At 41.7% G+C, this 123201-nt stretch overlaps 1 protein-coding gene, 2 long non-coding RNA genes, 1 other non-coding gene and 1 pseudogene across 11 annotated transcripts; 1 reads left to right on the top strand and 4 right to left on the bottom strand.

Annotated features, from left to right (window-relative positions):
* Positions 1-8825: 8825 nt before the first annotated feature.
* On the bottom strand, positions 8826-17563 carry LOC144294392 (uncharacterized). Of its 2 annotated transcripts, none has more exons than XR_013361791.1 (4): positions 17496-17563; positions 11976-12072; positions 10911-10983; positions 8826-9313 (listed from the first exon to the last, which is right to left on the bottom strand). It is a non-coding gene; the product is annotated as an uncharacterized LOC144294392 (long non-coding RNA). The 2 variants fall into 2 exon arrangements; XR_013361790.1 differs by lacking the exon at positions 8826-9313 and adding an exon at positions 10415-10584.
* A 6689-nt stretch (positions 17564-24252) lies between these two features.
* Positions 24253-98456, bottom strand: CNOT10 (CCR4-NOT transcription complex subunit 10). Of its 7 annotated transcripts, none has more exons than XM_077865922.1 (19): positions 98151-98456; positions 83057-83151; positions 81603-81764; positions 76161-76311; positions 73972-74114; positions 73063-73149; positions 71546-71629; positions 69826-69943; positions 64297-64446; positions 62652-62854; positions 57646-57767; positions 55010-55186; positions 53527-53607; positions 34931-35044; positions 31960-32090; positions 29917-29952; positions 29582-29709; positions 25870-25945; positions 24253-24766 (listed from the first exon to the last, which is right to left on the bottom strand). In XM_077865922.1, exons 1-19 carry the CDS (start codon positions 98170-98172, stop codon positions 24615-24617), a joined length of 2232 nt encoding a protein of 743 aa, XP_077722048.1. In that variant the 5' UTR covers positions 98173-98456; the 3' UTR covers positions 24253-24614. The 7 variants fall into 7 exon arrangements, with proteins under 7 accessions (XP_077722048.1, XP_077722044.1, XP_077722045.1 ...); XM_077865918.1 differs by lacking the exon at positions 98151-98456 and adding an exon at positions 92726-93002; XM_077865919.1 differs by lacking the exon at positions 98151-98456 and adding an exon at positions 92726-93002 and having other exon boundaries at positions 53527-53604.
* Positions 89886-89994, bottom strand: LOC144294445 (U6 spliceosomal RNA). The gene has a single exon (XR_013361825.1). It is a non-coding gene; the product is annotated as a U6 spliceosomal RNA (small nuclear RNA).
* LOC144294176 (uncharacterized) lies at positions 93079-98430 on the top strand. Its single transcript, XR_013361621.1, has 3 exons — positions 93079-93213; positions 94395-94454; positions 97494-98430. It is a non-coding gene; the product is annotated as an uncharacterized LOC144294176 (long non-coding RNA).
* Positions 98457-117841: 19385 nt separating the features above from the next.
* Positions 117842-118217, bottom strand: LOC144294391 (small ribosomal subunit protein eS12 pseudogene; annotated as a pseudogene).
* Positions 118218-123201: the final 4984 nt, after the last annotated feature.

Here is a 123201-nt window from a genome sequence, read left to right as displayed (position 1 = left end):
CCCTGAATTATTCATCGGCGGGAAGATATTAGGTGTACCCGCCGCCCGCTCCGCGCGAGCCGTCGTGCAAGGCTATCCGAGCTCCGCGCGCGCCCCGCGCCCCTCCTCCTCCTCACGTCCGTCCTCTCTGAAACCTTGGCAGCCAAGGGGGATCACATTTCCTTTGTCATCGGGCCATTTCGCCCTCGCCTCGGTCCCCCTCCGATCCCGAGCCGCGAGGACGGAGCCTCCTCCGGGGCGCGCTGGAATCAGTGGAGCCGGCCCCGGCCCAGCCCGGTGAGCCCGGGAGCCGCGTGGCCAGCGCTGCCGGCCCGCGTCATCTTCCTTCTGAACGAGTCGCCGAGCGAGACTCGGGTGGCCCCGGCCCCGGCCGCGCCTGCCCTGCCGGCCTGCGCTCGGGCGGTGCGCTCCGGCCTCCCGGGGTTTGCACGACCCCCCCCCCCGGTTCGGGCCGAGTGCGTGCGCGCGCGCGCGTGCCCCTCTTTCTCTGCTTTGCCGCCTCTTCCTCCTCCTCCTCTCCTCTCGGGACGCCGGTTATTGGGACTGATTGGAATTCGGAATCCTTTTAATCTCCAAAGGAGCAAACTCACTTCCGCCCGAGTGCTGGGAGGGGGCTGGGGGAGGGGACGCAGGGGAGGGGGTTCCAGGCAAACAGGAAACATTAGCCCTCTCGGCACGGCTCGCTTTTGTGTGCTCCCTCCCTCCTCCCTCCTCCCTCCTCCCTCCTCCCTCCTCCCTCCTCCCGGCCGCTGGGGAGAAGAACGCCCCCGGGCTTCGGTGCGACGACCTTTGAAACCTCCCGGAGCGAGGAGCGGAGGGCTACTCTTCGTTTATTTAAAAAAGAAAAGATTGCGTTCTGAATCCTAGTTCCACGGAGGCCGATAACCACCGCCAGTGAGGTCTGGGTTCTCCCCCCCACCCACACACACACACACTTTTTTTTTCTTTCCTTTTTACGTTTTCTTAAGGACTCTGCAATAGCAACACCAAAACACACACTTGCGTGCAATTGGATGCGTGGAATTTAACGAATCTGAATTCAGATCTGCGGAGGAGCCAGTTTCCTTTTGAATGTAATGGGGGTTGGGGGGCAGAGGGCAGCTGTTCAGGGAGGCTACCCGGTGATGGCCCCGCGGCCATCTGGGTGGTGTCTCGGGCTGCCTGAGCAGTTTTGAGAGAGGAGCTTGCTTGGCCCTAGAAGGGCTGACTTCGAGGAGCAAAAGAGCCACATCCCAGGATTTAGAGGGTATCTGGTCTGAAGGCCAGGGGGTGGAACAGTTGTCCCCACTGTCAAGCTGTTAGTGACATCTTGGGTTCTACTTGTATGGGCAGCTAACTGGATGAATCTCAAAAACATCATGATAAGAGAAAAAAGCCAAACACAAAAGAGTTCATACTGTGTGGTTCCATTTACAGGAAATTCTAGAATAGTCCAAAACCAAGATGTGAGAATACGAAAGGCATCCCTGGAGGTAAGGGACTTGGACTGGGAAGGGGGATGACAGAAGCTTCTGGCATAATGAAACCAATATATCATTGGTGTGTACATTTGTCAAAACTTGTAAGCCTGCCATTCAAGATCTGTGCAAAATTTCACTGTGTGTAAATTGTACCTCAATAAACAAACAAAAAAACTCGGTATCCAGCTTAAATAACCAAAGAGATAACAGGAAGAAACAAAAAATAAAGGCAACCATATAAACATTCCCAGCTCCTCTGAATTTGGGTTCATCAGGATTCAGGGTGTTTTCCAGGGAAGATCAACATGGAAAGCTCTCAAATCCACCCAGCTGGACAAATGTGCTCAAGTCCTCAGGCTGCAGAAACACCTCCCTAAAGGGACAAATCCATCCTGAGGCCCTGAGATAGGTATTGTCCTGAGATGGGAAGAGCTTCCAGGTGGAGGAAGAGCCTGGCAGGCCCAACATGGAAGGCCAGGTCCTCAGCTGCTCTTAGAAGCTCTCCCCTCAGCACCTGGAGTGAATCTAAGCTCACGGAGCATTCACTGAACTCTGCAAGGAGTGTAAAAATTATTATCACATAAAACCAAAACATATGTTCATTGTATCTCGATAAGACTAGAAAAACACAAAACAAAGCTCTTCTTTGCCAATGAAAGAGAAGTAAACATCTTATACTTTAAGATTACGTTGGAGCTTCTCTTGCTACCATCTACTGCCAGTATGAGTTTCTTCCATAATTTGAGAGCTGCATGTAAACATGTACATGCTTCCACATGAATCTAAACACCTATAGAATTTTCTACCATACTGGCGTTGCTCCAGAGGTGTTATATTTCTAGAGTTTGTTTCTTTTCCTTTCTTTGGTTGTTTTTAATTCTTTTTTTTTTTTTTAAACAAAAACAAGAGGAAAACAGATGGGGGAAGAGAATTGCCAGAAGGAAGATGGCCCCAGAGGGTCACAGAAGGGATAGGCGGCCAGCCCTGCTGACACCCAGTTGGTTGGCCCCACCCTCCATCGTCTAAAAAGGTTTAAAAAAAAAAAAAAAAGGCCAAGGGGGGAGAAAAAAAAAAACCTCTACAGTCCTCCTGGTCTTAAGACTCTAAGAGAGAGTTTGCAAGTGGATGACCAAGATGAAAAGCCAACTGAAGGGCAGCTCGGGTGGCTCAGCAGTTTAGTGCTGCCTTCAGCACAGGTTGTGATCCTGGAGACTGGGGATCGAGTCCCACGTCGGGCTCCCTGCATGGAGCCTGCTTCTCCCTCTGCCTGTGTCTCTTTCTCTCTCTCTCTCTCTCTCTCTCTCTCTCTCTCATGAAAAAAATAAATAAAATATTTAAAAAAAAAAAAAAAGAAAGAAAGAAAAGCCAGCTGAGACATCCTACATCCTAGAGGAGCAGAAAGGTGTAACTCCAGGAACAGGAATCAAACTTGACAGCGGTGTGTGGGTTAGTTTCCTGGGGACAACTGCTCAGAATAAAGTAAGAGAAGGGAGAAAAAAAAGGTTTTGATTTTTTTTTTTAAGATTTTATTTATTTATTCATGAGAGACACAGAGAGAGAGACAGAGACACAGGCAGAGGGAGAAGCAGGCTCCATGCAGGGAGTCCAACGTGGGACTCCATCCTGGGTCTCCAGGATCACATCCTGGGCTAAACCGCTGAGCCACCCAGGCTGCCCAGGAGGGTCTTTTAAATATGGTAAATAGATAAAGAACAAATTAGGATTGGACTAAGGCTATAGCTTATTCATGAGAGGAATAAGAGCCACCTATCCAGATGAAAGGTCCAAGACAAGTCCCCTGCAATAAACTAGTATTAAATTTTTCATTGCCACTAGCTAATAAACACCCTTCCTTAGCAAGGGAGGAGCAAGCAACCTTTCAGTTTTCCCTCCACTAGTTAATATTACACAGGGGGTACATATACATTTCTGGATCCTGAAAATAAATCATTTGTATTTTTTTTTTTTTAAGATTTTTTTATTTGTTCATGAGACACACAGAGAGGCAGAGACATAGGCAGAGGGAGAAGTAGGCTCCTTGCAGGAAGCCCAATGTGCGACTTTATCCCAAGACTCTGGGATCAGGCCCAGAGCAGAAGGCAGAAGCCCAGCTGCTGAGCCACACAGGCGTCCCTCCTATTTTGTTTTCAAAGATGACATTGGGGGATCCCTGGGTGGCGCAGCGGTTTAGCGCCTGCCTTTGGCCCAGGGCGCGATCCTGGAGACCCGGGATCGAGTCCCACATCAGGCATGGAGCCTGCTTCTCCCTCTGCCTGTGTCTCTGCCTCTCTCTGTGTGTGTGACTATCATAAGTTAAAAAAACAAAAAACAAAGATGACATTGGATTGCTGCTCTCTCAGACCTGGGGTGCGGGGTAGGGAGTGGGGTGGCTAGGCTACATTATCATCACCTGCTTTTTTTCTTTTTTCTTTTTTTTTTTTAAGATTTTATTTATTTATTCATGAGAGAGACAGAGAGAGGCAGAGACACAGGCAGAGGGAGAAGCAGGCTCCTCGGAGGAGCCCGATGTGGGACTTGATCCTGTGACTCCGGGATCATGCCCTGAGCCAAAGGCAGACTCTTAACCACTGAGCCACCCAAGCATCCCTATCATCTGTTTTCATCTTGTCCTTTAATTAAATATTTGATGTATCCGCTTGTTGTGATGTCAAAATTGCACCTTTCACCAGCATCCTGAGGGTGCATTTACATAATTTTAAGTACACAAATCAGCAGAGTATTCTCTTTAAACATTAAACAAATATTACACAATTACTATTTTGAGCCATATAGGTAGAGAGGTACCAGCTTCACAGACACTGTTGAATCATTGCCTGCATCCTGCCAGTTGCAAGGGTGCAGTGGAGTTCTACATACCTAGCCAACTTGACTCTACCCTGACTCTGGCCTTGAAATCATTTGACAGAAGTGTGTCAGCTGCTTTCATCAACCCAGAGTTCAGAATAGGCACATCAGGACCATATAACATAAGCTCTAGTCACCTAGAAATTTATAGACTACAGTAGAGATATCTGAACTGTACATGTGAAAGGTAAAAAATCCATAAGCAGATGTGGTAGTTAAAAGTAGTGCAGAGCTCAGCTAGGCTTATATCCCAGCTCCACCACTCTTTACTGTGTGACCTTGAACTAGTTAGACTCCCTGTACCTCAGATTTCTCATGCTTTTAATGGTGCAAGCACCTAGCTCACCAGGGATAAATGAGCTACTAAAAGTACTGTGCTTAGTATAGCACCAATCACATGTAAATACTCAAGCACACATTTAAATATTAGCTTTTTATCATCATTATTCTGCAGTGTCCCTACCACTTAAATGTATCATGGCCTCATCACTGCCTTCCACTGGCCCTCTGCCTCTTGTACAACCAATTGAGTTTTCCTTCCCTCCCTAACAGTTGCCATCTCCTGTCACTCTTCTTCAAGCCCCCAGTGTGGCTGCCTGTGGCCCACTATGTTGAAGCTAAGCTCCCAGCCTAGATTTTCTAAAATGAAATATCTACCTTTCATAAGGGGGCAAATAACAGTAAAGGTGGTTTTTAAGACAAACATAGCAGAAAATCAAAATATGTATAAATCAATACGTACTGTATATCTGAGCAGCTTCTTATTCCAGATGCTCTCTGATTTTGTAGCTGAAAATCTCCATGCCATTCAAATTTCCCTTTTTCGGCCTAACCCAGGCCCTCACTCATTCCACCTGCTCCAGATTTCAAGGGCTCCCTCTTACCTAAATTTGACTCAAACTTGGGACACCTGGGTGGCTCAGTGGTTGAGTATCTGCCTTTGGCCCAGGGCCTGATCCTGGAGCCCTGGGATTGAGTCCCACATCAGGCTCCCTGCATGGAGTCTGCTTCTCCCTCTGCCTCTTTCTCTGTGTCTCTCATGAATAAATAAATAAAATATTTATTTATTTTTTTCTCCCCCTCCCCTAAAATCTTAAAAAAAAAAAAAATTAACTCAAACTGCTTAACCTGACGGCCAAGATCTCCATGCCCGATATCAAATCTCCCTTTCTGCCACTCTTCAACACAAGCCCTGCCCACCACCTGTCTACCTACACCCAAACTCAACTGCTTCAGACCCATTGTCTTTTGCCTGGCCCTGGCTATTCTGACTCCATGTCTCCGGATTCCTTGCCTGTGCTATTTCGGTTGCTATCTCTGTCTCTCTCAAATAAATAAATAAAATCTTTAACAAATAAAATAATTTCAAAATGCAAAGTAAACAAATATAAAAGTAAGTAAAACTAAGTAAGCTTAAGAGATAAAAGCTAAAAAAAGGGAGAAAGAAAAAGGGGTGGTATATAGGGAAATAAACAAATGCTTATGTCTGGGGGCAGCCTGGGTGGCTCAGCGGTTTAAGCACCTCCCTTTGGCCCAGGGCGTGATCCTGGAGACCCGGGACCCCCGTCGGGCTCCCTGCATGGAGCCTGCTTCTCCCTCTGCCTGTGTCTCTCTCTATGTGTCTATCATGAGTAAATAAATAAAATCTTAAAAAAAAAATGCTTATGTCTGACGACAACATTTATTGGTTTCCTCCTACCTGATAACACCCTCAGGAGGTGCCAACAGTCTGCTCAGGAATTAGGAATCCCCTTAAGAGAGGACTATGACCAGGCTGGGGAGACCTAAGGCACTGGCTTGTAGCCACTGAAAACCCATGGTCACCCATGCATCCAGCACCCATCATCCAATGAAGAGTCACTGAGGGCCACTGGTGTCCATACCAGAGCTTGCAACTTAGCCCCCACCTCCAAGGAGCTGGCTCCAAGGAGCTAGTTTTATATGGGAGACAAACACATGAAACTACTACAGTGTGGTTTGGCAGAAACCTACAGCAGCAGGAATGTGGGAGTTTGTGTCTAGATCTGGAGAGGGAACCTGCCAGAAATGAGAGAGAGAGAGAGAGAGAGGGAGAGGTAGAGACACAGGCAGAGGGAGAAGCAGGATCCATGCAGGGAGCCTGATGCAGGACTCGATCCCAGAACCCCGAGATCACAGCCTGAGCCGAAAGCAGACACTCAACCACTGAGCTACCCACGTGTCCCTCAAAATTGTGGGTTTTTTTTTTTTTGTATTTTTTTAAGATTATTTATTCATGAGAGACACAGAAGGAGAGAGAGGCAGAGGCACAGAGAGAGAAGCAGGCTCCATGCAGGGAGCCCAATGTGGGACTCGATCCGGGGACTCCAGGATCATGCCCTGAACCAAAGGCAGACGCCCAACCACTGAGCCACCCGGGCGTCACTCAAAGTTGGTTTTGAAGGCTGTGTAAAAGTTTTCCAGTAGAAGAGAATAAGCAGTTATAGAGGGGACAGTCTAACAAGCACAGATGTCGGAGACAGTGCGCAACTCCCCAGCAATGTTTCAGCAAGTGCATGCAGAGCAAAAGCACCGGGCTTGGAGGCTGGACAGCTGAGTCACTGTTGAAAGGCCTAGAGGAGGTCAGGGTTTCTGAGTTGGGATTTTAAGAGGATATTGCCACGGTTGTGTGAAAACTATTACACACAGACAGAGGGAGTGGCTGGTACAAAAGCACAGAGGTCAAGAACGAGCAAATCCCAAGGTGAGGGCTGGTAAACACCTGGAGCCCATGAGTCTGCACAGGTGGGGTTGTGCAAAGTGTTTGCTTCTCACCTGGGCCTGAGTGCTTTCACGTAAGTCCTTAGCCTGTCGCCCCACAGCTGAGGGCAACCAGGAAAACAACATGACTTCACAGATTTATAACAGAGGCAATTTAGGGGAAAGATTCTGTTGGACAGGTAATGGAACCCAGCGGTCAGTGAGAGCAGGAAGCTGCTGCCATTTTTGCCAGAGGGTCAGAGCTCAGGGGTCACCTGCTGGAAGCTGAAACCACAACAGGCCTGAAGCTGGAGCCACGGAAGAGACGCAGCCACAGCTGGAGATAGGAGCTGCTACCCAGGACAGGGAGAGAGGAGGGCAGAGATACCCTGCTCTTTCCCTTCCTCCCACTTTCCAATCCGCCAGCAGCCTCTTCTTAGCCAAACTGGGCCAGAGACCGACTGACTCAGGAACCTTGAGGGTGCAGATGCCAGGATCAGCATGTGCACGGTGGGACACAGAGCCAGGCAGGCAAGGGCAGGAGCAGGTCTGAGGGCACAGGGGTCCACAAGCAGCCTTGTCAGGATCTCTCCAGGAATTGTTTTGTTCTTCCTATAAATTGCACGATCCTTTTGGTACCAGTACCAGCGTAAATCTAATCAACCCCCAGGACCACCAGTATCCAGCTGCTCAGGCCAAACACTTTACAGTCACCCCCACCTCTACTTCTTCACTTTTGTCTTTTTTTTAAAAAAATATTTTATTTATTTGAGAGTGACAGAGCAAGCATGAACAAGGTGGTGGGGGGATAGGCAGAGGGAGAAGGAGAAGCAGACTCCCCTGTGAGCAGGGAGCTGATGCGGGGCTTGATCCCAGGATACTGGGATCATGACCTGAGCCAAAGGCAGATGCTTAACCACCTGAGCCACCCAGGTGCCCCTTCACTTTTGTCTTTCTCTCATCCAATCCATTATGAAATCCACCCCCTTGATCCCTGGGTGGCTCAGTGGTTTAGCATCTGCCTTCAGCCCAGGGCATGATCATGGAGTCCTGGGATGCAGTTCCACGTTGGGCTCCCTACATGGAGCCTGCTTCTCTCTCTGCCTGTGTCTCTGCCTCTCTCTCTCTCTCTCTCTCTCTCTGTGTCACTCATGAATAAATAAATAAAATCTTTTAAAAAAAATTAAAAAGCAATATCTCATTTAATCCTTATAATCATCCAGAAAGCTAGGATTTATCTTTACCCCAATTTTATAGAAAAGGCCTAGAGAAAGATTTTTCAGGTCACCAAAAGTACAATCCATGAAAGAATAAATTGATAAATTGAATAAATTGGACTTCATAAAATTTCTTTATTTATTTGAAGATTTTATTTATTTATTCATGAGAGGCAGAGAGACAGAGAGACATAGGCAGAGGGAGAAAGAAGCAGGCTCCCTATGGGGAGCCTGATGTGGGACTCGATCCCAAGATCCCAGGATCACAATCCCAGCCAAAGGCAGACACTCCACCACTGAGCCAGCGAGGCTCCCCTGGACTTCATAAAATTTAAAATCAACACAAAAGACAATGAAAACAGAACAGATTGGAGAAAAATCTTTGCAAAGCATGTATCTGATAAAGGATTTATTTCCAAGATATATATAAAGCACTTTCAAATAAAGGGAAAACAATTATAAAACAACTTTCCCAAAAAAAAGGCCAAAGCTTTAAACAGACACTTCATGATTTGCAAATGAACATATAAAAAGAAACATATGAAAAGAAACATCATTAGGTGTTAGAGAAATGCAAATTAAAACTACAATGAGGGGCACCTGGGTGGCTTAGTCCATTAACAGACTCTTGATTTCCTCTCTGGTCATGATCTAGGGGTGGTGGGATCAAGTCCCTCATTGGGCTCCACACTCAGTATAAAGTCTGCTTGAGGGACACCTGGGTGGCTCAGTGGTTGAGCATCTGCCTTTGGCTCAGGACATAATCCAGGGATTGAGTCCCACATCTGGCTCCCCTGCATGGAGCCTGCTTCTCCTTCTGCCTATGTCTCTCTGTCTCTTTCTCTCTGTGTCTCTCATGAATAAATAAATAAAATCTTTAAAACAAAATGAATAAACAGGGATCCCTGGGTGGCGCAGCGGTTTAGCACCTGTCTTTGGCCCAGGGCGCGATCCTGGAGACCCGGAATCGAATCCCACATCGGGCTCCCGGTGCATGGAGCCTGCTTCTCCCTCTGCCTGTGTCTCTGCCTCTCTCTCTCTATCTGTGTGTGACTATCATAAATAAATAAAAATTAAAAAAAAAAACTAAAAACAACAAAACAAAACAAAATGAATAAACAAAATCTTAAAAACACAATGAGGGCAGCCCAGGTGGCTCAGTGGTTTAGCGCCACCTTCGGCCCAGGTTGTAATCCTGGAGTCCGGGGATCAAGTCCCACGTCAGGCTCCCTGCATGGAGCCTGTTTCTCCCTCTGCCTGTGTCTCTGCCTCTCTCTCTGTGTCTCTCATGAATAAATAAATAAATTAAATTAAAATTAAAAAACCCCACACACACAAAAAAATAAAATAAAATAAAAAATAAAAACCCCACACAATGAGAAATGACATGCGTCTATTACAATGGCTAAAATTAAATAAAAACACAAAACTGAGCATACAAAGCTTTGATGAGGACGTGGACAAAACAGAACTCTCATACCTCCCTGGTAGAAATGTAGAATGGTACATGTTTAAGCCATTTTGCAGTTCCTTGAAAAGTTAACAGCCATTCCACTCACAGGTATTTTTCCCAGAGGAAAGATACACTCATCCAAACAAAGACTTGTATATGAATGGTCATAGCACCCTATGTGTAATAGCCAAACTTGAAAACAACCCATTGACCATTAGCAGAGAAATAAATCAACAAATTATAGTATATCCACATGATAGAATATTACTCGCCAATAAAAAGAAATGCATTACTGATTCATACAACTCGAATTAATCTCAAAGTCAGGCTGAATGAAGGAAGTCAGACCCCCACCCCCGCCAAAGTACAAATTGTATAGAAGAATATACATTATGTGGTCCTACCTATGTAAAACTCCAGAAAATGCAAATTGACCTTTAGTTAAAGGCAGAACAGTGGTTGCCTCCGGGAGAGAGGTTCAATGGAGGGATTATTAAGGGGCTCAAGAAAACTTCTAGGGGTGAGATATACTCATCCTCATGGTGTGGTTATGGTTTTGCAGAAATACCCATATATCAACACTGGTCAAATTGTGTACTTTAAGTGTGAACAGTTGATTCATTGTATATTAGTTAGACCTCAACAAAGCTGTTTTATTTTTAAAGATTTTATTCATTTATTCATGAGAGACTCAGAGAGAGAGAGGCAGAGACACAGGCAGAGGGAGAAGCAGGCTCCATGCCGGGAGCCCGATGTGGGACTCGATCCCGGGTCTCCAGGATCACACCTTGGGCTGAAGGCGGCGCTAAACCGCTGAGCCACCCAGGCTGCTCTTTACCCTTTTATTTCTAATCACATCCTTGTGCATTTCCTAAAAATACAAACATTATCTTATAGAACCAAAGTACAGTTACCGAAACCAAGAAATTTTGCATTTATCGACTCCTATTACCTGATCCATCAGCTGTATTAACATTTTATCAGTTGTCCTAATAATGTCCTTTCTGGACACATATGTGTTCCCCTTCCCAGGCCTGTCGGGGCACATGCTGCCTTCTGTGCCCCTCCCTCTCCTGTCCCCGTTAAGCTGGGATGGACCCTCCACCCTCATTGTCTCTCAGGGCCCTGACGCTGCAGAAGGTTCCAGGCCCATTGTTTTGTTTCCTCACAGGGTTCAAATGCCCCCGAAGATCTCACCTCTCACCATGCTGTTACCAAGCTCTTCTTGTCCAGACCCAGGGGAGGGGCTCCTTTCAGAGCCTTGTAAAACCTTAAATAAACGACATGAACAAATTCCACTTTGACCACTATCTTGTTAAAATTCCTTAAAAAAGTTAACTCGTTGGGCCCAAAGCACCTTAACAAAAGCCAGGCTGTACTTCTCCTACTATTCACTGTTCCTCAAAGGGTTTTATGTGCTGTTTAATGATTTTTCACAAATAGTTTTCCTTGCCCTTAAAGTTGGATTAATTGAATTTTAATTCAGTAGGATCACCCTCTAAAAAAAGAAACACTGGTTATGCAGGTTGAGTTAAGGCCACTAGACTAATTGAGACCTTCTCCAAGCAGAGTAGGATTTTTTTTTAAATATTTTATTTATTTATTCATGAGAGACAGAGAGAGAGGCAGAGACACAGAAAGAGGGAGAAGCAGGGTCCTCAAGGGGACCCCAATGTGGGACTCGATCCCAGGACCCGGGATCATGCCCTGAGCCGAAGGCAGATGGTCAGCCGCTGAGCCACCTAGGAGTCCCGAAGCAGAGTAGGATTTTTTTTTTTTTTTAAGATTTTATTTATGTATTCATAGACACAGAGAGAGAGAGGCAGAGACACAGGGAGAAGGAGAAGCAGGCTCCATGCAGGGAGCCCGACGGGGGACTCGATCCTGGGTCTCCAGGATCACAGCCCAGGCTGCAGGCAGCGCCAAACTGCTGCGCCACCAGGGCTGCCCCAGAGTAGGATTTTGAAGGGTGGAAAATCCAGCCATGCGGCACCCTGAACACACCTCTCCTTTGGACCATAAAGAAAACATCCCCTGTTCCTTCTCAGAAAGGAAACCTGCCATTGCAACCTTCTTGGGCTGCATCTACTCATCCTGTTAGTGGGTAGACCTAAACCACTCCTGTGGTTGTCCACTTGTCCTGACCATTTCAGGAAGCCACTGTCATTTAAAACAAACAAACAAAGCATTTTTGTTTTGATTAAAATAAACCCTCGAACAGATAAAACATAGTTGGAATTCCCCAAACACAAAAGACTATACCTAGAAAAGTTTAGACTTTCTCTCCGGAATCCCAGCCTCAACTTCACTATTCTCAGCTGTTTCTGCTGGCTCAGGCAGCAGAATCTTTAAATAGAATCTTTAAAAAAAGAAAAGAAAAGAAAAAAGAAAAGAAAAGAAAAGAAAAGAAAAGAAAAAAGAAAAAAGTAAAATCTTCACTTTTTATTTATACATTTATTTTTTTTTAAGATTTATTTATTTAAGAAAATGTATTTATTTATTTATTCATGAGAGACACAGGAGGAGGGAGGAGCAGGCTCCATGGAGGGAGCCCGATGCGGGACTCGATCCCGGGACTCCGGGATCAGGCCCTGAGCCAAAGGCAGGTGCCAAACCACTGAGCCACCCAGGGATCCCCCTATTCATACATTTATTCACACAGAGAGGCAGAGACACAGGCACAGGGAGAAGCAAGGAGGCGGATGCCGGACTTGATCCTGGGACTCCCAGGATCATGCCCTGAACTGAAGGTAGATGCGCCCAACTGCTGAGCCACCCAGGTGTCCCATAGATAAAATCTTTAAAAATATATATAAGCTTTGTAACAGGCTTGTGAGTTTCATATTATTACAATCCCATTGTACAGATAGGGAAACTGTAGCAAGAGAGGAGGAGTTGCCCAAGGTCACACAGGAAGGAGCGCACCTGGGACCAGGACCCAGGTCACTGGGCTCTGGAGTCTGTTTCCTACCTTCTTCCCAGCCAGCTCCAGGAAGAGAGTATACAAGGGGACGCTTCGCAAACAGATGAGAAAGAAAGCAAAGTGGGACAGGCCCCCAGAAGAAACCGGTCTCTTGCCCGGTTTGAGTGACTAGAGTCTCACTGGGAGTCATGCCTGGGCAGTGTCTTCACTGGGCCCTTTGCCAAGCCCGCTCTCCCCGGGGACCCCTTTCCCACGGGCACAGCAGGAATCCTGTCCCAGCAGGCTCCTTGGTCCTACTACTGACTGTGGCAACAGGAGTCATGGGGTCCAAGGACTGGAAGGAGGCTCCTCTCTTTACGCCCCCTCCCATCCCTGCTCTCCCGCAGACTCATCAAGCCCTGATGTGGGGCCTGGGTGGCTCAGCAGGTTAGTCTTCTGCCTTCAGCTCAGCTCATGATCCCAGGGTCCTGGGATCCAGCCCCACCTGCGGCTTCCCACTCAGCAGGGGTGTCTGCCTCTCCCTCTCCCTCTGCTCCTCCCCTGGGCTTGTGAGCTCTCTCTCCAATAAATAAAAACTTAAAAAAAAAAAAAGCCCTAATGTGAGCTAAAGGTCCCCAAAGATTTGTCGCCACTTGTAGACGGGGTAACCCCAACTCAAGACTGCTGTCCACCAGCATTTGGCCAGATGAGGCTGAAGTATGGGCAGCCACGGCTGGTGGCTCCTCGTCGCGTCGCCCTGGCACCCCCTGATCCCAGCGGGGTTCCTCCCAACAGCCCTGTGGATTGCCCGGGGCCGACTCTCCTGTCACCCACGCTGTTCCCTTGCCAGCGTTCAGGACTAATGAAAACCACCATCATTAAATGGCAATTGAAGATGGAGTTTCTAGACCTGGAAAACGTGTTTTAAGACAGGTAATTTTTTTTTTTTAAAGATTTTATTTATTTATTCATGAAAGAGAGAGAGAGAGAGGCAGAGGGAGAAGCAGGCTCCATGCGGGGAGCCCGACACGGGACTCGATCCCGAGTCTCCAGGATCACACCCTGGGCCAAAGGCAGGCGCCAAACCGCTGAGCCACCCAGGGATCCCCCTAGCAAGAGCAGAGAGCTTTGTAAGAAACCAGGGTCCTGGCTTCTGAACAGAGAGGTACTTTCGCCTGGGGCACGGGGCATCAGGAATTAAAACAGTAAGTACATCTTCAACTCATAAAAATGCATGCCTGGCCATCAAGAAATAATCAGATAGATCAGGGTAGAAGAAACTTCTCCAAGAACGCTGGCCTGAAACCCTCAAACCTATAAATGTCCTGAGTGACCAAAAAGACTTGGGAGATGTTCTGAGTTCAAGAGGACCTGAGACAAGCAAACGCAGTGCATGATGGTGAAGTGGATTCAGGACCAAGGGGGAAAATGATAGAGGGCATTGTGGGGGCAACTGAGACATTTTAAATATGGATTGTATGTGGGTTTTTTAAGATTTTACTTATTTATTGGACATGGAGGGAGACCCCAAGCAAAGGGAACAGCAGACAGAGGGAGAGGAAGAAGGTGGCTCCCCGCCAAACAGGGAGACCTTGGTGCAGCTTGATCCCAGGACCCCAAGATCATGACCAGAGTGGAAATCAAGAATCAGATGCTTAGCCCACTGAGCCACCCAGGCGCCCCAAATATGGATTGTGTGGAGCCTAAATTTTACTAAATAAAATTATTGTATCAATGTTAAACCTCCTGGGAGCTATAACTGTGTTTTGTTACATAGAGAAAGGCCCTGTTCTTAGAGATAGAGGCTGAAGCATTCAGTGGTGAAGTATCATTGTGTCTCCAAAGTTCACTAGACAGTTCAGTAAATAACTGGAGGGGTGTGTGTGTGTTGAGAGTGGAAGCATGCTAGAGCAAATGCTAGCAAAGTGTTAATTGGTGGATCCAGGAGATAAAGGTGTTCATTAAACCACTTCTTTGGGGCACCTGGGTAGCTCAGTTGGTTGGGCATCTCTCTTTGACAAAGGTCATGATCCAGCCTCAGGTCAGGCTCCACAGGGAGTCTGCTTCTTCCTCTCCAGGATCACGCCCTGAGCCAAAGGCAGACGTTCAACCAGAGTCACCCAGGTGTCCCTAATCTTTCTGAAAATAAAAGAGGGGAAGGTGAAAATTTAGAAATGCAATTCATAGAGCCTTCTAGAGAACCAATAGCAAATAAATAGTGACTTAGTTTCCTCTTCTCCAAAAGAATACAGGTCTTTCAGGGGACTCACAAGCACTAAGGCCTTCTATGGAACTTGGAGAATTACAGTGTCTGAGAACTGAGACTTCCCTGACAAAGGACCCCTCTACCTCACTGTATAAACCGCCCTCCCTCTAGTACCTGACACTCTCTGCAGTGTGACAAGAGACCTTCTTAACTGGTTTTATTTATCTGGAATTGCCCCTTATGGTTAAGTCACCTGCAGCAGTCTCCTGTCCCTCCCTGTCTCCCCACCTGAAATGAGACTTTCTCCAAGAGGACTTTGTGTTTGAATTCTCTGGTCCTTGTCTACAATCTATTTGGCTTGGAGCCCTTGAGGCTAGGGCTATGTGCTCTGAACTTGACTTCTACCCAGTGTACTTGCCAGTGTGCCTTGCCCAGAGCAGGTGCCTTGGAGTTTAGAAATCTGATTGAGAACCCACAATGAGGGCAGCCCCGGTGGCGCAGCGGTTTAGCGCCGCCTGCAGCCCGGGGCCTGATGCTGGAGACCCGGATCGAGTCCCACGTTGGGCTCCTTGCATGGAGCCTGCTTCTCCCTCTGCCTGTGTCTCTGACTCTCTGTCTCTCTGTCTCTCATGAATGAATAAATAAAATCTTAAAAAAAAAAAAAGAGAGAACCCATAGTGAGTGTTTTACTCTGTGCCAAGGGAGAAATATTTATTAATGACTTTCAGCCAATGAACACATTTTCCAGGCCCAATTATTTTTTTTTAAGATTTTATTTATTTATTTATTTATTTATTTATTTGTTTATTTATTTATTTATTTATTTATGATAGTCACACAGAGAGAGACAGAGAGGCAGAGTCACAGGCAGAGGGAGAAGCAGGCTCCATGCACTGGGAGCCCGACGTGGGATTCGATCCCGGGTCTCCAGGATCACGCCCCAGGCCAAAGGCAGGCACCAAACCGCTGCGCCACCCAGGGATCCCTCCAGGCCCAATTATGATATCAAACCTTGCCTCTGACTTTTAGATGTTTCAGATTTGGTTGTGAAGATGGGAAAAACACCCTGAGTAATAAGACAAGGTAGTATTTGTTTTTACTATTTTTCATTTATTTTTTATTTTTTTAATTTTTATTTATTTATGATAGTCACAGAGAGAGAGAGAGAGAGAGAGGCAGAGACACAGGCAGAGGGAGAAGCAGGCTCCATGCAGGGAGCCCGACGTGGGACTCGATCCCGGGTCTCCAGGATCACGCCCCGGGCCAAAGGCAGGCACCAAACCGCTGTGCCACCCAGGGATCCCTGTTTTTACTATTTTTCCAAAACTCAGATGCAGTAGACTACATAAGTCTGAAAAAGAGGGTGAAAAAGGTATCCATCTTTTTCCTTCATCCACAAATAAAGTAAAAGAAATGAAAAAAAAAGATTAAATTAAATGCCACATAATATATAAAATGAAGGAATGCCTGGGTGGCTCAGCAGTTGAGCATGTGCCTTAGGCTCAGGGCATGATGCCCCAGTCCTGAGACTGAGTCCCGCATCCGGCTCCCTGCATGGAGCCTGCTCCTCCCTCTGCCTGTGTCTCTGTCTCTGTCTCTGTGTCTCATGAATAAATTCTTTAAAAATAGTAACGAAATGGAATCAACGAAATAAAAGTGGTAAAATAAATAAAAAGTAAAGTGAAACTAAATGAAAAACCAAATAAATAGAAGTAAAAAGGAAATTCATCAGATCGACGCCGCAGTCCTCGCAGGAAGCTGTTGGCAAGACCCTGCTCTGCCACCGCATCCCCCGGCTGCCGGGGCCACAGCTGCCGCTCGGCTCCGGGGCGTGCGGGGCCGCGGGGCGACAGCAGCGTCCCGGGGCTCGCGGCCGCGCTGACCTCGCCCCCAGCAGGGGGCGCCTCGCGGGACCGCGGGCCCCTCTACCCCGCCCCCGCCCCCGCCCGCCGCGAGGGGTCTCCGGGCTGCGCCGCTCCGAGGATGACGCGCGGCGGGAAGCCCTGCCCTGGGCCTGCCTCGACGCCGCGGATGTGAAAGGCTCACCCCACGCCTTCATCCTTCTCGGCCGAATACGCGGTTTTACATGAAATACCTGACAGTGGTACATAAAATGGAAATTGGAGTAGAAAAGAAAAATAAACCTGCCTGGCGCCAAGGAGAAGGATCTTGGTTCAGCAGGTTCCGCAATCGGGACGCCCGGGGGGCCCAGCGGGGGAGCGCCTGCCCTCGGCTCGGGGCGTGACCCCGGGTCCTGGGATCGAGCCCGCGTCGGCTCCCCCCGCAACCCCCTCCGCGGGCCCGCTTCTCCCTCCGCCTGGGCCTCTGCCTCCCTCTCCGTGTCTCTCATGAATAAATAAATGGAATCTTAAGAAAAAAATTCTGTACCAGGAAAGCGGAAGTGTCCCCTAACTTAATCCTCAAAGCCTTGATTCTACCTGTTCCGCACCTTCTTGCGCTGCCAGAGCTGCCTGTTATTTTATTCACGAGAGACACAGAGAGGCAGAGACCCCGGCAGAGGGAGGGGCAGGAGCCCGACGCGGGACTCGATCCCAGGACCCCGGGATCACGCCCTGGGCCCAAGGCGGGCACCAAACCGCTGGGCCATCCCGGCGTCCCAAATAAATAAAATCCTTAAAAAAAAAAAAAAAAAAAAAAGTTCCGGGACAGCTACCTGTGGGCCGACCGGACTAGGTGAGAGCGCGGCCTGGTGCAGCTCCCAGCGCCGGCCGCCCTGCGGGGGGGAGGGGAGGGCGGGGGGGGAGGGGGTGGGGCGGGGACAGGGACCGGACGGGCCGCTCACATGCAAATGCCGCGGTGACGATCCGGCCCGGCGCCTCCGCGCCTCCGGGAGGCCGGGGCTGGAACAAAGCCCGAGCATTTTCTAGAAGTGAAAAGCCCGCATTCCTGGGCGGGGAGGCCGCGGGGGCGCCGGCCCCCTCCCCATTCACACCCCGGACCACACAGAGAGCCTCTCGCGCCAAATGCTAGAAGGTTCGCTGCAGCTTTTCTTTTGACCCGAGCGATGCATACGAAATGTAGATATTTCCCTAAACGCCGGCTTTGACATTTAATGCAATCCTAAGTAGTCTGAAATGTGGACGGGATTAGGCGGGGGCTTGGGGCCTACGGGGACACTTGGCCAAATCCTCCTAAATCCTCCAGGACGATTGTTTGTCACCGCACGGATCCCCTTTGCCCCAAATGAGGGGGCTAATGAACTCCGCTGCCCCCTCCCCGGCACCCCCACCCCTTCCCTAGAGCCGCTCTTCCTGCCTCGTTCTTCCCAGGGAGGAGGGAAGCTCAATGCGTCAACTGCCTGCGGGTTCTGCTTACTTGAGGCTGGGCCGGCGGAGTCTGACCGGTAACCCACCCATCCTGCGCCACCGCTTAAATCTCCCCTGGTGAGGCTCGGAGGGTCGAGGATGCGGACACCCTGGGAACCTTGGGTTATGTGACTAGGCCGCCTCCACCTCGAAAGAAGTGGGTCCTGGGACACTGCCAGGCCTAGAAAGAAAAATCACCAAAAATTCTGTCCAGTGGCTTCTGTTCATCTGGAACAGTCCACACACTGTATCATGTACAGCCCTGTCTTCAAAGTACTCACAGTCCTGGAGAGGGAAGAAAATATGTGACAAGAACAACAGAGTGTGCCTGAAGGCTGGCTGGGCCACCATGGGGCTCAACACAAAGGCTCAGTAGCCCAGAACATATCCTGGTAAGCATGGCTGGCATGAATGAAGACTTGGGGTTTAAGAGAAATGGGTCTCTTTGGGGGTTATGGCTGCAGACAGGCAGTGGGATGGCAAGGATGTTGACATGTCCAAACTGGAAAGGAGAAATTTCTGGGGAGTGGGAAGCAGTGATTCTTTTGGGGCAATGGCAGAGAATCCAGTTTGGCTGACAGCTGGGGTGGGAGGGAGAGGGGAGCAGGGAGCGTGAAGGGCCCTTGCAGGCCTTCCTGAAGGAATCATGGGCAGGACCCAGCCCTGCCCTGTAGGCAGTCACAGGCTGGGCTGAGGAGGGCCCTGAGGCAGGGAGGCCCATGAGCTCTCACCACCTGAGGCCAAGGTGGTGAGGACGGATGAGAGCATGGGAGGCCAGTATTTACCGAACAACTACTACGCCCCGATACTGGTAGTAAAGACAAGACCACAGGCTCCGAATAGAGTCCCTTATGCCAAACATCTCCCCACCAAACTGAGCCTCAACCAATTTACGCTTTTTGGGTCTCCCAATAAATGGAATCTTAACCTAGTTAGTCAGGAATCACCTGACCGGCACTAGTTGAGTAATCTGCCTAATAGATCCCTTCTGTGCAATAACTTTTTTTTCCCCATCATAACTTCCTTGCTCCCATTCCATTCTGCCGTCTTTTTTTTTTTTTTTCCATCTTTCATTTCATAAAACATGTCAGGGCTCCTGTTAGACTGAATGATGCCCGATTCGAATCATTTTTGCTCAAATAAACTCTTCAAAAATTTTATTTATTTATTAAGGATTTTATTTATTTATTCATGAGAGACAGACAGAGAGAGAGAGGCAGAGACACAGGCAGAGGGAGAAGCAGGCTCCATGCCGGGAGCCCGATGTGGGACTCCATCCCAGGACCCCAAGATCACGCCCTGAGCCAAAGGCAGATGCTTAACTGCTGAGCCACCCAGGCGTCCCATCTTCAAAAATTTTAATGCCTGTTTATCTTTTAACATTGGACATACCCAGAGTGAAGAAGATCATTTATCTAAGGAGCGCCCCTACTCCTACCACCTACCTGCAAAGCTACTTCAATAACATAATGTGAAATGTTTCCTTAATAAAGCAGGAAACAGTTTTTTTTTTTTTAAGATTTTATTTATTTATTCATGACAGACACAGAGAGAGAAAGAGAGAGGCAGAGACACAGGCAGAGGGAGAAGGAGAAGCAGGCTCCATGCAGGGAGCCCAACGTGGGACTCAATCCCGGGTCTCCAGGATCATGCCCTGGACCGAAGGCAGGCGCTAAACCGCTGGGCCACCCGGGCTGCCCAGGAAACAGTTTCCGCTTTGATTTCCTTCGTATCACAGAGTAAAAATCATGGAGCTCCCATTTGGAATTCATGGCACTTCCAGCAATAGCAAGGGCCAGGCCCTCACAGCTAGTTCCAACTCAATGAGAAGGTACTGTTACATCCTCATTTTACAGATGAAAGTGCTGAGGCACAAAGCCCCAAAACGACCTGTTCCCCATCAAACTTAGCCCTGTGAGAGAACCATGATGTGAAGCCCATCAGAGTCTGGCTTTGGGTCCATGAAGTCATCATTCACTTTTCCCCAGAAGGTTTCCAAGAAGGGGCATAGAGCAGAGACTGAGAGTGGTTAATACTCAGATGAAGGAAGGGTGCAGGATGCTGGGCTGAGCAGGTGGTAGACAACAGGAAGGGCAAAGGAACTCACTGACACTGTGAGTTCATCACCAGGAGCACTATGCAGTCACCACCTTGTTTTAATCCTCACACTTGGGGCACCCTCATTTTATGAACTGATTAAAAACCTCAAGAGATGGAATACCTGCTGGCTCAGTGGTTGGGCATGTGTTTGGCTCAGGTCATGATCCCCGAGTCCTGAGATTGAGTCCTGCATCAGGCTTTCCACAGGGGGGCCTGCTTCTCCCTTTGCCTATGTCTCTGCCTGTGTATCTCATGAAAAAAAATAAAATCTTAAAAAAAAAAAAAAAACTGAAGAGATTAACTTATTGGCTGGGTCATTTGGGTTGAGTAAAGGGCATATATGGCTCCAGCTAACAATCAGACAGTGGAGTGTGAGTGGAGGAGAGATCAGGGTAGGTTATGAAAGGGTGGCAGGATTACAAGCTGCTGGAGGGTGTGGAGTCCGTGCATAGGCAGGTGGAAGTGGCCAGGGTGCCAGTCAAGGACTTGGTAGGGTGGAGCTCTGCAGGAGGCCAGGGGCATAATGCTCCAGCTCTTCTGAGGGTGAGTGCCTTAGTTTGGGGGCCATTTGCAATCACATTCATTTTTTTTTTAAAGATTTTTATTTATTTATTCATGAGAGACACAGAGAGAGAGAGGCAGAGACACAGGCAGAGGGAGAAGCAGGCTCCATGCAGGGAGCCTGACATGGGACTCCATCCCAGGCCTCCAGGATCACACCCCGACCTGAAGGTGGCGCTAAACCACTAAGCTACCTGGGCTGCCCTGCAATCACATTCTCATTGGGTCTGTGAATTTTGCCGGTTTTTGAAGCTGAATGCGTAGTGGGGATTAAACAGAAGCTAATGAGGCACTTCTCAAAATTTACCACCTTGGGGGGCCTGGCTGGCTCGCTGCATAGAACATGCAACTCTTGATCTCAGGCTCGGGAGTTCAAACCCCATGATGGGTGTAGAGATTTCTTAAAAGTATTAAAAAAAAAATACAAACACATACACCCCTAGCAAATAAGATTTAAGGTTGATGCCTACAACACCCACACCTGTTTACAGAAAACCATAGAATAAATTAAATCTTAAAGAAAAAAAAAAAGAAATTGGAGACACCTAGGAAAAACTTCAGGCAAGTGGGATTTTATTTTTATTTATTTTTTAAAATTTAAAGATTTTATTCATTCGTTCATGAGAGACACACAGAGAGAGAGAGGCAGAGATACAGGCAGAGGGAGAAGCAGGCTCCATGCAGGGAGCCCAACGCGGGACTCGATCCCAGGACTCCAGGATCACACCCTGGGCCGAAGGCGGCACTAAACCGCTGAGTCACCCGGGCTGCCCACCAGTGGGATTTTAAATCTTTTAGTACATTAGGATTACCTCACTTTTTTTTTTTTTTAAGAATTTATTCATGAGACAAAAAAAAAAAAATTTATTCATGAGACAGAGAGAGAGGCAGAGACATAGGCAGAGGGAGAAGCAGGCTCCATGCAGGGAGCTCAACGCGGGACTCGATCCCGGGCCTCCAGGATCATGCCCTGAGCTGAAGTTGGCGCTAAACCGCTGAGCCACAGGGGCTGCCCAAGGATTACCTCACTTAACAAACGTGGCATTAACAAATTGGGGCAGGAGTAAGTGGGAAGGCAGCTTCCTGGCTGATGCCTGTCAGAACAGTCATGGGAATGAAGAGTATACATTGCATATGCTGGGGTCTGCGGAGGGCAGGCTGTGAGAGGCAGAGCTTAGCTGATGGAACTTTCATTTGACAACAAAGCATCAGAAAGAGTTCATAGGCTGGGAAAACACTTACCTGGCCTCCCCTCTAGATGTGCAGGGCTACCCTAGCAACTTTAGCCAACACTGTTGGTGACTTCTTTTACAGCCTTCCCTGCAGCTAAGGATGGCTACCTGACAAAGGAGATGTGAAGCTGGGAATTTCTGGGAAAACTTTGTTCCTGATCATTTCCAAGGAGGATGGGCTGCTTTTACCCTCTTCTTGCCTTCAATGCACATGTAATGCTGGAACATCCTGTGACCAGGGACAAAAGCCCAAATGCTATCGACAGTGGCAAGGATAAAGGAAGCTGAGTCCCTGAGGGCATCACTGAACATTAGAACCAAGACCAGCAACTGCCTATGTACCCACCTCTTAAGTGAGAGAAAAAACAATCTTCGTTGAAATCACGAACCCATTGTTTACTACTAGCAGCCAAATGTAATTTTTTTTTTAAGATTTATTCATGAGAGACACAGAAAGAGAGAGAGAGAGAGGCAGAGACACAGGGAGAGGGAGAAGCAGGCTCCCTGTAGGGAGCCCGATGTGGGACTTGATCCAGGACTCCAGGATCACACCCTGAGCCCAAGGCAGATGCCCAACCGCTGAGCCACCCAGGCGTCCCACTATTCCCACTTTTCCATCAACCAACCAGCAAGCAAGGAAAGTTCTCATTTCCTTTTTTTTTTTTTTTTTTTTTTATGATAGGCACACAGTGAGAGAGAGAGGCAGAGACACAGGCAGAGGGAGAAGCAGGCTCTATGCACCGGGAGCCCGACGTGGGATTCGATCCCGGGTCTCCAGGATCGCACCCTGGGCCAAAGGCAGGCGCTAAACCGCTGCTCCACCCAGGGATCCCCAAGTTCTCATTTCCTGAGATTTCTCCAAAGATATATTGGCCTCAGGTACAATAAACAGGCCTTTATGACTTCACAATACCAAGACCTTGTGGGTCTGGTGACTCACTCTCCAGAAAACGCCCAGGATTGTAGCAATTCTGCTACCATTCTGCAGCACATGAGCAGGTCCCACAGTGCTGCTCTAAGTCTTGGACTTGGAAAAGCAGACTTGGATCACCACTAGGGAAGCTTAAGGATCATTCTCTCATCTGGAAACAGCTTTGAGAAGCCCACAGAAGCGAGGCCACTGCTTTTGAGATCTACCTGGGAAGAATTTATTGTGTAAAAACAAATTGTGGCTCTTAAGAGCAATAGAACCCCCTATGTGCCCACCCCTCCCATGTTTAACTGAAAAAAGAAACTTCCACCTACTCTGAGTCCTCTGTGGGCAATGTCTAGTTGCAACCAAATACCCTGTTATAGTAGATATCCCTATCTAAAGTGATTTCAGCAACAGAATAAGATCAAAGGTAAATTATGTGCTTTGTTATCCACTTTCCTCTCCAGGCAAGAAAGTGAGGAAGCACTGAAATTCAGCTGGTGTGTCATACTTCCCTATCTAAATGTGGTCTCTAAACTAGGGATCGATCTATCTATCTATCTATCTATCTATCTGGATATATATAGGGATATATATATATCTATATATATATCTATATATATAAACTAGGGAGATATAGACAACAAAGGATGCTCCTAAATAGCAAACTTTGATGGATCTACGAAACATGATCTCAACCAGGAGGTCACCCAATATTTCCTTCATTCTTTTCATTCATTTTTTAAAAAGATTTATTTGAGAGAGAGAGAGAGAGAGAGAGAGAGAGAGAGAGAGAGAGAGCTTCAATCAGATTGAGATCCTGGCATTCTGAGATCGAGTCCTGCTTCTCTCTGCCACTCTCTGTCTCTCATGAATAAATAAATAAAATCTTAAAAAAAAAAAAAGTCTCGCGGGGGTTAGCAATGAGCCCTGAACTCCTTGGTAGCTGACTCTAGAACCAGTGCCTCTGCCTAGGGGTACAGGAGGATGAACATGGCCAGTGCCCTGAACCTGGTTTATCTTCATCTATAATCTGGAAGCAGTAATTCCTATCAGACCAGTCATCTCTTCTTAAGCCAATGTTACTGGCCCTATGGGTTCTACTATGCATTTTCTGGTCCTTTTAGTTATAAGTAGGCAGAAAACACATCTACCTCCCCTTCTCTCTGCCCCTAGACGAGGTTCTGGATTGGCTACTCAACTGCTGACAGGTCTCTCATATTTTAAGACTTTAACATTAAACCTCAGAGGTTAAAATAGTCCAACAGTTGCAAGAAAGACAAAATGTACCATATGAGATTGTTCTGATAAGACCATGTTTTAATTGCCTATGACATGGATACAGCACATAATGGCTCAAAATGTAAGATTAAAGAAAAACATGAAAATGAGTTCGTGAATCCTTAATTTTAAGTAAGCTTCCAGCAAAAAAAACAAAAACAGGACCTACCCCCAAACCCCCCCCCCCCCCAAAAAAAAACAAAAAAGCAAAAACCAAACAAACAAAAAAAACCCACAGGGGTTAGAATCATTTTAAAATTGTGTCTTCAAAACTAGCACCTTTCATCATCTGTCTTTTATTCATTTTGCTGTGATACAACTAAAAAGGCCCAAAAGTACTCCCCTCGGTCTCAAGTAACAGTTTTCTGAGAGCAAAAATGTCACTTTCTTTGTGCAGTGAAGGCTGGCATTTGGATGGGCTGGATCGGGTGGACAGGCTGGAACACTGGCTTCTTTCTCATTTCAGACAGTGTTTTCACTGCAGGGAGCAGCTGATTTCTTTTGATGATCTGTAAGGCCAGCTGGGTATTACCTATAAAAACAATTCCCATTAAAAAAAGGCACAAACAATACCACCACACACAAAGCAAGTCATCAGCATCATGAAACTAAGAGGTGGTAAGAGCAGTGGTCTGCAACCTTTGCTAGACACTGGAGCCACATCATGCCTCCATCCCATCCCCAGAAATTCTTACTTAAGAGACCTGGGGTGTGACCTGGGCATAGGCATTTTCCAAAGCCCTAAGGTTTTTCTTAGGTATAACCCAGCTTGCGAACTGGTCTCCAGGTAGACGGCATAGAAGAAGGGCGTGTGGGACCAATGCACTAACCCTAATCACACCTTTTAGGAGGACAAGGCCAGCTGGGTACCAGGCACTTAACGCTATAAAAGAAAACTATCAAAAGAGGGAACTATGTAAGGATCCCCATGATTCCAAAAGGAGGCATGATTTATTTTATTTTTTTATTTTTTTAAAGATTTATTTATTTATCCATTCAGAGAGAGCGAGAGAGAGGCAGAGAGACAGGCAGAGGGAGAAGCAGGCTCCATGCAGGAAGCCTGATGCGGGACTCGATCCCCAGTCTCCAGGATCACACCCCAGGCTGCAGGCGGCGCTAAACCGCTGCGCCACCAGGGCTGCCCAGGAAGCATGATTTAAAACTTTTTTTTTTTAATTTAAAACTCTTAATATTTTAAAAGATTTCTTCCATTCGTGTCTCTTCTCTACTTCATGCTGTCTCTTACATAGGGCCCACAGTCTAATTTTCTCAGAAGCCACATCCTTAAAGGCTTTATGTGCCCCAAAGGTAGGACCTGGATTTAGGTCTGGATAACTGTCAGCAAGAACTGGTTTGCTGTAAAAGTCATTAATGACATTTCTATTCAAAATAATACAGTGTACAACTCTTAGCAACTGGCATTCGGACTCATGTTCTGTATTCAAGTCATTTGGCTGCCTAAGAGAAAGTTTAATTAGTAGGAATTAATTATAATTAGGTGTCAGAGTTAAGTAACCTCTACACCTAACACGGGGTTTGAACTCACAACCCTGAGATCAAGAGCTGCATGCTCCTCCAACTGAGCCAGCCATCTCTGAAGGAATACAGTCCTAACTAGAGAGAAGAATTACTTACCATTTTGCAGTTCAAGGTAGACTGCCAATAAGATGGCTTCAGGCGGCACCTCTTTAGGATGGATCATTGAAGCCGCCTTTGCTCAAAACAAAAAAAGACACCCATGAAAAACCATCAGCTTAAGACACAAACACCAAGTAATGCTGGGAGGCTGGGGCGGGGGGTGGGGGTGGGGAGTCTACCAATGACAAGTCAGCAGACTTATCTAAGCTCATTCCCACATGACCTCCTAGGAACTACTACCATTCTGTTCTGATGTCCCTCAACTACCTTTGTCCTCATCCCTACTGATTAAACTAGACGTGTAATTTTTTGTTAAATGATTCGTTATTTTCCTTTACCTAGTCCATGAGTTCTTTTTTTTTTTTTTTTAATTTTTATTTATTTATGATAGTCACAGAGAGAGAGAGAGAGAGGCAGAGACACAGGCAGAGGGAGAAGCAGGCTCCATGCACCGGGAGCCCGACGTGGGATTCGATCCAGGGTCTCCAGGATCGCGCCCTGGGCCAAAGGCAGGCGCCAAACCGCTGCGCCACCCAGGGATCCCTAGTCCATGAGTTCTTAATAGGGGAAAGCTTTTCTTCCCTCTTGGTTTTCACCTACTTGGGACTCTGCTTCCATGTCTTGGCTCTATTTGGTTTTGAGAAGGGTGATCAGACACTCCTGATTCTAAACTCCAGTCATTGGTCCAGGTCTCTTCACCACATGGTTGCGTTTATATTTATATGGTTGCACTTATATTATATATGCATGCATGTCCATTTGTTTTCCTAATAATGACTCAGTAGTGTGGGTCCCAAGTTCCCAATGTTAGCAATAAGAATTCAAACTTAAAAAAGAAAAAAAAAAGCACCACTAGACATGTTCACTATCTCCATTCTTATGGACTGAAACAGTAAAAGTCTGTCAAATAAAATAATTGTTTAAGCAACATGCTGTTCTTTCCTGGATCTGAGAGTCACATCTCCAGCTAGCAGCTTCTGTCTGACCCAGTCCTGAGAAAAGCAGCCTGGCCTGCTCTGGTCAGCCGTGCCAAGATCACAGGGTTATTTCCTCAGTCTGGGCTCTGGGCTGCAGCCTTTTCCTGCCACCTTAATATCCCCTTGTATTCCCCCACCCAGTTTCAGGAGCTCTGGCTTCCAGGCTGTTCTGCTTTTCCCCTTCATCTTATCAGAAAGTGTACTTGTAGAAACATTTATTAACCAGAGGTGGGTGTGTGGGTAAGACAGGGACTCATCCTGATCATAAACAGGAATGCAAACAACAATAATCCAAATTTACCCAAATGCTAGAGAGAGAAGAGAGTCAAAGTACTGTGAATATGAAGAGAGAAAAAGGTTTCTTTTGAATGGAGAGCTTCAGGGCAAAGGGCACCTGCCTTAGTCCTCTCAGGGTAGACACTGGGTAGGCAGAAAATGGGGAGAAAGGCCTTGTATGCCAAGCTGTGAAGATGGGAGATGTCTAGGGGACCAGACGCTTGCTGCAGGGTCAATTCCCTGCAGCCTCAGAAGAGATTATGATGAGCGGGGACTCTTATCCAGGGCACACACTAAGTTCTTCATGCACGAAGCAGGGAGGCTTTTTTCCTCTTACCACGTCACTGAGGTATAATGACTCAGTTTAGAAAATGAGAGTTTACACTTTTAGGCCAAGCTTTATACAGGCAAGGTCATCTTTACAGCACTTTGTGGATATTAAAATCTCCATTTTGCCTCCCAAGTGACTGGTTAACAGAGGTCATTTATTGTTCTTTGAGCTGACCAAAGTCTGCAGCTTTCCCTAAAATACAGGAATTCACAAGAGCAACTTTTTAAGACTTTTTTTTTTTAAAGATTTTATTTATTTATTCATAGAGACAGAGAGAGAGAGGCAGAGACACAGGCAGAGACAGAAGCAGGCTCTATGCAGAGAGCCTGACATGGGACTCGATCCAGGGTCTCCAGGATCACGCCCTGGGCTGCAGGCGGCGCTAAACTGCTGCGCCACCGGGGCTGCCCAACTTTTTAAGACTTAATGGTGCTCTGCTTACTGGCTGTTCAGAATGGCTACTGGCGGGCAGACAACCTTGGAAACATCTCCGCGGAGCCCTTTCAAACTCTTCACGTCACTGTCCTGCCCTCCCAGGCAGGGCGGCCTCCCAACTAACAAAGGTCCAGCCACTGGATTAACCTAAAAACCAAGGGACCAAACAAAACAAAACCTCCTTCAGACCCTGAGTCAGGTCTGACCTCGTTTGTCTCTCCCAGCGTGGCAGCTGCCAGGGCCACCTGCTGTATGAGAACCTTGAGCTAGACTGTGCATCCTGTAAATTTAGATCAAACGTCCTGTCTGCTGCAGTCAACTCCGTCCCAATCAACTTGTATAACTCAACCATACAAGTGAGATAACAGCAAGTATGTTTCCCTGGATAGTCCATCACTTAACATTTCTGATTTTGGATCAGAATGCCGACCAGATGCCACTAAGTTAACTAAATATCACTTGTGGTTATTTCCCACATGGTAAGATTCTTCACGGCTATACACAAGGTGGTCTTCATAGGAAGAACATTTCCAGAAGCCACTATCTCTCTTGAGAATAGGTTTAATTTCAATTTCAACTACTGTGACAAGTGTACAGGGACACGGACTCTCTCCTGTGCTGCTGGTGAATCTATCATTTGGCACAAACTTTCCATATTAGAAGACTTAAACCTACAGATGCTCAGAAGACCTACTGATGATGTGCCATTTCAGTGGTAGAATTCAGAGGTGTATTTTATTTCTATGTTGCCAGTGGCTTTCTTTAGTGTATGTGGAGTTTCTTTGGCACCAACTTTCTTCTGAAGTCTCCCGTTTTAGTGCTCCAGCCACACAGTACTTATCCTGCTATCCCATAACCAACGTTGGTGGCTTCTAGCTTTTATAAGCACATACACAATTTTAAAGGAAAGGTATTAAATCTTGGTCTTTTCGCTTAATATGTCTTGGATATCCTATTGTAATACAGAGTTTACAGCTGCACTGTGTTAGGCTGTATGGATGCACCATTATTTAAGTGAGCCCTCATTTAGATGATTTCCAATCTTCTGAAATTCTAATTATTTTTTAAAAGATTTTATTTATTTATTGACAGAGAGAAAGAGAGCACAAACAGGGGGAACAACAGAGGGAGAGGAGAAGCAGACTCTCCTCAAGCAGGGGCCCAATGTGGGGCTCGATCCCAGAACCTTGGGATCATGACCTAAGTCAAAGGCAGACACTTAACTGACTGAGCCACCCAGGCACCTCTAAAATTTTAATTATTAAAACCTTTGGGGAGGGATCCCTAGGTGGCGCAGCGGTTTGGCGCCTGCCTTTGGCCCAGGGCGTGATCCTGGAGACCCGGGATCGAATCCCACATCGGGCTCCCGGTGCATGGAGCCTGCTTCTCCCTCTGCCTGTGTCTCTGCCTCTCTCTCTCTCTCTCTCTGTAACTATCATAAATAAATAAAAAAAATTAAAAAAAAATTAAAAAAAAAAAAAAAAAAAACCTTTGGGGAAAACCCTTCATTAGGTGTCTAGATTCATTTGTAATAGCTGATCAGGTGTTTACCTTACATGACTATTTTTAAGCTTGGAGAAGTAATACTCCAATTTTTAACAAACTGACCAGAGCCTCAAACAAAATAACAAAAGCTACCGTTTGCTGGCTGCTTAACAAGAGGGCTTGGCCCCGCCACCTCCAGCCTCACCTGGTGGAGACACTTTCGAGCTTTGTCATATTCACTCCTCAGGCAGTAGGCGCTGCCAAGATTAAACAGCATCACGGTTCTGGCAGAGGTGACCGAACTGGGGTAGCACTGAGGGGCCCGCTTCCCAGCTGGGGAAAAAGAGCATGGACCCTGGTGAAGAGGCCGGGTCAAGGGCAAGAGGGGGAACCCAATCTACCACCCCAGCAGCTGCTCAGAATAAAGCACAGTGCTACTTCTTAGGTTGCCAAATGAAGGACACATCACAGAAGGCTTGAGTCTACATCTATGGGATGTAAGCCAGGCTACTTTAAGTATTTACAAAACTTCTTACTCACAGGATTCCATTGCTTCATTTTCACCTTTGTCTGATCCTATAAAAACATGAAAATAAACCTGAGGAAGAAGGACAACAGAGTATATTTTCTAGAAACCTAATTTTTTCTTTTTATTTATTTTTTTTACAAAATGAAAATCTAGTATCAAAACGATCTGTCACAGTGTTTACTATTCATGCAGTGGAAGTTCTATTAGAAGATATCAGAAGGTACCACCCACCACCTCCCCATGCCTACATAATAATACTGAACAAGGTGAATGCCAGTCTCACTTCCTTAAAAACTGAACCATGATTTAAAACTGACTTCTGAATGCTTATTTCTACTTTCCTCTGACTGCAGATTCCCTTCAAGGAGAAATATACAGTACGAGAATCAAATTTTTCTAACATTATCACAACCTTTCAAAAGTGACAATTTATTATTTATTTAAAAGTCTTTCTTTGGGGATCCTTGGGTGGCTCAGCGGTTTAGCGCCTGCTTTTGCCCCAGGGTGTGATCCTGAAGTCCCAGGATGGAGTCCCACATCGGGCTCCCTGCATGGAGCCTGCTTCTCCCTCTGCCTGTGTCTCTGCCTCTCTCCCTCCCTCTCTGTGTGTCTCTCATGAATAAATAAATAAAATCTTTAAAAAAATAAAAAGAAAAAATAATTCTTTTTTCTTTCATTTTTTTAAGATTTTATTTATTGAGGGCAGCCCGGTGACTCAGCGGTTTAGCACCGCCTTCAGTCCAGGGTGTGATCCTGGAGACCCAGAATCGAGTCCCACGTTGGGCTCCCTGCATGGAGCCTGCTTCTCCCTCTGCCTGTGTCTCTGCCTCTCAATCTCTCTCTCTCTCTCTCTCTCTCTCTCATTGGGTGCCTGGGTGGCTCAGTGGTTGAGTGTCTGCCTTTGGCTCAGGTCATGATTCCAGGATCCTGGGATTGAGTTCCGCGTTGGGCTCCCCACAGGGAGCCTGCTTTTCCCTCTGCCTACCTCCCTGCCTCTCACTCTGTGTTTCTCATGAATAAATACATAAAATCTAAAAAAAAAAAAAAAATATGTATTTGAGAGAGAGATAGCAAGCAAGAGACAGAGCACACCTGTGCCCACAGCAGGCAGAGGGAGACAAAGAAGCAGGGTCCCTGCTGAGCAAGGAGCATGATGCAGGGCTCCATCCCAGGACCCCTGGATCATGACCTGAGCTGAAAGTAGACGTTTACCTGACTGAGCCAACCAGGTGTCCCTCTTTCTTTTCTTTTCTTTTTTTCTTTTCTTTTCTTTTCTTTTCTTTTCTTTTCTTTTCTTTTCTTTTCTTTTCTTTCTTCTTTTCTTTTCTTTTCTTTTCTTTTCTTTTCTTTTTTTCTTTTCTTTTCTTTCTTTTCTTTCTTTTCTTTCTTTCTCTTTCTTTCTCTTTCTCTCTTTCTTTTCTTTCTTTCTTTCCTTTCTTTCTCTCTCTCTTTCTTTTCTTTCTTCTTTCTTTCTTTCTTTTTCTTTCTTTCTTTCTCTTTCTCTCTTTTCTTTCTTTCTTTCTTTCTTTCTCTTTCTTTCTTTCTTTCTTTCTTTCTTTCTTTCTTTCTTTCTTTCTTTCTTTCTTTTTCTTTTCCTTCCTTCTTCCTTTTCCTCCTTCCTTCCTTCCTTCCTTCCTTCCTTCCTTCCTTCCTTCCTTCCTTCCTTCCCTCCTTCCTTCCTTCCCTTTTTTTCTCTTTCTTTCTCTTTCTTTCTCTTTTTTTCTTTCTCTTTCCTTTCTTTCTCTCTTTCTTTTTTCTTTTAGGTAAGTCATCTCTACACCCAACGTGGGGCTTGAACTCATGACCCTGAGATCAGAGTTGCATGCTCTTCTGACTGAGCCAGCCAGGTGCCCCTCTAGAGTGAGCACTTAGACCATGTGATAATCAACTCTTACGTCTACTCAGAAAACAATTATTACAAAATATGTACAGCTAAAAATGTAGAAAGCCAACCTAAAACTTCTTTCCCTTGACAACTATGCCTTTAAATCTCTACACATCCAGGAAAGCAGTGGAAATGGTGACTTGTTCTGATCAAATGTATCCTCACTAACCTTGGTCCTGCTCATTTGAAGAGATCCCTAAGGAAACATCAGTGACATTCTCCGGGTTCAAGTGAGTAATGGCATCAGATATTCTGTCCAGAGAGATGAGGGCTTCTGCAGCATATAAATGGCCCAAAAACCTAAGATGATAAGATTCCAAAACAGGTAGTAGGTTATCACAAAACACCCAATGTATAACAAGATTTGGTGTACACATGCTCACATATTTCATATATTTGAATTGAAATAAAAGTTTATAAATGGATCAATTAAAGGTCACTTAAAAAAATAAATAGGGCAGCCCCCCATGGCGCAGTGGTTTAGCGCCGCCTGCAGCCTGGGGTGTGATCCTGGAGGCCTGGGATCGAGTCCTACGTCAGGCTCCCTGCATGGAGCCTGCTTCTCCCTCTGCCTGTGTCTCTGCCTCTCTCTCGCTCTCTCTCTCTCTGTGTCTCTATGAATAAATAAATAAAATAATAAATAATAAATAAATAAATAAATAAATGGTCACTTGAATCTTATCTCTATAAAAATATCTTAAAATATACAATAATTTTTATATAGCTAAGCTGGAACACGTATCAAGAAAAAAGTTCAAAATTGGCAAATTTACTGTTCTGTTTATGCAGAAAATAACATTAACATAAGATGGGAATGAAGTTCTAAAATAAGAGGCAGGTCCAAGGATGAATCCTCCAGTCTCTGCTGCTGGAAAAGTCAAAAGACACCAGAGTACCAGACTGGACTGGGAACAGATTTGGGTCAGATCAACTTTACTTCTATCCCAAAGATTCTCTGCTTTTCAAATAATCTTTTTTATGCCCATTGATGTTTTAGGACAGATATGCATCCTCCTGGCTTATAATAGCCTGCTTCTTCAGGTCTTTTACTTACAGGCCATTTTTCTCTATGATCACTTGATAGATTTTTCAAAATTAAAACAGAATGAGATATATATACCTTTGCTGAAAATCTTAATGACTTTTCCTACCTGAGAACAAAACAAAACTTCTATTTACAGTTTTCCACATTTGGTCCCACTTTTCTATATCCAGTCAATATTCCTACCCCCTCAAAAATTGCTCTGATCCTACCAGACAGTGTCCCGGGCAGGGCACACCTGCTGCTCCCCCGGGGCCTGGCTTTCTGGAGCAAGCCTGGTTTCATCTCCACAAGTCAAAATCTACTCTCCTCCTTTTATTTTAGTTCTTTTAAGATTTTATTTTCAAGTAATCTCTATACTCCTTGGGGCATGGGAACCAGGGCAGCCTCTCTCTCTCTGCCTCTCTCTCTCTGCGTCTCTCATGAATAAATAAAAAAATAAAAAGAAAAAAGAAAATAACTGAGCCAGTTAGGCATCCTCTAGTCCTCCTTTTAAATGGCCAGCTAGGTCTCACCTGCCCCAACTGAATCTGTCCCCATGAATCTCAAATCCTCAAATTTTAGGCTTTATTTATTTATTTACAATATTTTATTTATTTATTCATGACAGACACAGAGAAAAAGAGAGGCAGTGACACAGGCAGAGGGAGAAGCAGGCTCCACGCAGGGAGCCCGACATGGGACTCGATCCCAGGTCTCCAGGACCACACCCCAGGTTGAAGGCGGCACTAAACTGCTGGGCCACCGGGGCTCCCCTTTTGGCTCTTTTCTTTTTTTTTTTTTTAATTTTTATTTATTTATGATAGTCGCACAGAGAGAGAGAGAGAGAGAGGCAAAGACACAGGCAGAGGGAGAAGCAGGCTCCATGCACCGGGAGCCCGACGTGGGATTCGATTCCGGGTCTCCAGGATCGCGCCCTGGGCCAAAGGCAGGCGCCAAACCGCTGCGCCACCCAGGGATCCCCTTTTGGCTCTTTTCAATATGACTTTTTAAGGGATTTACAAACACTCAAGGGCTCTTTAATTCTTTTTTTTTTTTTTTTTTTTTTTTTAAGATTTTATTTATTCACGAGAGACACACAGACTGAGAGAGGCAGAGACACAGGCAGAGGGAAAAGCAGGCTCCATGTAGGGAGCCTGACGTGGGACTCGATCCTGGGTCTCCAGGATCACACCCTGGGCTGAAGGCAGCACTAAACCGCTGAGCCACCTGGGGCTGCCCGGGCTCTTTAATTCTTAAGCAATTTCTTTTAACTACCAGGGGCTGCAATGATCTTTTATTTTGCTTGTCCACCAAATACCCTAACAGAAATGACAAGTTTTTAAAAAATCAGTAACTTTAATTATGAGAAAATATAATTTAAAAATTTAATTAAAGTAGTATCCACAAGCCAGTAACACATAAATTAAAAGCCAAACACATACATTCAAAGAACTACTTCAAAAACAGATCACTTCAAAGGCAAAAAAGTAATTTTACTTTGGAGATTATAGCTTATATACTCACAGGATGAATGAAAAAACAACTGTTCTAACGTTATACAGAGTATTTGTAGTGTTGAATAAAATTTCTAGCATGGGCATCATATAAAGACTCAAAGAATGCTGCATCTCATTCAGTCTCCATAAAAGGAAAGACATGCTTTAGCAGATTGTAGAATGACAATGTCACTAATCTGAAGTTTGAATAAAATTCCTATAGTCTCAATTCTTATTTGCCTATTTAAATTGCATTCCTTGAAGCAGATCTATCATGCTGACTAAAGTCCTTTTACTGTGGGTCTTCTTCCTGAGGACTGACCTTATTTTTGGGACTAATACGCGAAAACACACTCCAGTCTGGCCTAGTAGTGGACACTAGAGAGTGCAAAGTTGCTACCTCCTGATGCTCAGTAGAGTGAACACTATTTCCCTGAATCTCTGAGGTACAGCAAGGCTAAAGAGCCTAACACAGACCTACCAAATTAATGTTTCAATCAGTTGTTGCTTTGTCTAGATAATATATCCCACTGGGGGAGTAAGCAGCAATATGCACCACAAACTAACTGAAAACCTCCAAACAAAACGAACCCGGGACACACAGGGCAAGTCACACTTACTTAAGTGATCCTGACAGCTTGGGCTGCTGAAGAAGTTTATCTGCATGATTCAAAGCCATAAGGTTATCACCCAAAGCCAGAGCCACGTAAGCACTACAGGCAAGTATGGAGCATCTGGAACACAAAAGGGAAGGGTTGAAAACTTGAATTACAAAATGGACAATGGTTGTATCTGCTACTAAACAGGAAAGAATGTCCTAATTATAGCTGTGACAATCTGGACACTGGAAAAGAAGAGAGGAAGCCACAATAGTAATGGTAAGAATTAGGATGACATAGAACTACCATTTGAGGCACAGTGTGGCTATTTGCCTAAACCATCTTTAGCTTCCATCCAACTCACCCCCATCTCCAACAAAACCAAAAGGAGTTACAATATATACTTAGCCTATAAAAAAAAATAACAGGGGATCCCTGGGTGGCGCAGCGGTTTAGCGCCTGCCTTTGGCCCAGGGCGCGATCCTGGAGACCCGGGATCGAATCCCATATCAGGCTCCTGGTGCATGGAGCCTGCTTCTCTCTCTGCCTATGTCTCCGCCTCTCTCTCTCTCTCTGTGATTATCATAAATTAAAAAAAAAAAAAATAACATAGTTAATGGCCTAGTGAGAATTTACTTCCCACAGAACATTTAACATCCTAGAAATAAAGCTACAGAGGCAGATATTCTTTCAAACTCATTTCACTAAGAAACACAATTTACTCATTAAAAAATCCATTTAGCTTAAAGTGTTCTTCTCTGAACCTGTTAACTCTATAGTTCTTAAGTAACAGTATCAAGATAAACTAAAAGAATTTCATTCATATGGGTACTATCACCCTAAATGAATATTCAAGAAAGAAACAAGGCTGAATAAATACACGTGAAGGTAAAAAAAATTAAGTTATATTGACTTTGCTAAGGTGGGCTGGAAAGCTAAATTTCTGCTTGGTTTTCTACTTAATGGGCAGCTCATTTAAAACAGGCCCGTGCCTACGTCTTGGGTGTCTTGAACTGTTTAGTGTAAGATGTCGAAAGACTTTTCTGTCGGATTGTCTCAGAGGTATAGCAGATCATTGGTTCAGAGGGAGGCGAGTCTGCTTCAAGGTTGTGAAGACTATTGACTGGCTTCTCTTGAATATTTTAAACTGAATTGGCATTTTCAGTAATAACTGCAATTTCTTTTCAAAGCATTTTATAGAGGGGCTCTTAATTTTCTACCATTAGTATATATATCTTTTTATTAAAGGAAAAAGAACGTTCCAAGAATAATAAAGAATAAAGAAAAAAAAAAAACAGGTCTTGCAAAAGACTTGACACTAATAGATCACCTGAATGTTAAACAACTGCTCCAAAAAGCAATCTTAAAATAAACCTCTGTCAAATAGAAATGAGGTCTGAATGGCCAACCGCAAATGACCCAACTTAGATACAGAGTTTTGAGTTATGTTTACAAATTACAGTACATATGTGTATCATTAAGTGCATTCGGGTTGTAATTTCAGTCTAAGGAAGAATGCAACTCCCATAGCACTGCAGTTTTCTGATAATCCGAAATTCTTATAGAAATGGCCCTTTAAAAGCACAGCTAGGCAAATCCAGAAGTAGCTTGCTGTATACTCTTCACTGGATGAGTTCTGGTTGTTCGGACCTTGGAAAATTGGATTGTTGGGATCTGGGTTGTTGTTGGGATCTACACAGAAAAGTAGACTGGCCAGGGAGGAGACACAAGGAAATTTAGATTTATGGCCTCAGGCTATAATCGTAGGTGCTGAAAGGGTGCCTAATGTGGTCCCTTGTTTTAGGAAGGTAGAGACTGAAACCCAAAGTTATTATAAATATATTCTGTAGCTTAGAGTATGTGATTAGAGTTAGGTCTAACATTTAACATCATGGACTCCGAATTCACTGCCCTTCCCATCCTATTACTTCACTATCAGTTTACAAGACTGCCTGAAAATAAAGTAGAAAGAAAAGATTGTTATAGTTTTTCTAATGCGTATGTAACGGCGTATACAACTGTAGGTACTCAAGCTTGCCTCTTCATTTATTTATTTATTTTTATTTTTTATTAAGTTTTTTTTTTTTAATTTTTATTTATTTATGATAGTCACACACAGAGAGAGAGAGGCAGAGACATAGGCAGAGGGAGAAGCAGCCTCCATGCACCGGGAGCCCAATGTGGGATTTGATCCCGGGTCTCCAGGATCGCGCCCTGGGCCAAAGGCAGGCGCTAAACCGCTGCGCCACCCAGGGATCCCTCTTCATTTATTTTTTAAAAAAGATTTTATTTATATATTCATGAGAGAGAGAGAGATCGAGAGAGAGAGAGAGAGAGAGAGAGAGGCAGACACACAGGCAGAGGGAGAAGCAGGCTCCATGCAGGGAGCCTGATGTGGGACTCGATCCCTGGACTCCAGGACCACGCCCTGGGCCAAAGGCAGGCGCTAAACCGCTGAGCCACCCAGGGATCCCTTGTCTCTTTATTTTTAAAAAAGATTTCACTTATTTGAGAGAGGGAGAATAAGCAGAGAGAGCAGAAAGCAGGGAGAAGCAGACTCCCCTGAGTAGGGAGCCTGATGTGGGGCTCGATCCCAGGACCCTGAGATCACGGCCTGAGCTGAAGGCAGACGCTTAACTGACTGAGTCATCCAGGTGCCCCATGCTTGTTTCTTTAAAAGGGAAGAAAACAGAATGAAATCCAAACAAAGTTTAAATTTTCTTACGAAGCCTAGAATTTAAAATCTGAACCCTGTTCACAGGAGTAAGAGCCGGCAAGCAATGTCCTTCTCAAAGGGATTTTTTGAGAAAAAAATCTGGGCTGCCCTGTGGCCACAACCTCTGGGGAGCATCCTCTCTCTGATGGAAGAAGCAAGGGCCCAAAGATGGAAGGCACTGGCTAGTTAGCTCCTTTGTGCAGAAGCTCCTCAGGGTTTAGCTCTGTGTTGTGAGATTAGGATGACTTAATTTCCTCTTTTGGCTTATTTGTACTATGTTAAAATGGCCATGAACACCCATTCATCAGCCAGGTGTGTACTGCTTATGAAGAAAAGGACTTTTAAGGCCTAGGTCTACAGAGGCACAAGACCACTATCAGCTTGGGACCCATATGAATGAAACTCATAAAGTTTATTTATTTATTTATTTGGTAAAGATTTTATTTATTTATTCATGAGAGACAGAGAGAGAGAGAGACAGAGAGACAGAGAGAGGCAGAGACACAGGCAGAGAGAGAAGCAGGCTCCATGCAGGGAGCCCGATGTGGGACTCGATCCCAGGTCTCTGGGATCACACCTGTGGGCTGAAGGTGGCGCTAAACCGCTGGGCCACCGGCGCTGCTCGAAAATCATAAAGTTTAATACTGTTTTCATCTGTGATGTGGCCAAAGGTCAGGGCAAAATATAAGCTCCTTAAAAGCAGAAGCTTTGTGTTTCCTACACAAAGACTAGAGCAATTCCTCAGCATTTGTGCAGTAGGTATTACACAGGTCATCACTGAAGACCACAGCTCTGGATATCTTTTCACTTACTGCTCCAGACACCCAGACCTCCACCTGTCTCAATGGTGAAGCTACCTCCTTCCCAGCTCCCATAGACAGGAGAGTCATCCTGCACGCTTTGGGGCCTATCATCTAGGACTGCCGCACGTCAGGCAGGCTCTCAGGCAGGCTTGCTGGGAAAAGCCTGCCCTGGCCTCTCCCTGACAGTAGGGGGCTATTACTGCTCCAGCCCACTGTCAAGCCCACTTTGGGTCCAGAAATCAGTCATGTAAGATTGCAGCAGGTTCCTGTTATCCAGGAAGTCCAAACTACAGTTACGTACCAGGTAAAAATTTGGTTTCTTCAGCTTTTACCTCTTTTCCCAGAAGGTATCATATCAAATCACAACAGTATAGAAGATTCTAATAATAATCTTTCTTTGCAAAAATATTTAAGTATGTGAATGCAGAACTCTGTGTCTGGCATTCTTATCAAGACTGACAGGATTAACCAAGTTTCACTGCACAAAACGAAAACTAACATTTATGGCTCCTCTTCCCTTAGCGCCTCACAACCAACCCCAACCTCTCACCACACTCACCCATCTTTCCTCTAGGAAACAATACTCCATTCTGCATAATTCCTACTGAATGGTGACACCAGAAGCACATAGAGCTCTCTCTAGTAAGCCCCTGGAGAAATTACTTTACTTTCAAGAGTTGCTACTTAAAATAGTGAACAGCCCCCCCCCCCCCTATTTCTTCGAGTCACTGTCCAATCTGCTTTACCAACCACACAGTGGATCTGACAGTTCATCAGACTGGAAAAACCATACCTCAAGGGAAGAGACACACCAGCTTCCCACCCCTCCCATCCCCCCCACCATGGAGGATCTGACTCAACCCCACACTCTCCTCTCCAAGTGGGAGGAGCTTGCTCTAGATTCTCAGAATGCTAACCCTTGGAAAAGAAAAAACAAAAAAGAGAGGAAAAAAGAAAGGGAAGAAATGGGGGTGGGGACTTTCCTTAAAGCATCAAATTACAGCAACAAGGCATATAAAACTAGGCATTAAAATCTGTCAAGTCAGATATTCCGTGAGTTACATGAATCTAAACCAAATGTTTGAAATAGTTTAACCCTTAATAAAAAAGGCTAAAATGGGGGTAAATCTAGTCAATCACCATGTGTCAAAAGAAACAATCTTATAGCAAACATGTTTGAAAAACTGGCCAAAAAATCCAATGAAGCATCTCTTCCAAGATGAATATGGTTACTAGATTATATAATTAAAAAAAAAAATCGGGCGCTTGGCTGGCTCAGTTGGTAGAGCACTCCACTCTTTTTTTTTTAGCACTCCACTCTTGATCTCAGGGTCATGAGTTTGAGCTTTATAGTGCTATAAAGCAGAGTCTACTTTAAAATAAAGTCTGTCAACCTATTTCCATTTCTATAATAATCTCGAAAATGTTAAACTTGTCAACTTTCAAATCTTTAGAAAACTTAAAAGTTAAATGTTTTTCACTTCATGTGTTTTGTAAACATTTTGCTTTCTAGTAACAGATCTGTGCAAAAACGCTGACAAACACACCCCGAAATCCAAAACAAATAGAAGCCCAACACAAAGAAGCTGAAAAAAGGCTTTTTCAACTAAATCTAGGATCTCAAATGACCCAGTCCTAACCCAGTCCAGCAAATAAAATTCATAAAGTCATAGACAGCATTTTATATACAAACGGGACCTGAAGATCACCCAACCCAATTCGCTTTCTTGACAGAAGAGAATTGTAAGGCCTATAGAGGTTAAATGATTTGTCCAATGTCAGCAGTGGCCGTATGGGGCTTACACAGAATGACAGCACACTGAAGAATTACTCGAACTCTGCCAATTGATGAACATTGTTGATGATGTGAAGGAAGTGCCACACATACAGGTTTTCTTTGGTAGGGTTGATTATAGATGGATACATTTCAGCAGGACCACACACTCATTTATACAAGCAACAGGAGATTCAAAAGATTATTAGCTATAATTCTGTTTTAGGTATGTCTCATGAGCTACAACAGGATAACACTAAAAGAAACTGGATTTCCTAAGTACATGAGGACTACCTATAATATTTATGTTATCAACCATTTGTTTGATTCATCTTCTCTCATAAACACTGGGTCATGGGAGGGCCCTCTTAATTGAATGGGAAATCATTCACTGAGTATTACATCAGATTCTAAATGAACTAATAAAAGTTCTATTATTTATGCTTGTAGAGTAATTTGATCTGAATACTTCTTTTTTTTTTTTTTTTTTTAAGATTTTATTTATTCATGAGAGACACAGAAAGAGAGGCAGAGGGAGGAGAAGCAGGCTCCATGCAAGAAGCCCGATGTGGGACTCGATCCGGAGAATCCAGGATCACGCTCTGAGCCAAAGGTAGATGCTCTACCACTGAGCCATCCAGGCGTCCCTGAATACTTCTTTTAATCCATTTTTGAGCTTCTTATATATAAAAAAAAAAGGCAAATAGAAATTTCATTTTTACTCTGTGTGCTATTTTTAATTTTTTTAAAAAAATATTTATTTATTTATTCATGAGAGACACAGAAAGAGAGAGGCAGAGACACAGGCAGAGGGAGAAGCAGGCTCCATTCAGGGAGCCCGACGTGAGACTTGATCCCGGGACTCCAGGATCACGACCTGAGCTGAAGGCAGATGCGCCCAACCACTGAGCCACCCAGACATCCCTATGATTTTTAATTTCTAATACAGATATTTCCCATGTAGGCCCCCAAATTATTTCCTACCCTTTTCAAGTTCTGTTACACTTACTTCCGAGTTCTAGAGCAGCCTCCATTTTAGTTTTAGAAATTAAAAGTTCAATTAATATCACAATCTCAGAATGAGTAACAAAGATGTCCTAGAATATGCAATATTTAAGACTCAGTACACACCCAAGCTGGCTATTAAACCACTATGCAACAAGGAAATGTTAATATGTGACTAATCCTATGAACTTATTTCTTTCCTGTTAATAAAGCACTAGTATGGGGGCACCTGGGTGGCTCAGAAGGTTAAGTGTCTGCCTTTAGCTCAGGTTGTGATGCTGGGGTCCTGGGATCAAGTCCCACATCAGGCTCTCTTTTCCAAGCAGAGCCGGCTTCTCTCTCTCTGAACCTGCCCCCGATTCTCGTGAATAAATAAATAAAATCTTTTAAAAACAATAAGGTACTAGTACACAAAAGAATTAAGTTGAGCCCTTACTTCATATCATATATAAAAATTAATGGAAAAACAGATAAAAGACCTAAATGTAACAGGTAAAAACTATAAAACTCTTAGAAGAAAACATAAGGGGGATCCCTGGGTGGCTCAGCGGTTTGGCGCCTGCCTTCAGCCCAGGGCGTGATCCTGGAGTCCCGGGATCTAGTCTCACATCGGGCTTCCTGCAGGGAGCCTGTTTCTCCTCTGTGTCTCTGCCTCTCTCTCTCTCTCTGTCTCTCATGAATAAATAAATAAGATCTTAAAAAAAAAAAAAAAAAAAGAAGAAAACATAAGGGCCAACCCTTATGACCTTGGATTTGGCAATGGATTCTTAGATAGGACACAAAAAGTATGACCAAGGGGCAACTGGGTGGCTCAGTTGGTTAAGTGTCTGCCTTCAGCTCAGGTCATGATCTCAGGGTCCTGGGATTGAGCCCCATGTCGGGCTCCCTGCTTGGCCAGGACTCCTTCTCCCTTTGTCCCTGCTTGTGTTCTCTCTCTCTCAAATAAATAAATATAATCTTAAAAAAAAAAAAAAAGAAAAAGAAAAAAGTATGATCAATAAAAGAAAGAAAGAAAAAAAACAAACAAGAAGTGCCTGGGTGGCTGAGTCAGTTGGATGTCAGGCTTAGTTTTAGCTTGAGCCATCATCTCAGGGTCCTCGGATCAAACCCGTGTTGGGCTTCATGCTCAGTGGGGAATCTGCTTGGATTTCCCTCCTTCTCCCTTCACCCCATCCTCCCACCACTCACGTTCTAAAATAAATCTTTTAAAAAAAAAATAGATAAGTTGAACTTTATCAAACTAAAAAAATTTCACTTCAATTTTATTTTTTTTACCTCAATTAAAATGAAAAACTTCTGGGACTCAAAGTTTACCTTCAAAAAAGTAAGAAGATAACTGATAGAATGGGAAAAATAATTGTAAACTATGATAAGGGTCTTGTGTCTAGAATGTATAAAGAACTCTTACAACACAATAAAAGGGCAATAACCCAATTACAAAATAGAAAGAAGATCTGAATAAACATTTCTCCAAGGAAGATATACAAATGCCCAATAAGAACATGAAAAGAAGCTCAAAAGCATCAGTCTGTAGGATGCCTGGGTGACTCAGCAGTTGTGTATCTGCCTTTTGCTCAGGGCATGATCCTGGGATCTGGGACCGAGTCCCCCATTCCGCTCCCTGTGAGGAGCCTGATTCTCTCTCTGCCTACGTCTCTGCCTCTCTTTGTGTCTCTCATGAATAAATAAATCTTAAAAAATAAATTTCTTAAAAAAGACAAATAATCCAAATGTCTATAATGAATGAAAGGATAAATAAAATGTGGTGTGTCCATATGATGAAATATTATTCAATAAAAACAAGTATGATACTTGCTACAACTTGGATAAACCTTGAAAACATTCACTATCCTACGTGAAAGAGGCCAGTCATAAAAGCCTCCAACATTGATTCCATCCATATGAAAGTCCAGAATAGAAAAATCTATAGAGCTAGAATAATTAGGGCTGGGGAGTATACTGGGGGCAAAGGGATGATAGCTAAGGGTTGCATGGTTTCTTTTTGAGGTGATGAAAGTGTTCTAAAATTGACGGTGGTGATGGTTGCACAACTATGCACTAAAAACCACTGGGTTGTAAATTTTAAATGGGTAAATTGCATGGTTTGTGAATTATATCTCAGTGTTTTAAAAACATAAGCTATCAGTAGAAAGTAAAAAAATGTTTTGTTAAATAAGATCTTAAAAATATACCCTTATAACTAATCACTGTATAAGAAAATCATTATCTCTCAAATGCATGTGGCAACATCAATATTTAAATCAAAGCAGATGGCCAAAATATCAATCCTGCATAAGTGTCTCTATTCTTTTTTTTTTTAAAGATTGTATTTAAGAGAGAAAGGGAGAGAGCGGCGTGCCCATGAGCAGAAGGAGCAGACTCCCCGCTGAGCAACAAGCCTGAAGACAGGCTGAATCCCTTAGGATCATGACCTGAGCTGAAGGCAGACGCTTTACTTACTGAGGCACCCAGGTGCCTGAAGGGTCTACATTCTAATAAGATTCATTTGGAAATCAGGGCTTTTTTTTTTTTTTTTTTTAATTAGGGCTTTTAAGATAAAAATTTCTCTGAAGAGATGGCTAAAATTATGGCATGTAAGAAAACTGGCATAGTAACAATATTAGACATTTGTAAAAACCATGTATCAACAAATACAAACAATTCAAACAGGGTTCTAAAAACTCAGAGCAGGGGCGCCTGGGTGACTCAGACCCTTAAGCAGTTAAGCATCTATCTGCCTCTTGGTTTGGGCTCAGATCGTCATCTCATGAATGGTTGAGATCAAGCCTGACAAAGGGCTCTGCACTCAGTAGGAGTCTGCTTGAAGACTGCCTCAATCAACTCATGTAAACACGTGCAGTCTAAGATAAAGTAAAAACTCAGAGAGCACTGTCCAATAGAAATGTAACTGGAGCTGTAAAGTGTACTTTACATTTTCTAGTGGACACATTAAAGAAAGTAGAAGAAACAGGTGCATTAGTTTTAACATATTTATTATTTATTTATTTTTTAAAGATTTATTTATTTATTCAGAGAGAGAGAGAGAGTGAGAGAGAGAGAGGCAGAGACACAGGGAGAAGGAGAAGCAGGCTCCATGCAGGCAGCCTGATGTGGGACTCGATCCCGGGTCCCCAGGATCACACCCTGGGCTGCAGGAGGCGCTAAACCGCTGTGCCACCGGGGCTGCCCAGTTTTGACATATTTAAAATAATCTATCTAAAGTATCATTTCAGGGCAGCCCGGGTGGCTCAGCGGTTTAGCGCTGCCTTCGGCCCAGGGTGTGATCCTGGAGACCTGGGATCGAGTCCCGCGTCGGGCTCCCTGCATGGAGCCTGCTTCTCTCTCCCTCTCTTTCTGTGTCTCTCATGAATAAATAAAATCTTTATAAAAAAAAATCATTTCAACATATAATCAATATAAACATTACTGATACATTTTACATTATTTTTGGTAGTTTTGAAATCCCTTATTGTACCATACACTTAAACAGCGCACCTTTTTTTTTTTAATATTTTATTTATTCATGAGAGAGAGAGAGAGACAGAGAGACAGAGAGAGAGGCAGAGACACAGGCAGAAGTAGCGCTCCGTGCAGGTAGCCCCAAGTGGGACTTGATCCCGGATCTCCAGGATCACACCTTGGGCTGAATGCGGCACTAAACCACTGAACCACCCGGGCTGCCCAATAGTGTAACTTTTATGTGCTTAGTAGTGATATGGTAAGTGGCTCTGGTACTGGACACTGCAATCTTGGGTTTAAAGAATGCATGCTATTTTTTTTTTAATAAATTCATATTTTTTTAAAGATTTTATTTATTTATTCATGAGAGATACAGAGAGAGAGAGAGGCAGAGACACAGGCAGAGGGAGAAGCAGACTCCGTGCAGGGAGCCCGATGTGGGACTCGATCCCGGGTCTCCAGGATCACGCCCTGGGCCAAAGGCAGGCGCCAAACTGCTGAGCCACCCAGGGATCCCAGGAATACATGTTAAATACAAATAGGTTTTTTGCTGTTGTTAAGAAATAAAGTTCTTGGGACGCCCGGGTGGTTCACTGGTTGAGTGTCGACTTTGGCTCAGGGCGTGACCCCAGGATGGAGTCCTATATCGGGCTCCCCACAGGAAGTCTGCTTCTCCCTCTGCCTTTGTCTCTGCCTCTCTCTGTGTTTCTCATGAATAAATAAAATCTTAATAATAAATATCATGAATATTATTTAATAAATAATAATAAATATCATGATTTTATTATCATGAATAATAAAATCTTTCCTGTCCCGCCACCTTGTAAGTGATATGTAAGGGAAACTGACCATGTATCAGTCATTAGTAGTTAAATTATATTTACCAAAAGAATATGTTTAAAATTATATTAATTTTTGTAAAATTTAAAAATACTTCAAATTTTTTAGTAATCTCTACACCCAACATGGGACTCAAACTCACAACCTGAGATCCAAAGTCACATGCTCTACCGACTGAGCCACCCAGGTATCCCAATATCTTAAAATTTTAATGAGATATAATTTATATATACTAAAATGCATCACTTTAAGTGTACAGTTTGAGGAGTTTGAATATATACATGTAACCACCAGCCCAATTAAGATACAGAACATTTCTATCACTGAAGAAAGATTCTCCCAGTCAATTCCTCCCAACCACTGCTCTGATTTAATTTTTATTTATGATAGTCACAGAGAGAGAGAGAGAGAGAGAGAGAGAGAGAGAGGCAGAGACATAGGCAGAGGGAGAAGCAGGCTCCATGCACCGGAAGCCCAACGTGGGACTCGATCCCGGGTCTCCAGGATTGCGCCTTGGGCCAAAGGCAGACGCTAAACTGCTGCGCCACCCAGGGATCCCTGATTTCTATCAACATAAATTAGTTTTGTATAGTTTAGCCTGTCCTATAAATGGCATAATGGAATGATATGTTAGGTACCTTATGCTGCATAAAAGAATGTTTATGTGCAACAATTTGTTGCTTTTTATGGCCAATAAGTACTCCAATGTATACAGTAGATTATTAGTTATCCATTCTCCTACTAATGGTTACTGGGGCTATTTCTAATTTTTCTATAATGAGTAAAGCTGCTGTGATTTATTGTGTGGACAAGTTTTCACTTATCTTGGTAAGCACCAAGGCTAGCCTCGGTGGCTCAGTGGTTTAGCGCCGCCTTCAGCCCAGGGTGTGATCCTGGAGACCTGGGATCGAGTCCCACATCGGGCTCCCTGCATGGAGTCTGCTTCTCCCTCTGCCTGTGTCTCTGCCTCTCTCTCTGTGTCTCTCATGAATAAATAAATCTTAAAAAAAAAAAAGTTTTCATTTATCTTGCTAAGCACCCAGAAATAGAATCACTTTTTATTTTGAAAATTTTAAGTCATAGCACTTATTTAAGGCTGTAGAATGTGTATGTGTGTGTATCTGTGTTTGCTTTCCTAATTGAATGAAACCAATGGCTTTGCAGTGCTCTGAGTGATTCAGGAACTGAACAATATTCTAATAGTGTTCATCTGAGCCTCACAATTAAACTGCTTAGTTGATTTCTGAGATATTTCCTGATTTGGGGCAAATTTGTTTTAATTTTGAGAATATTCTTCTGTAAAACGATTTTAATTCTAATACAGAATCTCACAATTGCTTTAGGTGTCATCTGTCTTCAAAAATATACTTGAAACTTGATTAGAATGAATATTTTTTGGAACCCATCTTCATTTATATACAAATGAAAAAAAAAATCAAAGTATTCAAGAGGCTGTGAATCCATACTATAAGAAGTGGCCTTAGAACACACATGATAATTTACTGCATATTAGTTATGCTGGAAATAGAAAATGAGGTTTTACATTGATGTCTTGGATATTATAGGGCACAAAGGGTCAGATATAATAGTCCATAAAAGCTAAACTATACACTAGTCACAGACCTTTCCAATCACATAAAAGAATTCAGGTCAGAAATGGATGGAATCTCTAAGAATTCCATGATCTTAACAGAAAACCAATCTACTCCGTCTTCTTCCATCTACAGAAGACAGCTGGCTCCTGCCACAGAACTGCCCTTTAACACACCCAACTGCATTATGAGCTCTTATAGCTCTGAAAATTAGGACACAAATCTTTTACTACTCCTTTCCTGCACCATTTGTCTCCACATTACCATTACTACTGTCTTGCATAGCAGTTCTTTTTATAAATCTACCCTAAGGCTCCTTCCATCTTGTTCCATTTCCTTTCTCCCATCTGCTCCATAAGAAAAAAGGTTAATATATACCAGCAAACCCATCTTTACTTCACTTTATGATGATGGAATTCCCTAAGGAGACCCTTTGTCCCTGTCCACAAAAATAGGGAAGTAATTTTATTTTCTCTGAAAATCATCAATCCTCCCACTAGGGCATGTGGAAAGCAAAGAGTTGTGCCATGAAAGGTATAAAACTTAAAGAGGGTGTATGCCACTCTGCACATACCCTTCTCTTTAATGCCATTTTCAGAAGGCAAAATTAATTTTCACAGCTCTGCAGCTGTTCAACCATTACAGAATAATATACTTGTTAAATTGCATAAAGCCATCCTAAGATAAGTACTCAAATAAATTTGTAAAAATTAAACCAAATTTAAAATTGTTTAAAATACTTTATTAAGGATTCTCCTTAAAAACTATGTACAATGATGTTCACTACAGCATTATTTGTAATATCAACGACCGAAAACATAAACAGCTAAATATAAAAGAATGATAAATTATGGCATATCTATATAATACAATTCTATACACCTATCAGAAAGGATGAAAAGAGCTTTGTACCAATACAGAGCAATCTCTAAAGATACATTGTCAAATGGGAAATCTCTTTTAAAGATTTATTTATTTCAGAGCGAGTGAGCAAGCAAGAGATTCGTGCGTGTGCCAGTATGCACATGCCCATACAAATGAGACAGGGGCCAGAGGGAGAGGGAGATGGACAGAAGCAGACTCCACACTGAGCGCAGAGCCCAAAACGGGGCTCAATTCCACGACCCTGAGATCATGATGTGACCTGAAATCCAAAGTTGGACACTTAACTGACTGAGCCACACAGGCACCTCTTCACTGGCAATATGTTACACTATTTTTATTTCCTTGCTATCTTATGACTCATATGATAATTCAAGAAATTTTAATGAACTACAGATTACTGAATAAAACATTTAATTACCTTTGTCAGGCTTTAATAAAACAAAACTTCACTTTCAAAATCTTAAATGACCAATTCCTCATCTAACTAACTTGAGATTTACGATTTTCCTTCATATAATCAGAGCATTAGTTCCTTGCCCTGATAAAACCCAGGACAGAGAAAGCATTAATGCAAGTGAAAATTTATGGTACACTCTGACAGAATAAAATAAATAAATAAAAAGTTGTTGTTTAGGTGAACATGGTGCATAAAGCCCTTTGCCCATGGACAGCAATGCCCTGTCATGAACACACTGATCTGACAGCATCAGAAAAAGGCACATCTTTATTTAAATGGAAAGAAAGGGGGGGGCGGGGGGAAGAGAGAGAAGGGCATGACCAGCTGGCCAATATTCCTCCAAAAACACTAGACATGCAAGGAGGGGCATCACTAACAAGAATGAAATATCTTCCTTTTTAAAGAGTTTGAAAAAACAGATATCCAAAAGAAAATAATCAGTTATTCCACCATGTAGGGATAATCATGAAGGTTTTGACAGATCCCTCTAAATTTTTTTATGCAAATAAACATATACATGCTATTTTATAAAAATGTAATTTTAAATTGTTTAGACAAAATCTCAACATTTTATAGTTTCATACTTTATTTTTTAAAAAATACTTTATTTGTTTGAGAGAGAGCACAAGCAAGAGGAGAGACAAAAAGAGAAAGAAGCAGGCAACCGGGATTCCTGGGTGGCTCAGCGGTTGAGTGCCTGCCTTTGGCCCAGGGCATGATCCTGGAGTCCAGGGATCGAGTCCCACATCGGGCTCCCTGCATGGAGCCTGCTTCTCTCTCTGCCTGTGTCTCTGCCTCTCTCTCTGTGTGTGTGTCTTTCATGAATAAATAAATAAAATCTTTAAAAAAAAAAAAGAAGCAGGCAACCTACTGAGCAAAGGCCCTATAATCCCAGGATTCTGGGATCATGACCTGAGCGCAGGTCATGGCAGATGCCTAACTGATTGAGCCACTCAGGCACCCCTTTGTTTCTTTATTTGAAAATTAAATGAACAGATCTCTATCTTTTTTGCTTATATATAATAAATTCTATTTTTAAAAAGATTTTATTTATTTATTCATGAGAGAAACAGAGAGAGAGAGAGGCATAGACACAGGCAGAGGGAGAAGCAGGCTCCATGCAGGGAGCCTGATATGGGACTCGATCCTGGGTCTCTAGGATCACACCCTGGGCCAAAGGTGGCACTAAACCGCTGAGCCACCCGGGCTGCCCTATATGATAGATTCTAAATGAAACAAAAATTTAGATTGGTGCTTGTGACAGTGTTAGAAGAACACACGGGAGAATTATTTTCTAATCTTTGGAGGCAAGAAGGCCTTTCTACACATTAAATGAAATGGACAAAATGTAAAGAAGAGTGATAAATTTGATACTTAAAAAATGAAACTGTTTTACAACTAAATATCAAACAATCTCAGAAATGATAACGGCCAATTTCTGTAATATATAAGAACTCTAATAGAAACAAAAAAGATGGAAAAACCCAGTAAGAAAATGGTAAATTCTATCAAAAGGAGGTTCACAGAAAAACAGGTGCAAGTCATCAGTAAACCTTGTTATCAGATTGAGCACTCTGAGCAGATGGAAAGAAACAAAAAGGTCATATTTTCATTTTTCAGGGTACTAAAATATCACAAGAAAAAAGAGACATCCCATATTTTACCACCTAATAACTAAGCTACTAAATAATATCATTTTTAAAAGATCTTATTTATTTATTTATGAGAGAGAGAGAACGAAGAGAGAGAGAGAATGAGAGAGAGAGAGAGAGAGAGAACATGAGTGGGGAGGAGGGGCAAAGGGAGAGGGAGAAGCAGGCTCCCCACAAGCAGGGAGCCCAATGTGGGGCTTGATCCCAGGACTCTAAGATCATGACCTGAGCTGAAGGCAGATGCTTAACAGACTGAGCCACCCAGGCTCCCTATATCATTTTCTCCTAAGTATTTCCCATTTGCTTTTTTTTTTTTTTTTAAGACTTATTTATTGGAGAGAGAGTCTAAGCAAGCGAGCACGCCTATGAGCTCAGAGAGGGGAGGAGGAGGAGGAGAGGGAAGCAGACTCCCCACTGAGTGCTAAGCAAAGCTCAGGGTTTGATCCCATAGTCCTAAAATTGTACCTGAGCTGAAATCAAGAGTCAGATACTCAACTGACTGAGATATCCAGGCACCCCTCACCATCTGCTTTTGAAGGCAGTGTTTTTTCCTTTACCTCTAATTCTCTTGTACCTTTCACAAGGCTAAGGCTAGCACTGTTTGTTGGAGAAAATATGGTAATAAATGAAATATTTTCCAAAAACAATCTATTAATTTACAATGCTACCAGCAATGAATAACTAAATAAATATTTAAATGTACTTCTGTCATTCTTCTGCAGTAGGCAAGAATTTAAGAAATCATGGCTCTTAAAATAATGGTTCTTTGTTTCCATTTTAATTTAAGTTCTATTATTGAAATCACTCTTAAAAGTAATGCTATACCATTCAGCCTAGTTCCAAAAATAATATGAAGAAATTATGGTCAAAACATATCAAAAGTATTTAAAGATAAATTTATAGAAAGTCAACTAACTCCAAGGCAAGAGTAAAAATGAAGAAAATCATACTCCTCATAGTCTAACTGCTATGAACAGAGCAAACAGAGACAATCTACAGATAGACAGAAAAACACAATGACTATGAACTTCTAATCAGAAATAACAGAGGTTAGGGATGCCTGGGTGGCTCAGCGGTTGAGTGTCTGTCTTTGGCTCAGGGTGTGATCCCGGGGTTCTGGGATCGAGTCCTACATCCAACTTCCTGCATGGAGCCTGCTTCTCCCTCAATGTCTCTGCCTCTCTCTCGGTCTCTCTCATGAATAAAGAAAAACTCTTTAAAAAAAATAACAGAGGTTGAAGATAATGCAGTGACCTTTATAAAGAGCTGAAAGGAAAAATACACTCTACCAACCGAGAGAGTTCTGTTCTCAACGAAAATATCCTCCAAGAATAAAGATGAAATAAAGACAATTCTTGGGCAGCCCTGGTGGCCCAGCGATTTAGTGCCACCTTCAGCCCAGGGCATGATCCTGGAGACCCGGAATCGAGTCCCACATCAGGCTCCCTGCATGTAGCCTGCTTCTCCCTCTGCCTGTGTCTCTGCCTCTCTGTGTGTGTCTCTCTCATGAATAAATAACATCTTAAAAAAAAAAAAAAAAGAAGACAATTCTAGATTTAAATAGTTTAAAAAAAAAAAAAACCCTAGGAAAATGACCTGTATTATAAGAAATGTTGAAGGAAGATACTCAGAATGAAGGGAAATGGTATCTTATGGAAACTAGAATCAGCTGAAAGTGCTAAGTATGTGGCTAAATATAAAAGGCTACTTTTTTCTTTAAGGATTTTTAAGTAATCTCTACATCCAGCATGGGGCTCAAACTCACAACCCTGAGATCAAGAGTTGCATGCTCGGGATGCCTGAATGGCTCAGTCAGTTAAGCACCTGCCTTCAGCTCAGGTCATGATCTTGGGGTCCTGGGATATAGCCCTGCATTGGGCTTCCTGCCCAGTGCAGAGTGAGTATGTATGTATGTATGTATGTATGTATGTATGTATTTATTTATGATAGTCACAGAGAGAGAGAGAGAGAGAGAGAGGCAGAGACACAGGCAGAGGGAGAAGCAGGCTCCATGCACCGGGAGCCCGATGTGGGATTCGATCCCGGGTCTTCAGGATCGCACCCTGGGCCAAAGGCAGGCGCCAAACCGCTGCGCCACCCAGGGATCCTGCGGAGTCTGCTTCTACCTTTCTCTCTGCCCCTCCCCCTGCTCATGCTTGCTCTCTCTCAAATAAATAAAATCTTGAAAAAAAAAAAAAGAAAGAGTTGCATGTTCCACCAACTGAGCCCACCAGGCACCTCTAAAAGACTGCTTTAAATTAATTTATCTTTCTTTTCTCTTTTCTTTCTTTCCCTCTTTTAAAGATTTTATTTATCTATTCACGAGAGACAGAGAGAGGCAGAGACAAGGCAGAAGGAGAGCAGGCTTCATGCAAGGAGCCCAATGTGGGACTCAATCCCCAGACCCAGCATCATGCCCTGAGCCAAAGGCAGATGCTCAACTGCTTGAGCCACCCAGGCATCCCTGATTTAAATTTCTTTTACATATGACTGTTCAAACCAATAAAGGCCTTATAGTGTACACAGACAAAAGTATATTTTACCCGAATTGATACAGATGAAATAGAAAATGTGAGGGGCATCCTGATGGCTCTCAGTTGTTAAGTATCCAGTTCACTGACTTCAGCCCAGGTCATGATCACAGAATCCTTGGACTGGAGTCCCACATTGGATCTCACAGTCAGCAGGGAGTCAGTTTGAGATTCTCTCTCCCCTTCCCTTTGCCTCCTTCCCTCTGCTAGCATTCCCATCTCCCCCCAATAAATAAATATTTTTTTAAAACAGGAAAGAAACCTGAATAGTTCTCATCTATCGAGGAATTTCAATTCAGTATCAAAAATTTCCCACAAAAAATTTTTAGGCCAGACTGCTTCCCTGGTGAACTCTATTAAACATTTGAGGAAGAAGTAATACCTATCTCACACAAACTCTTTCAGAAAATAGAAGAGGAAGAAGCACTTCTGAACTCATTTATATGGTCAGCATAACCCTGAAACCAAAGTGTGACAAGAACATTACAAGGAAAGAAAAATATGGATCAACTTTTCTCATGAACCTAGAAGCAAATTTTTAGTTTTTATTTATTTTTTTTTAGAAGCAAATTTTTAGGTAAACTCTACCTCCAACATGGGACTCACACTCATGACCCCAAGAGATCAAGAGTCCCATACTCTACAGATTGAGCCGGCCAGAAGCAAATATTCTTAACAAAATATTAATAAATCAAACCTAACAATTTGTAAAAAAGATAATACATTCTAGTTAGTTAGATAATACATAGATAATAAACTAGTTAGTGGGGTTTATCTAAGATTGAAAGGTTGGTTTAACATTTGACCTTCCATAAATACAATTCATAATATTAACAAAATAAAGAAGATTAAAAATAACATATATGCAATAATATGCTATATTAATTTTGTTTAGATACTCACTTTAAGTTTTCTAATTCCTGTTTTCTCAATGGAGAAGAAGGTGGAGCTGGAATGAATTTGTCTCCATCATGGCTTTTACTGCTAAAATAAAGATAGCTTCTGAATTATGAAGAGCAAATAAACAATTAAATATAAAATTTTGTTTCCCTATTCCCACTTCCATGCAATTTTTTTAATGCCAAATGTATACATGAGCAAAAAACAATCAATGAAAAATGCTTAGTAACTTGGCATCACCAATGTGTTAAAGCTATACTGTATTTCAGTTTCTTTCCTTCAATACACAATACTGCTTTTATGCTTTTAAAAATTTCTAATTGTAAACAATATCTCTACAAAGGAAACCACCCCTATATTTTCACACATTTCTCAGTCTTCTGATTGTTTATCACCTATAATAAAACTTATTAACCCCTGGAGGATAAAACTAAACCCCCCACAATTTTGTTTCAAATTTTCCTTAATAAATATATTTCTTAAAAAAATATATATATACATATTTCTACCATAATTAAAAAAAATGCTAGGATGAAAGACTTGAATTTAAAGGTGCCATGTGTAAAAAGAACTTTATATATAATGGAGCTTTACTATTATTAGAAGCTCTCATAATTTCTAGAGACTGGGATAATACTGAACTTATACTACAAAACTAGAAATTTAAAGAAATATTCTGGAGGTTAATGGTTTACAGTATGTTAAGAGAAAAGGCAGAGATTAAGAAGAAATGATAAGTTTTAGGATTTAAGTATTCATTTTCTTTATGATTTTTTTAATTTTTTTATTTTTTAAATTTTTATTTATTTATGATAGTCACAGAGAGAGAGAGAGAGAGAGAGAGGCAGAGACACAGGCAGAGGGAGAAGGAGGCTCCATGCACCGGGAGCCCGATGTGGGATTTGATCCCGGGTCTCCGGGATCGCGCCCTGGGCCAAAGGCAGGCGCCAAACCGCTGCGCCACCCAGGGATCCCTCTTTATGATTTTTAAAATAATTTTTAAAAAAGATTTTATTTATTCATGAGACACAGAGAGAGAGAGGCAGACACATAGGCAGAAGGAGAAGCAGGCTCCATGCAGGGAGTCCGATGTGGGACTCATCCCAGAACCCCAGGATCATGCCCTGAGCCAAAGGCAGACACTCAACCGCTGAGCCACCCAGCCGTCCCTAAGTATTCATTTTAATGCAAGTAAAAACAAAGTGCGTCACTGAGTGCAACAAGATTTCTTTACACCTATTCCTCTTGTCAATGAGAAGCTGTTTCTTTCCACTTCTCTTCCAGTGTTCTCTCCTCACTTAGTCTTCAGTTTCTCTCTTCCAGAAATACTCAACATTCATATTTTCCTTTCTTATTATTCAAAACAGGGGATTTAGGGAATTCTGACTGGAGATTTTAGGAATTCATCTAAAGGACAAAGAGGCTTACAATGAAGTCCTTCATTCCCGAGGGGCTGCACCAAAGGAGGCCAAAGGGATTAGAATACCTGCAAGTTTCACTGCTTTCACTGCTTTCCGTGTTCCCACCTAACTGATTACTATTTTTAGATCCATTTTCCTGCTTTGGATCTTGCTGTTCTTCGGGTAACAGCAACAAGGCGTTTCTGAGACAAATGGCTGCAAACTCCATACTGGCTACTGGAATGGCTGAAGATTGTCCATCACTTAAAAGAACAAAACCAAATTAGCTAAATAATTTAAAAATAAATAAGACTTTTCAATTATCAGGAATAAAACTGATATAATTATAAATGAAAATTTGCCGATAAGTAGAAATTTGAAAATAAGCAATTATGAGAATCCTAAAGAACCTAAATCCTAAATATTACATATAAAATGTAAAATGTATGAATAATAGATTGCAAGTATATACATCATACAAGTTGTATCTCTAGGAATGGGACTAAGGACAGCAACCAACTTGAAGGTTATCTGCAATGTCGATGTTAATGTAACTGGAGAGTAATAGACAAGTAAAATTGTACTGAGGGCTGGGGCAAGTGTAGAAAGAACTGGAAAGAAAGGAAGTAGATTTTCACATCTGAGTCTTATTCTGTTTTTTTTTTTTTTTTTTTAAAGATTTATTTATTTATTTATGATAGACACAGAGATTGAGAGAGAGGCAGAGACACAGGAGGAGGGAGAAGCGGGCTCCATGCCGGGAGCCCGACGTGGGACTCGATCCCGGGACTCCAGGATCGCGCTCTGGGCCAAAGGCAGGCGCCAAACCGCTGAGCCACCCAGGGATCCCTGAGCCTTATTTTGGTTGATCCTTGCTTTCGAAAATGCTTAATTTTTAAGTTTTGTCTTATAATTTTTTTTGAGATTTTATGTAACTTTCTATTGGTTTGACACACCACACTAAACTTTATTAGGGAAAAAAGTGAAAAGTAATAATATATATATTTTTAAAGATTTTATTTATTTATTCATTCATTCATTCATGAGAGAGAGAGAGAGAGAGAGAGAGAGAGAAAGGCAGAGACACAGGAGGCAAAAGCGGGTTCCCCATAAGGAGCCTGATGTGGGACTCAATCCTGGATCCCAGGATCACACCCTGAGCCAACTGCTGAGCCACCCAGGCGTCCCGGAAAGTAGTAATAATTTTGAAATTGTGGGAAATGATTCTTTACCTTAAGTCTTGAAAAAAAAAGTCTGCATTATAAATTAAGACCAAAATATTGTGTGCCAGATACTATTTTAAAACTTTGGGGAAACTTTTATTAATTTTTTTTTTTTTCGTTTATTTATGATAGTCACACAGAGAGAGAGAGAGGCAGAGACACAGGCAGAGGGAGAAACAGGCTCCATGCACCGGGAGCCTGACGTGGGATTCAATCCCGGATCTCCAGGATCGCGCCCTGGGCCAAAGGCAGGCGCTAAACCGCTGCGCTACCCAGGGATCCCTGGGGAAACTTTTATTATAACAATTTTATTTTTTGGAAAAGAAAAAAAATTCAGGAAATTTTTTACAAAGCCTACTACTTTAGAAATAATAGCAACTCTAAATTAGAATCTTTATACAAGATAAAGATGTTCGTACTTAAAAGTTACTCATTTTTAAAAAAAATATTTTATTTATTTATTAATGAGAGAGAGAGAGAGAGACAGAGAGGCAGAGACAGAGGCAGAGGGAGAAGCAGGCTCCATGCAGGGAGCCCGACATGGGACTCGATCCCAGGTCTCCAGGATCATACCCTGGGCTGAAGGCGGCGCTAAACGGCTGAGCCACCAGGGCTGCCCCTTAAAAGTTATTCAATTGAAAGTTTACATGTGACAGCTTTTTAATGCTTTGGCTACTTTTACGGATTAGTACCGTTCTCTCCAAATACTACGAATTAGCTTTAGGGACTATAAGAAAATACATAAATGAGGGACACCTGGGTGGCTCAGGGGTTGAGGGTCAGCCTTAGGCTTAGGGCATGATCTCAGGATCCAGGATGGAATCCCACATTGGGTTCCCTGCAGGGAGCCTACTTCTCCCTCTGCCTATGTCTCTGCCTCTCATGAATAAATAAATCTTAAAAAAAAAAAAAAAGAAAATACCTAAATGAAAAGCATCAGTGATAAATTGCATAAAAAGGAAACATCAAGATGCCCTCTTCTGGACATTTTGAATAATGGTATTGAATAGAGCAGGGTCTCTTAGGGCATCAACAGTTTCAGCACAGATGTAATAAACTGAAATCCTATGTCAGGTAATATTCACTGCGAACGTATATATGGGCATCTATTTTTTTTTTTTATGGGCATCTATTTTTAGAAGCAGCAATAAAAGCCAGTTACAAAGTGGTTTCTCCTATAAAATGGTAAGTCTTAAGTATGTTCTTAAAATTTTTTTTAATTTTTATTTATTTATGATAGTCACACAGAGACAGACAGAGAGAGAGAGAGAGAGAGAGAGAGAGAGAGAGGCAGAGACATAGACAGAGGGAGAAGCAGGCTCCATGCACTGGGAGCCCGAAGTGGGATTTGATCCCGGGTCTCCAGGATCGCGCCCTGGGCCAAAGGCAGACGCTAAACCACTGCACCACCCAGGGATCCCTTAAGTATGTTCTTATACAAAAATAACATTTGTGAGACAATATGAAGTATCTATATTTTCTCTTTGCAAAATACTTACTTATATACAGTATTCTGTATGGACTGTGATGCCAAAACTATTTTACGATGATAGCCTTGACCAACAATAGACTGTACAATTCCTTTCTTACTTGGAAGGCCTTTAGTTTCTTGTTCAGCAGTCTACAAAATACAAATGATTTCCAATTAATTTAATACAATTACAAGACAGGATGTGAAAAATGATCTAATATTTCTCCAGTTAAACCAAGGAAGTTTCTAAGATCCATCAATGTGGAGTTTTGGTGATAAAGGAAAACAGGTTCTGTATTGAAGAGGAGTAGCTAATTAGTACATAGAGCTGGACGTCTGTGATGCATGCGATGCATGCTATATTGTATTATGAAGTTTGAGGTTATTTTTTTTTTTTTTAAGATTCTATTTCTTTATTCATGAGATACAGAGAGAGGGCAGAGATACAGGCAGAGGGAGCAGAAGTAGACTCCATGCAGGAGCTTGATGCGGGATTCAATCCTGGAACTCCGGGATCACATCCTGAAGTGAAGGCAGACGCTCAACCGCTGAGCCACCCAGGTGTCACGTTTAAGGTTATGCTCAGGAAAAAAGGCAAATCAAGATTGACTCAAACATTTACTTAGAATGATTTATTTAGAATATTATACATGGGGCAGCCCCGGTGGCGCAGCAGTTTAGCGCCGCCTGCAGCCCAGGGTGTGATCCTGGAGACCCTGGATCGAGTCCCATGTCAGGCCCTCTGCATGGAACCTGCTTCTCCCTCTGCCTGTGTCTCTGCCTCTCTCTGTGTCTCTATGAATAAATAAATAAAATCTTAAAAAAAATATTCTACATGCCAGGGTAGAATATACAATGCTGTATATTAAGGGCACTTTGACATCAGAGTAAGGAAACATAAGAGAGCCACAAAAAGCGAAAAAGGGAAGCAACTCTGCCTTCTGAAACACATATCTTGTTCTTCTTCTTTTTTTATTTGAGAGAGAGTAGTGAGCTAGTGAGCAAACATGAGGTAGGTACGGGCAGAGAGAGAAGCAGACTCCCTGCTGAGCAGGGAGGCCAACATGGGGCCGTGATCTCAGGACCCTGAGATCACGACCCAAACCAAAGGTAGACACCGTACTGAGCCACCCAGGCGCTCCAATCTTATCCTTCTTATTGAAAACATTAAATGGTCAACAACGTATAAATTCAGACAAGCTATATGTTAAAATTAACATGGGCACAATTCTTGCCTTCTAGGAAATTAAAATGCTTAAAGCCCTGAAAACATTAAACTGAAAATATACATTTTATGGAATGTAAAGTTCCTTACATATATATAGTATTTTGGGATATTTCACTAAGATGCATCATCTTACTATGGGAACTTGATAGTATCCAAACTGCCTTTATCTTCCCTTTCACTCAAAGTCTTGGAATTGTCTGCAAGTGGATTCCCAACTATCATTTTATAGTCAGGCAGATTCTCATAATGCAGGAATAAACTGGAGCCAATCCATACAAACTTGCAGAGCTAAACTCTGCCCTGCAAAAAAGTCCTTCTCTAAGCACAATGTTTCTGTACTGTTACTTATTGCTCCTACTGTAAGTTTATTATGGTTATACTTCTATTTATGACTTCTAATAAAACAAGGGTTCACTTGCATATTCATTTTAAACAGAAAATATTACATAATGCTTAAAAAATACAACATGCTTAAAAAATACAAAACTGCTCTGTTTGAAGAATTTTAAAAATCTTTTATTTAGGGATCCCTGGGTGGCACAGCAGTTTAGCGCCTGCCTTTGACCCAGGGCGCGATCCTGGAGACCCAGGATCGAATCCCAGGTCGGGCTCCCGGTGCATGGAGCCTGCTTCTCCCTCTGCCTGTGTCTCTGCCTCTCTCTCTCTGTGTCTATCATGAATAAATAAATAAAATCTTTTAAAAAAATATTTTATTTATTTGAGAGAGGGAGAAGGAAAGAGAATCTGAAGCAGACACCACATTGAGCACAAAGCACAACTCGGGGCTTGATCCTACCACTGTGAGATCACGACCTGAGGAGAAAACAAGAGCTGGACACTTAATCCACTGAGCCACCCAGGTGCCCCTCTGATTGGAAATTTTGTGCTGAGGAGGCAGCCAAGCAATATTAATGAAAAATTACAGAAAATGGATATTTTGAACCATTACTGGGAGGGACTTCCATTCTGACTTCTTTTCCTAGTGGTGGTAATAAATTTATAAGGATTCATCCATATATTCTTTCCTCATCCTTAAGGTAACACAAGCTGATCAGATGGGTAGATTTAAAGATGCGACAGATGAAAACAAAGATGGGATGGAACTAAAAATCCACAATAATACACCAATAGGCAAAAAGTGTGTCAGATTAGTCATGATGTAGAATTGCAATTAAAATATTACTTTACAGTGCCATAACAAATAGCACTCAACATATCTGAATTTCAGTAGCCTTCCCTTAAATTGCTTAAATATGCTCCCTACAATTGTCTATATTTAATGATTAGCAGATCTTCTCTCATATATTAACCTAGCCAAGTAAGCATAAGCCCTACTTTTGCCAAAAGCAGTCTGAAGCAATGTGCCAGATAAACAGGACATAAATCATCTCCTTAGCATCACAAACTTAAAACTTAAGTTGGTTCTTTTTATTCAAAACTGTTATTTCTGAAGGTGCCAACTGCTTTGTTCAGTATTCCTTCTTTATTGATGATATACATTTTATGGAATTTTATTTGGAGTTTATAATATAATCTACAATATAATATCTACAATTGGGATTTTGCTTTCTGGTTTTATTCAAGAGTGTTTTGGGGGTTGTTTTTTACTGTCTTTTAGGGCACTTCAGATCCTTTTTAGAAGGAGAAGCATAGACAAAAGCTAATTATTTTTGACAAATTCCTTATTTATAGCACAAATTGAATATTCTGAGATTCACCAAATTATGGCAATCAAGTCATCTTTACCATTTTTTTTTAAAGATTTTATTCATGAGAGACACAGAGAGAGAGAGAGAGAGAAAGGCAGAGAGAGACACAGGCAGAGGGAGAAGCAGGCTCCATGCAGGGAGCCTGATGTAGGACTCGATCCTGGGTCTCCAGGATCATGCCCTGGACTGAAGGTGGCGCTAAACCGCTGAACCACCTGGGCTGCCCTACCATTTAAAAAAAAAAAAAGATTTTATTTATTCAAAAAAAATTTTTTTAAATAAATTTTTATTTATTTATGATAGTCACACAGAGAGAGAGAGAGGCAGAGACACAGGCAGAGGGAGAAGCAGGCTCCATGCACCGGGAGCCCGACGTGGGATTCGATCCCGGGTCTTCAGGATCGCGCCCTGGGCCAAAGGCAGGCGCCAAACCGCTGCGCCACCCAGGGATCCCAAGATTTTATTTATTTATTTGAGAGAGAGGGAGACTGCATGTGAGCAGGAGGACGGAGAATCCCAAGCAGACTCCCGGCTGAGTGCAGAGCCCTTAGGCTGGGCTTGATCCCATGACCCTGATATGTAGGCAGAAACCAAGAGTTGGATATTCAACCAACTGAGCCATCCAGGGCACCCCTACCATTTTTTAAAAATTAGAAACTTAGAATTCTGGAGAAGAAAATGGGGCGGGGGGGGTTCATAATAAAATCCACAGAATGAAGACAATCCTAAAAGTACTATTTCTAAAAATAAGTATTTTAAAAAGAAATATTAAAAACCCTACTGTATTTCTCTACTCTTTGGAAGATATAATAATCCCCTGGTTTCCAGTAATTATTCAAATGAGATGCCTCCAACACTTAAATTCATGAATGGATTAAAGAGAATAAGCGATTTCTAGAGTTCTTATTTTTTAAAAAAGTATAAATACTCCCTAGAACTGTCAGTTAATTTAAGAATTATCCAATAAGAAAGTTGCCTTTTACTTTTTTAAAAAGATTTTATTTATTATTCATGAGAGAATCGGAGAGAGAGGCAGAGACATAGGCAGAAGAAGCAGGCTTCCTGGGGAGTCCGTCCGATGCAGAACTCGATCCAAGGATCTTGGGAACATGACCTGAGCGGAAGGCAGATGGTCAACCACTGAGCCACACAGGCACCCCAAGAAAGTTGTCTTTTAAAAGGCAAATTACAACTAAATAAATCATTAAAGCCCTTCAAAGATACTACTTATCTCTTTCCCTAGTGGTATACCCAAATCATAAACTACTTTTAAGTATCGTCTGAAAACTACCAGGCAAACATACTTCTCAATGGTAGTTTTTGCAGCTGTTTCTCAGGAAGTGCTGTTCAGCAGTAAGAGTGCATAAACATCTATATCATCTATGGCAGGCAAATCTTAGGTGCCATACCTCCCAATCTCTACATGGCCAAAGGTGCAGCAAGGGTGGGGGGTGGGCAGGAAACGGGGTAATACAGGCATCTGGTAATTCCGATACAACCTGTCTCCTACCCTTCACTGACCACTCCCCACTTGAGATTCCCAAGGCTTCCACCAACCATCACATGCAGATATCATATGCAAGGACACCCATGTAAACTGGCCTATTTCTCACAGTCACTGTGGACAAAGGTGTGAGAGAGACAGCCTGATAATCCTGAACCATTCACTGAATCAAAAGTAAAGTGCCTAGGCACTGAAGGAAATGCAGTGTCATACACTTCTTTCCACATTCATGGTGTTAGTATCAGTCCTTCTCTAACTATCTGCGGCATGTACCACTCACACCAGCAGATAGATGATATGGCCCCTGCCCCAGGAGCCAATAGCAGCTAGCAGACCTCTATTCCAGCAGGCACAACCCTCTCATTGGCTTCACCTCTTTAATCTGACTGCTGATACAGGCTGCTATACTTTAAGAACCAGAACGTTAACAAATGACTTTAAGAAACTAAACCTTTGTCCAACCTTTAAAGAACAGTTTATAAATTCCCTGAATTAAAAAGGGAATGAAGTCTTGTATGTTTCCAAATATTTTTTGCTATGTAACAAGTTGGGGGCACAGTATAGGTTCAAAAAGATACCCAAGGAGCACTCACCCCTTTATTTGCAGCAATGCAGCATTCAGCCAGCCTTAGCCAAAGGCGTGGATTTGCATGATAAACCTGAACAGCTTCAATCAGACACTCAAAGGCAGCAAGAGGTCTTCCAATGTGAAGAAGCTGAATGCCACAGTTATACAGCAACTCATACCTCTTGTTGGTTAGTAATGTACACATAGGTCGTCCTGAAAATTTTTTGCCTAATGATATAAATTAGGTAAGAAAGAAAATCATTAAAGTAACAGTTACATTGAAAACACTTATTCCACTAAATACTTAAATACTATCTTACTTAATACCAATGACCCCAGTGTGAAGTTGTAATAGCTCTTGACCAGTGAAGACCTTCATCCCCAACCTCACAAATATTCCCCAGAGTCATCTCAGTTGTCTGTGCTGGTGTGGCCAGAGATGTCTCTTCTCATTTGCTAGCTCCTCAGGCAGGCAACAATGGTCCAGAAAGGCAAAGAGAGAGAGGACCCACCGACTCCTATCAATCTTTTATTTTTTATTTATTTTATTTTTTTATTTATGATAGTCACACACAGAGAGAGAGAGAGAGAGAGAGAGAGAGGCAGAGACACAGGCAGAGGGAGAAGCAGGCTCCATGCAGGGAGCCCGACGTGGGACTCGATCCCAGGTCTCCAGGATCACACCTTGGGCTGAAGGCGGCACTAAACCGCTGGGCCATCTGGGCTGCCTTAGCCAGAAGTATATAGCTAATGTTAGTGAGGGTTCAGGGAACTTTACTATGAAAATAAAAATTAATATACCAATACCCACAATGACTATGGTTCACTTGCTTATTCAAAGTTTCACAGTCTATAATAAAATAAGACTACTTATGATTCTGGATGCATTTTTCATCAGTTTTTTTTTTTTAATTTAAAAAAGCTAAATAATTGCTTTTAAGCATTCCAGGTCAAGGATCCATACCATATGAATAATAAATACAGTTATAGACTTTAGGAATTTGCTCAAAGATTGTCAGGTGCAAAAAAAAAGAAAAAGAAAAAAGATTGACAGGTGCTACCTATAGTGAAACCTTGGAAAGAAGCTATAATAAAACTAGGGTGCCCAGCTGGTTCAGTCTGTAGAGCATGCGAGTTTCAGGGTCATGGTTCAAGCCCTAGGGTGGGCTTATAGCTTACTTTGAAAAAAGAAAACCAAAACAAAACAAAAAAATGTTTAGCACAGTCGAGAAATCTTAGCAACATATTTTGCTGTATAACATTACCATATGTGATTACTGATTTTCAAGTCCATGAAAAAGTGAATGTAATTTAAATTTCCTTAATATTTGAAGTAGCAATTATTTACTAAAAATCTCGAATAAACGTGTTTTTGTTTTGTTTTGTTTTTTTTTTGAATAAACCTGTTGATCAGGGTCAATGTTAACTGTAGGTAGGCACATACGGATGCATTTTGACCAGACACTTGATCACTATCTACCTATTTATTCTTTTAGAAAAAATTACTTTTTAAACTCTAGTATAATTTATGTACCATATTATATTAGTTTTAGGTATACAATACAGTGATTCAACAATTTTATATATCACTCAGTGCTCGGTTGCTTGCTCTTTAATATCGTGCTCTCCTCTAGTAGAAAAATATGACTATCCCCCAGCAATGGGCTCACCTGGATCAGTGCTGCCTGCACTGAGCTGTGCACAAACATTGTCATTCTCCTGTAAAGCCTTTTTAAAGTAGAAAATTCCCAGATTGTGCTTGCTCATGGCAAAATGAATGCAACCAAGATTATTCCAGAACATGCATCTCAAGCATTCACCTGAAAAAAAAAAAAAAAACCACAAACAAATCTATCCTAAAATTTTACTGTTGATACATGCCACACAAGAACTGGCAATGAAACAGCAATTCCACCTAATCCTTATAGAAAAGTTTACAAGGCACCTGAAATTTGCGACATGCGAAAATTCTGTAAGCTCCTTTACTTTTAAAATCCTTTGTTTTAGGTGATAAACCAACCCTACCCATTGATTTGGTTACCCTGCTTAATCTTTTTCCTGATTTAATTTTTTTAAAGATTTATTTATTTATTTATGATAGACAAAGAGAGAGAGAGAGAGGCAGAGACACTGGAGGAGGGAGAAGCAGGCTCCATGCAGGAGCCCGATGTGGGACTTGATCCTAGGTCTCCAGGATCAGGCCCCAGGCTGCAGGCGGCGCTAAACTGCTGCACCACCGGGGCTGCCCTGATTTAATTTTTAATAATAGGCAAATGATACAATAGTGCAAAGGACAAAAAATACTTCTTAGTAACATTATATGTATTTTGTCCACAAAAAATATTATCTAGAAACTGGACAGAATAAGTATATATGGACACATTTACTATGGCAACATATTAATGATAGCAGGAATGCATAAAACAGAATACATAAATTCCTGCTTTTGCTTGTTAAAGTCTCCACTGCTCTTTCAGTTCACACTTCTTTCTTTCTTTCTTTTTTAACTCTTTTTTTTTTTTTTAAGATTTTATTTATTTATTCATAGAGACACACAGAGAGAGGCAGAGACACAGGAAGAGGGAGAAGCAGGCATCATACAGAGATGCCTGATGTGGGACTGATCCAGGGTCTCCAGGATCACGCCCTGGGCTGCAGGCGGCGCTAAACTGCTGCGCCACCGGGGCTGCCCAGTTCACACTTCTTTAAATACTACTATGCGGCAGCCCAGGTGGCTCATCGGTTTAGCGCCACCTTTAGCCTGGGGTGTGATCCTGGAGACCGGGGATAGAGTCCCAGGTCAGGTTCCCTGCATGGAGCCTGCTTCTCCCTCTGCCTGCCTCTCTCTCTCTCATTCCATGAATAAATAAATAAAATCTTTAAAAAAATAAATAAATACTACTATGGCTGAGCAACTATCTTCTCATGTTTATTAGGCATTTGTACTTCTTATCCTGTAATGTACACACTGCTTCTTTTTTTTTTTTTTTTTTTTTTTTGTTACACACTGCTTCTTTCTTTTCTTTATCTATTTTTAAATTTGGTTACAGATGTTTTTCCTGTTGGTTACCTGTTTGTATGTTATAGAAATCTTCTGTCACATGTTTCAAATATTTCCAATGCCATCATGTGATCTGTCTTGTGACCTGCTTCAGTGTGTGTGTGTTTAATGATAAAAAAATTTTACATGATTATGTGGTTAATTTTATTTTATTTTATTTTATTTTATTTTTTTTAATTTTTATTTATTTATGATAGTCACAGAGAGAGAGAGAGAGAGGCAGAGACATAGGCAGAGGGAGAAGCAGGCTCCATGCACCGGGAGCCCGACGTGGGATTTGATCCTGGGTCTCCAGGATCGTGCCCTGGGCCAAAGGCAGGCGCTAAACCGCTGCGCCACCCAGGGATCCCTATGTGGTTAATTTTAGTCGTCTTTTCTAAACTCTATGGTTCTTGCATTTTGGATAATATTTAATCAATCCCCCCAAATTAAGATATTCAAGTTTCCTTTAGCTGCTTTTATGATTGTATATTTCGACACTTCATTTCTCTGGGCTTTCTTATGGAATAATGAAAACAATCCAAGCTTTAGTTTTCTTCTTCTAAACTGCTTCTCAAATACTCCAAAAGAACCTAATGAGAGTCCATCTTTTCCTCAATGATATAAAATGCTGGACTAGACTGACAAAATTAAGACTCAGGTTATCCAGGATGTCTGGGTGGCTCAGTGGTTGAGCAACTGCCTCTGGCTCAGGGCGTGGTCCCACATCAGGCTCCCTGTATGGAGCCTGCTTCTCCCTCTGCCTACGTCTCTGCCTTGCTCTCTCATGAATAAATAAATAAAATCGTAAAAAAAAAACGCAGGATATCCAAAGCTTAATACTAAAATCTAATTTTCTTCTTATGTGCTTTAAAATTGAGCAATGATTTTTAAAAAGATCAAAACTAGGCTTCAGGGCAAGATAGTAAGAAATATACTAACATATTTAAAGGAGGTTGCCTCTGGTTGTGGCACTGTCAACAATTTAAGAAACATTCTATTCCCAGAGCTTCTCTAATAAGTGTATTTTATCAACAGCAAAAACTAAATTTTAAATATGAGAACAAGTATTTTAAAATTAATAACTATAAAAATATCAATAATAAAATATATAGCTACTGTATAAAAATCTCCTGTTAGATCATCTTAACTGCTGACTAGTCAACTGCATGTCCTGCTCCTCACTCCACTGTAGAGCTTGACAATATTGATTCTGAAAACTGCATCAAGACAGTCCTAACCAAAATTTTCTCAAGGATACTGAATTTTTAGCATGAAAGATCATTTCAGTGTTTGGGTATTATGGGCCTCTGAGGGGAAATTATGACAATAAAAATAGCAAAAATGAAAATTCAGCAGAATTAAAAAATGGGTACTCAGACAGAATATCCAAGTAAACTATAATGGAACAAACTGTTTTTCTCTATTTTTACAACCCAGTGAACAGAACAGGCAAAGGGGCTGGGGGCAGTGGGTATGTCTGCAAGTGTGTTCTTTGTATCTGAATAGAATCTAAAATAAAAATTACCCCAAAACTTATTCATTCTTTGTGTTTTAAGAGTTTATTTATTTATTAATGAATGAGTGAAAGAGAGAGGGCAGGCACATAAGCAGGGGAGGAGAGGTGAAAAGAAGTCTAAGCAGACTCCATTCTGAGCACAGAGTACCACATGGGGCTCAAACTCACGACACTGATACCATTACCTGAGCCAAAACCCAGAGTCAGACGCATAGCCAACTGAACCACCCAGGCACTTCCATTCTTTGCATTTTAAACTTGGTGTAAAGCATTTTCAATAGTTTTACTTCATTTCTTGAATAAATGGATTTTCCTCCTTTCTCTCCAAAAAATAGCAATGCTATGAACTTAAAGCCCCAAATTTTACCTTTTGTTTTTCCAACAGTATTAAGCAATTTTTTTAAAGATTTTATTTATTCATGGGAGACAGAGAGAGAGAGAGAGAGAGGCAGAGGCAGAAGCAGGCTCCATGCAGGGAGCCTGATGTAGGACTCGATCCCGGGACTCCAGGATTACGCCCTGGACCAAAGGCAGGCACTCAACTGCCGGGCCACCCAGGTGTCCCAGTATTAAGCAATTCATTAAAACTCTCTTTCTTGGGATGCCTGGTGGTCATGGGATTGAGTCCCGCATTGGGCTCCCCACAGGGAGCCTATTTCTCCCTCTGGCCTGTGTCTCAGCCTCTCTTTGTATCTCTCATGAATTTTTATTTTTAAAAACCTTCTTTCTTATTAAAAATAAATAAATAAAATCCTTCTTTCTTTTTTATTAATTTTTATTTATTTATTTTTAAAGATTTTATTTATTTATTCATGAGAGACACAGAGAGAGGGAAAGGCAGAGACACAGTGGCAGAGGGAGAAGCAGACTCCATGCAGGGAGCCTGACGTGGGACTTGATCCTGGGTCTCCAGGATCAGGCCCTGGGGCTAAAGGCAGCGGTAAACTGCTGAGCCATCAGGGCTGCCCTGAGGAGACAGAATCTTAAGCAGGCTCCACACCCAGTGCGGAGCCCAATGTAGGCCTCCATCCAACTATCTTGAGATCATGATCTGAGCCAAAATCAAGATTCAGGTGCTTAACTGACTGAGCCATCCTGGTGTCCCTCATTAAAACTTTCTAATTAGGGATCCCTGGGTGGCGCAGCGGTTTGGCGCCTGCCTTTGGCCCAGGGCGCGATCCTGGAGACCCGGGATCGAATCCCACGTCGGGCTCCCGGTGCATGGAGCCTGCTTCTCCCTCTGCCTATGTCTCTGCCTCTCTCTCTCTCTCTCTCTCTCTCTGTGTGTGTGACTATCATAAATAAATAAAGAAAAAAATATTTAAAAAAAAAAAAAAAAAACAAACTTTCTAATTAGAAAATAAATAATAATTATTTTCCTAACTTTATAGAAATATTTTTTGAAATATTTTTGACATAGTTAATAGTCTAAAAAATCATCACATGCAAAAAAAATCATCATATGCTCACAGCTTTATGGGAGAAAAGGGATAAGTATAAACATTATCAATTCATTTTCTTTTTTTAATTTTTTTTTTTTAATTTTTATTTATTTATGATAGTCACACACAGAGAGAGAGAGAGAGAGAGAGAGAGATTGAGAGAGAGGCAGAGACACAGGCAGAGGGAGAAGCAGAGGGAGAAGCAGGCTCCATGCACCGGGACCCCGATGTGGGATTCGATCCCGGGTCTCCAGGATCGCGCCCTGGGCCAAAGGCAGGCACTAAACCGCTGCGCCACCCAGGGATCCCCCATTTTCCTTTTTTAAATTTTTTTTTTCAATTTTTATTTATTTATGATAGTCATAGAGAGAGAGAGAGAGAGAGAGAGAGAGGCAGAGACATAGGCCGAGGGAGAAGCAGGCTCCATGCACCGGGAGCCCGACGTGGGATTTGATCCCGGGTCTCCAGGATCGCGCCCTGGGCCAAAGGCAGGTGCCAAACTGCTGCGCCACCCAGGGATCCCTCAATTCATTTTCTTAAAACGTCTCATTTCACAAAGTAAAAGCCCAAGTACCTTACGTCTTGGATCTAATTTGTTAAGCTGGTATTAAAAATAAAATGAGGGGTGCCTGGGTGGCTCAGTTGGTTAAGAATCTGCCTTCGGCTCAGGTCATGATCCCAGAGTCCTATGACTGGGTCCCATGTTGGGCTCCCTGCTCAGTGTGGAGTCTGCTTCTCCCTCCTCACTGTTCATGCTCCCTCTCTCTCTCTCAAATAAAATCTTAAAGAATGAAAGAAGAAAATGAATACAATGAGGGGAAAGAAAAGTAAAAGAAGTGAGGCTTCTTCTAAAATGGAAAACAAATATGGGCACCTGGGTGACTCAGTTAAGCATCCAACTCTTGGCTTAACTCAGGTCATAGCATAGGATGGGCCGAGCCCCAGGTTCTGTGCTCAGTAGGAAGTTTGCTACTCTCCCCCTCTCCCCTTCTGCCCCCTTACCCCTGCTCACACACACTAAATAAATAAATCTATAAAATAAATAAAATGGAAATAATAGAATTTCAGAATTTTTCTGCAGCAGAATAAAACATTACATGTAAAAAATTAGCAAAAATCACACTGAAGAGCACTGTAGGAAACAACAAAAGACAGAAGAGACAGGAAGAAAATACCAGAATTTCACGTTTTCTTTTACCTGTTTTCATGAATCCTGGATGCTCAGCAATGTTTGAACTATTTAATAGCTTCACAGCTTTTCGATAATTGCCTCTTAAGTACTCAAAATTGCTTTTAAGAAACAGAGAGGGTGCAGACTGTAAAGAAAAGGAAAGTTGCTTATATTTTGTTTTCAGATGCCTAATGAGAGATCATAATCATATTGCTATACTGGCATGTCCTGAAGAGCATAAATGAATCATTTAAGTCATGATCACAAAAAACTATAGTCTCAAAATTTTTCCTTGCTTTCACAATCTAAAAAAATTAAACTTATCAGAGAGCACCTTATCAACTGAATTAAGAGTCTGCCTAAAAAAATACATACAGTATATAAGAACACAAGACTGTCTTCACCTATTATACTACTAACTGAAAACCAATTTTCCTAGGCCCTTTATTTCAATTACTATGAGAGACTGGAAGTCTCCCATATTTTTTAGGGTACAAATGCACCTTCATTAGAACCCAAAGGGATACAAACAATCATTCAATGCTTTCCCAAATAGGAAAAAAAAAAAAAGGTGTCATTCTATGGATGGAAGTATTGCCTAACAGAATGCCTTATTTTTGAGAGCTAATCTTCCTGTGACAAAAATCAGATTTTGGATGGTAAATCATGTTTCACTTCCCCTAAGCATCCTCCTAGTGGAGGATCACCTGTATAGTTCCTATTTAGAATGCATTTGCCTACATAGATTTGCACAATGAACATCCAACCAGGAGGACATGAGGAATCCTGGTCTCATCATTTATTCACTTTAGCTTAGCTACAGGCTTTTTTTCTAAGTCCCTGTTCTTGCTTTGCTCTGTACCTCCTGATTTAGGTACTACTACTACACTGCATTACAATATTTATTTTCCTGTTTCTCTCTCCCCTGTGACTCTGGCTTCTGTTAAGGCAGGGATCATGTCTTTGTCTCAAAAAAGCTTTGATAATGGTTGGCTGGCTAGTTAGGCTTTTCCCTCTTAGCCTCAAGTCTACCCTCTCAGACCTTACTTACAATTTTTCATCAAAAATCACTTGAGTACTGACCCAGGGATTAATCTGGATCCTGTCTAGGATTTTGAGGGTCAATTTTCCTGAACTATTCCTATTACAAACTGTATCTCTTTATGCCTTCATACTTAAAGTTAACAGTTTTCCTAAAAGCATCAAGAATGTTCACAATTCTGTCTTTTCCTTTCACAGTCTTAAAAAATTACGTATCAGTGGAGGAGTGGGGTAGAGGGAGTGGAAAGAAGGAGTAAGCTTATTTCAAAGAGTCTAGCTTAGTCAAATTGAAGTTATTGTCAAGCCAAAGATCACTGGAAAGGGGCAGGTTTGGGCTACAGCTGAACTGTTCATCTTTACTAAATGTTCTGAGTATAAGCTAAAAAAATCCTGAAGTGTCTAATAGTAAATGTTTACATGAATTATGATAAACTACTCCCAGAATACTAAGTATTTAAAATGGTGGTTTTGAGGACTATATGCCAAGGAGAAATGCTTGGTTTAATTTTAAGTGAGGAAAGTATTAAATTATAGACACAGTATGATCACCACTTCACAACTCAATGTCAAGGTTTGTATCTAGTGGTAAATATACACTATAAGAGACTAAAATAATTAAAAACTGACAAACACTTATTGTACAAATAAGATAGTTTTAGGACATAAAAATTACAAATTGAAAAAAAAAAGTCAAAAAGAAACTTACATTTCCAGCTGTGTTCATCACTGACTTGATTTCCCTTTTGCATGCTTTCAGGGACTTCATTTGGATATAAGCTCTCACTTTATACTATCAAAGGAAAATGTGAGTATGTGAGAACTATGATGGATTTTTTTTAAAAAATTTTATTTATTTATTCATAGAGACACAGAGAGAGAGGGGGGCAGAGGCACAGGCAGAGGGAGAAGCAGACTCCATGCAGGGAGCCTGACGTGGGACTTGATTCAGGGTCCCCAGGATCACACCCCGGGCTGCAGGCGGCGTTAAACTGCTGCGCCACCGGGGCTGCCCTATGATGGATTTTTTAAAAGATTTTTATTTATTTATTCATGAGAGCCAAAGAGAGAGAGGCAGAGACATAGGAAAAAGGAGAAGCAAGCTCCTGTGGGAAGCCCAATGTGGGACTCTGAACCCAGGATCCCAGGATCATGACTGAAGGCTGATGCTCAACTACTGAGCCATGCAGGTATCCCAGGACTATGATGGATTTACACATGCTGAAGCAGTCTTACTTTCTAGTTAAAAGGAAATTCAACCCTATCTGTTTACAACATGGTTATACCAGGTACTGGCAAAAGCAGGTTGTAAATTATCTTAATCTATTTTTATTATACTCTTGGAATACATGTAAAAAACAAAAAAAAATGTGGTAGGATAAAATTTATATTTAAGTTCCACAAAAAATCCTAACAACTTTAAGCTTTAAAAAATTTATTTATTTATTTTTAAAATATTTATTCATACATGAGAGACACAGAGAGAGAGAGAGAGGCAGAGACACAGGCAGAGGGAGAAGCAGGCTCCATGCAGGGAGCCCAATGCAGAATTTGATCCCGGGTCTCCAGGATCATGCCCTGGGCTGAAGGCAGGTGCTAAACCGCTGAGCCACCCAGGGACCAACCCCCAAATTCATTTATTTTTAATTCAAGTATAATTAATGTACAGTATTAGTTTTAGGTGCACAATATAGTGATTCAGTAATTCTATAATTCCTATCAATTTTTATCTGCACATGGCTAATTAAGAATGAATTTTGGGATCCCTGGGTGGCTCAGCAGTTTAGTGCCTGCCTTCAGCCCAGGGCATGATCCTGGAGTCCTGGGATTGAATCCCACAACAGGCTCCCTGCATGGAGCCTGCTTCTCCCTCTGCCTGTGTCTGTGCCTCTCTCTGTGTGTCTCTCATGAATCAATAAGTAAAATCTTAAAAAAAAAAAAAAAAAAGAATGAATTTTAATAGTCTACAAACTGATTTTATCATCCAATACATTCCCAGGCCATTTCTCTCAATCTCTTATCAAGAAATTGAAAGATACTGCATTATCATTTTAGGCAAATATAGTCAGAAGAATAAATGTGCTTTTAAATTACAATCCTTCAAAGCTAAACAAACATACATGCCTCAAATTATTTACTTCTTCCAACGATTTATCACATTCTTTATCATTCATAACTATTAGTAAATATACATGATAATAAAATCTCTCTTAGAGTGTATGCTACCTGATGTATCTTTGATTTTGCAGCTTCTATTAGGGCTCCACTTTCAGCTTTATGATTAAATCCGTCTTTGTTGGTGTTATTACCAGTCTGTAGTGGTAAAACAAAGTTAACCAAAATTAAATATATATATATTTTTACCATTAAATATATATATTTTTTACCATAATTTAAATCAGTAATTTCCAAGGAAGCTAATCTGAATCATCTAGAAAGCATTTTCGAACTACAGAATCCCAGGTCTCACTCTCAGAGATTCAGGTATAATAGTCTGGAATGGGTAACAGGAAACTTACTTTGTTTTGTTTTGTTTGGAGGAAACTACTTTTGAGAAGCTCCCATTGAATATAATGATACGCCAGGTTTAAAAAGCATGGATCGTACTCAGGCAAAACTCAAGATTATCTTTCTGAAACCCAGAACGGATCATGTTCCCTTTTTTGTCTTTTTTAACCTTTTGAAGTCCACGTTTTTCTTTTTTAAAGATTTGTATTTATGTATTTGAGAGAGAGAGAGAGAGAGAGAGAGAGAGAAAAGAGTGGGCTAGGGTCAGAGGGAGAGGAAGAAGCAGATTCTCCACTGAGCAGGGAGCCTGACACAGGCGAGGCTCAACCCAGGACCCTGGGATAATGACCTGAGCTGAAGATAGACACTTAACTGAGCCACCCAGGCGCCCCATGTCAGTCCCTTCTTAAAAACTTTCTCTGGTATAAACACTACCAACATCATATGCTAGATTCCTAGTTATCCTTCGCAATGTCTCTTAGCCACTTTCAAGTATGTAATCCTATGGTATTATTAACAATATTGACCATTTTGTATAGTGAATTATATTTCAATAAAGCTGTTAAAATATTTAATAACCCCAAATATTAACCATAAACTTTAATCTGATCACCTCAGAACACTTACCTCATTTTTTCCATTTTTGTTATTGTTACCCTGTGATATCATTTTTTCTAGGACAGCAAGAAGATGCAAAGCTTTCTCAGCTTGATAGGTTAATATATAAAGGTCTACAAGCAAAAAACACACCGCCTGGGCAAATTTTTCTTCTGGGGGGAAAGAAACAGGAAAAGAAAAGTTATAATCCAAAGTGAAGCAAACATACCAGACCACTCCTCCCCAAAAAGTTCTAAAGAGCAAAGACTAAGTTTTGTTTATGTTTTTTAAGATTTTACTTATTTATTTGAGAGACAGAGAGAGAGGGAGAGCATAAGCCGGGGAAGAGGTAGATGGAGAGAGGCAGACTCCCCACTGAACAGGAGCCTGGTGTGGTACGGTGCTCTATCCCAGGGCCCTGGGATCATGACCTGTGCCAAAGGCTTAACTCACTGAGCCACTCAGGCGCCCCCTAAGAAAAATGGATTTGAATTCTAGGGGATCCCTGGGTGGCGCAGTGGTTTAGCTCCCATGTCGGGCTCCCGGTGCATGGAGCCTGCTTCTCCCTCTGCCTATGTCTCTGCCTCTTTCTCTCTCTCTCTCTCTCTGTGACTATCATAAAAAAAAAAAAAAAAAAAAAAAAAAAAATTGAATTCTATCTAGTTGGTTGCTATATTCTATACTCAGCCACAATATAGATTAATAGGATTTGATGAATTGTTTCAGAAATCCTAAAGACCAGCTTTGTAGGGGGACCCAGCTGGCTCAGTTGGTAGAGTATGTGACTTTGATCTCGGGGTCATAAATTCAAGCCCCTCTTAGGCGTAGAGATTACTTTAAAAACAAAAAAACCAACAAAACCCCCAGCTATATAGAAAAACACATCTGTGTCATCCTAGAAGTAGAATTCTGATTTCTAGCTTCATAGAGAAAGGTCACAATTTATACCATCTTCACCACTGGTATTTCTCCTGCCCAATCTGCCCAGCCACCACACCCACAGTACAGAAGAGGAGTATCTTAAAAATGCCTCCCTAGATCCATAGTAAGCAGCTGTTCAACCAGTTGACAGCAAAGGCGATCCTGTAACTCTTCTAAAGCCCCACAGAGGTGCCATCACACTCTACCTCTTGTCCTGTGGGGACTGATCAGCAATCAGGTATTTATAAATCAGGAACTGGCATTAGTGTTTTAAATGCAAAAGAAAGTAATGTAAGAAAAAGACAAAAATGTGAATCACAACTGAAATCTGACTGATTGTGAGTTGAAAACAAACAGCCCTAACAACCATTTCCTGAGTCAGGCTTTGCTACTTTATTTGCTCCCTCTTTGTTCCTTTGCCTTCACCTTTCTTATTATACTTACTCAAGGCTAGTAACTGCAAGCTAATTAAGATATAAAAAAAATGCTAAGATAGTCTGTACTATCTATTCTATAATTCTATAATTACCCACAAAAATGTCAGTGAGGCAATGGACAAAAAAAAAAAAAAAATTGTCCCTTAATATCTCCGAATACTTCTTAATATATTGCCCAAGTAACAAGATTGGGTACACTAGGTAGTGTAAAAAGAGCAAACAAAAATCACTAAATCTTTCCAATCAGAAACATCATTTTTTTAAAGATTTTATTTATTTATTTACAAGAGATAGAGAGAGAGGCAGAGTCATAGGCAGAGGAAGAAGCAGGCTCCATGCAGAGAGCCCGATGTGAGACTCGATCCTGGGACTCTGGGATCATGCCCTGAGCCAAAGGCAGTCACTCAACTGCTGAGCCACCCAGGCATCCCAAGAGACATCATTTCTAACAGTTGTTTTTAAAAATAGAGTGAGGAGGAAATGCTGAAAGAAAACCTAGGTTCATCTAAAAGTAATGTCATTTTTATCTTTTCTATTAAGAAAATCTGACATAGCTTTTTTCTTTTTTCATAAATAGTAACAAGTAATTCCCTGATTTAGGTTAATTAGGTAAAAGTACCAGAGGCCATTGCAAGTATGAGAAGATACAGAATTCTTTTTTTATAGTGGGAGAGGGGCAGAGGAAGAGATAGAATCCCAAGCAGGTTCCATGCCCACCCAACTTAGGCTTGATCTCACAACTCTGAGATCAAGACCTGGGCTGAGATCAAGAGTCAGGCTCAGTCAGACTTAACTGACTGAGCCACCCAGGTCCCCTGAAAATAGGGAAATTTTCAACGGAAAAATTTTGACAGAACATACCAAAAGGTTCTATGAACTGGTAAAGCTTTTCACCAACTGCTATCGCTTCTGTGTACTGCCGCAGATGATAAAGAATGACTGCCTGATTGTAATACAACATGCTGTTCTCTACATCATCTAATCCATCCATTTCTTCAACAGCCGAGTGGACCTAAGAAACAATCAACAAAGAATATGTTCTCACAACAGTAAGAAAACAAAGAGCAAAAATGAAAGAATCTATATGAATAAATAGAAACAACTCTGAATTTTTCCATTTTAACAGGACCTCTAGATTTTAATTATTCTCACATATTAAAAATTATTTTATTCATAATAAAATTCCATTAGGTAAGACATTTTCATGGACTTCATGTAGTGCCTAGCACAAGGCAAGATAAGTCTCCTCCTTTCCACTGTGAAGATATCATCAATGTTTTAACTGCCAACATGGCTTCCAAATTGGTTCCTCACTTTCTAGCCTCCCTGGGAGTGGGTAAAACTCAAAAGACCTTTCCCATATGCACTGTTTTTATGCACTATGTATACATTAGCTGGATTCCATTTTGTAAAAACTAAAGTAAAATTTAAATGTTAGAGGCGCCTGGTGGCTCAGTGGTTGAGCATCTGCCTTTGGCTCAGGTCATGATCCTGGGGTCCTGGGATCGAGTCCTGCATAGGGCTCCCTGCAGGGCGTCTGCTTCTCCGTGTCTCTCATGAATAAATAAAATTTTTTAAAAAATTTAAATATTAATAAACAATAGCTAACTACTTAGCTATGTGCCAGGCCTACTACATTAAACCTTTTATAAAAAATACCTCATTTAATCCTTATCATTCTTCTAGGACATAGATATTATCATCATTTGCATTTTATAAATAAGGAGACCAGCACAAAAAGCTTAATTATCTTGCTGAAGACTTTACAGCTAGGAAGTATATTTTCTGATTTTCTTCTTAAGTTCAGGTTTTTGTTCCCACTAACTAAAAAAATAAAATAAAGGGCTTTGCTAAAACTAACATTTACATCTAATCCCAGAAAAAAAATCACAATACTTTGCATTTTAATAGTTTTGCAACCATTCTGTAATTTCATTTAACACTCAAAACTGGAATTCTATTTATATTAAAAGTAATCTTTCTTTGCCACTACTGTGATTAGAATAAATTATTTTCTTAAGGACTTACTTGAGAGTAAGAGACTGAGAGAAAGAGAAAGAGTAAGCAAGAAGGACCTCAGGGGGGAGGGGCACTGAGCTCTGAGCCCCTGATGCCCAACCGTCGTCACCCAGGGGCCACCGAAGATTGGGACAAATTATTGAGCAATATTAAGCAATCAACCCTAAGGCTGACACTTCCCTAAATTAAACAGTGTGACTTTCATATACATGACCAACTTAACAACCTTGGTTTGGCTGACGGCAAGGAACCGGAAGGTCCATGACAGACTGATTTGTAATCAGACATCTGCAGACTTCAGTCATCTACACAGTGAGCTTGACAGGAGTACTCAAGTGTTAACAATTGGTCCTCTCAGACCACAAGCTCTTGCATCTCCATGAGTTTGCACATTCTGTATAATCTTCACTTACCAAGTCACTAAAAACAGTCTCTTTAGAGAAAACTCAATTTCCAAAGAAAGACAATACTTCTTCATAGTAATGTAACAGAAAAAAAATGAGCTAAGAAAGGGTTAATTATTAGCCAGAAGGGGGACAAATTAGGAATTTTGGTTTAAAAAAATGGTTGAGGGGCAGCCCCGGTGGCGCGCAGCGGTTTAGCGCCGCCTGCAGCCTAGGGCGTGATCCTGGAGACCCTGGATCGAGTCCCACGTCGGGCTCCCAGCATGGAGCCTGCTTCTCCCTCTGCCTATGTCTCTGCCTCTCTCTCTTTCTGTCTCTATGAATAAATAAATAAAAAATCTTAAAAAAAAATGGTTGAGCTTATGACATAAATAACAGCCACATTTTCTTTTCCTTTTTTAAAAAATTATTTATTTATTCATGAGAGACACACACAGAGAGAGTGAGAGAATAGGGAGAGAGAGAGAGAGAGAGAGAGAGAGAGAGAAAGGCAGAGGGAGAAGCAAGCTCCATGCAGGGAGCCCGATGCGGGACTCGATCCTGGTACCCTGGGATCACGCCCTGAGCCAAAAGCAGACAGTCAACTGCTCAGCCACCCAGGGGTCCCAACAACCACAATTTCTACAACTTACCAAAAACATCTAGTAAGTACTCTAGCCAGAACAAAAACTACTCATTAAATGAGATAAAACATCAAGAAAAATGGAATAGATTATAAAGCTATGTAACTATGCCAAGGATATGACTCTGAACTAGAAGTGTGATTTAAAGAAAGCTAGGAAAAAAAAATAAAGAAAGCTAGGGAACACAGGTACAAACACTTCTAGGAAATATAGGGATTTGGGTGGTATGAGGGGAATTACTGAACTAGCCTTATTATGAATAAAAGAAAAAAAAGACTCAAGGCTGGTTAAAGCATTTCAAAAACAGCAGTTTTCTTTGCTTAACAGGAAGTTTGCAGGAATCTCTTACTCTAGAAAAGTTTTTTTTTTTTTTTCCTAGGAAAGGTTTTTAAGGATGAACTTGTACTCAAAGACCAAATAAATGTTCCCTGGAAGACACAGTCTATGGGGTCATAGGACATGTGTACTAGATATCCACAAACATCATCTTTCCTTTGATTCTGGAGCTCCAGATAAAGTCACGGTTAATAAGACTAGAGAAATAATGAAATGTGAAGTCATATAAATTTGTGAAGACTGGGGTAGTTACAAAAACAGGCTCACAGGTCAGAAGGTCTGAGGGTGCCTGGGAGGCTCAGTCTGTAGAGCATGCAACTCTTGATCTTGGGATCATGAGTTCGAATCCTACATGTAGAGTTTACTTCAAAAAAAAAAAAAAAAAAAAGAGTCAGAAAGTCTGGTTCAAATCTTGTTTTTCCCCTTCCAGCCTATGTAATTAAAATTATTAGGCTCCCTAAACCTCAGTTTTACAACTGAGATAACAAGCACCTATCTCAGGATTTGTTTTTTTTTTTTTTTTTTTTTTTAATTTTTATTTATTTATGATAGTCACACAGAGATAGAGAGAGAGAGGCAGAGACATAGGCAGAGGGAGAAGCAGGCTCCATGCACCGGGAGCCCGATGTGGGATTCGATCCCGGGTCTCCAGGATCGCGCCCTGGGCCAAAGGCAGGCGCCAAACCGCTGCGCCACCCAGGGATCCCTATCTCAGGATTTGAATGTGAGGATTATGAGATAAAACATAAAAAGCAGTTAATATGGAATTTGGAATCACATTAAGTATTTGATAAACATTGAGTATCATTCTCATTTTCTCTTTTTTTAATAGTCTCTACACACAACTTGGGGCTTTAACTCACAACCCAGAGATCAAGAGTTGCATGCTCTACCAACTGAACCAGCCAAGCACTCCTCTTATTCTCATTTTCATTGAAGAATTGTTTTTTGTTTTAAAGATTTTATTTTATTTTTATGAGAGATACACAGAGAGAGGCACAGACACAGGCAGAAATGGAAGCAGGCTCCTTGCAGGAAGCCCGAAGTAAGACTCGATCCTGGGACCGGGATCATGCCCTGAGCCAAAGGTAGACGCTCAACCTCTGAGCTACCCAGGCATCCCTTCATTGAAGAATTGTAATAGGGTATTCCTGTAGGGATGCCTGGGTGGCTCAGTGGTTGAGCGCCTGCCTTTGGCTCAGGTCATGATCCCGGGATCTAGAATCAAGTTCCACATCAGGCTCCCTGCCAGGAGCCTGCTTCTCCCTCTGCCTGTAGCTCTGCCTCTCTCTCTCAGTCTATGTCTGTCATGAATAAATAAATAAATCTTACAAAAGAAAAAAAAAGTATTCCTGTAAAGAATTAGGAAGAGCCTGAACAGGTTACTTATTTCTAACTACACCATGTTTAGGGTGATACCGTAGAGTAGCTTTATTCTTATAAAAAATTACAAAGAGCCTGAAGGAGTGAGTTTTTTTTTTTTTTTCTTTAAGATTTTATCTATTTACTCATGAGAGACACATAGAGAGAGAGAGAGAGGTAGAGACACAGGCAGAGGGAGAAGCAGGCTCCATGCAGGAAGCCCAACATGGGACCTGATCCCAGAACTCCAGGATCACGCCCTGGGCTGAAGGCGGTGCTAAACTGCAGAGCCACCCAGGCTTCCCGGGGTGACTTATTTCTAACTGTATCACTTATGAGGGAGATACTTTAAAACTGTCTACAGCATGACACAGTAATCAGAAGAATAGGCCATAAAGTCAAACAGGACTGAGTTGATGGAGCTCTTTTCATTTAAGAGCTTTGTGTCTTTGGACAATTTATACAAGTTATGTGTACCTCAGTTTTCCCTCTGTAAAATGAGAAAAATTATAGTAGTTGTTTCATAGGACTACTGGGAAGAATACATGAGATGCTGCACACAAGGTTCTTAGCAGGATCTTGTTCCATCATAAGCAATAAATGTCTGCTATGTGATCCTAATCATCATCATCATCATAATTATTGTTATTAATTACCAGTAACAACTCTCTGGACTATCCAAGCTCTAAATCTGTGATGTTGCTGTTATGACCAAGACAAGCTCCAAACCATACATAAATCAGAATATCTTCTATTTAATCAATTAATCATGTCCTGATCCAAAATGCTAGAACAATCTGACATTATAATCAGGTCTTTTAGAGTTATACAAAAAAAGATAATCTCGGCAGCTAATCAGCCTTTTCATTTATTTCCACTTTATATAATTTTTCTCAAAACTCCAAAGCTCACTGAAATTTGGTATATTAGTCTATTCCGTTCAAGTTAAAAATATAATAGAAGGGGTGCCTAGGTGGCTCAATCGGTTAAGTGTCTGCCTTCAGCTTAGGTCATGATCCAGGGTCCTGGGGTTGAGTCCCACATCAGGCTCTCTGCTCCAAGGGGACCCTGTTTCACCCTCTGCTAATTTTACCTCAAGCTAATTTTAAGGATTTTCTGTATAGATTATTCATAATGTCAGGCCAAGAATTTAAATTATTTTAAGAGAGGCATTTAATTCTAACAAACCAACTATTAGAAAAATTCTGAAACAATCTCTGTTTTTCCTGTCAGAGGTTTAAAAAACTGAAAAGGTATACCTCAGCCAGAAAATAAAAGTTTGGTTTAGTTTGCCACTCCCTCTGCTTGTGCTTTGTCAAATAAATAAAATCTAAAAAAAAACCCCAAAAACCAATAGAAATTAAAGTTATACAACATACCTCTTATTTCCTGGAATAATAATTTCATACAAATAAAACTAATGCCAGGAGGTGCTTTAGATACATTAGAAACTGTGCTATCAATATCAGACATGTCACGTTAATTTTCCTTAAGTATTTCTATTGCAAAATTGAGAAAATACCACCGTATTTTTATAGCTAAATTCATTTGTATATCACCTGATTCTTCAGCTGGTTAAGTGTTTGTCTCAAACTATCTGTTGTTGTTTGGTTATTTTTAAAAAACTCAGCCACTGCTGTATTCAAAATTATTTTATAATCATCTTTGTTTACATCTTGTAGGCAGGCAAGGTGCTGTAGACAGGCATCGTAACTTCCAGCCTAAAACAAAAAACAGATAAAATTACATATTAGCTTTAAAACCATATATTCATTTCCAAATATATTTCACTCTTCATTTGAAAAACCCTTTCAAAAGACCTACAACAAAAGTAAAACAAAAGATTTACAGCTCTCCTAAATATACTAATTGAAGTCACTAGATGAAGTAATATTCTTATCAATTAAGCAATTGAGATATGTCAATCTCATCTTAATAAAGCTAGAAAAAAATTGTAGATATTTATATCCTAAGACTTAAACTCTACTATCAATATTTGTGTAAGACACCTAGACAAGGACGCCTAGGTGGCTCAGTAGTTGAGTGTCTGCCTTTGGCTCAAGGCATGATCCTGGAGTCCCGGGACTGGGTCCCACATTGAGCTTCCTGCATGGAGCCTGCTTGTCCCTCTGCCTATGTCTCTGCCTTTCTCTTTCTGGTATCTCTCATGAATAAATAAATAAAATCTTAAAAAAACAACAACAACACATACACACAGATATATACCTATATATGTATAAAACAACATGATTTATATACACACATACATATGTATATAGGTATTTAATGCTAGTAAGGTATAAAAGTTGAGACTAGTGAAGAAAGGTAATATGATTAGTTATTCTAAATTTTAATTTCCAGTAAATACACTTTGAATACCCAAGTATCAAATTCTTCTGCTTACATGTACCTAACCTGATAATCAAGTAAGGTTTTTTTCCCATATCATTTAATGTCAGAAAAGGTAGTTTTGACAAGAAATCTTTGGGGTTTAATTTTAAAGCATAGTCAAGATAAAAAATTGAACAAAACAGTGAACTGAAAAGACTGACCCACATATTTACAAGTCTAAGTTTTTAAGACCTAAAAACAACACTGTAAGAGTTAAAACATGTTTATGAAAACACAAAAACTTGGTAATGGCTCAAATTACTCCCATTCCTTTTAAACTCTAATTTTTTAATTTATATTTAAATAATAATAATAATAATAAATATATAATAATAAAATAACAATAAAAATATAATAAAATAATAAAATAAATAATAAAAATATATAATAAAATAATAAAAATAAATAATAAATAATAAATTATATAATAAAATAATAAAATAATAATAAAAATATATTTTTTAATTTATATTTAAACTCTAATTTTTTAAATGTTAAAACTAAACCTACTATCTAAATTATTACAGAATAAAAATTATAAATTTAAAAATTCATTGTGAAAAGATTCATATTCGACAGATCCTAAATATGGAGCAGATGGAAAGAAGAAACTACTGCTTACTGTAAAAGCTTGGAAAGCACTGGTAGACAACTCTTTCTCTTGATCAGTGATCCCAGAGGACTGACTTGTCCCTTCATGTTTCTCTGCTCCCTGGTCTGCAAGCACACAAGTTTTACAGTTGTTTAGAAATAAAGCTAAAAGAAAAGAAAAAAGAAAAGAAAAAAGAAAAGAAAAGAGAGAGAAAGAAAGAAAAAAAGAAAGAAAGAAAAAAGAAAAAGTAAATTATACAGCGAACGTCCCCTAGTTTTCTTCTTGTCTTCTTCCTGATGAAGTTGCCACAGTTAGGATTCTCTCAAATAATGGTATATTAGTGTTACACGTGAGTTAGAAGCCACTCCTTCAAAAACTTAAAAAAAAAAAAATATGTTTCCCTTAGCTATGGTCAGGCACAATGAACACCCACATTTATGTAAAGATTTACATTTATGTAAAGATTACAACTCAGTCCATCAGGACATCTGGGCTCAGACTGTTGTGTTCGCTTAAAAATATTAGATCTGCTCCCCAGCAATATACTAATGTCCTACATATTCAAGAAACTATGCGAGGCTTTGGAGACAAAAGGAGATTATAAGTGTATATACAATACTTTCAAAAAGTTTATAATCCAGTTTGTAATCTAGTAACATTAAACAATTAGAAAACTACACAAGAACTCCTAGTTAATTTCTAGGCCAAGAATACTTTCATAGGCTTAGAAATCCAAAAGCCAAGGTTAACACGTTTAAAAAGCTTCCTGAAGGGACACCTGGGTGGTTCAGTGGTTGAGCATCTGCCTTCAACTCAGGTTGTGATTTCAGGGTCCTGGAATCGAGTTCTGCATCTGGTTCCCCACAGGGAGCCTAATTCTCCTTCTGCCTATTGTCTCTGCCTCTCTTCATTTCCCATGAATAAATAAATAAAATCTTAAAAAAAAAAGAATGTATATGGATACTTAATCATGTTAAGGAAGGACATTTATTTACTTTAAAAAAATTTTTTAAAGATTTTATTTATTCGTGAGAGACACAGAGAGAGAGAGGCAGAGACATAGGCAGAGGGAGAAACAGGCTCCAGGCAGAGAGCCTGATGTGGAACTCGATCCCAGGACTGTGGGATCACGACCTGAGCTGAAGGCAGCTGCTCAACCGCTGAGCCACCCAGGCGTCCTTCCATATGCATTCTAAGATTAATGATTCCTGCCCTAGAATTTGGTATTTTCAAAATTAGGTATTTTTTATTTGAAAACCAAATTCCAAAATAAACAAAAATCTCTGCTAAATCAAGTCTAAAACTACGTGGGTATAATGCTTTTATTTATTTTTTAAAAGATTTTATTTATTTATTCATGAGAGACACAGAGAGAGAGAGGCAGAGACCCAGGCAGAGGGAGAAGCAGGCTCCATGCAGGGAGCCCGACGCGGGACTCAATCCCGGGACTCGAGGATCATGCCCTGGGCTGAAGTTGGCACTAAACCGCTCAGCCATCCAGGCTGCCCTGTACAATACTTTTAACTGTTCTGATAAATGCTTCAGGAAAAAAAAAAAAAAAAAAAAAAAAGTTTTCTGGGGCATCTGAATGGCTTGGTTGAACATCTGACTCTTGGATTTCAGCTCACATCTCCAAGTTGTGGGATCAAGCCCCTCATCCAGCTCCATGCTTAGCGGGGAGTCAGCAGGAGATTCCCTCCTTCTCTCTAAATGAATAAATAAATTTTAAAAAAGAAACTTTTCTCTTTCACAAAAGAAGAAACATCGATCCCAACATCTGGGAGCACAATTCAGTCAAATGATCTCATTTCTCCTGGTTTCTCTTTCTTAACTAAGCCTTCTTTACATACTGTGGTAGATAATTTATTGGGAGATGAGCTGACAGAAATCTTTCTTTTCCTTGGGATTTGGGGTCTCAATGTCAGGTAAGTGACAAGAACCTAAACCACAAAATCACTTTCTAGAGACAACACGACACTTATTTAGTTTTCACAAACTTTGAAGTTTGCTCTGTAAAATTACATAGCAGTAGCCTTAAAACATAGTTCCCATTCTACAGTAAGAAACATACCTGAGTTTTTAAATCTTTTTTTTTTTTTTAATTTATTTATTCGTAGAGACACAAAGAGAGAGAGAGAGGCAGAGACACAGGCAGAGGGAGAAGCAGGCTCCATGCAGGGAGCCTGACGTGGGACTCGATTCAGGGTCTCTAGGATCACGCCCCGGGCTGCAGCGGCGCTAAACCGCTGCGCCACCAGGGCTGCCTTTTAATTCTTTTTCTAAAGGAAAGGAGAAAAAGTAAATTATAAAAGTTAGTAAGAATAAATACTTCCAGGTAACCACATCTACAAAGCCAATAAAAAAGCAGCATCTAGTGCATCAAAGACCATAAAAAATTTTAAATTCTTTAAAATCTTTCACCCTTTTCACATTTATTAAATGCAGTAATAATAATAATTAAGACTTTGGGAATGGGAATAGCAGGGTGGGGAGGAAAGTGACAGCACCTTGAGAAGGTATAGACAGCTATAATGCTATAGATTATTTTAACTTCATTTAATCTCAAATTAATCATGTTATTTCTTGCTTTTCCCTGAGATACTGAACTCAAAATATAAATTGTACTTACTCTAGATCAGTCTTTAGGGGCACCTGGGTGGCTCAGTGGTTGAACATCTGCCTTCGGCTCAGGTCATGATCCTGGGGTCCTGGGATCGAGTCCCAGATCCGGCTCCCTGCAGGGAGCCTGCTTGTCCCTCTGCCTATTCTCTCTCTCTGTGTCTCTTATGAATAAATAAATAAAATCTTTAAAAAGGGACACCTGGGTGGCTCAGCAGTTGAGCTCCTGCCTTTGGCCCAGGATGTGATCCTGGAGTCCCAGGACCGAGTCCCACATCAGGCTCCCTGCACAGACCCTGCTTCTCTCAGTATGTCTCTGCCTCTCTCTCTCTCATGAATAAATAAATAAAATCTTAAAAAAAATATCAGTCTTTAGAAACTATCCTCTACAATTTGTAAGTATTTCCCACCTAGAAAACCTTCTTTTGATTTAAAAAACCCACCAATCAGAGGTCCCTGGGTGGCTCAGCGGTTTAGCTCTTGCCTTTGGCCCAGGGTATGGTCCTGGAGTCCTGGGATCGAGCCCCACATTGGGCTACCTGCATGGAGCCTGCTTTTTCCTTTGTCTGTGTCTCTGCCTCTCTCTCTCTGTCTCTCTCATGATTAATAAATAAAATCTTAAAAAAAAAAAAAAAAAGACCACCAATCAATTTCTCTATTAATTTTTTGGATCCTTTTATTCTCCAACCCCTCCCCCAATTTTCAATTTAGAAAATTGTCATACCTACAGAAAAGCTGAAAGAATATGCAATGAACACCCAAGGGTGCCTGCTGGTGTAGTCAGTCAGCTGAATGTCCAACTCTGGGTTTTGGCTCAGATTGTGATCTAGGGTCATGATATTGAACCCTACATCAGGCTACCCAGAGTCTGCTTAAAATTCTCCCTCTCTCCCTCTGCCCCTCCTGCTCATGCTCTCTCTCTCAAATAAAATCTTAAAAAAAAAAAAAGAATATACAATGAATACCCATATTGTCTTCACCTAGATTGTTTTTTTATGTTAAGCTTTTTAAGATAACTGTCAATTCACATGCATCTGTAAGAAATAATTTTGAGGGGCACCTGGGTGGTTCAGTCGGTTGAGCATTCCATTCTTGATTTCAGCTCAGATCATGATCTCAGGGTTCATGAGACTGAGCCCCATGCCAGATGGCTCCACACTAAGTGGGATATTGGCTTCTTTCCCTTTGCTCCTCCCCCTGCACTTGAATGTGCATTCTCTTTCTCTCTAAAATCAATAAAAAGTCTTCAAAAAAAATTAGGGAAAAAAATAATGTTGAGAGATTCTTTGTATCCTTTACCCAGTTTCCCCCAATAGTAACCTCCTCCAAAACCATAGTACAACCAGGATTCTAACAACGATATGGCCAAGAAACACAAATTTCCATCAACAGAAGTATCCTTCCTTTTAATTTTTTAAAAAGAGTTTTTAAAATTTATTCATGAGAGACACAAAGACATAGGCAGAGACAGGAGAAGCATGCTCCATGCAGGAGCCCAATGTAGGATTCAATCCTGAACTCTGGGATCACGTCCTGAGCTGAAGGCAGATGCTCAACTAGAAGCCACCCAGGTGTCCCAGTATCCTTTCTTTTATACTTCATAGCCGCAGTCACTTCCTCTCTGCCTCTCTACCCCTAGCAACCACTGATTTGTCACTCTCCGTTTAAACAGTCATTTCAATAGCGTTATGTAAATGAAGATTCATAATTTTTAACATTTTGCCACATTATTCATTACTTCTTTCTTTCACTGAATCATTTGAAAGTAATATGACATTTAACTCCCCTACTTCAACATGCCTCTCCTATTATTTAAAGATAGTCTCCTACATAACCAAAATAAAATCAGACTAAGAAAAGTAATAATAATTCAATAGTATCATCTAACAAATTGTCCACTAATTTCCATTCAAATTTCCCTGATGGTTCTAAGACAAGTCTTTTAACTTTATTTTTCCTTCCCAATCCAGGGACCAATCAAGGCTTACAAATTTCCTTAAATAGCTTTCATTTATTTTAGTCTAGAACACCATCTTTTTTTGCTTATCAAGTCACTAACGGTTTTATTTATTTTGTTCTTGGGTTTTTAAATTTTTTTAGATTTTATTTGACAGCAAGAGAGAGAGCACCAGCAGGGAAAGTGGGAGGCGGGGAGGGGGGAGGGGAGAGGGGAAGAGAAGCAGGCTCCCCACTGAGCAAGCAGCCAGCTCAATGCAGGCCCTGATTCCAGGACCCTGGGATCATGACCCTAGACCAAGGGAGATGCTTAGAAGGGAGATGCTTAATCCACTGAGCCACCCAGACACCCCTCTAATTGTTTTAAAAAGTCTAAGCTAGTTACCTCATAGAATGTTTCATATTCTAGGGCAGCCCGGGTGGCTCAGTGGTTTGGTGCCGCCTTCAGCCCAGGGCCTGATCCTGGAGACCCGGGATCGAGTCCCATGTCGGGCTCCCTGCGTGGAGCCTGCTTCTTCCTCTGCCTGTGTCTCTGCCAATCTCTCTCTCTCTCTCGAATAAATAAATAAATAAATCTTAAAAAAATGTTTCATATTCTGGGTTTATCTGTTTCTTCATGCATAAAGTCTAACATTTATGGCAAGAATATTATGTAGGTGATATGAATATTAGTCTTTTTTTAATATTAGTCATTTTTAATATTAATACTTTAAGTTGGTTTAAAAATCTGCCTCTCATTTTAAAAAGGTGACTTTTATGTTTCAATATCTCCCAAAGAATATTCCGGGCTTTTTTAGTTTTACTTACCAACAAAAGCTCCATGCATCCATCAATAATGGAATACCAATAAAAAGAAATATGACCACTGCAAAGTATGATGCAATGGGCTGCAAACATAGGCATGCGAGGGTGATGCCACTATTTATGACTCAAAATAAAGAAGTCTTTAGACTATCAAAGTCTCGTGATATTTGAATTTCTTATTTATAACAGGGACTTTTTTTTTATTCCCCAGATAGAATGGTTACTTCTGCCTGGAATCCAAAGACCTCCAAAGCTCAAAGCCAGGTGCAAAATGGGGATAAGAAAACATTTTTTAGTTATTGGGAGGCTTTATTAAGAATATATGTGAAGTGACTGAAATGTATCTGGCAGACTAAGTCCCCATATGTAGCATAATAGTACAGAATTTATTATTTTCAACATACAGATGGGACCAGGTAGCACAGTGAGATGGAGACAATACCTGGAATTGAAATAAGATGGCAAAAACTCTAGCACCGCCTCTGAAATTAAAAGGATGATATAGAAGTGGAACTGGGGCAAATGTCAGTTTCCCTGTTTACTAAAATGAGCAGCTCTATTAGATGACTTCTAGGGTGCCCTCCAACTCAGAAATTCAGTAACCTCAAACAAGTTTATAGAAACAGCTATGTTTGTTCACAAAACAACACTTATATTCAACTAAGGTATCAATGGAAGACAAATTTCCACATGGGGGGAAAAGGCAGATAATCTCATCCTCCAAATTTACTATTCAATAATTCCTACAACCACTACCATTACCACCACCCCAAGTGTCTCAGAAGACATTGTTCACTCCTTAACTCTGGCCATGCAGAAAGGCACAACACTTGCCGGGAATTGTTTTGTTTTGTTTTAACTGTGATAGCTTGGCTTGTACATAATAAATCCAAGCCATGCATTCAATTAATAAATAACTCAGAGACCACTATGGGTCAAGCACTGTTCTAAGTGCTAGGGATGTAAACATGAACCACACAGACAAGATTCCAGCACTTGTGAAACTCAAAGACTCCTTGGGGAGATAGGATGCAAATATACAATTCCAGATGTGAATAATGCTATGACAATAACAAGGGTGTGTGAAAGAGGAGTGGGAATGGGAGGTGAGTTTGAACCTAAATCAGAAGTCAGGCATGGGAAGTCCTGAGGAAACAGGGCTCCAAATGTAAACTCCTTGCAGCTTTTAAGCATCCATCATTCTTTCTAGCCCCTACTATGCCAGGTTCTAGCTTGAGAAACTGTTTCTCCATCTTACACTAACCTGCAATTTCTGCCTAACTGTAACAATAGCAGCTAACATTTATTGAGCACTCACTCTGTGTTAAGCATGTAAGCACTTCAAATAGGTTAACTCATTTAATCTTCAAATCGATCCTTCAGGAGCCTAGTGACTGCTTCTGGGTCTGTGAGGAGTCATTAAGCTCTATTTACATTCATGATGTGGGCTTTTGTTGTTGTTAACGTTCCAAATATATATAAAAATATGGAACATTTCATGAATTTGCATATATCATCCTCACACAGGAATTGTGCTAATTGTCTCTATATCATTCCAATGTTAATACATGTGCTGCTGAAACAAGCATAACGTGAACATTTTTGATAACTATCTAGAAATCTATAGTCCAGGAGCATTTCAAAGAACCAGTCCTCCACAGAGCTGACTCTGGGAGTCCTGGATTGGCACATGGCAGTCAGTAAAGACTTCCAACTTCCCTCTCTCAAGAGGGAAACACGGTGCCATGAAAGCAGTACAAGCCTTGGAATCAGTCACATCTTTGGTCTGGTCTCCCCTTGGCCACCTAACTCTCTGCCTGGAGATGGGAAATACATATTAGCTCCCTTCCCCTTTCTTTTTGACAGAACAACTAACGATTCTTACAGTTTCTTAAAAAATATACTTATTTCTGCACTTTAAACATACAACTTGGGACTCCTGGGTGGCTCAGCGATTGAGCATCTGCCTTTGGCTCAGGATGTGATCCCGGGGTCCTGGGATCGAGTCCTGCATTGGGCTCCCCGTGGGGAGCCTGCTTCTCCCTCAGCCTATGTCTCTGCCTGTCTCTCATGAATGAATAAAATCTTTAAATTAAATAAAAATAAAATGTCTAAAAAAGAAAGTAAGAAAAAATATACAACTTAACAATGAAATTAGTATGACTTGATTATGGAATAGCTCTTAGATTACTGTGAAATCCCTGGTAGACTACATGTTCTTTTGAGAAACCACTTAACACCAAGAACAAAATATAACTTGTGCTTAAGTGAACTTATCAAAGACTTAAATCCGCTCTACAAAAAAATGGTATTTTGGTATTAAAGTTAGTAGATGAGGAGTGCCTGGCTGGCTCAGTCAGAAGACCATGCGACTCTTGATCTCGGGGTCATGCCCACACTGGGTGCAGAGATTACTTAAATATATAATACTTTAAAAACATAAAATAAATGAAAAAAGTTAGCAGATAAATTAGTATTTCACTTCCACTTCAGTATACAGATAAATAAGAATTGAGTCCTAATAGGGAGGAGGAAAACTAATAGTTTATTAGAGGAAGTTTAAAAGGACACTGTTAGGGGCATCTGGCTGGCCCAGGCAGTGGAACATGCAACTCTTCATTTTGGGGTTGTAGGTTCAAGCCCCTCGTTGAGTATAGAGATTACTTAAAACATGAAAAAAAATTTTTTAAAGGACACTCAAACAGCTTTTTCTTTAGAAAGCCAGGTGACATACATACATAATTTATTTTAAAAAATAAATAAAAATTTTTAAAAAGCCCGGTGATGAGTTATCGTTAACCTATTTAAACACAACATACCTATTCTGCAAAACTTTCAGGTGTATAATAACAATAAGGACCAATTACTTTTACTTATTTATTATTATTCTAAGATTTTATTTTGGGGGCACCTGGCTGGCTCAGTTGGTAGAGTGTGTGGTTCTTGGTCTTGAGGTTGTGAGTTCAAGCCTCACATTGGGTATAGAAATTACTTAAAAATAAAATCTTTTTTATTTTATTTTTTAATGGTAAAACTGTTTTTTAAAATTTTTATTTATTTATTTATTTTTAAAAAGATTTTATTTATTTATTCATGAGAGACACACAGAGAGAGGCAGAGGGAGAAGCAGGCTCCATGCAAGGAGCCTGATGGGGGACTTGATTCTGGGACTTCAGGATAACACCCTGAGCTGAAGGCAGGTGCCCAACCGCTGAGCCACCCAGGCATCCCTATTTAATTATTTTAGATCCTATGTTCTTTTAAAAGATGTTATTTGAGAGAGAGGGAGAGGGAGAGAGAGAGAGAGAGCATGTGAGCAGGGGAAGAACAGAGGGAGAGAGACAACCAGACCCTGCCCTGAGTGTGAAGTCCTATGTGGGGCTCGATCCCATTACTCTGAGATTATGACCTGAACCAAAACTAACAGCTGGATGTTTAATAGACTGAGACACCCAGGTGCCCCAGATTTTATTTTTCAAGTAATCTCTACTTAACGTGGAGCTTGAATTCACGACCCTGAGAGCAAGAGTTGCATGCTCTACTGACTGAGCCAGCCAGGTGCCCCAGAGCCAATTACCTGTAAATGTGTAAAAATGGGACATAGGATTTTGGGACCAGAAAGTGAAGAGTGCGTTCAGAGTGAAGCATAACCCTCAAACGCATGTACAACTGTCATACAATTTTAACAATGAACACACTTCAAAAATTTTTAGGAAACTCAAAATGTTTACTACATTTATCTTCCCTCATAATGAAGTACATACACTAAATTTAAAGCAAATGTCAAAATTTCTTAGTTTGCCATCAAGCTACCTCCATACCTTCTTCTAAAATATACCCTCTCTAGGTTACAGTCTTTAATAGGACTTCTGGGCCCAACTGCCGAAGAGTGATTTATAAATACTTCAAAGCAACGGGAAATAACCCAATAATTCATCAACGCACTGAAGAGTTAAAGCTTCTACTTTCCATCATTATCCTCCAGGAATTGTAAAAGTCCCCTACAATCTTCCTGGGAAAGAGAGAAGCCAACTTTAAGATAAATAAATAAACCAGACTCTAAGGCTTACAAGAGACTCTGAAATTCCCATTTCTAGACATTTCAGAGAACTGAGCTCAAGAATTAGCCTTTTACAAGTTAATCAACCATTATTTTATCTGCATTTTTTACTTCAAGATAAAACTTTAAAAACAAAAGCACTCCCATGGGATTACTATTTTCCTTGTTATCTTTCTGTACTTCTTGAGTTTTCTGTAAGGAATAAGTGTTATTTTCATAATCAGTTTCTAAAACATTATTTGTAACTTCTGAGTTCTTACCAGAAAGAGCCTGCACATAATTCCACAATGTGTCTTTATTTGTCCAAAAGTAGTCTCCATTGCCAATTGTAAGAGTGTATGGCCGTTCATCCATTAGCTTGACTTTCCTTCTACTCTGGCTTAACGAACATGGTTGACTTTCCAGGCATACAGAGCTCTTAGGCACACAAACCTTGACACCCTTTAAGCCAATAGGCTTCATTTTGAACCAAACAATTTCCTTTAGGTTTGAACTAAGTAGAAAAGAAATACGCTGCTTTTCCAAAACTGAAAGAAGTCAGTTAACTGAAAGCACAGACACATTCCAATACAGAATGTTAACAACTGAAATCTGATTGGAGGAGGGTCTTCCACACAAAGTACACTTTTCAAAATACAGCTCCAATGATATTCAAGAAAGACATTTTTCCCCCAAAGGAATAAGGAATGTTAAGGCCTAAGAAAACCTACCAGTAAGGTCACAAAGTAGTGTTGATGCCTTTGTGAAGGTAAGTTTTTTTAAAAAAAAAAAAAAAGCAGCATGCCGGTGCACCTGGGTGGCTCAGTGGCTGAGCATCTGCCTTTGGCTCAGGTCATGATCCTGGAGTCCTGGGATCGAGTCCCGCTCAGGCTCCCCATAGGGAGCCCACTTCTCCCTCTGCCTATGTCTCTGCCTCTCTCTGTGTGTCTCTCATGAATGAATAAAATAGAATTAAAAGAAAATAAAGGATGCCAGTTCAAAGAAAAATAATTCAGGTTTGCCGAAGTCACCATACAGCTGAAGTTCACAAATCTCACATGTGGTTTTCTATCACTTGGACAAGTGTCTCTGACTTATCAAAATCCTACATATACCAGCTGATTACTACAAAGCTTAGAGAAATATGTGACCAGCAATGCCTGACTTGAGTGAGTACCTTGTCCATGAAAAACAGTCAAATAAATCATCCTAAAACACTGTTGGTATTTCCTTGGTCAAAAATGAAAGTTTCACGTTACTTTTATAGTTATATAGAGACACAAACCTTGTAAATCTCCCACTGCCCCGTTGATCTTTGTCTTTGGTTGGTCTCCCATCAACCCCTCCTCTACAATTTGATTGAAATACAAATCAGGGTGTGAGAACTGCTGGTAGATCAGTCACTGAGAAGCCACACAATCCAGAAACACAGGTTACTTTGTTACTCATGGAGTCTTTACCAATTGGAAACAGAGAATGGGAGGAAACTGGACAGATAAATTATCCCTTTTTTCTCTCTCATATGGACTATTCTGAAGTAGTTTCTCCTGACTTGAGTGAGTACCTTGTCCATGAAAAACAGTCAAATAAATCATCCTAAAACACTGTTGGTATTTCCTTGGTCAAAAATGAAAGTTTCACGTTACTTTTATAGTTATATAGAGACACAAACCTTGTAAATCTCCCACTGCCCCGTTGATCTTTGTCTTTGGTTGGTCTCCCATCAACCCCTCCTCTACAATTTGATTGAAATACAAATCAGGGTGTGAGAACTGCTGGTAGATCAGTCACTGAGAAGCCACACAATCCAGAAACACAGGTTACTTTGTTACTCATGGAGTCTTTACCAATTGGAAACAGAGAATGGGAGGAAACTGGACAGATAAATTATCCCTTTTTTCTCTCTCATATGGACTATTCTGAAGTAGTTTCTCCTTGAAACCCTTTCAGAAAAATCGCTTATGCAAGTGACCTGCTCTGCCTCCTGGCTCAAGGTGAAACAGGAGCCAGGTATGTAATATACTGCACCTTCCTTTCTTCTCTCTCTCTCACTTCTACTGTGCCTTTGTACCTTTCAAATAAAAAGCACTTTACCTGGGCTCTGCTTCTCAGAGGAGATGAGCTAAAACATACACTTTACCTCAGGTGATACACCCAAGCTACAACTCTATGAGGTAAATAAATTAAGATGCTATTGGGGGCACCTAAGTGGCCCAGCTGGTTGAACATCCAACTCTCAGTTTCAGCTCAGGTCATGATCTTGCAGTTGCAGGATTGAGCCCCATGTCATGCTCCATGCAGAGTCTGCTTCAGATTCTTTCTCCCTCTTTCTCTTAAACAAATAAATAAAATCTTGAAAATAAAACCTTTTTTTTTTTTAAGGTTTTATTTATTTATTCATCAGAGAGAGGCAGAGACACGGGCAGAGGGAGAAGCAGGCTCCATGCAGGGAGCCTGACGTGGGACTGGATCCTGGGACTCCAGGATCAGGCCCTGAGTCGAAGGTAGGCACTAAACCACTGAGCCACCCAGGGATCCCCTTGAAAATAAAGCTTAAAAAAAAAGCTATTAGTAAATTAGGCTGGCCCATATGGTAGTGCGTACAACTCTTGGTCTCGGGGTTGTTAAGTTTGAGCCCCACATCAGGTGTAGAGGTTACTTACAAAAAAAAAAAAAAGTTAGAAAACTGTTAGGATGCCCATTTTACAAATGAAGAAACTGAGGTTCAACTAAGAACTTTTCCTAAGGAACAAGTTTTTCTGCTCACCTACTACACCCAATCAGTCACAAATTCTGCCAGTTTCACTCCTTAAACATTTCTCGCATCTGCCTCTCCTCACCACCTACCACTTACGCCAAAGTTAATATTATCCTACATTTAAAAAAAAATTAGGGCCTGACATTATGTCATTTTAATCCTTTACTAATGCTGAGACATAGATAACGTTATCATTCTCCTTCTACACAGAGGAAAGGTGAGGCTTAAAAGGTCTTAAAATTTAACCAAGGGGCACCGGACTGGCTCAGCTGGTTAAGCATCTAACTCATTTATATATTTATGAGAGAGAGAGAGAGAGTGTGTGTGTGTGTGTAGGAGAGAGGGGCAAAGGGAGAATCTCAAGGAGACGCCCTGCTGAGCATAGAGCCCCACATGGGGCTTGATCTTGCGACCCTGAAATCATGACCTGAGCGGAAATCAAGAAACCACTTAACCAACTGAGCCACCCAGGTGCCCCAAGTGTCTGACTCTTGATTTCAGCTCAGGTCTTGATCATAAGTGTCCCTGTTTGTTTTTTTCAGAGATTTTATTTATTTATTCATGAGAGACAGAGAGAGGCAGAGACATAGGCAGAGGGAGAAGCAGGCTCCCTGCAGGAAGCCTGATGCAGGACTCAATCCCAAGACCCTGGGATCACGACCTGAGCCATCCAGGTACCCCCTGTTTACATGTTAATCTGTGTTTCATACTGTAAGATTCATGACTAAAGAGATTGTTAGTGCCTGGCAAAGCAGGCCACGGGTAAATATTTACTGAATAAATTAATAGCACAACATGAGCTGGCTTTAGCTCTTCTCTGGGCTTCCAGTCTTGTTGCACTTAAATCTACCCCTCCCACACGGTGATCAGTTACTTTCTTACCTAATTAAGAGTAAGCACACAATACCCTCCATGACAGGGAACTGAGCCCAGGAACTCAGAGATGAAGCAGCATATAAACAGACTTCAGGGAGAGTGTTTACCAGATAGAGAAGAGAAAGGAGGGCATTACTACTCAGCAGCTCAAAAGTACACAATGCTTTTGGAGAGAGTCACTTCTGGTGTGAAGAGCTAGGTGTGTCGATATAGAAACATCAGCCGGAAACAGACCAAGAAGTTTCACAAATAGCATTTAGGAGTGAGGATTTGAGGCACACAAGATGGTACAATCTTAGGAAGTTTATAGGCACGGGAATGGTATGTTCCAATCAGTGTTTTAGAAATAAAAAGACAGCAGTGAAAAAAAATGGGCTGGATAGAAAGAGAACCAAACAGCAGTCAGAAAGCTGCTTAATGTGAAAGAGACCACATTAAGAGATAAAGGCTAGAATCACAGCAGGTGAAATGGGGATGGACAGGAGAGATTCAAGGGAGCCACATAAAACAGTCATCTACTTAACACAAATTTAACATTACCTAGTTAAGAAGTTTCCTACAATATGGCCAATAAATTTCAACCAAAGACACAGCCCCAAATAACTCTGGACCTTATTCCTCCACTACACGTATTAGATAGCTACGTTACATGACAATATTACATATGTACTACCAACGGATGTGCCACTATGATAGGTCTGTCTCTCACAGACTGAGCAGTTGGTCCTCAAAGGCAGGGAGTGTGTCATATCCAATTCTTCAACATCCAAGGCAGTGCCTGGTACTCAATCTTTGAGTTAATCAACAGGTAGAAGAATGCTCTTTGACAGGTAGGACTTGAAAACTAGAAGGGCTTTCAGCCTAAAAAGGTTATTCCAGGCAAGTGCAATGATATGGTTAAATAAACCTGGGGAAACAGATACACTGCTTTCAGTTAGGAAGATGTGGGTCCCCTTGATCCAGCCTTGGACAAATCATGCTTATTTCCTACCTGGAACACTCTCCTTATCCATTCCACCCCATTCCATATGGCTCACTCCTTCACTTCATGCGGTATCTGCTCAGATAGCAGCACCTCAGCAGAGGCTTTCTGTGACCAGCCTACCTAAAACTCTATAGCATACTCCATCAACATCGCTTTGTAAACCTTTTCTCTATTGTTTTTCTTCTCGGATTACTGATGAGATGTTTCAACAATTTCATTCATCTGCACCTATCTTAGGACTAGCTCACTTTCACTTCAAATCAAGTCCGTCTGTCAGTTATCGAGATCAAAACCTAGAGTATTGAGACTCTCCTTTCTTTCTTTAAAATTTTACTGTAAAAAGTCTCAGTGTTGACCACTTGTAAGATCTGTCAGTTAAGTTCTCCCAACATAACTTGAGATGCCACCGGGAACACTAATTTCTTTACAGGACACCGCAGGCAGACCGTCCCAGAGGCAGGCAGGAAAGAACTGTACATAACGTAATGGAGAAGACTCTAGGAATGGGCCAGTAAGTGATCCGTAAAGAAAATAATCGAGATTAAATTAATTAACCGTGAGGAACTAGGAGAAAATGGGTTGTCAACGCAAGATATCTGAGAGCACACAACGACGAGAGACACTCTGATCGTAGTAGGTCTAGGGAGCCGTTGGGCAGTCTTCACAAGGCTAACTTCACAGTCCGTCGCTGACCACAGGCCGGGGCCTGTGCGGCCAAGGAGCCCGGGCGAGTCCCACCCTGAGCCGGGGGACACAAGGCAGCTGCGCGCTCGGGCCCCGCGGTGGACTCTCCATGTTCTGCTTCCCCACTGGAACACCGAGAAGCCTGTGAAGTGGCTGGGTAAGTCTAAGTCAGATATTCTGCAGACGGGGGCAAAGGCGATCGCCGGCGGCTTCACGCTGCACTTCAGTGAAAACCTCTCGGATCTGGGGGGAAAGGCTCACACTTGGGACGGCTGGGTGAGGGGACAGGGGAGCGGAATGCACACCCAAACGAAAGTCGCCCTGGGGTCCCCACCGACTCCGCGCCAGGGCCAACCCCCGCGGGCGTCCCACCCGCATCAGCACCCGGCCGCGGGCGCCTCACCTGCAGGCTTGTCTGCAGCCATCTTCCTACCCCAGTTCAGGTTCTTCCCGCAGGTGGCGTGGCCTCGGCTCCAGCTGCCCAGCCGGCTCCGGTCCTGGGCTTCGGAAAACCAGTCCACCCCGGCTCCGGACCCCCGGTTCCGGCCGAGGAGCGGGCAGGCGGCGCGCTGAGGAAGTGACGAAGGCTAGTTCGCGTCGTCTAGCAACAAGAGGCGGCGGCCCCGGCCGCGGAGGCCCACCGGATCCCGCCAGGCGCGCCTTCCGGGCCGCGGCATCCCTGTACGCACCACTTCCGGGGGCCGCCGCGGGTGTGGGAACGCAGCCCGGCCACGCCCCACGCTGGCGTCCCGCGGCGCCCCGCCCCCTACGGCGTGTGCGTGCAGGCAGCGTGCACGCGCGCCCGACCCGCTGGTCACGTGCCCGCTGGGGGCGGGGGGCGGGGAGGGGTCTGCACGCGGGTACCTCTCACCCTGCTTAAAATTCCCCGGAGTCTGCGTTTCCGTCCTGCATTTTACGTAGGATTACGGTAATACCGCCTGGCACCTGCGTGCTCAGCACTGCGGCCTGCGCTTGGCCTGTACGCGGTTCACTCATTTCTCACAACTCTGAGAAGGCACGGTTGCAGTTCCTGTTTGTTTATTTAGTTTTAAATATATTTTTAAAGATTTTATTTATTCATGAGAGACTCGCAGTTCCTGCTTAAAAACAAAACATTTTACTTTAGGGGATCCCTGGGTGGCGCAGCGGTTTGGCGCCTGCCTTTGGCCCAGGGCACGATCCTGGAGACCCGGGATCGAATCCCACATCGGGCTCCCGGTGCATGGAGCCTGCTTCTCCCTCTGCCTGTGTCTCTGCCTCTCTCTCTCTCTCTCTCTCTCTCTCTCTGTGTGACTATCATAAATAAATAAAAATTAAAAAAAAAAAAAAAAACGAATCCCACGTCGGGCTCCCTGCATGGAGCCTGCTTCTCCCTCTGCCTGTGTATTTGCCCCTCTCTCTATGTGTGACTATCATGAATAAATAAATCTTTAAAAAAATATTTTTTTAAAATTTTATTTATTTATTCATGAGAGACCGACAGAGACAGGCAGAGGGAGAAGCAGGCTCCATGCAGGGAGCCCGATGTGGGACTCGATCCAGGGACCCCAGGATCATGCCCTGAGCCAAAGGCGGATACTCCACCACTGAGCCACGCAGGTGCCCCCAGACATTTTATTTTAGAATAGTTTTGGGTTTGCAGAAAAATTGCGAAGATGTTACATAGAGTTCTTGTATACTCCTCACCTAGTTTCCACTGCTCTGAGCATCTTAAACGTTGACTAAATGACTATGGTACACCCGCCACATCTAGGAAATCACTTTGATTGGTACATTACTCTGTATTATTTTTATTTTATTTATTTTATTTTGTTTTTAAATATTTTATTTATTTATTCATGAGAGACACAGAGAGAGAGAGGCAGAGACACAGGCAGAGGGAGAAGCAGGCTCCATGCGGGGAGCCCGATGTGGGACTCGATCTTGGGTTTCCAGGATCACACCCCGGGCTGGAGGCGGCGCCAAACTGCTGCGCCACCGGGGCTGCCCCGTATGTTTTTATTTCACCAGTTTCCCCCAAGGCCCCTTTTCTGTTCCAGCATCCTGTCAAGGACGTTGTGTCACATTCACTCATTATGTCTTCTTAGGCTAATCTTGACTGTGATAGTTTCTCAGTTTTTTCTTGTCCTTGGTGATTTTGACAGTTTTAAGGAGTACTGGTCAGGTTTTTTGAAGAATGCACATTTAATTTGATTTGTTTCGCTCATGGTTATGAAGCTGGCATCCAGACATCCATCTTGTCAGTTCAGAACAGAAGCAGTCACGTTGTGTCCAGTCACAGCTGGACCAAAGAGAAACACATAGGCCTAGCCTCCAGGGGTAGGAGTGCCTGCTGTATGGTTCTAAGTTAATCAGCACTACCCGAGAGATACTATTTCCAAATATACCTCATGAAGTCATTAACATAAAAAATAAAGGTATTTTTAAGATTCCAAGTCTCTTGAAATGAAAAAGACCTCTATGGAACGGGACAAAGTGGCACCATCCTTCCTAACATGACTTCAGGCCCTCAATCAATGGGGTCTACCTTCTCGGGACATCCCTGCCCTGTTAGCTAGGATGCGGCAGGGGAGTTACTTAGATCAGAGGGCAGAGAGCCTCTGTAGAAGGGAGAAGGCAGAAGGGACAAAAGCAGAGAAGGAATGGGTTTGTTTTGCAGAACCAGCAGTTCCAGCCAAGAAGACTACCCAGCTAGGTGTTCTACCTAATAGCCCCTTACCTGAACTAGTTTGAGCCACACTGGAACTGAGGATCTATGCAGAAGCCCTCCTGAGTTGTCTGGGTTTTGTTTTTTTTTTTTTTTAAGGATTTTATTATTATTATTATTATTTTTTTTTTTTTTAAGAGAGTGAGAGGGGGTGGGAGGGGCAGAGGGAGAGGGTAGCTCCATGGCCAGTGCAGAACCTAACAAAGGGCTCAATCTCACAACCCTGGGATCATGACCTGAGCCAAAATCAAGAACTGGACACTTAACTGACAGAGCCACCTTGGCGCCCCCAAGAAGATTAAAAAAGAGTTTTTTTTTAAACGTTGCATTTATTCATGAGAGACAGAGAGAGAGACGCAGAAACATAGGCAGAGTGGGGAGAAGCAGGCTCCATGCAAGGAGCCTGATGCAGGACTTGATCCCGGGAATCCGGGATCACGCCCTGAGCCAAAGGCAAACGCTCAACCACTGAGCTATGCAGATGTCCCAGAAGATTTTATTTTTAAGTAATCTCTACACTCAAACGGGGGGTTGAACCATATGCTCTAGCAACTGAGCCAGCCAAGAGCCCTGTTATTTATTTATTTATTTATTTATTTATTTATTTATTTATTTATTTTTCTCCCTGAGTCATCTTGAAGTTGCCTTTAGCCCATTATAATACTAAGATCCCCTCCCACAGTTGGGGTTTGCTGCCATTTTTTGAACATACCTATATGTGCTGGCATGTTAACATGTTAGGCAAGCACAGTTGAAGCAGAGCCTAAGTAATATGTTTAAGTTGCTTAGTGTATATGTGAGCTGCCTGCCCTGCCCGCTAATACAATGAATAAAAGCATCCTGTGTGGGCAGCCCCGGGTGGCTCAGTGGTTTAGCGCCGCTTTCCGCCCAGGGCGTGTTCCTGGAGACTCAGGATCGAGTCCCACTTCGGGCTCCCTGCATGGAGCCTGCTTCTCCCTCTGCTTGTGTTTCTGCCTCCCTCTCCCTCTCTGTGTCTCTCATGAATATATAAATTTTAAAAAAAGCATCCTGTGTTTTGAGAGCTGTCTCATTATATGTAACAAGTAATAAAAAGTTCTTTGCTTTCAACAACTTCTTTAGGTGATATTTAGTTTGATGCACCCAAAGCACAGCACAACCTTGAGTTCAGTTCCAGTTATACCAGGACTGTGGGTTTTTAGGAGGAAAACAACAAAACTGACTTGCCATTCTCATCACATCAAATGAAGCGTACATGCTAGCAAACGATGATGTTAACTTTGCTTACCTGGCTCAGGTAGTGTCTGCCAGGCTTCTCCAATATAAAGTTATCTCCACACTACTCTTTGGAAGTGAGTCAGTAAGTGCAGTTCACACTCAGGTTGGAGAGTGGAGGATGTTTTAAACTCTATCTCCTGGGGCACCTGGGTGGCTCAGTGGTTGAGCATCTGCCTTTGGCTTAGGGTGTGATCCTGGGGTCCTGGGATGGAGTCCTGCATCAGGCTCTGCGTGAGGAGCCTGCTTCTCCCCATGCCTGTGTCTCTGCCTCTTTCTGTGTCTTTCATGAATAAATAAATAAAATATTTAAAAAATAAATAAACTCTACCTCCTGCTGTAAGGAATATGTGTGTCTTCCCTAAGGGAGATTTGTCTCATCCCTGATTTAGTTACTTGTTAAATCATAAATTTTATGAGTATAGACTCATGATTCTGTTGACAACCCAATATTAAGTTATTTTGTTGCTGAAATTGTTTAGAGCTTTGTTAATTGGGGGCTTTTTCAGGTAAGCTCCTATGTCCCTTTAAAGTGGTTGCCCACTTTTCAAAAACCTTTTTTTAATTTTAATTTTTTAAAAGATTTTATTTATTCATGAGACAGAGAGAGAGAGAGAGAGGCAGGTAGAGGGAGAAGCAGGCTCCGTGCAGGGAGCCTGACGTGGGACTTGATCCTGGGTCTCCAGGATCACGCCCTGGATCTGAAGGTGGCGCTAAACTGCTGAGCCACTCGGGCTGCCCTCAAAAAACTTTTTTATTCACATTAACGTACACATAGAAAAGTGCACAAATTGTAAGTACAGTTTATTGAATTTTCAACATAACCATAAAACTAACACCCAGAGAAAGGACAACAAACCACCTGCATCTACAGGCGCCCCCCCATGCCTCCTCCCACTTCTTTACAAGGGTAATCACTGTGATGATGGCTAACACCACGGATTAGTTTCACCTGTTTCAAATTTAATATAAATGGATCATACAGCATATATTTATATATTTTAAAGATTTATTGATTTTAGAGTGAAAAAGCACATGGAAGTGTGGGGAAGGACAGAGGGAGAGGGAGAGAATCACAAGCAGGCTCTCCACTGAGCATGAAGCTAATGCAGGGCTTGATCCCACAAACCTGAGCTGAGATCAAGAATTGGACACTAAACTGACTGAGCCACCCAGGTGCACCCATATAGTGTATTTTCTTTAGAGCCTAGCTTCTTTTGTTCAACATTATGAGATTCATCCATGATGTTGAGTTTGCAGTTCATTTCTCATTGTCATGTAATGTTCCATTATGTGAATTATGCTGTAATTTATGAGCTCATTTTATTGTTGAGTATTGGGGTATTTTGTCTATATTGGTTAAGGCCAATATGAATATTCTAGTATGTCTTTTGATGATTATGTTTGTAGGGGCTCAAGGGTAAGCTCTCCCAAGATAGGTCACTTTGGCATGGGAAAAACTTTATTTTCGAAACATCTCTCAGCTTCCTGCTAATGATTTTTTTCCTCTTTGTATCCTCAGACTCCTATCCTTTCCTTAGCTCATATAAGCCTCATGTTACAGTTGTTGGAATTTCCATGTCTGTGTGGATTCATCATATGGATGCTATTAAAGTTTATTTTTTCCCCATTAATGTGGCTCATCTCAGTTTGATTCTTAGTCCAGCTAGAAGATCTTTGAAGGACGGAGGAGATTCTTTCTTCTAAACATGTTGGAGTTCACATAAAAAGATGCCTGAAGTGCTTAATGATCTTGCTTAAGGAAGGAGTCTCTCAATAAAAGGGAATTAGGAGGAACCTCTTAAATAATTTGGATTTATGCTAGATGATTTTTTTAAAGATTTTATTTGCTGGAATGCCTGGGTAGCTCAGTCCCTGAGTGTCTGCCTTCGGCTCAGTTCCTGGGATCGAGTCCCACAAGGGGCTCTCTGCCTCTCTTTCTCTGTGTCTTTCATGAATAAACAAAATCTTTTTTTTTTTTAAGATTTTATTTATTTATTCATAGAGACACACAGAGAGAGAGGCAGAGATACAGGCAGAGGGAGAAGCAGGATCCACACAGAGAGCCCGACGTGGGACTCGATCCTGGGTCTCCAGGATCACACCCTGGGCTGCAGGCGGCACTAAACCGCTGCGCCACCGGGGCTGCCCAACAAAATCTTTTTTAAAATCTTTTTTTAAGTATCTTCTTTTTAAAGATTTTATAAAAATCTTTTTTAAAGTATCTTCTTTTTATTTTTTTTAATATTTTACTTGCTTTACTTGCAATTTAGAATTTGATTCACTCAGGAAATAGGCAATTTAGTGATTGTCTTAATTTTTATCTAGGAGACAGGAGGATTAAAGCAAGGCTCGAGTTGTCATTGGACAAGGGGCAGCATCACTCATGTTAGAAGAAGGGGGTGTTCCCTCATTTTTATGGTTGTGGAGGTCTTTGTTTTTGTCTTATTCCAAACACAGTCATGATGTAAAGTTCTTTGAACATTGCTCATATTCTGTGATTGTTGTTTGTGTCCATTTGGAAACATTCTGCTCTGAAGGATTGTTTTTATTTTCTTAGTAAGGCCTAGATGTCAGCAGTCATTTTTCACTTTCTCACATGTGGTCACTTTCTTGTTCTTTCTCCTTTCATAGATAAGAAAACTGAGGCATTGGGCAGCCCCGGTGGCGCAGCGGTTTAGCGCCGCCTGCAGCCCAGGGCGTGATCCTGGAGACCCTGGATCGAGTCCCATGTCGGGCTCCCGGTGCATGGAGCCTGCTTCTCCCTCTGCCTCTCTCTCTCTCTCTGTGTCTCTATGAATAAATAAATAAAATCTTTAAAAAAAAAGAATACAAAACTGAGGTATAGTTGTTAACTCACTTTCCCAAGTCACAAGATGAGTAAGAGACTATTATCTTAACCACTACATTCAGCTTTGGAGTTTATACAATTTGCCTACACTGAAGATATGTTGGGTCTCTTTTCTCACCTCTCAGTATTGGCAGTTATCCCTTATTCACATATAGGGTGATATCAATGATGGAAAGAAGTCAAATCAGAAGTGAGGGGCACCGAGCTGACTCAGACAGTAAAGCATGAGGCTCCTGATCTTGAGATTGTGGGTTTGTGCCCCACATTGTGTTATTTATTTTATTTTATTTTATTTTATTTTTATTTTTATTTTTTCCCCACATTGTGTAAAATTATTAAAAAATAATTTTTTAAAAGATTTTATTTATTTATTCATGAAAGACACAGAGAAGCAGAGACATAGGCAGAGGGAGAAGCAGGCTCCCAGCAAGGAGCCTGATACGGGACTCAATTCCAGGACCCCAGGATCATGACCTGAGCCGAAGGCAGATACTCAACCATTGAGCCACCCATGCATCCCAAAAAATAAAATCTTAAAAAAAAAAAAAAAAAAAAAGAAGTAGGAGGTGGAAAATCTCAGTGGGACTTTGTTCTGTCACCAACCTTGGCGCTGCACTTTCCCTCCAGTCAGTTAACAGTGCCTTAGACTGGATGTGGTCCTCATCACTTGTGTGAGACTGTCTCCAAGGATAGTTGTCAGCAGTTACTCCTGTCCCAATATGCATATGCTACTCTTCCTCTCCCTTTGAAATTGAGCTGTGACTTGCTCTGACCAACAGAACACAGAAGTGATGTTGAGCCAGTTTTGGGCCTAGTCCTTCAACTTTATGGCAACTTCCACTTTTCTTCTTTTGTTCTCAGCCACCGAGGTGTAAGGAAGCTCAGGCTGTCCTGCTGAAGAGAGACCATATGAAGGAGACCCAAGATGCCCCAACTGATAGCCTGCACCAAGGTTCCAGACATAAAAATGAAGCCTTCTTCTTTTTGTTTTTAAGATTTAATTAATATATATTTGAGAAAGAGTGAGAGAGAGAGTGTGTGAGAGCATGTGCACAAGAGCCAGGAGAGGGCCAGAGAGGGAGGGAGGAAGAAATGGAGAGAATCCCAAGCAGATTCAGCATTGAGCTTGGAGCCTGACACCAGGCTCAATCCCAGGACGCTGAGATCATGACCTGAGCTGAAACCAAGAGTTGGATATTCAAATGACTGAGCCACCCAGGTGCCCCAAGAATGAAGCCTTCTTGAAACTTTCTTTTTTTTTTTTTTTAATATTTTATTTATTTATTCATGAGAGACACAAAGAGAGAGGCAGAGACACAGGCAGAGGGAGAAGCAGGCTCCATGCAGGGAGCCTGATGTGGGACTCGATCCCGGATCCTGGGATCATGCTCTGAGCCAAAGGCAGACGCTCAACCGCTGAGCCACCCAGATGTCCATCAGCTTCACTTTTCCTTCACTGTCTATTCAAATCAAGTTTCTATGGCACATACTTAAAGTATGCCAAGAATCATTTGACCCAAATCTGGTGTATTTTATAGGACCCTAAAATGAATCCAAACAGTGCTGAACTCTCACTTCAGGTGCAAAAATTTAAGGAAGTGCCAAAAAATTCAGTAATCAAGACAAATCATATTTTAAGGCAATATTTTTAAAAATTAGGTATTAATGTATACATGATGAGCAGTATATCAATATTTTAAGTAAAGGCAGGATTGGTATTATTGATTTTTCTTTTTGCCTTGGGTTTCAATATGTCTCAACACAGCAATGTTAATGGTCCTCTCATACTAAAATTTTTGATATTTTGGTCCTGGTGAATTTTTTGTATTCATTTTTATTTAAAAATATTGTATCAAAAAATTGTATCAATACATTATTTATCTTGATTGCTTACTAAGTTTTTTGGCATCCCATTAAATTTTGCTCCCAAGGTCAGTGACTCACTTGCTTTACCCTATGTCTGGTGCCATATCCAAAGGTTATGTCACCAGATTGCTTGGAACACAAGGACATTATCCAATTTTGCGAAATAGTGTTTCCTGCTATCTTACAGATGTACAAATTAGGATAAGTTCTGTTTTTTGTACAGTTGGGTGTATAAGTTAGTTTTGTTTTTAAAACAAGAACAACGAAATAACTCCAAACTTCATTTGGAGTTATACTTGGTATATGGTATACAGTGTGTAAGATAAAATTTTAAGCACAGGACGCCCAGTTAAGTTTGAATTTCAGATAAATACTAAAAATTTTTTGTTATAAATATATTTCAAATATTGAATTGTTTATCTGAAATTCCTATTTAACTGTCATCCTGTGTCTCTCTCTCCCATTCCCTAAATCTGACAACTCTAGGTACATAGGAGTTGAGAACCATTTTAAAAATAAATATAAGAAACAAGAAAATTTAACTATAACTAATTAAGGTTACAACCAGTGGGATGGATCCTCTCTGTCCTCAGGTCTCATTTTTGTCCTTGCCCTGTTCTGCTCTGCTCTGTATCACTGGGCTGACTCCAACAGGTTGTTTCCCAGGCTCCCAGGTCAGATGACTTCTGGCTAAGTCCAGCCGTGGGAGGTATTATTGGAAATCAGAAGGCAAGAGGAAGGGGGAAACCAGAGTGTTTCTCCTCTTCCTTCTCTGCCTCAGGTAGTCTTTCTGGTGAAGACTTCATCCCTCAACAGGCTCAGGGTAGTTCGATTTTGCTCAATGAACCCAGCCCTTGGGCTCCATGAACACCTCTGGCTTCCTTTCTTTCCTCCCTGTGCCCCCAGAGGAGGCAGTAGTGGTGTCCTGCTCTTGGTAAGGGCTAGGTTGCCTCAACTGCCTTGCCAGGTTCCTCAGCTCCTCCATCCAATTCCCTATAATAGGTTCCCTCTGGGGTTTTCTCCCGTTTTAAATGCCTAGAGTGGTTTCTATTTTCCTGGTTAGGCCCTGACCAATATAAATCCTTTGGCAAAAGATCTAGAAACAACATATTGAGTCAGGTAGTCTCTTCTTATCCCAAGCCCTCCTGAAGGAGATTTTTTATTCCTTCTGGAGGTGTCCAAAAAAGTCTGTTAGCATTTAGGTTTGTGTCTTTATCATTGTTTCTGAACCATTAATATGCAAATAAAAGATATTGTTGATAGAAGTCCTAACGTTATACATGGGGTTTTCTTTCTTTTTTTTTTTTTTAATTTTTATTTATTTATGATAGTCACACAGAGAGAGAGGGGCAGAGACACAGGCAGAGGGAGAAGCAGGCTCCATGCACCGGGAGCCCGACGTGGGATTCGATCCCTGGTCTCCAGGATCACGCCCTGGGCCAAAGGCAGGCGCCAAACCGCTGCGCCACACAGGGATCCCTACATGGGATTTTCATAATTATATATAGTATCCTTAAAGTAATTATTCTAGGGATGCCTGGGTGGCTCAGCGGTTGAGTGTCGGCCTTTGGTTCAGGGCATGATCGTGGGGTCCTGGGATTGAGTTCCACATCGGGCTCCCTGCATGGAGCCTGTTTCTACCCTTGCCTATATCTCTGCTTCTCTCTCTGTGTCTCTCATGAATAAATAAATAAAATCTTAAAAAAAAAAAGATAAAAAAAAAAATTCTATCACATAGCCTAGTGTTCTTGTGACTCTTTGGTACCATCTCCAGTGGACATTTCTAATTTAAAAGTGAAGAAAAAAATGTACTATATTAAATATACTTTTATTAGACTCTAAAATATGATTTTGAGATTATTTCAATTATAAACATGGGAAAATTAACTACGGTTCTATCATCATCATCATCATTGTAATTATGAGATATTTCAGAACACAAAAAATGAAGAATATGACAAATTTATTTACCACTCAGAATCAACAAAGTTAATATTGGCCACATTTGGTTTGGATAGTCTTTTGTAAACTATGCAAATCAGGGCAGCCCCAGTGGCAAAGTGATTTAGCGCTGCCTTCAGCCCAGGGTGTGATCCTGGAGACCTGGAATCGAGTCCCACATCAGGCTCCCTGCATGGAGCCTGCTTCTCCCTCTGCCTGTGTCTCTGACTCTCTCTCTCTCTCTGTATCTCTCATGAATAAATAAATAAAATCCTTAAAAAAAAGAAAAGAAAAATATGCAAATCATTATTGGTACAGATGAGTCCTGGTTTATATTACCTTCCTGATTGCATTTCCTTTACTCCCTTCCCAGTGATATCCACTATGCTAAAGATAGTATGTATCCTTCTAGCCCACGTTTAATACATTTAAATAATACATTCATTCAATTTTACGTAAGTATTGCACAGATGATATTATTCTGAAACTTGCCTTTTTTAACCCAACTTTGTATTTTTGATATTGAAATATATACTTATAAAATACATAGTATTCATATAAAAGTTTATATTTATATAAAACATGTTAAAATATATATTTATATTAAACTATATAGTGTATTTTAAAGGTTCAATATTCTCTTAAATGATTATCACTTCAGTATACTTTTGTAGCATGATTCCTCAGTAAGTCTTTTCTTTTTTTTAAAGATTTTATTTATTTACTTATATCAGAGAGAGATAGCATGAGTGGTGAGGAAGGGCAGAGAGAGAGGGAGAAGCAGACTCTTAGCTGAGAAGTGGGCCCAACATGGCTTGATCCCAAGACCCTGGGATTAAGACCTGAGATGAAGGCAGACACTTAACTGACCAAGCCACCCAGGCACTCCCTAAGTAAAAGTCTTATAAGTAATATAGACATTAATTATCACCTTGATGGAAATCTAGAAGTAGGATGTTCCATTTTATTTTATTTATTTTATTTTAGTTTTAAAAAGATTTTATTTATTTATTCATGAGAGACACAGAGAGAGAGAGAGAGAGAGAGACACAGGCAGAGGGAGAAGCAGGCTCCATGCAGGGGGCCCGACATGAGACTCGATCCCAGGTCTCCAGGATCGTCCCTGGGCTGAAGGTGGCGCTAAACCGCTGAGCCACCCGGACTGCCCAGGATGTTCTATTTTATTTTATTTTATTTTATTTTATTTTATTTTATTTTATTTTATTATTTTATTTTATTTTATTTTATTTTATTTTATTTTATTTTATTATTTTATATTTATTTATTTATTTATTTATTTATTTATTTATTTATTTATTTATTTTTTGTGGGGCGGAAGATCCGGGGACTTTATTTCCAGTCACCACCCCTTGGATGTTCTATTTTAGATTAGAGATTCCCCGATGTCAGGATTCAATTTGGCATCCCTGGGATCCTTTTGTCTTCTCCTGGTGGTCCCAAGATAACTGCCATAGCTGTGCCATTGCCTGACAGTATCCAAAGGAAAGGGAGGAAGGGGAGAAAAGAAAAACTTTCCTTTTCTAGCCTTTTTTCGTTACAGATAGGTGTCATATTCCATCAATTGTACAGCTCACATTTTTTTAACTACTAAAAACCCCAATTCCAACACTGAAACTGACACTTCCTTATCCCTTAGAATTTTTGTTTTACGCCCTTAAAAATAGCCTTTTTAAACTTAGACATAAAAGTTTTAAAATTATATATTATTCTTGAGTAAACAAGATAGGAAAATAGAAATGAAATAAATTGGTTAAAGGTATTTTCAGAATGTCTTCTCACCTTAGTTCTACCCTAAATCACTTTTCAAGTTGATGCCTTCCGTGTCCGTGTTTCCCCCCCAAATGTTACCCCCTGTGCCACAAGGAACATTGGCAGTGCAGCATCTCCTCAAAGTGTGCCACTGTTTTCTCAAGAAGACCCATTCTGCATGTTGTAATTCTAGTACTTTCTGGATCTCACCAAAAGATAGTCACAAGGGGTGGGTTTTCAGATTATGTTTGTGTATACACAGGGTTGACAGACACACTACACCAGCAGTCCAACGACGTTGCTTGTGAGATGCTATCAATTGTGAGAAGCCTGCCAATTTCAGAAATGAAAGAAAGATTGTGTGCCTTGGAATCAAGGAAGTATGGTGGAACTCACTAGACTCTCACCAACATTTCCCTTGGTTCTCATTGGCAAACTTGTTGCCTGCCTGCCACTGCATCAATCAGTGCTAAGAAATGAGATTCCAACACATGCCTTGGATTCATCACACTGCATTCACAAAATATTTCTATGGGGGAATAAATAAAATCAGGAGTTTGTTAACTAGGAGAATGGGGTATGGCTGCTGATATATTTACCTCTATTTATCTCTTCTTTTATTCACAGACATTGAACTCATCTCTGATTTTCATTTTACAAAGCACAACTCACTCTTGAACATGGTGCACAGTTATAAGAGTTTCTCTAAGATACATACTATACAGTGGGATATAGCTGAATAATGGTGTACCCATATTTTTGGAATTCTTATTGTGAAACTTTCCAAATATGCCCCAAACCAGAAAGTATAACAAATCTCATGTGTCCATCCCCTAGCTTCATTTAACTCTAAACTTGTTTCATGTATCTCTTCCCCCTTGTTAGGTTTTTTGCTGGGTATTTTAAAGCAAATCCCAGACATTGTACCGTTCGCCTCTAAACACTTCAGTATGCAACTCAAAAAGGAACCTCCAAATATTTCCTTGCATGGCTGCAATGCCATTATCACATCTAACAAAATGCAAATAATTATTTAATATCATTCAATTACCAAGCCATACTCAAATTTCCTCGATTGCATAAAAAATTCTTTTTGTAATTTCTGTTTAGACTCAAGATCAAACAGGATCCGTTTTATTTGGTTGTTACGACTCTTGTGTTTCTTATAAGTCTTTTAAGTCTTAAGTTTCTCTTAATCTAGAACAGTCCCCTCCCCTTTTATTTTTCCTTTCATTGACTTGCTGATGAAATTAGAGTCTAATATAAAATCCCTCTTTTGAGATCTTGTATATTGCTTCCTTGTGGACTGCATCCTTCATGCTCAATATTTCCTGTGGACTAGGGGTCAGTTTTAAAGGTTTGATTGAATTATTATTATTATTTTTAAAATATTTTATTTTATTTTTTTAAAGATTTTATTTATTTATTCATGAGACACACACACACACACACACACAGAGACAGAGACACAGGCAGAGGGAGAAGCAGGCTCCATGCAGGGAGCCCCATGTGGGACTCAATCCCAGGTCTCCAGGATCAGGCCCTGGGCTGAAGGCGGCGCTAAACCGCCGAGCCACCCGAGCTGCCCCAAAAGATTTTAAAGTAATCTCTATACCCAATGTGGAGCTCGAACTCACATCCCCGAGATCAAGAGTCACATGTTCCACTGACTGAGCCAGCCAGGTGCCTCAGTTTGATTGCATTATGATTCAAAATTTTTTCCTGAGGATCCTTACTAAGTGGTGCTACTATGTAATTTCTGTAACCACATCAGAAGGCATGTACTGTTGGTTCCCCCACTTTTTGTGACATTAAGATTGATCATTGGGGGCAGCCTGGGTGGCCCAGCGGTTTAGGGTCTGCCTTCAGCTCAGGGGCCTGATCCTGGAGACCCGGGATCAAGTCCCATGTCAGGCTCCCTGCATAGAGCCTGCTTCTCCTTCTACCTATGTCTCTGCCTCTCTCTCTCTCTCTCTCTGTGTTTCTCTTGAATAAATAAATAAAATCTTTAAAAAAAAAAAAAAGATTGATCATTGGGTTTGGATGGTGACAACCTGATTTTTTTTTTTTGACAACCTGATTTTTATACATTTCCTATCAGCTTTTCTTGTAGCTGTTTTGGCAGTATTAATGACTAGTGCCTGAATCAGTTACTTCACTAATGGTTGAAACAATTTCCTAATTTGGACACTCCTGCATTTAACTAGAATCAGGGCTAGGTGAGTGCCTCCTTGAATTTTTCACTCTAGGCAATTGACTCACCTTACCCTCATCCCAGCCCTAGCCAGAATTCTTCTGTACTGAAACTCTTTCCCTTATCCATGGGGATATTAGGCTATACTGAAATTCTATTTATATTAGAAAAGCAGGAATGTTTAGTTCTAATTAACAATTTTCAGAGGAATAAATTGATGGCCTGGCTATCTCTAGGACTATTTCCTTTCTAAAAAATTATTCTGAAAAAAAAAAATTATTCTGAACTCATGACTTTTTATATATTCAATATGTTTTAATCAACTGCAGTCCTTAACCTTTTTGAAATTAAAATTATTCCATGTGTGCCTGTGGAAGCACACAACCCCAGTGATTGTTTGCTATTATAATTCTTCCATGCTTTTAATCCCTTACTTGGCTGTTGTTGTGTTTGTTTTTAGATACATCCTCATGTTCATCAATTTCTTTGTTTATCTTTGCTTCTTTTTTAAAAGAAATAGCTATTTGAGATATCATTCATATACCATTAAATTCACCCACTTAAAGTGTAAAGTTTGGTGGGTTTTAGTATCTTACCAAGTTGTGCCACCATCACCACTACCTAATTCCAGAACATTTCGTCTTTCCCCAAAGAAACCACCCATTGCTAGTTCTTTCTTACTCCTTCCATGACCTGGCTCCTGGCAATCACTAATCTGCTTTCTGTCCCAGATCAACTATTTGAGGATGTGCCTATTCTGGACATCTTGCCCAAAGAGAACCATACAATGCTTTCTGTGACTGGCTGTTTTCACTTAGCATAATGTTTTCAAGGTTCATCTGTGTTATAGAATCCATATAAAAGCACTCCATTCAGGGGATCCCTGGGTGGTGCAGCGGTTTGGCGCCTGCCTTTGGCCCAGGGTGCGATCCTGGAGACCCGGGATCGAATCCCATGTCGGGCTCCCGGTGCATGGAGCCTGCTTCTCCCTCTGCCTGTGTCTCTGCCTCTCTCTCTCTCTCTGTGACTATCATAAATAAATAAAAATTAAAAAAAAAAGCACTCCATTCCTTTTCATGGCTGACAAATATTCCATTGTTTGTAAATACCACATTTCATTTATTAATTTATCAAGTAATGGCCATTGGGGTTATTTCCACTTTAGAGCTATTATAACTAAAGCAACTTCGCCTGTTTTAATTTATCTTATCTTTTTTTTTTTTTTCAAGCAATCTCCACACCCAACATAGGGTTCTTTTTTTTTTTTTTTTAAGATTTTATTTATTTATGCATGAGAGACACAGAGAGGCAGAGACATAGGCAGAGGGAGAAGCTGGCTCCCTGAGGGGAGCCCGATGCAGGACTCGATCTCAGGACCCTGGGATCATGACCTGAGCCAAAGGCAGACACACTCAACCACTGAGTGAGCCACCTGGGCATCCCAACCAACGTGGGGTTCTAACATCAAGAGTTACATGTCCCACCAATTAAACCAGCCAGGTGCTCCTCTTTTCCCATTTTAATTTCTTTTTTAAGTTTAAAAAATATTTAATATTTTATTTTTATTAATTTTATTTATTTTCCAATCTGGATGCTTTTTTTTATCCTTGCCTAGTTTCCCTGACTAGAACTTCTATTACAACTTTGAACAGGAATAGCAAAGGTGGACATCCTTGTTTTATTCCTGATTTAAGGGGGGAAAACATCAAGTATTTCACCATTAAATATGTGAGTTGTGAGTTTCTTATAGATGCTCTTTTGTCAGGTTCCCTTCTTGTTGAAGTTTGTTGAGTGTTTATGTTTTTTTTAATGACAAGGTGTTGAATTTTATCTTATTTTTAAGAAGATTTTATTTATTTATTCATGAGGGACACAGAGACAGAGAGAGAGGCAGAGACACGGGCAGAGGGAGAAGCAGGCTCCATGCAGGGAGCCTGATGTGGGACTCGATCCTGGGACTCCAGGATCATGCCCTGGGCTGAAAGCGGCACTAAACCGCTGAGCCACCAGGGCTGCCAAAGGTATTGAATTTTATCAAATGCTTTTTTGTGTCTATTGAGATGATCATGGGATTCTTTTTTCACTTTAGTGATATGATGCATTAAAATAATTATTTTTCAGATGTTAAGCCAAACTTGCATTCCTAGGATAAATCTTTCTTGATCATGGTGCATCATTTTTGAGTTGCTTCATTTAGTTTGCTGGTATTTGAGTGGCCATGTTTTTCTCTTCACACACTTTAGTTTCTACTTTTTATGTTTTAAATTCACCAATAAAGAGTGAACCTGAAAAACCTTAGGCAACCCTCCCCTGACCACAGTAAAGGCAAAACCCCAGGCCTATGCTCTCTCTGTCTGTACCCGATCTCACTGTATGGCCCTGGATGTGCCACGTATCCTCTAGGACTTGTGAGTAATAAACCTTGGGTTTTTTCAAAGTTTCCTGATGGTTGTTGCCTAAGGTGCATCTTGCAATCAGAAGAACCACATGGGCTGGTCTGGCCTCAACACTGGAGAAATGGGGAGCGCCCCTAAGAATTTCTAGCCAATAACTTCACTATCTATAGGCTGGACCAATATTAAACAAATGGCTACTTGGAACATTTTGTTGTTAAATCTGACATCTGGTTGCTCTCACTTGCAGTATCTATGGCCTGTTTTTGTTTTTGTTTTAATTTTTTTTCAATATTCAATACTTTCTTTGCGTGTCCCATAATTTTTTTTTTTTTTGTCAGAAAGTGGACATTTTAGGGGCACCTGGGTAACTCAGTGGTTGAGGGTCTGCCTTCCACTCAGGGTGTGATCCTTGGGTCCCAGATCGAGTCCCGCATGGGGCTCCCTGAATGGCACCTGCTTCTCCCTCTTCCTATATTTCTGTCTCTGCCTCTCTCTCTGTATAGCTCATGAATAAATAATAAAATATTTTTTTAAAAAAAGATTTTACTTATTTGTGAGAGACACACAGAGAGAGAGAGATCCTAGGACTCCAGGATCACGCCCTGAGCTGAAGGCAGGCACCTAACCGCTGAGCCACCAGGAGTCCCTAAATAAATAAAATCTTAAGAAAAAAAGGAAACGACATTTTAAATAATGTTGTAGTAACCCTTCCTATAGGGCTCGTTATTGTTATTTCCTTATTTGTTTAGTGACTGGCCGGGTTTAGTCTAGTCTATTTTCTCTCCATCCTCCCCTTTCCCTATGGTAATCTTCTAATGTTGCCTGGGGCTGGGGGAAGCCTGATTGTCCAGGCTTCCTTCCCAGGAAGTCACCCTGGGACGTGCAGGTTTGGGTACCCCTCTCTTTGGTATCTCTTCCTTGGACCACACCCCTGTTAGACTCCACTAATTGCCCACTGGTTATTCTATTGTTTTCAGCAAAGCCCAGGTGCAAAAATTGCTCCCCAAATTAAATCAATCCAATTCAGTCTCCTTTGACAAAATAGATTTCTTTTTAATAGTGCATCGCTAATTTTTTTTAAAGATTTTATTTATTTACTCATAGAGACACACATACACAGAGAGAGGCAGAGACACAGGCAGAGGGAGAAGCAGGCTCCATGCAGAGAGCCTGACGTGGGACTCGATCCAGGGTCTCTAGGATCACATCCTGGGCTGAAGGTGGCGCCAAACCACTGCGCCACCGGGGCTGCCCGACAAAACAGATTTTTTTTTTTTTTTTAAATTTATGATAGTCACACAGAGAGAGAGAGAGAGAGAGAGAGAGAGGCAGAGGGAGAAGCAGGCTCCATGCACCGGGAGCCCGACGTGGGATTCGATCCTGGGTCCCCCGGATCGCGCCCTGGGCCAAAGGCAGGCGCCAAACCGCTGCACCACTCAGGGATCCCCAAAACAGATTTTTTAAAAAAGATTTTATTGGGCAGCCTGGGTGGCTCAGTGGTTTAGTGCCGCCTTTAGCCCAGGGCCTGATCCTGGAGTCCCGGGATCGAGTCCCACCTCAGGCTCCCTGCATGGAGCCTGCTTCTCCCTCTGCCTGTGACTCTGCCCCCCTCCCCGTGTCTCTCATGAATAAATAAATAAATAGTCTTAAAAAAAGAGAAAGATTTTACTTAATTAATTTGGGAGGGAGAGAGAGAATGAGCTAGGGAAAGAGAGCTTCAAGCAGATTTCACACTCAGAGCATTGAGCTCGAAGCAGGGCTTGATCTCAAGATCCTGAGATCATGACTGAGCCGGAACCAAGAGCCAGGCACTCAACTTACTGAGCCACCCAGGTGCTCCGATGGAATAATTTTTTGAGAGCGGTATTTGAGTTGGTTCTGATCCCAGGCAGGCTCCTCGCTCTCTTTCCCAGGTTTTCTAGCTGGCCTATACTTTGCCTGTACCTGTATCATTCTCCTCCCACTTGTGTTTCACCTCAATCTCTTCTGTTTTTTGAGAGAACCTCAGGCTTGAACGTCTCCACATTGATAGCAAATGAAGTCAGTTCCTTTGGGAAGAGAATAAGAGCTGTATTTTTCTTTTTTTAAAATATTTTATTTATTTATTCATAAAGACACACACAGAAAGAGGCAGAGACACAGGCAGAGGGAGAAGCAGGCTCCATGCACTGGGAGCCCGATGTGGGACTCGATCCCAGGTCTCCGGGATCACGCCCTGGGCCAAAGGCGGCGCTAACCGCTGAACCATCCGGGCAGCCCCTAAGAGCTGTATTTTTCATCCCTCTTCCCTTAGGCAAAATCTCTGAGCCGTTGCTCTGAAGAGTGGGGTAGCGTTGGCACGCTTCTCTGAGTGACATTCTTGCCCTAGGAAGTGAGCACTCAGTAGAGAGGGCAGTAACATCACATCTTCTGGGCTTGCCTCTTCCGTGGAACTACTGCTTGGGGAGCTGAGGCAAGGACAATCAGAGCCCAGTGGATTCTCAGTGGAGCCACCGCAGGGTAGAGCCTCAGTGCCGTAGGTGGGATCTGGGCAGAAGAAAGAGCCCTCATTTCTCAGCCACATTCATAGGAAGTGAGCCTCAGCCACAGATTGATGGGGACAAGATGAGAAATGCTAATGTCCTGCCCCTCATAGGAAATACCCCATGTAGGAAATAGCTGGGGGAGGAGAGGGAGCCATCTGTTCTTTCTTGGCTGTACTGGTTTTGAGTGTTCATCTTGCTGAGTGTGACTGGGGGAGGGAGGGAATGGGTCTCAGCTTAAATACCATAGACACTTAGTGTTTGCACCGAATTTTTGTTCGTTTTTTTGTTTGTTTGTTTGTTTAACTAAATGTTTCTTGGTAGGCTATATGTCCTCAGGACCATTTCTAGAGATTTTATTTTAAACATTTTATTTATTTATTCATGAGAGACACACAAAGAGGCAGAGACAGAGGCAAGAGGGAGAAGCAGGCTCTGTGAAGGGATCCTGATGTAGGACTCGATCCTGGGACTCTGGGAGCCAAAGGCAGATGCTCAACCACTGAGCCACCCAGGTGTCCCCATTTCTAGAGATTTTAAATGATTTTGTTGTTTTTTTTTCTTTTTCAACAAGAATCAGCTTTTTTATTTGTTTATTTCTTGCATGTGAAGTATCCCTCGATGACATCCTTGGCCTGCTTTGCCTTAAATACCATGCAACTGCAACCAACCACTTTATGGAGTTTTCTCTCTGTTGACTTTACAGAGGCCTACCCATCCTCCTAGTTTCTTGTTGTCATCAGCTTTAATTTGGTGTTCAGCACAGAGGGCATCCATCCACCTGACATACATAGGCTCATCACTGTTGGATGCAAGTACACAGAGATGGGCTTGGAGCTTGTCTAAGACTCTGGCCACTTAGCAAATTCCATGAGCTAGGCCGCTGTGGATGAGGGAGGTATTCAGCATGTCTTGCAAAGCAGTGTGAACACCCATTACAGCTCCAGCAGCCATGCCTTCCTCAGCCATGGCAGTGGGTTCCTGGGGGAGCTGAATCTTGAGCGCACCTGAGCCTCTGCCTCAATGAGACTCAGTGTCAGTGTCAGGGAAAAACAAAGACTGATTTTGTTAGTTTGTTTTATTTATTTTTTTTATTTTTTTTAATTTTTTAAAATTTATTTATGATAGTCACAGAGAGAGAGAGAGAGAGGCAGAGACACAGGCAGAGGGAGAAGCAGGCTCCATGCACCGGGAGCCCGACGTGGGATTCGATCCCGGGTCTCCAGGATCGCGCCCTGGGCCAAAGGCAGGCGCCAAACCGCTGCACCACCCAGGGATCCCTGTTAGTTTGTTTTAAAGAAAAACGTTCAACAGTTTCACTGAAGAGGTCCACAGTATTTTTTTTTTTTTAAGATTTTATTTATTTATTCATGAGAGACCTAGAGAGACAGAGAGAGGCAGAGACAGAGGCAGAGGGAGAAGCAGGCTCCACGCAGGGACCCGACATGGGACTCCACCCGGGTCTCCGGGATCACGGCCTGGGCCGAAGGTGGCGCTAAACCGCGGAGCCACAGGAGCTGCCCCACAATGTCTTTATGGTACTCGTGGGAGTCTTCCCCTCCACCCTGATTTCTTGCATCACACCTTTGCTTTCTTAGTTTCTTTTCCTAATCTAGAAGTCCAAGATATATTTTGTTAGAACTTTGTTAAATTAACATTTGTTGAAGAAATGCAAGGTGTGGATGTTGCTGTGGTTCAACTAAAGATTATGAGAGAAATAAAAATAGACAAGGATTTTTACTCACAAGACCTGGAGGAAGTACACAGTATGTGTCAAGGTGCCACTTGGGAAGGTCAAGGCAAGTGCAGGCAGAGAGTGACAGGACCTGGGACACATGACTGTATCACTCTCCTTGGGTGGGGTGGGCTTTGGGGTTCCTGAGTGAAGGCCAAATTGGTCAATTCAGACCCAAAACAGTGTGGTCTGGGGAAACTCCACGAGGATTCTTATCTCTAGGCGTACAAGAGGAAGGTTCTGGGAGAGGACAGACAGTTGGTCAAAAGGGCTGTTGAGGAAGTCCTGTCAGAAATTTACATTTGCTTGTGACTCTGCAGGCCGTTGCCTAGGACAACGGTTGCTTGTTGGGGGAGGGGGGGGGCGCTAACGTGAGTTAAGCCCCCTGGTGGCTGCTTGGCTAAACAAAATAAAAGCCAAGGCAGCAATAGGCTAGCTAGTTTAGCTAAACTCCTGACATATTTCCTTTAATGGTATATATATATATACACACACATATTTGAAGACTTTATTTATTCATAGAGACACAGGCAGAGAGAAGCAGGCACTATGCAGAGAGCCTGACATGGGACTCGATCCAGGGATCCAGGATCACGCCCTGGGCTGCAGGCGGCGCTAAACCGCTGCACCACCGGGGCTGCCCGCTCGTGGCATATTTCTTACTAAAACAAGGTTGTTACAGGACTTCACTTAATTGCCCTCGGTTTTTGGTCACACCGCTTTGGAAGAATGAAGAGGTAGACCAGATAGAGTGGTGGGCAGCAAAGCAAAGTGGGCAGTAAAGCTCACTTTACTTTTGAGCAATAGGAAAGTGATAATACAAAGCTCCAGAAGAGGGAAGGGACCCGAGAGGGTTGCTAATTTGACATTTAAATCTAGGGGTTTTTATGGGCTTGTTGGTGGCTATTTTAATTTGATTAACCCTCATGCACTTGTCATCCAATCAAGTCTTATCACGTGGGAAAGGAGCTCCTTCCAGGGTGGTGTAAAAATACTTTTAAAGGTTTCCTCCTAGGGTGCAGCACCTTGTCTCTGCCTGCCTTTCTTCCAACTATCCTTCATCAAGGCAACAATTTTAAACCCCTTCTCTTTAAAGCAGTATGAAGTATATGTAACAACAGCTGTTAGATATAATAAAGTATTAACACCAAAACATATTTAACTTTTTTATATGACATCTGACATTTGCAGAACTGCATATTGTATTGTATTTATTGTATTTATTGTATTTTATAGGAAGATCTAGGTCCAACATGGGGCTTGAGCTCATATCCTCAAAATCGAGTGGCATGCTCTATGGACTGAGTCAGCCAGGTACTCCACAAGAATACCTTTTTAAATTTTTTATTTATTTTATTTTATTTTATTTTATTTTATTTTATTTTATTTTATTTTATTTTATTTTATTTTATTTTATTTTATTTTATTAATGAGAGACACACAGAGAGAGGCAGAGACATAGGCAGAGGGAGAAGCAGGCTCCCTGCAAGGAGCCCGATGCAGGACTTTATCTCAGACCCCAGGATCACTCCCTGAGCCAAAGGGAGACGCTCAAACGCTGAGCCACCCAGGCATCCCACCATACCTTTTTTAAAAAAAAAGACTTTACTTTTAGTCAGTTTTAGAATTATAGAAAAGTTGCAAAAGTATTTCAGAAAATTTCCCACATATTTGCACTTTGCTTCACCTAATTCTAGCATCTTACATGACCAAAGTACAGCGATTAAAACCAAGAAATTAACCTACTATTATCTAACATACTGAACTTATTAGAATGTCAGCAGTGTTTCACTGATGTCCTTTTCCTGTCTTGGGATTTTACAGAGCTTTGAGCTGTTATTTCTCTTTAGTGTCTTCTAATCTGACAATTTTGTAGTCTTTCCTTATCTTCCACGACCTTGACATTTTAAAGAGTATTGGTCAGGAATTTTGTAAGATATCCATCAATTTGGGCTTGTTTGATGTTTTCTCATGATTGGAATGAGGCAATACATTTTGGGAAAATGATTTTTTGTCTTTCTCAGTGCACCGTATTACCGAGTTTATGACATTGTTATATTATTACACCTTGGGTTACCTGGATGGCTCAGTGGGTTAAGCATCTGCCTTCAGCTCCAGGGGGAAGCTGTTTTTCCCTCTCCCTGCTCTTGTGCTTTTGCTCACTCTCTGTCTCTCCTTCTCAAATAAATAAAATCTTTTAAAAAAATTGTCACAGGTTAACCTTGATGATTTGGCTAAGGTACAGCCTGTACAGTTTCTCCACTGTAATGTTACTATGTTTCCCTTTTGTTCATAAATATCTTGGATAATATCTAAGATTATCTGAATATCCTGTTTCTTTTTATTTTTAAGATTTTATTTATTTATTCATGAGAATATACAGAGAGGAGAGAGAAGAAGAGACAGAGGCAGAGGGAGAAGCAGGCTCCATGCAGGGAGCCTGATGTGGGACTCCATCCTGGGTCTCCAGGATCACACCCTGGGCTGCAGGCAGCACTGAACTGCTCAGCCACCGGGGCTGCCCAATATCCTGTTTCTCCTCAAATTTTGCCTGCTGATTTTAGTATCCACATTGTCTGCAAGGAATTAACACAGTGGTACTTATCTAATATTGATTTTTCTCTTTCCCTCTTTCTTTCTACTTGTATTAGTTGGAATTCTATAAGAATTCTTTCCCATTTATTTATTTATGTCAGTATAGGTTTATCATTTTTATCTTATTCTATGGGTTATAATCCAACACCATACATTTATTTTAATACTCAAATTGTTCTAACTCTGGCCATTCAGAACTTCTTCAGGTTTGGTTCCTCTTCCTTTTTTTTTGGCATTTCCTTGCTTTCTGGCACCACAAAATATTCTGTATTCATCTTATATTTTCCCTGCCACAGCCCTTGAATCAACCACTCTCCAAGGCATTCTGGTTCTTTTACTGAAGAATGGTATAGAGAAACCAATATCTGGGTGCTAAGTGTGCTCACTACTACTGAGATCTCATTGCTTCTAGGCTCCTTCTGTGGAAAATGCTGGAAATACATGTATCTCCACTAATCCACGCACATATGCATCTGTGTTTATTTTTTTAAAGATTTTATTTATTTATTCATGAGAGACACACAGAGAGAGAGAGAGAGAGAGAGAGAGAGAGGCAGAGACACAGGAAGAAGGAGAAGCAGGCTCCATGCAGAGAGCCCGATGTGGGACTCAATCCCAGGAGTCCGGGATCATGCCCTGGGCGGAAGGCAGACACTCAACTGCTGATCCACCCAGGCGTCCCTGCATCTGTATTTCTATGTAACTCCATCTGTATACATATTCTATAACCATGATTTTATGCAATATCTCTGATTCCAATCCAATACTATGGGGTTTCTTATTTGTAACTTTTTTCCAGTGGTGAGAAACCAGCCTCTCCATTGTACACAATATTCTTACTTATTTATTCATAAAGTATACATAAAGTACCCATACTCCTTTGAAAAATACATTTCTATCTTAGATTACAGTGTTTATATAGCATTTATTTTCATCTTTAATTTTTTTCATTTTTTAAAAAAAGATTTTACTTATTTATTTGAGAGAGAGAGAGAAATAGAGAGAGATAGAGAGAGAGAAAGCATGAGCTGGGGGAGGAGCAGCGGGAGAGGGAGAAGCAGACTCCTTGCTGAGCAGGGAGCCCAATGTGAGGCTCGATCCCAGGACCCTAAGATCATGACCTGGGCTGAAGGTAAATGCTTAACTGACTGAGTCACCCAGGAGCCCCCGTCTTTAACCTTGTATTATGCAGATAAGATCCTGTTTTCTTTTCTTTTTTTTTTTTTTTAAGATCCTGTTTTCTAAGATTACTTAGAGTAGTTCTTTTCTTCCTCACCTTTAGTGAAATTTTGTTATTTATTTATTAAAGATTTTATTTATTTATTCATGAGAGACACAGACAGAGGCAGAGACACAGGCAGAGGGAGCAGCAGGCATTCCATGCAGGAGCCCAGTGTGGGACTCGATCCCAGAAATCTGGGACCATGCCCTGAGCCAAAGGCAGATGCTCAACCACTGAGCCACCCAGGCGTCCCTGTTTTTTATTTATAGTCCAGGTTCATGTGTTAACTATTTGTATTATATCTTGGATTCCCAACACATCTGGATAGGTCTTAATTACTTGTTTATTTTGGGGGGGAATGTGAAGGGCATGTAAAACATTACTATGGCTCTATAACAGAA

Source organism: Canis aureus, chromosome 22 (assembly GCF_053574225.1).
Source record: "Canis aureus isolate CA01 chromosome 22, VMU_Caureus_v.1.0, whole genome shotgun sequence".
In the NCBI taxonomy this organism is placed as follows: Eukaryota; Metazoa; Chordata; class Mammalia; order Carnivora; family Canidae; genus Canis; species Canis aureus.
The sequence above is the reverse complement of the archived record's forward strand: the minus strand, read 5'-3'. Positions and strand labels throughout refer to the sequence as shown.

What these genes read in the sequence shown, in the direction of transcription:
- CNOT10 (XM_077865918.1), bottom strand. Translation starts at nt 92,927, where the DNA reads ATGAAGCCTATTGGCTTAAAGGGTGTCAAGGTTTGTGTGCCTAAGAGC. An exon ending in TTATGTGCAGGCTCTTTCTG is followed by an intron (nt 83,152 to 92,725) that starts GTAAGAACTCAG and finishes GTGTGCTTGCAG; the next exon opens with ACCAGGGAGCAGAGAAACAT. An exon ending in GCATTGCTGCAAATAAAGGG is followed by an intron (nt 57,768 to 62,651) that starts GTGAGTGCTCCT and finishes TGTATTTTGTAG; the next exon opens with ACTGCTGAACAAGAAACTAA.